Source organism: Elaeis guineensis, chromosome 14, assembly GCF_000442705.2.
Source record: "Elaeis guineensis isolate ETL-2024a chromosome 14, EG11, whole genome shotgun sequence".
NCBI lineage: Eukaryota > Viridiplantae > Streptophyta > Magnoliopsida > Arecales > Arecaceae > Elaeis > Elaeis guineensis.
Window position 1 is genome coordinate 68,030,071 of NC_026006.2, and position 143,197 is coordinate 68,173,267.

Genomic DNA, 143,197 nt, shown 5'->3' on the forward strand with positions numbered 1-143,197 from the left:
CCTTCTGACTCTCAACTGAAAATATCACATAGTTTGAACATACTGGGTTAGCTGATAATTGTGCCAGTAGAAGTAAGACCAATCCCACTACAAACCACCATGCACACAAATGCAATATCCGTTAATTGAAAGAATAGCAATCAACCATTGCAGAGACAGGACAGAGTAGCAACCCTTCTAAAATTAGCATCTCTATCACCATTTTGTCCTGTATACAAGTGTACAAAAGAACAAACTTTCAATGTTTTGTGCAGATAATCCTGTCCTCCGTATGAAAAAAAATTCCTTATCGTTTTAAAAATATGTCGACTCAGTTGATTGGAAGAATGCCAACGGCACAATTAAAAGCAAGAAGAAGAAGAAGAAAACCAAAGAAACTACATATAACATTTCTTTCGTGAGTAAAAGTTAGAGATTTTCCATCAAAGTTCCGATCTTCTACTTGGAATCTTTCCAAGAAAGACAACAGGTTATTTCTTTTAGTACCATCCATAATCTATTCCATACTCAGCAATAACTGAAACGGGAAATCATGACGACTTGATGAAGAAAAGAAGATATCAAAGCAGATATGATCAAGAAAGGCAGAGTCAGCCGTCAACTACAAATCAAGTTGTTCAGTGATAAAATTCAGAGCAAGTGCGCACAAAAAGGGAAGCGCGAAGGACCTTTCTTCAGGCAATCATAGGTCTCCTCCGCTGCAACCTTGGAAGCACCAACCTATGAAGAAGAAAAAGACAATATTTTGATGTCTATAATAATCTGAAATCCGATAAAGGGTATGGAATTGGAAGGAATAGAAAAAAGTTTACAGCTCCGATCTTTAGGAATCCGTCGACGGTGCGGTTGAGGAAGGCGTTCCCCATGTCGATGACAACGTCGCTCTTGGGATGGGAGAGGGACCCGGAGAACACGCTCCTCGGCACCGCGCCCTCTCGTCTTTAGATGAGAGACCCCTAAACACAAGACCAAACCCTAATCCGCCATAGCCCAGCGTTCGCCTTCTTCGTTCCAGCTACTGGGGTAGGGTAGAGAGAAAAGGAGTGTGACGGAAAACATTTGGGAAACAATCCCTCGCATTGCCGCCCGTAAACTGGCATGAGAGGAGGGGCGGGCGACCGACCGACCATCAGCGTCTGCAACATCAGATTTCCCATTTTGACCCTGTGATGGGCCGGGTTTAGATTTTACATTCGGTTTTTTACTTCCTGGGGACGTCGTTGGGGCCCCAAATACATAGAGTCTACAGCGCGCGATTAAATAAAACGTGCGCTGTTCGCGTGTCGAGTCGGTGTGTCGAAATCGGGGTACTGGTCAGGAAACCATGGCATGTGGCCGACTCAAGTTTTAACGGAAGCTAAAGTCGCCATCTCACATCAATACCAGTCATTCTGTTTCAACCACGGAAAAATCACAGTATCCGTTAATCGTTTTTAACTATTTTACTGGTATGTTATCATAATCTCTTTATTTGTTGTTTCAGAATAATATATGCAAAATCACGAGCTTATTAGTTTGGGCAGGGAAATGGGCAGAGTAATTGGGCTGGGATTATTTAAAATATTATAATATATACCCATATGTTTTGTTGTCGGGGAAGGTCGGGTGGGGACAAAAAAAATCTTGTAGATGCTTTGCAAGACAGCTCTTTGGGATCCCTGTGGTATATTATTCATCTACTAGAATAATGTTCTAATGAATCTAGCATCTTTGTCATTAGTAAAGCGTTCCTGACATTTGTATCCCCCAATACCATCACTTTTATATTTAGAAATCCTTATCGAATGGGCTACGAGAGGTCTTTTCCCATCCTCCTGTCTTCCCTAGAAAATTTATACTTTCGATTCTTTTGAACGCATTGAGTTGATTTTGATTCCGTAGAACAATCGCGACCAAGAATGGTCGACTTTTGATGATCTCAATGTGCATATTGTCTCACTGCACTTACCAATTCTTTTTACCTTTCTTTGATACCATTATTGTTTTTTTTTCTGCTTCTGAAGATTTGGAGGAGAGTATGTTGATTGTTTATTTTTCTGCTTCTGATTGTGGCTGGTTAGATATGGTCAAATCGAAGACCCATTTCAGTCTATAGTTGATTGCGCTCTCTTTTTACCAGATATATCTTTTTTTTTTGGGAAGGAAAAAGAAGGAGCTGCCGTCTGAAGGTTGGCACAAAAGATGAGAGTGCTGGAACCCTGAACAAATGCGCATAATCTCATTTGCTGTTCTTTATTATTAACCAGAAAATTCACATTTTGTGATCATTCAATTACAACCAATCCACCTGTATAGGCTACAATAAATTTGTGTTGTTCGCATTCAACAATTTCATGATCCAAGTAAAATGCGAATCTTTACCCAAAAAAATGCTTGATTGCTTTGCAAAGTCCCCTGGGTATATTGCTATATGACCATAACATCTCTTTCAAAGTACTGAAACAGATTTGCTGATACCACATGAAAGTTGGATTTGAGTACTGCTCTCCTGTCCGCATTTTAATCACCTAAACGAAGAGAGAAATTTGACAGTAAATAGACCGGACATATACAATCAGCTTTCTTTTTCACAAAGCTCTGTGCTTGAAACACTTGCAGCCTTACATCTGGTAACAGGAGTCGAAATACATTGGGACAGTTAAAGGAACACCACATATCATTTCAGTACCACAACTTGCCCATGTTCTAACACATGATGAAAAATTTTTGCACAATAACAACTACATCAACACTAAAAACAAGGAATGACTGCAAAGATCTTAGAAGACAGATAAGACAAATCCTTGTTAATAAAGACAGAGGATTTAATAAGGTGATTGGAAGTCAGCCAGCAATGCAATTGACCAATGCTTTCATAAAGAATAATAAGGTATTGCAAAATGTCTCGAACTTGAGTAGCAGTCATCAAGGTTTACATTGGGACTTAGTATGATGTTACATGAACATACTGCCGCTTCAATCTGATACCCTCAACTAATTGACAAAATATAACTGACAGATTCTGGAAGTCAGGTAGAACCTTGCAAATATTCCTGCATGACCAGCTAACCCAACTGGACTTAAAAGTCAAAGCAACACGTTCTGGACATAAACACAAACTAGCAAGAAAGATTCCACATACAGAAAAGACAATACTGGTCCCTCTTTGAGTACGAAGACTAGATTCATAATAATATTAAAGACTTTCACTATCCTAAAAGTCAGAAGAAAAGAAACTAAGGTTTCCTTCCCAACCTACTCATGCACATGCAAAATCAACTACTCATTTGGCCATAAGAATGATTAACAAAGACTGATCATTTAAGATATGAAGATTAGAACTTCAAAATCCATTCAATTAGTTAAGATCTTGAAGACAAATGGGGAAAAAAAAGAAAAATTGACTGGAAAAATCAGATGAGCTGATGGCATTCTTTAATCTGGCTCGTATTTCTTAATAGTATCTAGGTGTTTCAGGCCTTCAATTGCATGGGTATGAGAAGCATCTTTGAATCTAAACCACAAGGTAATCCTTGGTCATGATTACATATTCATCATGAATATATAGTCCATTTAATTTGTCATGATCAATACACCACCAGAGTCACCACAGAATGATCATAAGCAAAGAGTCAGTTGTGACACGTACAGGATCCTAAGTATTTAATGGAGCCAATCAATATATTTTACCCAAAAAAAATTGTAGCAAATCAATATTTAAAGGAACTAAAGAACCAGCGAACCATTATCAAAGAACAACTAATATTTTGTCAGGAAAGGTTATACAGATATGATTCCACCTGGGGTGAGACTTTAGTTGGGACATCTGAAGACACCAGCACAACAATCATCCTAAGAGAGGAGGCTACCTCCAATAAGGGCCAAGAGAACCATGGGAAATCAACCAGCAGTTGTAACGTTGGTAACTTTAGAACAGCAATTCCCAGATAAGATGCAAAGATGGTTTGCTTCCTGTCAATATCATCACCACAACATGGCTTGCTGCATGCTTTATTGGACCCAAATAAAAGGGAAACTAAAGATGATTCACAGCTAAGGCTGGCCAATCACCAATATTCAATCAAATTATAGAAACTAGATAAGTTTCAAAAAAAAAAAGAACATAAAATCTCTTGATGAATTTATCTCTCGGTCTTTCAAATATGGCTGACAGGATGACGACCCTGAGAACCTAGAACACACTTTCTGACACCACCACAATTGCCCATCATGGTGGCATTGAGACAAAAAAATAATATTCCTATCCATCAGATACAAGGCTTCAAAATAGCAGCATACATGTACCAGGACAGGCATCAACACTTTGTTGTCCGCAATTTGACTAAATCATCACTAAGATGGCTGGCTTATCATTTGACAAGGGCCTTGAGTAACAAAGAACAAAATCATGGCGGCAGTACCTCGCCAACAGAATCTATAAGTATACCACATCCACAGTCAGAATTGGCGAAGTGAGCTAGTCAAGTTGAAGTTGCCAAGCTGAAACCTGTACATCACATCAAGGGTTCGCAATCCCCAGCTTCATTAGTTCAAACTTTAAGTGGTTGCAAGATATGCACACGACCACTAGAGATAAGATGTAAAGCAATGGTACCTGTTATCTCTTAACCCATTGGAAGCTCTTTCTTGCTTTCGCCTTTCCAGGCTTTTTCCTTTCAACAACACGCGGGTCCCTCGTCAAGTACCCAGCTGGATTGATGCACACATGCCATGTCAACAATTAACAGAAAAATAGAAGTCCAGGAGCAGAATTGCATCACATTTTTAAATTATAATTCTAAGGTGATCAATATCGAAACAACCATAATAGGCTATCTACAATACCTATCAAAGTCATGATAAGGAAAAAAAACAACATCAGCAACCTTAAAATTTGAAAGAATCAAAACGGATAAGCTTGGTTATCTAAATAGTAGGTACAAGATATTGTACATGAATGCTGCTTTTTCAAATTTTTTACCTGCTTTGAGGTATGGCCGAAGCCCTGGTTCCCAGTTTTGCAAGGCCCTGCTAATTCCCAAGCGGATAGCTCCCACCTGACCTGCAATGTCAAGATAATTCAGTTACATACTCATGCAAGAGAGGATAGGAATTTCTTCTCCAGATAAATTACAAGAGCACTGTGTTTTACATGATCTTGTTACTCCGTGCAAAGAGTTGCCTTATCATGAATCAATGAATCTAATCATGCTGAAATGGTATCCTTACAGAATCAGCAATTGGAAGCAAAAGAATGATATATAACACAAACAGTCCATCAAGTCTCATTAAGTTTAACAGAAGGTTCGTGTCAGCAAGCTGGCATAGGGATGATTGCTAATAAAATAATAAAGGCATGTGGCAATACTAAAAAATGAAGACACAATCCATACCTGAGACACCACCACCTTTCACAGTGCAATTTACATCCCAAAGACCCAAAGTTTTTGTCACAGTAAATGGACGAAGAAGCTCAGCTCGATGGTCAAGAATAGGAAAGTATGCATCAAATTGCTTGTCATTGACAATGAACTTCCCATCACCAGGTTGAATCCATACACGAGCTACACTGCATTTCCTTCTTCCGGTTCCATAAGCCCTTCCTTTTTCATCAACTTGCCTAACCCGTGCTTTTGCAATTTCCTCTTGTTTCTTCCTCTCAATTTCAGCTCTTGTAGATGTCGCATTCATTCTCGCTATGGCCTTGTCTTCTATTTCGTGTAGAGGAGGCAATCCTTTGATACCTCTGACATCCTTGAGAAGAATCAAACTATCAATCATATCCTCTGTAATTCCAGATGCCGCAATCAGATCCCCAAATGCCCTATTTGGACCTGCAATTATAAAAATGGAATCCCAAGAAAGCATTAGATTGGCTTTGTGCAAGCAACTCAGCAAGTAAATTATGCAGCATATTTTGAATCAAGATCTCTTCAAAAACAGTAAAAAGATATTTCTGATCCCATGTCTATGCTCTAAAAGTTTTTCAAGTCTACACCTCATTTCTGACTCTCAACAAAGGTCGCCGTACTAGTTGGTACCGTACCATACAGACATACCATATTGTGTCAGTACCAGTACTGAACTGGTATGTAGTCTCGTATTGTACCATCTACCAATACTATAATAGAATGGTACCTAGTACAGGGCTCACTACCGAGACAGCAAGCCTTGCTCTCAACAAAATTCAAATGTTTCACTACAAAAAGTTGAAGAGACAGCAAGCAGAATTGAAACTAGAATTGCACCACTGAAATTATAGATTGGACCATCTACAAGTGGAGAATGGGAGGCAGAATGAGGATCAAATTAACCATTTGACAAAACTGGCACACGCAGTTCAGGAATGAATCATTTCAGCAACATGTTTTAACACAGCCTACCAAAGCATAACTTCTCAAGAGAAATGTTAGAGATAAAGGAAGTTTCCAGAGTGATGGTCAAAGAGCGAGTAAGAATTAAAACTTCCAACGGTTGGAAGTAAAATGTAATAAGGGAGTTAAATTCCTTCTTCGATGACAAATGGAATGATTTAGTTACAAAAGAATGATGCAGGGAAAAAGAAAGAAAGAAAGAAAAGAAAAGAAAACATGTATGGTCATTTAATTACCAAATGATAAGCAAGTCGGAATACATCTCCAAGTGTGATGGCCTCTCAGATAAAATGCTTATTTCTCCCTAGTATTACCCAAAAACAAATAAGTGGCTAAGCCACATAATGGAACCCATCAGTTAAGCTGCAGAACTTCTAAGTGAAGCCTACCCTGGCTTCCTTTCTCAAGCCTCTTGTATCCTCCTATAGAGGATAAGGGAAGCTTCGAGTTCTAGAATCAACCTGCCAATCTGAGCTCCTAACTTTCCCGATACCTTAGGTTACTCTGATGATGATCACAAATGCATATTGTCCCATCCACCTCATATTCTTAAGTGATGGGATTTCCACTCAAAAAAAAAATGTCTAGGCAATTTGTGATTGAAATTCTCCTGGAGGACAGTAACATGGTACCTGTAATTCCATTATTCGGTCTTCTCGCCCCTACCAGGCTACAGGACCTTCCTGTAACTAACGAACCCAAGCATTCTCATGAAGTCTAGAAGTAAAAGCCTCTCCAGAATTCTCCATTTGTCTAACTGGTATGAGGAGCAAAGCTACACCTAGATAGCTATACCCAATTACCTGCTCCTCTTCCACAAGTCATGAAACAAACTACATATGGTGGTTGTGAGTTGGAATAATACACTCATCTATTCCAAGCCCCGGAAATTCTTGATTTCATGAAAATTTAGTATCAAGTCATGTACTACCACACTTCAAGATTAAGATAAGGGCTCTAGAGGGGAAGGCAACAAGTAAGCAGGAAGAATGATGATGGAACAGAAGATGATGATGACAATGGAGGACAACTATGATCTCTACAAGTTGTCACATAACATTTTACAACTCCAACTCCTATCAACCCCCTAATGGAAAGGCTCCATGCAACAGAAACAGTAACAGGCATATCTTTTCATCAAGATTGTACTATATCAAAGTAGAGCAGATTGGAAGGCCATTGACACAAGCTGAGACAGTATAAACCTCATACACTAATTGTTGCTTACCCATTCCAAAACCAACACTTAAGGTTGCTGATCACATATAAGGTTGTAGTTATTCACTATAACTCAATTCCAAGAGCACCAGGCAACATGTTTTCCCTTTATTTCCGGTCTTTAGGGACCAATCATAACGCAATGTTTGTCACGCGACTTCACCATAAAACAGTCACCAATGAATTCCAAAAGAATTTCTTTTATAATATAAAACTTCGAAGCACGCACAAACAAGGAAGATGATGAACCATAGTAGCCATCCGATTTCAACATAGCACAGAAGGGAAAAAGGTGTAGATTTTCCAAATTAATTCAAAAGTGGGAAAAAACAAATATGTCTTTTTAACCTTTCAGTGTAGCTAAGAGTTCTTGCTCTTTCTTCTCCAGCTGCTTCTGCTCCTCAATGCGCTCCTTCTCCAAATCCTCAATCCTACCATCCCCAATCCCTTCGATTCCCAACTCCCCTTCGCCTCCAGCGTCAAACAAACCCTCCTTCTCTTCCTCTTCACCCAAAGTCCACGGCTTATACCCCTCAGCCGTCTCCCACTCATCCTCTCCGCCCCCTCCTACCTCCTCCTTCGACGCAAATTCCCGATCGATCTCCCCAAATATATCCCCTTTCTTCTCCAAAGTAGAATCCTGGGACCACGGATCACCGCCCTTCAAGCCGGCTCCAGCGGTCGCCTCCGATCCAAAGACATCCTCCCCGCCCTCCGCGATCCCGGCGAGGCTACCTTCTTCCTCGCCGAATACAGAATCCACCTCGTCGTTCTCAGGCGAGAACTTCCAGGTGCCATCTCCATTGCCGCGGCCCTCGTCCCCGCGATTGGTCGAGAAGGTTCTCAGGGACTGCGGATAGAAACTGGGGTTGGGGTCGCGAAGAGGGAAAAGAGGAGGAGGCGGAGGGCGAACAGGAGGAGAAGAGGAGGAAGAAAAGAGATGGTGGGGGGAGGAAACTAGGGTTAGAGTTAGAAGGCGGAGGGGGAGGCGGAGGTGGAGGGGTCGGGAAATGAGGCCGGAGAGCATCTTGGGAGGGAGACGGTCATGGAGGCCCCTGCGCGAGGGCTTCAGGGGTCTTACGTTTTCCCCGTTTGCTTGGCTAAATTGAGGACGACCCAACGAACTCAAACTTATAGCTTCTTTGTTTAATTTGGGCCTTTCGCGAACCAGTAACAACTCGATCCAACAACGTCCTACATCTAGCCCGACCCAGAGGGCCAGATTGTAAGTTAGCAGCAAGTAGCCAAGTTGATCGGCACTTACTCCACCAAGACGATGTCTTATACTCAAATGAAAAAAAATAATTACGGTGCAATGATAGGAATATCGCCCCATGTTGATTCATTTTTCACTACATACATGCAACATAATGATATATCATTTTTCTGGTTATAGCTGTTAGGACAGCAAGATCTTATTGCTTCTTGGATAAATATTTATTAAAAAATTTAAAGAGAAGATTTATACTTTTAATATATCAATTATTAAACTCTATTGATATATGTAATATCTTTCAATATAAAAAAAAAAAAATGGATCTTCTATGATTTTTTTAATAAATATTTTTAAAATATGTACAGCATCATGTGGTATTTTTTTAGTATCACAAAAAATTTTGTTTTAAAATAAAAAATCTTTATTTTTGTATGATGAGTAATATACGATGCATTGTCATGGTGTCCAAAAATAATTATCACTCTAACCTTTTCTATGCCCGGAACTTTCTGCCATATCCTAAGATATGTTATGGTGAGTTTATTATCGTAGAAAAAATTGTTAGTCGGATCCGAATCTGATCCAACTAATAGTTTTTCGTTAATCGTCTTCGCTTGGACGGCTAGACGGCACACTGCTTCCTCACTTCAAGAACACGTTACTTGTGCAAAAGCTAAATGACACAAAAAGCAGCCATTTGCACCAACGGACCTCAGCCCTTTTTTTTTTTTTTTTTTCCAGCACGACGTATGCAAAAATTATAGAATAAATTATGTCTAAAGTTCTTAAATATATTAATTTTTTTAAATAAATTTTTAATTATAAAAATTTAATTTTAAATTTTTAAATTTTTTAAATATTTTAATATTATCTTCATCTATTTTCGATATTTTTTTATATCAAAAATCTTACGTGACAGTCATCGATACTTATGTGACAGTCACCGATACTGATATAAATAAAAATAATATTTTATTATTATTTTAATTTTTATAAATTTGATATATAAAAATAATATTTTATTATTTTTTTATTTTTTTCTTCTCTATCCTCCTGACTGACCACTCCAACGCACCCCCACCTGCCGTAGCGCCCACCGCGTCGCACCCCCTCCAACTGCATCCCCCCTCCGACCACATCCCCTTCGATCGCACCCCGCCTACTTGGCCCCTCTCTCCAATGTTGAGGGCGAACGATCAGTCATCGCCACTAAGAATCCCACTGCAAACGGTCTCTGATGATGATGAGGATGGAAAAAGGGCGGAGGAGGCAAGTAGTGGCAACAGCGCGAGGTAAAGAAGGAGATTGGAGGGGAGAAAGACGTGGGGGCAACCACGAAGACCCATCGTAGAAGAAAGAAAAAAAAAACCAAATCCCCTTCTCCCTCCTTTGTTCGGTGAAAATAGAAAATCCTTCTTCCCTTTTTCCGACACCCTCTCTCCTCCCTCTCTGAATCTCTCACACGTGCTCACTTTCTCCCTCCCCTATTTTGATGGGAACCAAAACAAGGTGTGCGACGGGCGGACGCAGTGGTGGGGGGTGATGTGCATTGGGGCAGTGGGGGTGCGGCCAAAGAGGGTGCGGGGGGCAAGCGCTAGGATGGGCAGGGGGAGGGGGTGTGTCGGGACAAATGGAGGTGCAGCGGTGTGCAGGCAGATAGGTCGGTCGGAAGGAAAGAGAAGATCAATCTTTTTCATTCATCTTTTTTTTTTTTAATGCTTACAATTCGTGCGGGATGTCTGGTTGTCCATGTAAGTATCGGTTCGAACGAAAGAAGTAAACCGATGAAAAAAGTTATCGAAAATTATCGAAAGAATAATATTAAAATGATTCACAAAATGAAGAATTAAAATTTAAATTTTTTATAGTTTAAAGATTATTTAAAAAAAAATTGATATAGTTTAAAAACTACAGACATAATTATCCAAAATTATATACAGCATCGTGGAAGAAAATATAGTGTGAATTTTTAATTTTATTAATTTTTTTAATATTTATTTTAAAATTTAAAATTTAAAATTTTTTCAACTACTAAAGCTTTTGATTTCATAATTTTATGAAAAATATGTGATATTTTTTTCTTATTTTTAAAATATATTTTTTTATCGATACAGAACAAATAATATAGAATAAATAAATAAATTATTAAATAAATTAATATATAATTTTAGATAAATTGATAGACAGGATATAAAATTTATTAATATATAATACACAATCAAATAAATATATTTAATAAATTAATTATCTAATAATTTAATATATATATTTGAATAAATTAATATATTATTTTAAAAATCATACTCATCGATATACGTTGTATTATCAAATAATTGTAAGATTTTTTTAATATATTTAATAATTATTTAATATATATATATCTAAATAAAAAAATATGTTATAAAAAATATATATTAATTTATTTAGATATATATTGATTTATTAAATAATTAATTTATTCGATGGATAGACATAGTTACGTGGTATATGTGTCAGTAAAAAATATAATTTAAAAATAAAAAATAAAAAAAATTAATTTTTATATTTTTATTTGTCTGATAAAAATATTAAAAATATATGAAATGATTTGTCGACCTCAGATAATTAGTTGCCGCATTTGTTTGAGACGTGGTAATCAGCATACCCACATAAATGACATGATTTTTTAGTTGAGACAAGTCAAAGAAGCTTTGATTCGTAATTAAATATTTTACCGTCCGACGGACAGGAAGATGCATCGTGTGTCAGAGCAATCAAGGCGCTCCTGTCCACATGCACCCCCCGTATTCCTTCCGGGTACGAATGCGTCATCACCTCCAAAATAAAGTGTAAACTAAAGTAGCGGACTCAGAATAATTTAATGCCTTTCCTCCTCTCCTCCCTCCTGTTTCCGGTCCCTTCCCACGCAAAACCTTGGAAATAATTCAAACCCACTCTTCTTTCTTTCCAATCTCCTCCCCCCAAATGATGGCGAAACCCGCCCTCCTCCTACTCCCCCTCGTTCTTCGCCTCCTCTCCTCCGCCCTCTCCATTTCCATCGGCGTCAACTACGGCACTCTCGCCGACAACCTCCCCCCGCCGTCCCAGGTGGCCGCCTTCCTCAAGGCCAACACTTTCATCGACCGCGTCAAGCTCTTCGACTCCAACCCGGACCTCATCCGCGCCTTCGCCGGCACCGGCATCTCCCTCATGATTACCGTCCCCAACGGCGATGTCCCCTCCCTCGCCAAGCTTCCCGCGGCCCGCACCTGGGTCGCCAACAACGTCGCCCCCTTCCACCCGGCCACCAACATCTCCCTCCTCGCCGTCGGCAACGAGGTCATGGCCACCGCCGACCGCAACCTCATCGCCCACCTCGTCCCCGCCATGCGCTCCCTCTCCGCCGCCCTGGCCGAGGCTGGTTTCCCCGAGATCCGCGTCTCCACCCCCCACTCTCTCGGCATCCTCTCCGCCTCCGAGCCCCCGTCCTCGGGCCGCTTCCGCCGGGGCTACGACCGCGCCATCTTCGCCCCCATGCTCGATTTCCACCGCGGGGCCAAGACCCCCTTCGTCGTGAACCCCTACCCCTACTTCGGGTTCACGGAGAAAACCCTCAACTACGCGCTGTTCAAGCCCAACGCGGGGGTATTCGACCCGGTCACGGGCGTGAACTACACCGACATGTTCGACGCCCAGCTGGACGCGGTGCACTCGGCGATGAAGCGGCTGGGGTACGGGGACGTGGAGATGCGGTGGGGGAGACGGGCTGGCCGTCGGTGGGGGACCCGGACCAGCCGGCGGTTAGCTTGGAGAACGCCGTCTCGTACAACGGGAACTTGATCCGGAATGTAAACTCCGGGAAGGGGACGCCGTTGATGCCGAATCGGACGTTCGAGACGTACATATTCGCGCTGTTCAACGAGGACCTAAGCCCGGGCCCACCGCGGAGCGCAATTTTGGGTTGTTCAAACCGGACCTCGCCCAGGTCTACGACGTCGGGCTCATGCGAGGAGGCCAGGTTAGCCCCATTGTTTTCCTCCTTCCTTCGGACGCATTTTTGTTTTAATTGATTGATCAGGGGTTCTTAGAGGGAAATATACGGCCCAAACGAGCCTGGTTCGTCGCCAGAGCCTCCTCGGAAGAGTGGGTGATGCCATCATGTCTTGGGTCCCGGGATGGTATCCTCTTCCAGGAGAGGGAAGAGAGAGAGAGAGAAATTTCTTTTCTTCTTAAATAGTGTTTAGATACCCAAATTTTATTTTTGAAATAAAAATATGAATTTTTGAAGAATAATTATTCGTCTTTATTATTTCAGATTTATGTTTGGTTGAAAATCTGATATTATATTTTTATCTCAGTGATATCTGGTATTGCATGTTCCATATGATTTAGATGGTGTTCAATATGATCTGAAATTATCAATTTGATAGTCCATCATGGAATTGATATTCTAGAATTAAGGGGTGGCCATCATCATTTTTTTCATCTTTTTGGGGCCTTATTCTACTCACAATTATCCAACCAAGCACTACCTTAGGGAATTATTCGGCCTGGTGCGGATAAATTTCAAAGTAAACCGCCTAAAGTGCCCGATGGCCGATAACCACCTTTACATTCTGCAGACCAGCGGTAGCAGCGGCATAGGTTAAAAAAAATGAAAGCTTTGGGAGGCGCCGAACCTGCGAGGTCAGGTTCACGGATGGGTTGGACCGGTGGTCACTTGATAGGGATATTAAGATCACTGGGCTCGATCCGGTTGGAAAGCTGATTTATAAATTATATTCATAGTTGAGTCGGAGGGTTCGAGTCGGCGTCGCACGTCCTTGCGACAGACAAGCTTTTACTGCTGTACACTTGTCCCACGTACACTAGTTCTTGGATTTTCGTAGGGCACATTGCGTGCCGTGTTGGCCGTTTCTCTCTTTTGTTGGAGTTAGCTATCAGACACGCTTGGACCCACATGTCCGGCGTCACATGCCATCTATATTCTTTCTCTTCCATCGTCCCGTGCGTATGGGAGAGAGCGTCGCGAGGTCGTGGCTTTGAGTGAGGATTTGAAACAAGCGACGTGTGTGTCTTTCGCCTGAAACAAGAAAGAACTACTAAAACAAAGAAAAAAATATTGTTGATCCCCGTCGCTTTCTCTATTTTTGTTATATATTTATTTATTGTGGAGTGGCGATGAAGCAGTTCGCGGGTGGTGGTCCGGCGGCGGCACCGTCGTCATCGGGTCCACCCGAGAAGTGGTGTGTGGCGAAGGCAGACGCGAGCGCGGAGGTGCTGCAGGCGAACATCGACTACTCGTGCGGGAGCGGCTTGGTGGACTGCGGTCCCATCCAGGCGGGAGGGGCCTGCTACCTCCCGGACACGCTGGTGGCCCACGCCTCCTTCGCCATGAACGCCTACTACCAGGCCGCCGGCCGCCACGACTTCAACTGCGACTTCGCTCACACCGGCGTCCTCACCACCGATAACCCAAGTATGTTGTCATCCCGTCTACCCAACATCCATTCACGGTACCTCTCTCTGTTTTTTATTCATCTTTTTGACCGTCTGTTATGTTTAAATATCTTGGCAGGTTACCAGAATTGCAAATATAGCTCATAGGACTCCTGGGCGAGCGTCTGGAGATTATCGTCAATCATCCAAGCGTGTTTATTTATTAATGTCTTATGGAGAAACGATTACGCGCTAGTCTCTCTTTCTATTTCTAAAACGACTCTTTATTCTGTTCATTTGGCCTGGCATCTTTCCAAAGACTACGTATAAGCGTGCAGTGAAACTTGGGCGAGTTGCCATGTGTTCCAAAGAGTTCGCCGGCTTTGATCGGTTACGAGTGATACTCTCGAATTGGAGTGGTTTTGCTTTAAATCACGGGCTTGGTCGTTCGGTTAAAGCCTACAGTACATGCAGGTCTGAGCTCCCTCGACAGCGGTAAAGAGTAACATGCAGCATAGCCCCTGCTTTGGATGTGTATGCTTTGTTGTATGGCAAATCAAAGGGAAAGCGTGTTTGATAAAATATAGGTAATCAACAACCACAACAGACTTTTAAAGTACAAAATCACATTGAATTTGCCCATTAAGATTGATGACCTCCAACACGATGACCCGGATCAAGTTAACCAATCTTTTAATTTTCATTAGATGGAATACCGGGTATCGGTTACCGAATAGAAGTTCATGAAGATAACACTTGGGAATTTAAAATCTCCCGTAATTTTAATTAAAGAGCTAGACAGATGCTACAAACTTTGGCGGCTTAAATTTTTGACGGCACTGCTTACGTGAGTTCATCCACGACTGTACATGCTGAGATTCATATGCTTGATTCACAATTACCAACTTACCAATGAACATGAGCATGTCCATGATTTAATGCACATCAATCTCAGCTTTTTCACTATACATTTGAGAACCACAAGTGCTTTAAACGCCCCATGAGCCATCACCACCCCAGAAACCGCTTGTACAGCTTGCATCACCGACCAGAAAACCTGCACAGCTGCAGGAGTGCTTAGGTGTGCGAGAGAACAAATTAGATTAGAGGGGGCTCTCTCTCTCTCTCTCTTGGGGATTGTAGACGTGCATGAACTGAGAATGTTGGCAAATTATCGTGATCATAGAATCGTGCATAAAGCCTTTCAGTGCTCCACTCTCTTCCCCTGCGGACGGTTCAACTCTCCAAAGGTAACTCTTGGCGTCCGGATGAAGTCGAACCTGTTTTGTGCATTTCAGTTTTCCACTCAATCCCAATAAAACGAAACCATCTTGTCATTTTTCCTTTTTTATTGAGAAAAAAAAAAAATACTCATCAACAAGCGAGAAAACACTGCCTGGCCAGACTAACATTTAAGTCAAAGATCAAGTTCAAAAGATGAGGCAAGACCAAATTTTAGTTCTGACCTTTGAAAAGAGTTTCTTCAAAAGTTCTAATCAGCGCCAAAAAAACTAATGGTTGTTTGGCGAAGTACTTCAGAAGTCCGATCAAGACCATGAGACGCCACCTATATCATGTGGGAGTTGAATCAGACGCACAGTAAGAATTATACAGCAGATGATAGAAAAAACAATAATTTAAGAGAAATCGATCCACAACAAGATACAGAGAATCAATTATCTTTAATTAAAAGCATCATAAAAACAATCAACAAATCTAGTTCAGGGCTTGCCACCTTAAAGTTTGCTCACCATTTAAGACAATCATTGTCCCAATACACATCACAAGAAAACATGAAAGTAAAATTTGCTCACCAAATATGCAAGAGCTGCGTAGCGCGCCTCACTCAAATATAAAGGCTTTCCTCGACACACATCATGATCCTGCACCGAAGGAGGGAGTACGATGCACAAAGAAATCAGTAAACAGAGAAAAGGGACTATCAAGTGGTGAGCTTATTCATGAGTCTGAGAGGACACTAAAGATGTATCTGCAATATTGGATCATGCAGTATACTTGAACATGATGTATAGGAAGCCATCAGATCTTCAAACTAAAATTAATTATTCTCATTGCTTGGCAGCATCACTTCAGTGATCGTTTTCTTGATTACACCAACAATAAGAACTAAAGTAATCCAACTTCCTTTGGTGTTCATGCTTCTTTCATTTCCAAACATTAGCTTTGACTGTTAACGGGACAAGTCAAGCTGTTAATTTGAAATGCAGATCAATGCCTTTTAAGGGGTTGAATATTTGCTTCAGATTTAAATTCCAAATGCTCATGCATGGAGGAAAAAGAGTGGCAGGTAAAGCGGGGGCGGGAGGTTCATACACTACAAACTTCAGATTGATTTTTGACTTTGGCAGCATGCTAGTCAAATACACAACAATAACACATTGCATATTTAAGGCGGATTTGTTTACCATAGTTCTGGATCTGTAAAATAATCTAATTACCTCCTCACCAAAGGCATCCAAGTAGAGAGATGGCCAAAAGGCTTGCCTTGCTGATCTCTGCAGCAAGATTATGGTTTTCTGTAACCAAAACAATCATCATCAGTTATAGAGCTAAGCAAATGAAGTCACCTCACAGCTGGAGCACTGACTATATGGACATACCCTCACCAACAGAAATACACCTATACCAGCACCACAAACCGCTGCATGATTTAGGCATTTACTTGTCCTGAAGGAGAGCATCAACAATTCAGGTAGTGTGATGGTACGGAGATATAAGAGCACATATAAGAGCAAACCATGGACAAAGACTTTATCAGCATAGAATTAAAGAGTATTATACGAACCCGCAGCATGGCTTCCAGTTTGAAGAGCATAATTTACCACAAAGCAAGCACAATGCAGGTTCTTCCGGGATAGCCTTGCAAATGAAGCATTGTAGCTTTACATACCTGTTTGATGACCATCAATCATGTTGAGTTGAATAATTAAAAGCATTTGTTACCACATCTGCTTTAAAATATTTTGATCCAAACCTTTGCAAAAGATCCTGGTAAAGCCGAGGTAATTGCATCAACTTAAAGGGAACCGCTGGAGTGGAAAATAAGACACCTCTATGTTTACGAATTCTGAACACCTCGCAGAAATGCTTGGACCATTTTAAGGATAAAGCATGCACAACCTCATCTTTCAGAACTAATTCCAATGAGGGAATCTGAAGCATATCCTCCAATTCCTTTATTCCATTAAGCTCTATAGTGAGGTGGTTAGTAGCATCTAATGCATCATTGTTTGTACGAAGATTCGACCATTCCCAAGTATTGGAACTATCATAGAGTGGGGCCAATGTTGAGGATTTTAGCAATTCCCAGAGTAATGCACATCTTCTTAGATAAGGAAATGTTAATCTGCGGATCATATCCTTTGGAAGACAAGACGTATCAACATAATTTGAGACAAAATACTGTCGAACAAGTACAGATTCTGCCATACTCTTGCAAATATTATTAAGAAGGCCATCACCAAAGCTCGATATGTCAAAACCATGTTTGCTATAGCATGCAATCAAAGCCTGCAAAGTAATATGTCCCCAAATTGAGGTATACAAATAATGAGTATGTGCTCAAAACTTAAATATGCAACCACAAGTTTTTTAGAATGATACTCTTGTTTATATACCTGAACAACACAAACTGCATAGAAGAGATGCACAAGAGGGATGAAGCATTCACTGGACGACATAAATGGAAGTGGAAGGCAAAAAAGGACCGACATTAACGAAGAAAATGAATCCTGTGCAAGAATAGGATCAGCAGCTTGTTTCCAAAACTGAGCGTCGGGAAATGTTGCACCCTTGTCAGAGCATTCCAGCATGGAAGAGAATGTACCTGCCAAAGGTAAAATGAATGGGGGGCTGTAAATCAGTGCATTTGACGATGTCATTACACTAGTAAATTTAACTTCCCCTTTTCTTTTTATTAAAGTCATGCACTTATTCTGAAGCCGCCAAAACTGTTTATTAAAACCTATTAGAACACATATTTGAAAGAAATTAGTTCAATACATGTTTATATATTTTTTCTTGTACTTTAGCTTTAGGCTGAAGCCAAAGTGTTTTGGCCAAACTAAATTAGTTTTATCAAAAATCAGTCAAAAATCTGTTGACTCAAGATTTCAATGCTCACTATTTTGCTTACTACATCATTCAGTCATTTCTTCTTTCTTTAAGAAGAGGGAAACTTGTTTATCAGTGGTACAGGTCTTTAAGTAGCATGGTCACAAACTTGAATTCGCTTTTGCAAGTATTCAGAAGATATAAAGATGTCTTAAGTGTTGATTTCCAAGAATTTAAAAGGAAGGTGATTTTCAATCATTTCTCTGTATGACCAGTTTAACATGCAAAATACGTAGACATCTCTTATGTTCAATCAAATACAAAATCTATGGCACTCTTTGTAAGCATCATAAAATATAATTGTTATTTTCTACCTTTCCCCGGTGTCTATAAGACCTTGTTACACTAAATGAAACCCCATCCCCCACCCCACACACCATGAGCAAAAACAACAGGAGGGAAAAAAAAAAAGAGAAACCAAGAATTAAAATAAATATAAGTTTAACTTTATTTAGTTATTCCATACCAAACAATTCAAAAACCAGAAACTTTTAAATTTTAACTGGAATGCAAACATTAGGCACATAAACAACATGATATACCAATTATGAAGTAATTTTCTTGATGAATTTCTTTTATTTTAATTTTTCTTCACAATGTTTTAAATGGAAAAAGGATGTGCATGCATTAGAAGCAAAATACTAGTGCACCATCATACAGTCACATCCAAATTCCTTTTCTTCCACAGTTCCAAAAACCACCAAGAAGATCCACCAGAGACATTGGGAACACCATTGAAACATGGAAACAAAAGAAATATCTTCACTCCAAATGAAAGCAGCATTGATGGTGATGGCAGGATATCTTCGATCTTACTGTGCAAGTATCACAAATCATTGTTTTAAAAACCGCACTGGACCGGTCAGACAGGACAAGTTGTTCAGGTTTGTTAATAAGACATGACCTGCAACTAAACCAGTAGAAACAGGGTTGAGCCAGCCCATTTTTTGGGAAAAAAGAATGGTGGCCTGGGTCATCCAAAACCAGGTTAAATGGGTTTAAAAATTTGTATCCAAACTGTCTCACTGAAGATTCAAACATCTGATCATTTACACGCTCAGGAGACATTTAATCACTGAGAAAAGGTTTATTATGATACTTAAAATAATATGCAATTTATTTCAAGCACATTATTATATTTCAGCAATAAGTTTTTTCCTTTAAAAAAAAAAAATCTTTTGCTCTTTGATACAAAACCAAAAAAATAAATACACCTCACTAGATTGTTTTGGATATTTTTATTTTTTTATTTAAAATAATTAAAAATATAAATAAGTTCTACGATTCTTTACATAACAAATTTAATTCTCTTTCATACAAAATCAAAAAAAAAACTTCATTTTATTCTTTTGGATATCTTCAGAACTTTATTATTTAAAATAATTAAACTATCAATAAGTTCTACATTATTTGCTATATTATATATTTTTATATTTTTAAAATAGATAAAATCATGATTAGTTTCTAATTGTACTACAATTAAAGAGTAATGTAAAATATAGACCCATATCGTTTTAAGGTTGTATTTGAAATAGATAATTTATCACTAATTATGCATTTTTTCTAATATTATTTCTAATTAAATAACTTGAGAGTTTTTTAAATATTTCTAATTATAAACTGGTCTACTTGGTTGACCTGGCAGTCAGACCACTAACCCAATGACCCAAACCCTTGGTCAAGTTGATCCGCAGGACATTTTTAATAACCATGTCACAAACCTCCAATTTTCTTCCATGCACTGTGAAGAATCCAAAATCAAAACAAAAGACAACAAGAAGGAGATACAATCTTGCAAAAACATTTATGGTCTCCATCACAACTACTGAAGATCAAAGTGTAGCTCCCATCTGTGAGGTACGTAGAGGTTTCACTTTCAACAAGAGGTCCCACTAAGCTTCTTATTTCTAAAATCTAGAGGTTTTGCACAGAAGACTAAGGTAGCACTTCAAAAATGACAACCAAACTTCATAAACCTCATCCGCAAGGACCGCTCCATTTCCCTCTTAAACAATCCTTGATAAGGACCTCTACCTTTATAACAACCAAAACCATTTTGAGTTATGCAAGGGCATCCCACGAGTCTCCTCACTGTCTTAGGGTGCTTCCTTACCTCCTAATTTGAGCTCAATCCCAAGATCAAAAATGACCAGCCATCAGAAGACCCCTATCCACATTTAAGACCCTATATTTGAAAAATAAACCCAAATGCCCATGATGCAATAACTGATTCTGGCATGGCTACTCCACAAAACTCTCTCTTCATCCCCTTATAGTCTAACCTCAGGATGCATTTACCTTAGTAGTGAAATTTATATTCCATTTTGTGCTAGGACCAAACAACCTGCTCTTTTTTCCCCCTCATACATGATAAACCGTTTCCTAAATGGATCCCTGATTTCACCAGCACTTATCTTTAAACCAAGTATCTTTTAACCCTTCTTAACTTGACAGCCACCTTGTCATAATCCAAACTTCGGAGTACAGAAAAGTAATTAATGGCCATGTAAAATGCATCATGCTATTAAATGCTTATTTTGGTTCATTTTCTAAATTATAATTAAATGGATATCAATTTTTACTCTAAATTCCAAGAAGAGCATCTCCCCCTTGCCGATGCTGACCACATAAAACTTGTTCATAATGTTTTGTCCATCAGTTATATCTTTCTTCATGCATCTAATCCAAACAAGCTTCATCAGAAATCAACCATTAAACATGAACCCTCCCCCCTGGATCTTCAAACCAAAAAAAAAAGGAGGACAAATACACCCTAATTTCAAAAAGATAGAGATTCTCGTTATTTTTTTAAATCAACACTCGAAGAAACAGCCCGTCAAGTAAACATCAAACAATACTCCCATATCAAAACAGAAATTGAGATCTATTATACAATTTAATGATATAAGAAAAATGAGCTTGAAAACGATACCATTTAAAAGCCAAAAAGTGAATAGAGTTATTTGTTAATTGAAAAAAAAAAAAAATGATTCTGCTCACAATCAGGTGCTGCTGCCCAGTCTCACAAAAATCTTCCATCTTCACAATACCATCCATCATAACTAATATACCCATCCTATCTGCTAGAACAGAACTTCCTTCAACAAGTGCATAAGCACAGTAGATCATGATGGCAATTTCTTACATTTCCTAGTTGCAATATGAGGACATCAAGTAGACCACAATCATAAGCAAGCTAATGAGCAGCAAACTTCAGATAGAAGATGCAAACAAAGCATCACATGAGCCACAAGGCAGTTGGATTTTTTTTAAATGAGATTGCTACCCTTCACCATTATGATAACCCAAATAACCACATACACACACACACACACCCCCCCCACCCCAAAAGGAAAAAAAAAAAAAGCAATAGGAACCCGAGTTCATTGCCTGCTAATAAATAAACATCAACAGCCAGAATACATACAATGTTTACCTTTTCCAACTTGTTTTAATAAAATAGAAATTTTCAACAGCTTTGAATGGTAATGTCATTCACATGCAACATATAGCATGGCTGATATTCACAAGACACCATTAAAGGTCCGAAAGAAAACATTTGAAGCCTTACCTCTTGGCTCATCAGCATTTGACAAATTACTATCCCCTGACACAGCAGAACAAATTGACCCCGCTAGAAGTTGAATGCCTCTGAACCTCAGAAGCACTTCTAGACAATTTGAACTGCGAGCAGATTGAGCAACATGAAGTAGGAATGACAATATGGATCCACTAGAAGAACGGAGTTCACCATATAAAGATTCAAGGCAAGAGTTTGAACCAGCGGAATACATGTTTGGCCTCCCACGAGCAGCAATTTCTGTAGACATAATAGAGTACTTGAGTGTGTCCCAGAGAATCAGAGAATGACTGAGCCAGCCAGATGCTGACAAGCTACTATAACTGTGAGGATAATACAGCATAAACAATTTTCGCAGTGCAGGCTCCAAAGCTGGTTCTATGGTTTCCCTCGGCTTTCCAGAGTAGGCTTTTAGGAATCTGTTTTGTCCAACCATTTTTGCTGTGCTTTGAAGAATGGATAATGCAAGGGGAAGGCGTAAAATGCCACCAACCAGATCTGATGAGATTGACAATAAATTAGTCTGTGTTGCACTATTGACTGATGATGCTGTCTTCCTCCAAGCTTTATTAGAAGTATAAGGGAACGCAGGGAGGATAGAGTTTGCAAATCTGCGACATACTGGACAAAGTAACTCTCCCTGGAAAAAGCAAAATATTAAGGAAAAGGTAAGAAAATGAGTCATGGAAAATTGAGTGCAACAAAATATCATCATGGAAATAAATCTTACCAGATCTGGGTCGACAATGTGGACTCCCTCAAAACCAAGCCTCCGTCTGAAACATAGCAGGAAAACAAATGGTATCAAGGATTTTTTTTCAAAGAAAAAGCAATAGTCAACTATCAATAACAAAATTTCACTAATCCAATCAAATGTGAATGAAATATAATTAATTATATCGGTGTGATGAGACCAATCGTCATTAAGTACTATTTTGCCCAACAAGAGAGAAAACGTGAGCACATCTTGTCAGTTTTAATCCATGCAGGCTAATATTACATAGGATTTGGATCCTTGTTTCCATACCAGAATATTTTGTCAGTATAATTTGGTTAAAACTTTCATCAGCTAATAACTGAAATCACCCTACTGGTAGCTCTAAAACCTGGACTTCTTCATGGCAATACAAATGTTTTAATCAAGATGACTGCTCCTGTTTTAATACTGGTATCTGATCTCATCACACATTGCTTTTGGCTTCTCTCGCATATATGCTGTTTTTCTTCTCCAAAAACTTCTTCTTGAAGTAATTTTCCATTTGTTATTAGTTCAACAAAAGATACTACACAATATGCAGTTTCCATGCGCTAGTGCAGGTAAGTGTCCGTTCAATCTGCATGTCCACAAGATATCCTGCATGATTATATCTAATATTTGGATACAATTATACGGTAGTATGCAGATATAGATCAGAAGTCAGAACACCTATGGCGCAACATATATACTGGAGCAGACACAGATTACAACTGCTGTAAGATTCTGTCAGTACAGCTTCAGGGAACAACTTATCAAACAGCCAAGTGACTCAAGCAACCTTGCATTTATTTATTGAGAAATAAAGGATTGAGGATGATGAGGTACAAGAACTGCAAAAGAGCTTAGCATTTGCACCAATAGAAAGTAACAAGACAGAGATTGGGATGGTACAGGCACATAAATTGAAAACAACATTTGCTTGGTTAAGAGGAGCATCCGAGAACAGGGACTTTACTTTCATTTAAGAGAGGAATGAAAATGGTGATCGAAGAATAAAAGAAGTCTGACAAGAACGCTTTGATGGAAACAGCCTCTCCTCATACGGGGGTAAGGCCGCGTGCATTTGACCCTCCCCAAATCCCCCGCAATAGCAAGAGCCTTGTGCACTGGGCCAACCCTCTAGAGAAGAACACTATGAATGAGTATATGGCTCAAAATAGGTAGAAATTGAGCATGATTTGCACAGCAAACTTTAATTGGTGGAATACAGATTGTTTTATTGCAACATTCATGATGTTATCTTAGTAATCAGTAACTCAGCAAATTACGTGCACTTTTTTATCTGACACAATAACCCTTTAAATTATTCTTGTACAGCCGAATTATGCAAAACTTCAGTGATGCAAATTTCAAGAATTACTCTGAATTACCCTTTTCCTCCTGTGATCACTTAGGTATCCACTAAAATATTGATACATCAACTGTTTTAGACCTATTTTCCTATTTTTAAATGTTATAATTTTGAAGAGGCATATGGTAAACAGGCAGCAAGGCTACCCCAGTGCTGAGGTGGACACCGAGCCAGAATAAATTTAAAATATCTACTATCATAAATTGTCTACATATACAATATATTTTGTCCCCGAACTCAATTTTGTTCTAAAGACCCTGAGTTTGAATCTTTTCCAACAACAAAGAGCGGATTCCAGCTTTAGTTTCAAATTTTTGTCAAAACTTTGAAATTTCACTTTCCATGCCCTCCCACCCCATTCCCATTAAAAAAAAAGGGGCGGAAAAGAAAAAGTAATGACACCATTTTAAGCAAAAAATACCTTGCTAAATGCAGGAATATGTTACTTACAAATACTATTTGTCTAGAGAAACTTTAGAAGTTTGGTCTCGCTAATGCATGAGATAAATACACAAAAGAAGTCACATCTCCACACCCATCAGCTAGTCTTTACCTTTCATAACAAGACCCAGGCTCGCTCAAACTTGTCTTAACTAGGAATTCACCACCATTCCATCAACAGAAAAGAAAAGGGAGAGCTGTAGTCCACCTAGGATTATTGGTATTCCAGGTTGAAAAATGACCATAGGACATTCAAATTTTGGTAGATCACCAAAATCCGCAAAGCCACCCTTAGATATAGATGTTAATTGCCAAATGTCGCACTTGACCATATTGCAAAAAAAAAAAACAAGGATCTTTTTAAGTTCTTAATTCCTATGCAACCAGGCAAGTTAAGTTTCTCATAAGATATGGTTGTAGCGAACATCCATATTCAAAATCTATAGGAAAAAAATATGTTATTGTGACTTCCTTGGTCAGCACATCAAGGAAATTTTAACAAAGCACATTTTCACATACTACTAACAGGTGATAAAATCATAAGCATTGGAACTGATGTGGTAAAGAAAGTGAAGAGGCAAGCAGGCAACATTAATATTCTTTTGGATGAAGGAGTGTAGCTTAGAACCACGTAGAGCGGTTGTAATATCCTATAGCAGATTTGTCTTGAATCATATCTGGAAAAAAAAATACTTGATGCCCAAAATCACAATTGTTCAAGAAATTCATGGTATTATGAGAAAAACTTCAGTTGTCTTCTCAAAGAGTGCAACATTCCCATGACACATTAGGGCACATCTATCTCACAGTCATTCTTCATTTCCTTCTAAGAAAAGGATATCAAACATCAATTAAAAGGAACTCTATAAACAAATTCTAATTATTCAAACAAGCTCAGCAGTTAAATGTATCATTAAAAAAACATGAAACTTCTGTAAACAAATGTATATATTCCAAGTCCCATTTGCACAGCATACCGTTGTTTCAAGGATGACAGATATCGATCATGACACTCCTGATGCACAGCATGCCCACAGGAAGAAAGATGAATCCCATCACAATTGCTTGGACCAAATCTATTGAATTTGGCAGTTGAAGAAGTAGGCATTGACGATAAATTTTCAAGATGTTGCAAATTATGAATGGAAGAGTGACGTCTTGAAGTTTCTCTTGACAAAAATGCAATGCACTCTCCAAGCACAGAAGACCTTATGTTTCTGTTTTTCTTTGAAACTACTGGAACATGAAAAGTAGAACATGTCTGTTCACCATCCAGTGCCTCTGAATGGAATTCAATATTACGTATATCCCCTATAATAGACTGATAGATTTCATCCTCCATCATCTCAATCGACAATGTGTCTGTGCCAGTATCACATGATACAGCAGGTAGTTGATTTCTAATATCGGGAAACCGTTCTTTAAAAAAGTATAGAAATGCATCACCTTCTGCAGGTTCTATATCAATGGAAAAATCAAGGCCCGCTGCCTGAACTAATTGCGCTGGACTGCTTGAGTCACCACTAGATGCATTAACAAGCCCTTCTTTTCCAACTGGTTTTATCTCCTTATCCAACTGGCCTCCATCTTCCCATGATGGTGGACCTCTCTCGACAAAACTTGTAAGCCGAGATTTCTAATTTCAATAAAGTGAAAACAAGAAAGTATAATCAATAGTCGGAAATAAAAATGAAAACCAGTAATTTCTTGATGTCATACAATTTCTGCTGACAGTTAAAAAGTGAAAATCATGAGAAGACTCAATGATCAGTATGCATCTGCAAGCACTCTAGCAAGCAATTCTTTTTGACAATTTACTGAATATGAGATATAAAAGTATTTCACTATGATATTATCTAAAGAATGCCCAACATTCTGAAGTAAATTATCAGAAACATATACTTACCTGGAGAAGAATCAGGAAGCATAAAGGACTCTGGGAATCTGGATCATGACAAAGGGCGCAAAGTGGTGATGATTCCTCAGGGACATGATCAACTTCTGGATTTGACACTTCCTGCTTGGATATCGGAACATCTGGTTCATCATTTGTCATGGACTTAAGGCTGGCGATAAATCTTGATTGTTCCGCTCTCATTTTTGCCTGCATGTACCCAAAAAGCAAGGAAGACAAGTAACACAAAAATAAACAAAGTTTTCTTGAAATAGGATGAATTTCCTCAAAACAAAATGAAGCTGCTTCTAAACATGCCCACAGCCCATTAATATAACATGCAATATTTACCGCATGCCTATCTGGCATATATGGATCAAGCAAACATCAACCCTGATTTTTCATACATTTGAAATTCATGAATAGCCCCATGACCAATCAAATGAAATGCGAAATAAATCCATAGAGAAATTGGTCTATTAAATATTATAATGGTCTCTTATATAGATTATTTAGTAATATCATCAAACATCACATGAAAGGTCATAACATATTGTAATCATGCATAAACAGTCAACACTTGTTTCTCTATAACAACATAGAGAATTGTTCCAAGAATAATTCAATGACCAAGAGAGTCCAGTACTAATTGTGCCAACGAAGTTTGAAAAAGTGTAGTCCGATGCTGGGGCAACTTGAAAATCAAAAGATGAAGTCTATACGCTTCCTCTTGATTGATCACCTGAGAAAGATTTATCTATTTTTTCCTGGTTTAAAGATTTGAGAACAGTAGGCTATAACATGAATTTTGACAATTTACAAATTCAAGTAAAGGTGGATATGTATCATCCCATGAAGAGCTTCTCAGAGGGAATATATATTATATATAGCTAACAGAAACTAGATGTGCTGGCCAACAACTCTACATGCATATATTTTATTTCTTTGAAAGTGTGAATAAACACAAAATCAATTTTCCTCAATCACCTAAATCATTTTTCTCATGTCTTTCATCTTCAGGACTTCACCTTCAAATGCCCCAAGGAAACAATCTTGCAAATGACAAGCACAAGAAACCACATGCTGTTAGGGAGCACACAGTCAAATATATCAAGCTGATAAGTTATCGCACATGTCCATGTAATTTCCCACAGCTGTAGCACAGAATTTTTTTTTTAATAATAAAGGAAGGATTAATCAAGCTTGAAGGTTCAAGACGAATACATAGGTTAAACTTTAAAATAGTTAGTCAAAAAAATAATCTATACTTGATCACACGAACAAAGATAAGCTACAGCATCTTACCATTATGGCAGCCTGATGCTCTCGTGCTTTTGCCCTACGCTCCTCAGCATCAGAAGATGATGCGGAATTCTGAATGGTGGGATCGGGGAACTGCTGAAGCATTTGATGGACCATATCTGGCGCCAGTTGCTTCAGAACATCCATGCAATCAGTACTCAGCTGAGCAAACCTCTTCAATAAATTCTCAATCAGAGAAGAAATGTTACACTGCCTTGTCTCAGAAAAACTGTTATCCCTTTCTTCCTTATGCATCCTCATTAATGAAACTAGCAGTGACAACAAGCTTTGATTCTTCCAGAAAATAGACTCATTAGTGGCACCTATACCAAACTCTTCACTAGCATAAGTCAATATAGGAAAACAACCTTCTGAAAAGCTTATGCAAGACCGATTATCATGAGTCTGTGAATCGCAAATATCTAATGCTAAAGAAAGTAAGTGCAATGCTGTTATGAGAACACTGTCAGGAGTACGAGACACTGTCGAAACAGCATAAAATAGAACCGCACGGACAATTTCAAGAACTACTTTTGATGTAGCAATTCTAGAAATTGTGGTCAAGGGTTCAAAGACAGCAGTCCATCGAGGAAGCTGAACATTAAGTGCAGAAATTTTGCAGAACTGGAAATATCTCTCCTCTGCGACTTGCAAATCCCTATAATTCCAGCGGGGATGATACAGATCCAATTCTTTCCAGTAAGCCTTACGAAGAGAATATTTACCCTGAAATGCAGGAAGATATCAGTTCATCTCAACAGATCACAGACCAAAATTTTCGAAACGAGGAACATATATTACAACATGGACCAGAACCTGCTTCATGCCAGATGGATTTGAATACACTGCAAGCATATCAACAACATTTTGAAGCTGGTTACTCTTTGAAAGATCACGAGGAAGAGCTTTTACGAGCTGGCTATGAGTAGCATCTCCAGTAGCTAGCTTATAGACCAACTCTCTCTTCAAATTTTCAACGAGGGAAAGTCCAGAAAAACGTCGTTCTTTGACTATTTGAATGATCAAAGTGAGCATTTCCTGCACCAGAACTGGCTCATACCTGAAAATAATTTTTCCTTGAGGCATTTGACTGAAAGATCTGTTTAATAAGTAATTAAACAAAATGCAGATATGAAGGTTCTGTACTATAGATCGAAGTTTTTAGTAAGTAATTACAACTGTCCTAGGAAGTGCAATCTTCACACAAGTTCTGCTGTTCTGTCCAAATGCCAAGAGCAGCACTTCTACTACTAAATGAGAATATGCATAAATCTAGGACAGAAATAGATGATAATCTGCTTCTCCAATAAATGCAGCAAAAATTATTCTACCATGATAGGGGATAAATATGTGAAAGAAAACATAGTTTCTAAAACTATTCCCAATGATATGCAACTCTTACATACTAAAAGCTTTCGATATAAAAGTTTGGGCACTCAATGGTCAATTATAATATAGTTTGAATCTACGAGGAACTTCTGCAAAACAAAAAAATAACAGGTAAAAATCATGGACAAATTTCTGAAAAGTAGAATTTAAGTTCAAGCTATTGACATACAGGGAAAAACGATAATTAACAAAAAATGAACTGAATTCACATAATGGAGTTGTTAAAGCACTTGTTATGAACTAATGAAAATTTTACCACAGCCATGCGAAGATTGCATAATTCATGCCGTCAAAGATTCAAGAAGCCAGTTAAACATATTTCCACTAAATTTTTCATCTAAAGAAGAAACTTTCAAATCAAACTAGACTAGAAAAATACTGTGCTTTTCAAGTAAGGTTGGAAGAAAGCTACATTGCAAAAAGTTTTACTATAAAGGGGAAAAGGCTTCATCAATTTATAGCTGCAGGAAAAAAAATGATCCATTGCCTTGGGTCACATGTCCAGCGTTGGACTCAATTTTGCAATACACCATGGTGAAACTATAGTAATTGACATTATTCTTTACATGCATTATTGACCCACACCATCTTCCAGTAAATTCAGTTTTCTTATCCAGTCCGTTCCCAAATCATGATCACAAGCATGGACCTAATTAAATGAAAGAAGCTAGAATAAATAATAATGTTCTGCAGAAAATAAGTAGCAATGAGGTCTCCAACATCTCTCAAGGACGGTAGTTAACAAGATTGCATTCTAGGTGTTCTTTATCCCTTAGTGAACTATTGGTAGCATGCCAATTTATAACTACATAATGTTCAAATAAAGTCATGATGAACAACATAAACCATATAGGAGATTCTCAGTTCAAAAAGAAAAAGAGAACGTTGGGTTTTGTGTGTGTTGGGTTGGGGGGCACAACTCTCTTCAACCATAGTGATGCCCCCTCCAAATCCCGCCCTAGCAGGTGGTCTGTACCAGGATTTTCTTATCGCATCAAAAAGTGGAAAATATATCAGTAAAAAACACCCTGGAACTTCAGTCAACATAAGTTACAAAGTTGCAAGCTTAATGTCATCAGCCAGAAAAAGGAGAATAGAAGAGATGTTAGAAGTTACTTCTAGCTCAATCCAAGGAAGCTGGATTTTCCTAACCATAAACCGCCCTTCCTCACTCCTGTATACACCAGTAATTACATATTGCAGACTCATACTAATAATTACAAATAGTAGGGGAAAGAAAGGGACAGCATAAGGAGATATGCCAACCTATACCTCTGTCACCCCCAGATCCATTCTCAAACACCATTGCATATCGCAGAACCACTACCATTAATAATTACAAAGAATTGAGGAAATAGAAGGGCAATAATTTGATCGGGCTGAACCCATACCAACACCCCCCCCCCCAAAAAAAAAAAAAAAAAGATATTTCATATTGCATTTCTACTACTAACAATAATTAACAAGGTTTTGAAGGTAAAAAACAGATGTTGCCAGAATCTTTAATACTGCTTTTATCAACAGACCATAAGGCTATCCCAGACCCTCCAACTCCCGCCCTAGCAGGTGGTCTGTACTAGGATTTTCTTATCGCATCAAAAAGTGGAAAATATATCAGTAAAAAACACCCTTGAACTTCAGTCAACGTAAGTTACAAGGTTGCAAGCTTAATGTCATCAGCAAGAAAGAGGATAATAGAAAAGATGTTAGAAGTTACTTCTAGCTCAATCCTAGGAAGCTGGATTTTCCTAACCCAATAAACCTCCCTTCCTCACTTCTGTATACACCAGTAATTATATATTGCAGACTCATACTAATAATTAAAATAGTAGGGGAAAAAAAGGGACAGCATAAGTAGAATATGCCAACCTATACCTCTGTCACCCCCAGACCCATTCTCAAACACCATTGCATATTGCAGAACCACTACCATTAATAATGACAAAGAATTGAGGAAATAGAAGGGCAATAATTTGATCAGGCTGAACCCATACCAAAACCCCCCTCCCCACACCCCCCTCCCCCCGGGAAAAAAAAAAAAAAAAGATATTCCATCTTACATTTCTACTACTAACAATAATTGCAAGGTTTTGAAGGTAAAAAATAGATCTTGCCAGAATCTTTAATACTGCTTTTATCATCAGACCATAAGGCTATCCTAAAGCTTTCGCACCCCTTGCTGATGTTCTTCAAAAAACCCCATGACTGCCCAACAAAATGATTCCATTCGAACTTCATCTTCCTTTGTGCTGAAAAATCCAATGCCAAGCGGTAATGGCGAGAAAATAAGTCTAGCTTGTATTAACCATGGCCAGCACAATTTCAACACATCAATCAACAGCTGGTCATATAAAATACTTCAACTCTCTCAAGCCATGGCCATGCATCGCTCGGTAGACACAACATAGCTTTACCTACCTTGGCTAGTGTGGCACATGATAGCAAATTTAATTATTTTGGATTCTCTTTTTTTTTTTTTCTGAATTGATTAGTTCCGCCTGTTATTAATTATTTTACCTTTTGTAATTTGACCCATATGTTCAAATCAAATGTACTATAGCATCCATCATTGAGATGTCATATTATTTACCGACCACACTCACTGTGGTGCTTGATACTAGTATTTTACCTCTTGCTGTGCACTGACTTCTAATCAGTTCCCCCATGCCGACTTATTCACTCTTTTATCTCCGTACCTATTCACTACCCGGGCTGTAATCATATGAGGTTCCCTCAACTGGAAACCTTTACCACAACTGTGCAAACTTCACCTATATTAACTATGTGAGTCCTTTTGCCCATATCCTGCAATTTATCTGCAATAAGTTCTTTACTAGCTCAGATTCTTAATATAGGTATATAGTGTGAGGCTGTAATCAAAGTTTAGATGACATGGATACAAATATGGTAAATTTTTCTTCAATGACAGAATCATATTAGTGTGCTCTTACTACTACAATCAATTATGAAACTGTTAAGAAGCTAGTTCCCAGTTCCCACATGTTAGAATTTCCTCAAACTGCAAATGAAGGTCGAGATAAATTGAAAGGAGGGGGTAGAAGTCAATATTGTAAACCATGAGTCAGCATCTATATCATTGTTATCTTCATCCCAGGGAACCACTGCCAAGGTATTTTTATGGATCCATAAATGCGCACACATGTAATCCCTCCATCTCCACACCACACCCCCCCCCCCCCCGCCCCCCGCAACGGAAAAAAATAAAAAGGAAGAAAAAGAAAAGAGAAAAGATGCAACATAAAGCTTAAAGCAGTCAAATCCAACACCTTGTGAAAACAAAAATGCCTACTCAATTAGTAATCAAATTCAGGGCTATGTTCTACTATCTGTAAACTCACAGCTGAGTTGCTGTGATACAGGAAAAAAATCAAGACCACGCCCAATCTGCTCTACTTTGAGGGAGTTAAATGTTTTTGACTTCATTCTGAACTCAATCACTAACACATAATAGCTGAAAATGCAGTGAAACCTTAAGATACAGAAGAGAGACCCTAATTCAAACAAGGACAAACTAAACAGAAAAATAGCTGCATTTTTTTCCTCGATTATTGTTGAATAAGCCAAAAACCAGTTTGATACATGAATCTTCTCTTCAATTTTCATTACTTGATGATCAATCCACAACAACCAAACTCATTATCCATGTTTTATTTTTAACCTGGAAAAGTATACCCCATTGTACTGCCCGAGGTAAAAAATGATGTAAACAACAAGCATTATTTCACTGACAAGAATGGCTATACAATTTCTACCCCACCAGTTCTGGTCGAAAGTCGAGAAAGTGGTCTCAAATGTATGCATCATTTTCAATTAAGCGATGCACAGAATTTTGTAAAGGATGCACACTCCGCATATGCTAAATCATTTTCAATTAAGTGACACACAGAATTTTGTAAAGGATGCACATTTAGAATATGTGGCTCTTGACAGAGCGGATTAGCACAGAGGGATTCATGCAGCCAACCCCAACCAGTTCGGGATTAAGGTTTAGTTGAGTTGAGTTGACACTCTTCACATATTTCACTTTTAACAAACTGATTAAACCAACCAAAATCAGCAATAATGACCAAGCCAAGTTTTGAGATTTTGCAATGCTATCTGTTACTAAACCTTTTCTAACAGCTTTACAAGGGAAGAGAAAAGGATCCAAATTTGACTGGTTGTAAGAACAACAGAAAACATACAATGACTAATTCTAATCCAGCATTATTTTCTTAAGCATCGCATAGGAACCATATTTGAAAATTTGAATACCAGATCTTCACGAACATCAAAATATAAAAACAAAAGGCATGGTGTCCAGTGGCATAGTTCACAAGAATAAAAATTTAAAGAAATACTTTTCTCTACTAACTCAAGTATGTCACTGTCTTATGGGAAGTTTAAACAGCTATATGACATCTGCAAGCAAAACTTCATATGAAAATTGAGCAAGATACTACACCAGAATATAAGAACACCATAATTCTACAAACTTGTGGCAACATGAAAGTGGCAGCAGATGCTTCATTGTTTGCTTACCTTTTCTCTTCCACTGACAAAGAATATGCTACAAGGCATTATCATAATTTTTGCAATGCATGCATGAAGTAAACATGAATAAACTTTATCTCAAAAAGAAGGTGAGTGAATGCACATTTGGCATACCAACATGCCTACATGGAGAGATTAGATGCTCACTCATTATGCTCTGCAAGATTCAGAGATGTGAAATTTGATAAACCAAATCTTTCTTGAATTCTCCTGACAAACAACTCTGGAGGAGCTAATGCAGCACAGCATTGCAACAAAAAAAGATCAGATTCTTGCCCTTGCTCAAACCTAGAGAGGAAAGGAAAAGCAAAAAACTCAGGTTAACTTACTAAGGATCTTATTCTAATTGTAAATTCAAAAATTTGCATTATAGACTCACCACTGGACAGAACGATACCACTCAGCACTTAATATGGCAGCATCACCATTTTTACGCCACATGCCTGCACGCACTTGAGCACAAAATACCCTCAACCTTAGTGGATGCTCCATCACAAAAGCAGAAAATCCACAGGGCTGTAAACTACCCAAAACCTGCCCAAAAAATTCATGGTGATGTGCTGATGAAGGTAGCGAAGAAATCACAATTGCCTTCTCCAGCTTTTCAGTTTCACCATAACAAGTTTTCATTGCTTCTCGCAATAGCAATGAAAGCAAACGATGTAAAGGAATGTGAAACGATATTTCCTGTGAACTGACATCATAAACTATATCAGGCCAATCAGCCATATTCAACAAACCCAATGCTTCCAATTCTGTTCCAAGGTCCACCTCCAGAAGACTATCATCTGACAATCCACTTGTAGAAGCATGTTCAGTATACATGTCTGCAGTGCCATCAACATCCATTGAATTACCATCAGTCACACCATGAATAAGGGGATGACCATGTCTCTCATGAAGCTTGCTAGGTGTAGGCACTTGATCTCCATCAATACGCTCCCTAGACACAGATGTCCTGTAAACCTTGTTACTATTTGTGCTCTTCTTTCTCCTAAACAATTTCCTTCTCAAAGTCGAGAGATTATAACCACCGCTATTAAGAGCATCAGAAGAAAAGGAATTATTCCTTGGAGCAGTTTCTGGTTCCAAACATCCCTCAAGAGCCTTTAGGCATTCAAAAATCAACCATATGGCAGAAGATGGAATAGACAGGTGATTCCGTATATCAATATTTACATCATGATATTGCAATCCAAACTCCAATCCGCTGTTTCTGCTGCTTAAACTGCTTGTAGAGCATTCTTGAGAAATCCTTCCCACTTTTATATTGCGCAGACTATCACTGTCATTCAAACCTTGTATTCCAATAACATCCTTTATTTCTTTAGACTCAACAACAGATAATGCTCCTGGCACCAAAAGAGTATTGACATGGCCGAGAAAGTGCCCCAAACCAAATGGTGCAGGCAGATGTTCATTTTCTTCTTCAGTGTGAAGACGTGTCGCTCTCTTTAGAGCATCCATGCCTTGTACAAGACTTAAAAGTTTGATCCAAGTTCTTGAAATATCAGGCCTCTCATGAGCAATGTATTTGGGAACCTCCTCATGGCTCAAAACATACCGTGTATCTTCGACAAGACGAATTGTCGTTTCATGCAGATTCGTCCATTTATTTACCTGCAAAAAATGGTTTCTTATCAAATTCACCATGATATTACATATCCAACAAACAATGTGATTCAAGATTGACAGGAATATCCCCAAGAATCAATAAATCCATAAGACCAAGTTGTTCTGATAATGGGTCAGACTGCTGCATCCTTAATTAATCTCATAAGCAAGGTAAGTAAATGTTGAAAGTAGCAGGCAAAATTTTTATAGTGAGGCTATTCAAATGACAAATACAGAATAAATTTGGGGCTGATGCTATGACATTGGGGAAAAAAACACAAAAATGTGTTACCTGTATGCGATTATCTTCTCCAACACAAAACAGAAAAATATCTCTCAAGCATCCCAGAAGTACACCCAACAGATTCACTTCACGTACAAGTCGTGGTGTCAGAGTAGGCACTGTGAATATTTGCACAGAGAAAGTTGATAGCAGTGGATACTTTGCAAGCATCGAATCACTACGCTCTTTGATGATTTCACTAACAGTCACTGGATAGTATCTCGTGAAAGCTTTGGCAAACTCATACTTGAAAAGAGGTTCCCCAAGCAATTTTAAGAGCAACTCATGAAGCTTTTTCACAACATCGTCATCCAAAAACCTCTCTGCCCTCACAAGAACATCTAATAAACCAATACACTGAAACATTCTTCTTGAGATGAAACTGAGAAGGCTTTCACTACATTTGCAGAAGTCAAGCAACATATCAACAATCACATAACTTAACTTATTTGCAACCTTGCAACACACATCACTGTGATCACCTTCTCTGAGGCACTTCTGATGCTCTGCTAATGAAACCTTGTCCTTCCAACATGCTAGAAGAGCATCCAGAACAGGTCCCACAGAATTTGCTAAATTCTCGGGGAGAGGTAGGATCTGTTCCGTGCCTTTATGCTTTGAACAAAATCCTTCACGTTTCCAGGCGGTAATATCTCCACAATCACAGCATCCACCACCAGTGTACATGATGGAGTAGTCATGATCCTTGTGATTTCCATTCTGGAAACATGGAACGCATATTGCACAGGTTGGGTCATGCTCACATGTTCGGCAGCGGTAGGCCAGATCATTTTGTCCCCAAACAGCCCCACACACAGCACGTTTGCCAGCAGCTTTTTGAGCCAAATCCTGCAAAGATGCCTGCGGTTCACCCTCAAACATGAGCCATTGTAACCACAACATGCTCTCACCAAATTCTTTAACATTGATGACACTGGAGCTTCCTCCAGTCCTTGATTTAAATGATCTTCCAGGCTCAGATACATCTACATCAGTTGGTAAGATGGCAGACACGATCTCTGGAAGAAAGGATCTGTTCTCCTTCACAAAAGTTACAAGTCCCCATTGAGACTGTTCCACACACTCCAGGGGAACCCCTTGCTGAACAAGTCTCTGAAAATTTCAAAGACAATATTACGATCACATTAAGCAGGAAATGTGGATGCATTTCAGCTAACGTGAAATGACAAACAAGCCATCAGAAATTCAAGAAATTTTTGAAGAAGAGGGGGAAAAAAAAAAGAAAAAAGAAAATATGGCCGTGTAATGCATTGCTGGAATCAGCTATAATTAATGAACTAGAAGATATTCATCGTTATTAGAGAAGAAACATTGTCCTCCGACAGAGCTTCATTTCCTTTTAGGCTACAATAAGTTGACTGATGTCCTAGTGATCAAATTATACTTTTTCTCTAAGTGCAGACGGATAGGACATTTTCAGTAAAACCCATCAACATTTTCTAGCGAACTCGCTTCCAAGTGTCATGCCCTGCCATTAATTCTGTAGCAAATTTCCACTTAATACAGTAATTTTAGTGAATTCTCACAGGAGTCTGGAGCAAGCTACTAACATTTTTTTCGACTTTCTTCTCCAAAAAGACAAAGGAATTGAAAAGGATCGGTAAAATTCGTGCACGAATCATAAGAGAAAAATAGTAAAAGATTCTTCCTTTTCTGCAAGAAGATTTGATGATAACACTAACAGCTTTTCTTGCAAATGAACACCTCTCGAATCCTTTCAAGATTATAAACCCAATTCCGAAGCAACCCTTTCTAATTAAAAGGAAAACAGGACTCTCTACCAAAAAAAGGAAAACTGGATTAAAACCAAAAAATTGAAATCTGAAGTCGAAAAGGAAAGAAAGGATCTTGACGGCTATAACAAATATCCCAAACCCCCGCACCCCCTCGCACGAAGAAAATCAAACACACACATGCACAAAGAGAGATAACGAGGGATTATGCAGTCGTGCCTGGACGATGCGATGTCGGGGCTCCCGCGGAGAATTCCGCTCCGGCGGTGAATCGACCTCCATTCCGGCCATAACCCGAAACCAATCCACGCAACTGCAGCAGTTCGATCTCGAGGTTCGTCGCCCCAGGTTTGCGGGCCGGAAGATAGAGAAAAAAAGGAGATGGAAAGAAAGGGTTGGTGGGCTTCTTTCTATCTAACAAACCGTAACTTTCCTTCCAGTCTTTTAGGGTTTTCGGAATCTATCGTTTCCTCCCCTTTTTTACCTTGGCGGTGGTCGGCCGGGAAAAGGCGGTATCCCGTGGCGTTTTCTTGGCGCACCGCCACCTGCACTTCCCTGTATTCGTTCGCCTCAGACCAAACTGCGACCACCGTTCGTTTTAATGTCCCTAACCCTCCTGAAAAAGGAGCTATTGGTTGGACCAGGTCCACCAGCTCAACGGAGGATCAGATCGACCCGCGAAGCGATGCAGGGACGCGTACATCCAGGGACGAAAAAAAAAAAAAATTCTCCAGGGGAGGATGCAATACAGACGTAGCGCTTCGTGGTTGGATTGATCCACCGCTGAGCTGGTGGGTCTGATCCAACCAATTATTGGACCTTCTAGAGGAGTTTGCGTCCTGGCATGATAAATAAGCTCGCCCACTATCTTTTTTTACGGTAGAAGATTGGTGCCCGCTTCTGATTTTTTTTTTTTTTTTGAAGAAAAATAAGACGATGGAGAGATTGACGCAAGAGGCATCTTCTCTCAGCGCAAACAGAGAGAAAAAAAAAAGCACTAGAGTTGAAAATGGAAGCGTATTTATTTTTTTTTTGGTAGAAATATAAGCGTATCTTTAAAGAAATCGATTGTAACCAAAGAGGCACGTATGGTTTTTTATATGCCATCAATGTCAAATAACATATGATTAATATTGTTATCTACTAAAATAAGAATTTTTATTTTAAAATATTGAGATTTTTTTCTTCAATACTAAAATAAATAATTATACTTCAAAATAATAATTAACAAGCTCAATGGCAGAACATCAAAAAATGAACATTATTATTTATTTTGTATACATATCTAGCATATGTATATTAAAATAGAGTTTTTGCCGGTGCTGAGCTCTTTATTCATCATATAGATGCCGATTTCAATAATATTATTAATAATTTTTTTATTTGAGATAATAAATAAGATTCTTATTTCATACAGATTTTATCAAATATAACAACATAATATAATTACTAAAAAGTTTATTGATTTATTAAATTATATTAAATAAAGAACTTTTTATTATTATTACTAAATTATACAAAAATTAGTGAAATTATTAGTAACAATATTTGCTTGATCTAACTTATATCGATGAAAATATTATTTATGAATATTATGCCCCATCTATATCCCACATAGATCATTAGATTATATAAATATTTTATTCATTTTCATCATATTTTTATGATCATAATCTTATTTAAAAATGAAAGAACATTCAGCAATGACTTCATTATATGGTATTTAAATATTTTTTGGATATAATATTTTTTTTATTTTTTTAAAATAATATAATATTTTACTATCCGAAAAATATAGACTTATTTTATCGAAAAGGTATTTGTAAGGCCTAGCACTATTTAATATTTGTGAGGTTTATCCCACTTCCAAGGTTTGACCATAAATTATTGTGTTGATGATGTTTAGGTCATTACCGCTTTACAAGCAATTCATTTCAGATGCAACAGCATCAGGCCAATTGCATCTTCTTCTTTTTTTTGGTAACTTAAATGTCTTCTCTTAAACATTTTTGTATGTGTCTTGAGCATTGGCCATTTTGCTTGTTTTTTTTTTTTTTTGCATTGATATGAGATAGAAACTACCTAGCTTTCATTGGAAAGCCTTGTAGAAGGAACAAAATTTGGAAAAGCATTTTCCACTATCATATTCCAAATGTATAGTTGACAAATGTGATAGCATGAGATTCTTGGGCAATTAAAACTTGAGTACCACTTAACCAAACGTCAAAGGAAAATATGCCTACCATGACTGAGAGGAGTGGAGGTAGCAGGAATTAGCCAAGACTAAATGGCTCCACGAGAAAGCTTTCGTGCGACACCCCGCACAAGTTTCAAAATAGAGGTGCTGGAGAGAGCCCAAAGAAGCATCCAGAAGGGAGACTAGGGATTAAAAAAACAAACATAGTAGCCTCCTAGTTAACATATGCATCCCATTGAACCGGACGGTGCTCACCAAAATAAAAATTTTCAATTAATTAGTCATTGAGAGAATATAATTCTTTGAGTTCAAAAAAATTAAATAGAACAAAAATGATATTTTTTATTTAACTTTATTTATTTTAACTTTTCGAAGGATTGATTGTGGCCATTGGTTAAAGGAAGACATTAGAGGATCTAAGTTGTCCATAAATGAGACAAACTGTCATCCATTTATTGATTAATTTTATTAATCTTTTAAATTGAGTGATAATTACAATCTTAATATATTTTTTATTAAAATTTTGAACTAAAAAGTGGAGGCATGAATAATTGAAATAATTTATCATTATAGCATAAAAAAATCAAAATCATATTCTTTTTATTTGATATAAAAATATCAGTTGAGTTTGCCACAAGTTAGATCTTAAAGTTATTTCATCTATTTATATAAGGCTTTCTATCCACTAAAGAAACCAATCCATCAAAAATTCTTATAGAAAATTTTGAGGGCGATTAACAACTGATTGCTTATTTATTTATTTTGAATGAAAAGTGCACAAAGATCTTTTTCTCTCTAATTTTTATTAATCTCTATCCCTTTCTTATTGGTCTGAACTTTACAAATACCACATCATCTTATCCATCACCCATTAGGATCCAATTGCTTCTTCTTTATATACATCCCTTATTGTGAGTGTCTTCAGTGCAGTAGTATTGAATATGTTCTCCCTCATCATATTTAACTACTTATTACTAAATCCATAGCTCGACTTCCCACAACTAATTCCATCCAGTCACCTATATTTTTTGAAATATTTGAACTTGTCAAGTGACATATAACAAGTGTACCGAAGATGTTCTTCTCTCCTACCTACAACCCCATAGGTAGCATTTCTCTAGATTAAAATCTAGAGCAGATCAATGTGATCTTAGCATACAAAGATAATCCATCGTCCATGAGGATCCGATTGTTTCTCCTTTATTCATATCCCTTGTTGTTAATATTTCCAGATTACTAGCATTGGATATATTCTTCCTCATCATATTTAATCAATCAAAACTAATTCCGAAGCTCAACTTCTCAAAACTAATTCCAGCCGGCCACCTATATTTTTTGAAATATTTTAACTTGTCAAGTGATATATAACAAGTTTATAAGACAAGTATGTCTCTCCTACCTACGAGTGCATTAGAATAAGGAATTTTTTTACAAAAAGAAAAACTATCTGGTTATTATGACCATGAAGAGTAGCAAGAAAAGAAAAAAAATTAGAATCGTTAAGAGTTCTAAAGGAAAAAAAAATGCACTCATAGAAATCTAGCTTAAATAAGTTCTGTATATACATAACACATGTTAAATAATAGATAATAAAATGCTGAGAAGCTTGCATCATACTCTAGAAAACCTCGGGCAATATTCATTCAGCCATATATAGCTGCAATTTAGCTTAAAGAAGGAGTGCGACAACACAACAACCAAGACAACGTACTAAGAAAGGGAATACCAAAGCGTCGAGAGAAAGGGCAATTAAGGAGAGAGAGCTCATCATTTAACCATCTGGTACTACGTGCCTTTCTTTGGGTAGGTGGGAAATGGAAGCATCATCAAGCCTCCCAACTACTGCTTTGAGTAAGGTCCGAAAAGAAACGCAGTTAAATTGGAAAAAGAAGAAGAAGAGGAAAAAAAAAAAATCAACGCACTGTTTTTAGGCCCGGCTCCCGCTATTGGATGGAAGACAGAGAATGGATATGATTTATTTAGAAAGCATCTAGATACATGTAACAGTGTCTTTTCTCTTTCAAATATTTTCTCCAATTGCAACAACAACAACGAAGATATCAAGGCTAGAATAGCCAACCAATTGCAGACTAAGAATATAAAATCCCTTTCATTCAGACACACGGAAACGTCAAGAAAGTTGCACTTCTGGATAGACATTGTATAGAATCCCCAGCTGCTTAATTAAAAGATTAAATGGAACAAGTTGCAGAGCTTGCACTGATCCACCAACAAAATAAAACCCCATGTATAACGACAAAATGCAAAACATCATCTTTTTACCTGCTATGATATTGTGACCTTTGAATCATCCAAATTGACAGATATCCCAAGCAAAAATTTAGAGAATATGAAATGCTCGCAAAGACTTAGTTTAGGAGACAGGTAATTCCAGCAGGAAGCCGGTGCCATCCAGAGATGACATGAAACCTAAAACCGTATATCACATCACTAGATTTTGTCCGACCGCTTTAACAACTTCTTTTGTGATTCCCTTTTACTTTTTTTATTTTTCAAACGAGATATAAAAGTTGATTTTTTTTTTTTGATAATTCACTAAATCTCCAAGAACTTGCAGTCATCATGATAAAGCTCTGAAAAGAAGTTAAAAGAAATCGATTAATTCTACTAATCATTCTTTTAGATGACAAAAGGTGGCTTTTCTTAAAAAGAGGGAAATGTGCTCGTACTATAAAATTAACCAGGCCCACATGCTTGATGATGCACAACTAAGACTGGACAGTATGGTGTATCTTTAAGCCCAAGAATCAATTATAACGTTACATGGGACAAGCAATAGATAGCTATCCAGAAACACCAAAGAAGGTACATCCAGGACTAGCTCCATCTAACTAGTGTTGGGGCACATGACAAACAATGTAAAGCCGTGATCCCTTGAATGGATGAATATTTTCCCTTCCACTCCCATGTAACTTGATAGCACTCCCACTTCCACCTAATGCAGCTCTCTGATTCTTCTCTCATGGAGAGATCAACAACCAAATCAATATGGATACATGAATTTAAAATGAGAGCAGCTGTAAATACTTGAAGTGTGCTGAGGCAGAAAGTTGCCTAGGTAACCTGAGAGAGAATTCCAAGATAACATATGAACCAAGCACACTCAATAAAATCTTATGTATTTAATTCAACATCTTATTCATTTGCGTCCGTCCAGTAACAATATCATATCAATATGGTTAAAAGCATTACTAACAACATATTGTGAAGAATGGCACAGGGCACAGAAAATTTATCTGTATGACTAAAAGAAGGGAAGGGAAGAAATGTAAAGCAATACTAAGGCCACTCGGCCAGTTCACGACAAGCATGCTGTAACTTGGACGGCTTCCTGCTGACTGAGACGAAAGATGGACCGCAAAAAAATGGGACTCCAACAGGTGTGCCTCCAAAAACATGGGACTCTTACCGTTACCCAGCTGTGAAAACCCCATCAACTTGGAGGTTATGCCTTATCAGTAGCCAGAAGTAAACCGCTTCATTTAATATTTGCATATGACAAACTCCTTTTTTTATATCCAAAAACGTGAATTAACTTCTCCTCCAATTACCTGTACATCTTATTAGCTACTAAGCACAGAGGGTCTCCGCCTCTCAAATTTCACCCTCCGTTTCTTCTCTTTAATAATTGGTTTAAACAATCGTTCTGTCTCAATTTCTGCCTGGAGGGAGGCTTTCAGCCTCTTCAAATGTCCAATACACTGCCTGTGACCATAACTGCTACCAAGGTGGTTCTGTTCATAAAAATTATGTTCCCTCTCATATTTAGAGTCCCACTTTGCTTGCAGGTACGACAATGATCTCCATGGAGGCAGCGGCATGGAATTCTGCTTAAGAGAACATTTGGCAGCATCCACCATAACCTGCAAAAACTGCTTCAGTCTGGGCAGTGAGCCAACATAGACTACTGGAAGAGAAGTCAAGATTGCATCGTAAGATTCAACAGCTCGGGCTATTTCAAAGTGGCTCCGAAAGTCAATGTCAATGATCAATCGCTCAGAACCTCCAGCATAGCCATTGATAACCACATCAATATATTCATGATCACCTGATGAAAAAGAAACACGAATCAGAAAAAAATGAAAACTATACTCCATGTAATGACATGAAGGTCCACCAAGATTATATATATATATATATATATATATTTATATATAGTCTGTACAAGGGCATACCTCCAGGGACCTTGTCAAAACCCTGCCACTTGGATGAACACACCGCCGCATCATAACCAGAAAGTTTGAGGAGCTTTACGAGTGACCCACGAATACAGCTGCCATTGCATTGCCCTTCCCTGACAGTATGAAGGTCTGTCTCGTTGATAGAAAGAAGATAGGACTGGACAACTGATAAAAGATCATTCTCATATTGATCTGTGGCGTGCTTGTAGAACTGCAGAATGAAAGAACAAAAGACTATAGGTAAATTCTTTTCTAAGAGCATTAAAGTAGTCAGAAATTAACAAGTTTGATATGCTACAGAACATAATTTTCTTTGCTGCTCAGAAAAATAAAGGCTGGTACAGCCTATGCCAAACGCCATCATATAAACCTACTCCAAATGTCATAACCATATAATGGTTTCTTTAATAGCTACAAATAACTCAAACTAGCTAGCAGGCGTGCAAGTATGCAAATCCATAACCATCGAAATCAACCATTGCACAAACCTCAAATATGATTATTACTTCTGCAAACACACTGCCAAAACAAATCTACAGGACCAAGGCAAAAGAATATATCTCCCTGACTACGAAAACTTAAGAATCACATCAGACTTTTCGTCTGCTTCAGTCTCTTGCCAAGATTGATATGATATTCCTGGAAGGCTACAAATATCCTTCTTGTGTGAAATGACGGATAAAATTTACAGATATGGATTTCTAATGTAAATAATGAACTGCTTCATGAACTAATTATGGTCTTCTTGTCAACCATCAAGTTAGGGGGTGGTTTGCAAGATGTTGGACCAAATGCAAAATTTACATAGCTCTGAAAAGGCAGATGCATAGTTTTCCAATCATCACTTTACTTTGAGAAGGTTTTATATGATCTTCTTCTTGTAAAGATGCCCCAACATACATATAGATGTAGTAAGAGTCATCATAAAATCATCTATTCATTTCTTTCCCTCTCCAACCCTTGCAAAAACGTAAATAATTATCAGGGAACTGTTGAATCAAATCAACTCCTAACTTTTCCTCTTGGAACATGGATTAGTCAACAAAGTCTAAAAAATTTCCTTTTCATATCTACTAATTATTCCTCTAACAATTTTTTGGAAATCAGTCAGTCAACATTATTTAATATCAACTACAGCTTCCTATTATAAATTTCATACCTCTCATCCTACCTTATGCAATAGCGTACGTTCACTTCATGCAACTAATAACTCATTGGAACAAGATACAAGAGAGGGGCAGTAAAGATTTCCAAATATTCAAACCTAATGAGAATAAAAGATGTTCCGGATTCAATTATTCAAATAATCCGACCCATTAAAATTTACATTTTTAAATTGTAACGACAAAATACTTTCTTCCAGCATCCAGATTCTATAACGATCAAAGTTCAATTGCATTAACGATGTATTACCACACCTGTTCAAAGAACTATGTAGGGGGGAAGCGTGCACTTCTAAGCTCGAAGATTATTGACATAATTTATATCACAAGTTTAGAACTTTATCTAGATTCAGCTCAGAAATCCTGCAATTAGTTTTCTTTCTCAAAGAATAACAAGGAAACAACATTCAGAAAAAATATATATACAATTAAGAAAAAGACAAGCACATGAAATACGAAGAAATTGAAAATATAACCGACGAAAAAAAAGAAACAAAGAAAGAAAAAGGGCAGCAGGAAACGAGAGCTAACCAAGACTTTCTCCGCGAGATGATTAAGATCGGGGAACCCGGAATCGCTGTCGCTGCTGTACCGTGACTCCGCCCCACTGCTCCCGTTCTCCAAGAAGTCGCTGACCATCACCGCCAGGTCATGCTCGCTCTCATGGCTGAACCCCCCAATTGGGCCCACGAACTCCCTCCCCTCACCACCATTCAGCCTCACCCAGAGGTCCCCAGCGGCCGCGCAGATACGGCAGTCGCCCTCGCCGCCGCAGTTCCGGCCGTCAGGGAGCCTCCGGCCGTCCGCGGATCCAATCCCCACGAGCCCAGCTTTATGGGACGGCGCCGCGAGGCGGCCGGCGGTGACAGCGCTTCCCCTACCCGCACTCCGGATTCCCGAGTCAACAGCATGAGAACCAACTCCCCAGCCCTCCAGAAAACCCTAAATCCTCAAACCGAATCCCAAGTGCTGCACCAAGAAACCCTAATTTCCCATCACAAACACCGAAATAGGGGCGGGTTCATCGTCCGGAGCAGATAAATTTCTCGAGCCGAAGATTCAATCGACAAGATGTCAGAAACCCTAATTCTTTTGAAAATGGGGTTCCTTTGTTATTTTTATTTTAGTCAAAAAAATCCCTCGCAGGATCCGGATGGGTGGAAGAAGGAAGAGAGCCCGCTGCAACCCAGAAGGATGAGGAGCCAACGTCACGGGAAGGCGGAATCTATATAGTCTCCATCAGCGAATCCAAATTGACGATAATACCCCCAACGTTTTCCGTTTTGGCCGTCGAGAGCGAAAGCAACGGGGCGGGCCTTTTCTTTCGGCGGGAAACGGATGGAGTTTCCCTGAATCCGCTTCTCGATGGACGGAGCCGGTAGAATGGGATCGCCACACGGATTGCTCTTTGTGGAGACGAAATCGCAGCCATTGAGTTGGTATCAGAACGATGCGAGTGAGGGCAGAGGAGCGAGGGATGGGGCTTCGGGTTCCCATCACGCGGTTACGCGTTGCTATCACTGGGTCTACCGGGTTGATGTAGCGATAACATTGGCGGGGACCAACGAGAGTTGGTAGCTGAGGGATTCGTGAGAGCCGTCTGTTCTGGTTTGGACGGCTATTAGAGCTGGAATTTCGATGGTCCGGTTTGAAATGCAGATAGTTCTTTCCTTCATTTTTTACGTGGGTCGTTTAAAAATTCCTAAATTGAGCTACGGAATAAAAGTAATGTAGCCATTTGTTACAACAGCTCCGTGTTAATGTGTGGTAAATAAGGCGTGAACCCAAGCGGAAGACTAACGTGAGAAACTGGTAGCTAAAACAGACTATGGCTATAATCTTCACGGGACGGCTGTTAAATAGTTCAAGAATCAGGGCACAAGCAAAACTTGGAGAGAGTTTAGCCTAACATTTAGGATGAGGTCAATAAAATTGGTAGTCAAGTTAAATTGTTTCATAAGTCACTATGGTTCTACCGTTCAAATGCAAGTAAAAAGACATAAATAGTTGCGAGTAGTCTTGTAAATTGTTGGCATCAGCAAATTAGTTTTTACTCGTGCTTAAGTGGTACAGTCTGCTCGAATAAATTTACACTATTCAACTAAAACACTTCTATCGCTCGGGCCGTCAAGTTATGTGTAAGATATGATTTGAATTTCATCGTCTGTATTCAAACTTAGTGACTTGTAAGGTCTTTCATGCCTTTAATTTTTAATTATCACTAAAAATGTATGGTAGGTGCGATGCGGAGCATTATATGACAGGGAAAGCTCCTTCAATTTTACAAGATTATAAATATGAAAGTTTCAAGAGACAATTTCATGTTTGCAACCGCTTAGTTTAGATCGCATTGTGTATTAAAACCAGGCCCAATCTTGTTGAGCTCCAAAGAATGACACGATGATTGATGACCTAAAATTGGCAAATCCGCTTGGGATGAAACCGCATCTCGTGTTTGGGCTAAGAGGACAAAAAGAAAGAGGCCAGCGTCACGTGAATCGGCTAGGGAGGGCATTCCGTAAATGGGCTGTGGGATGGAATAGGAATGCCTTGGCGACCAAGTTTCTGGTCCCAAACCGGCGAACAAAAGATAACGGTCGTCGGTCCCAATGGGATCCGCAACGCCGTGGCCCACACGGCATCTGGGCCCGTACGCCTGACACGTATCCGCCTTGCATTGACGGGTTCCTCCACTGCCGCTCCTTCGCCGCGGTGCTGGGCCCACCATGCGAAAGTTTCACGAGCCGCGCGGGGGTGCTGCGATTAATCGCGTTCAATGGGCGGTCGGCCAGATCCCTCATCGCCAATTGCTCGGCGAGCTCGGATGCCAGCTCTCTCCTTCCTCTTCCCCATTTCTTGTCCTTCCAATCCTTTCTATCCTAATAAAACCCAAACTCATAAACTGAAGGCATTTGTGCCATAGAAAGCCTTACACTATACCCAACAGATAGTGGAAGCCAACTCCGGATAAGTTTGTTTACACGGCAAGGATCATATTCTGAGGGGACGTCAATGGTTTGACCGAAACCCACTTGCAGGCAAGAGGCAAAGTTGGAACATTATTTTACCATGACCATTGAGGTCAAGACGCTCCAATGGATAATAGATATCCAGTGTATGATGTGTGGACCAATCAAACCAAGTCATGTGAAATGTGCTGGACCTAGTAGCCTTTTGAGATATCCTTTAGGAATTATCAGAATATCCTATGCCATGATGCTACCAGACTACTCATGCCTTTCACAAAAAGAGTTAACTAGTTTGTTATTTACAATTATAATGCCAGAACACTTGGATTAATGAATCTTAAAAATTCAGACTAATTAGCTCATGTTGTATAATCATCATATGGCTTGCAAAGCAATAGGACATGATATTGTAAAAATAGTGCTGAAAATATATAAGATACTAACGTATTTTTATCCATATTTACTTTATCTAACGAATATAAATACAAATACAAATATCAATGAGATGCAAAAATTCATATCTATATCTATTTTAAATAGATATAAATACAAATCACATATCAAAATTATATATAAAAATAAATATACATCAAATAATTAAATTTATGACCACGAAATCAAAGATATTATTAAGTAAATGATAAATCAAATAAATAGCATATTAATATGATTATTTTTTTAAATATTTATAAGTACTATATAAAATTAAATAAAATTATAAATAAAATTAGATACTCCAATACGTATTAGATAGTTATCTATCCATATTAATTTTTCTTTTATAGATATAGATACGGATATTAATTAAATACTTAAATTTATATCCATATTTAAATAAATTTGAATATAAAAATAAATTTAAATAATATTATCAATCCATTCTCATCCCTTTGTAAAGATATACCATTACAATCATGTTACATGCATTCAACAACCTCCTGTTGGGAGGAGCTTTGAGCTCCCATAGAAACTGTCACTTTGGAGATGATTACGAAGAAAGTAGTGATTGTGTTTGGAGTTTATAAACACTTGTATATCAAAACGCTGGCTTTCATGGTTATCTATTGCTTGTTCATTTAACTGAAGTACATAGGTGGTACTTAAACCATGAACTTCTGATCTGTCTCATGCAAAGACAATGGTAATTCCTGGAGAATTTTCTTTATCTTTTTTCAATGATCCCTCACATTGTCCATTGAACTTCTAAAAGATTAATAATAAACCACAGACACAAGGGCCCTAAGGTTCACTAGCAGGAGAAAGTGATGCACATTCCGATACAAGCCACAAGAATATTTCTGGAATGAAGAGAAAAGAACTCGCTGGACTGCACTCACCTTTTCTCAAGTGCATTCCACATGCAAAGCAGGCTAGAATAGCTTTTTTTAGGGGGGGGTGGGGGTAGGTAAACAGAATAGCACTGTTTACTATAATAAAGAGGATGCACTAGTTACTATAAATAGGATCCACTTGTTTATAACTATCACGTCACTCTAATCATGAGAGGCTTCGTTCTGAAAAAGTAAGGTTACTATAAAGGAGCATGCACTGGTTACTATAAATAGGATGCACTCCCTCCGTGGAAGGTTGCATAGAGGGACACCATGTGGCGTCTCCTAGTTTGCCCCTTCGTCGCCTCTGGCAACTCGGCAGTATGTCTGCCTTTTGGAGGATGTTAAAACCACCAACGGGAAGAAACTTGTTACCCCCAAAAAAAAAGGGAAGAAACTAACAGACATGTAACATAATTTAAGTGGGGCAAAAGTAAGGTTTTATGCATGGAGGGGCCTACAAATTATTTTGTTAGACACAATTGCAGCTGTTCCAAAGTAATAAATTCCCATGGCCTCGATTGTACAGTGGAGATGGTGTGAAAACGTGTGCAGGAACGAAGCAAGCGACGAATAAAAATTTCTGCTAATCTTTGTGCTATTAATTATTACAACAGCCACAGCAAGCTGTTAAAAAGATGGAGAAAAAATACACAGCTAGTTGTTGATCTTAAACCTTTAGATGAGGAAGCTGTTAACAAATATTAGTTTATGGACAATAAACTATCTTCACTAAACATTAATATTGCTATGCTGTAATTTTTAATAAGTTAAATTTATCCCAAAACTGCTTACTAAATACAGTCTATATCCAAAAAAACCTGTTGTATAACTGTAAATTATGATAACAATGATGAGATCACGACCATTGCATTAATCATCATAACAACAGAGAGCCATAATCACATTGGGATTTAGTGGCTACATCATCCATAAGTGTAAATATGTGAGGACCACTGCACCCGCGGAGCATTAATTGCTCTTTTAGACCGCGTTGGCGCAGTAGGATAACATTGTTGCCATTGATGTCAAGGACCTGCCAGATTACTTATAAAATGATCGGGCATAATCGACTCACACTGCAATGCCCCATACTTTTCTTGTTTGATTAGATCTCTTACACATCATGGCATGTTTATCATGCTAGAACTCCACTAAGTATGTAGAAACGTGGAACGACAACGTCCAAGATAACAAGTGGAGGTTTCAGTCTCTTTCAACCCACTCAATTTTATTCTTATCGCATTACCTCCATGATTGATCACCCTCTATTTCAAACCACTCTCCCTCAATCATCTACACATGTAATTAGTAATACGCCTTAAAATATTCATTATAGCAACAGCGATGGCTTGTCTTACGCCGTGGTCTTTGAATGGTGAACTAAAAGCAGCCATCCATATCTCTGATGAGGTCTAGTTTTATGACTACGTTGATATTGGACATGCACGATCTAATCTCCCAACCACCGGGAATAGGACCACTAACATGTGGGTCGCTACAAACCGATGCAACGTTGAGAATTTTGTCAGCATATTACTTGCAGTTTCCTGATAATTTGTTAATAGGAAAAACGTTTGGAGTTACATAAAGCAGCAGGTTCCAAATTGATTGAACTAAACAAGTGACCCAAACCTAAAATATTCCAGTGGAAAACAAGTAGCTCAGAGCCAAAAGAATCTAAATTCATTTTGGCAGTAGAGACCTGGACAATTTTACACCGTTTAACCAAGAGAATTGGATTGGACCAAACCTTAGCTCAGTGGATTCCCACAAGATTAAGATCGAGCCATCTAAAGCTTGCCCAAGTGACCCAGTGATATGTACTCCACACGTTCCAAAGAGCACAAACCGCAAAAAGTAGAAACACCATCGCTCTAAAAGTTTCTGATTAATTGGTACAAAACAACCCGAAAATCAATGAACAATATAGTGTCTATCAGCTTCTCCCTGGTTGTTGCTCTAATCACGGAATTGCAGATAATTGCATAAAATTCCAGGAACAGGACAATTTGAAGGACAATTCTAAGTTAGCAACACATGAATCCTTTCACGATGCTCAATTTGCGACTTCATCTCTGAGCATAATGACTAAAGAGAGGGATGCTGACTCTTCGGACTCTCTTATTCTAGCCTTGGAGTCATTTGTAAAGATCGAGGTATATGACAACCTTTCTCCCATGTGCTAATCGTTGACAGCTAAGGAACTAAATAATTCAGAAGATCTCCCTGCAAAATCTTCTTGGAGTCAACTGAACCTCTAATTTATAATTCAGATCTGCAATGAACTCACCCACCTACAAAACTGCAGCAATTTCATGCACATAATATAGTTCTAGGAACCTAGAGTCCCATCAACCACCAGGTACCTACTCTGTGTCTGTGTGATCTCTTGAACCGATCTATTCACAGGCAATTGCCATTAAAATTATTCAGTGTGCATAAAACAATACATGCACTGCATTTGTGGCTATCACAGGCTCATCCATGGAATTTGTACAGAATACATGGTTTTTGTTCTCATAAATATCCTTTGCATAAGAGTATAAGTTCCCATTTCACATGCTACAATAAATAAAGTCAAGTAGCAGTGCCTTTTTAATGCCTTGTTGAAAACCAAAGATAAAGAAAAATGTAGTCCCATTATAAAATGCCACGTCCAGTGTAGACTAGACACAGGAAGCCAGAAAGAGTCCAAAGAGAAAAAAAATAGAGAAAACAAACAACCACAGGCATCAGTATCTTATGATTTAATCTATTCAAGGAGCACAATCAATCTGGGAATCCAAGGCCATTTAAAAACATTTGACAGGTAGAGATGAAACATCAGGCATGTTACATGGCAACGTGTTCCTCATGTGAACTGGAAAAATCAGTAATGATACTGAGGGCACTCTACTCCCATGACCCTTTTGATTTAGACACGAGTGAGGACAGATTACTGTTTCAAAGTTGTGATTACAATTGGCAAGTCTAGTATAGAAATGGACAAACAGCTTTAATGAATGAAAAATGGAAACACATGCAAAAGTCATGAACTCTTTCAACAAAGCGAATCATCCTTTTGGAGTTAGATCTCAGGTGATGGAATTATCTTCTTTATCCCTGTTGAGCAAGCAGACTAAGGCAAATTCTGCTTGCTTATGATAAACTTGATCTGTCAAACATGAAACAAGTAGAAGTTGAGCTTCTAGGCGGCCACAAATGATCCATATATATATATATATATATATATATATATATATGTTCAAATTATATTCAGTGACATGAAATTTCCGTTCTTAATTTAAGAATCTTCACTGTCATACTACTAAGGGCCTGTTTGGATGCCTAGGATTTATAACATTAGGATAAAAGTCATGATGGGATGTGGGGGTTTTTCTACATCCAAAAAAAAAAAAAAAGATATGGGTTTTAATCCTATAGGATTATACATGAGATCTTATATGGGAGAAAAATCCCATCCTATCCTATGGATAACAAATTAGAATTTCCTCCCCCTCCTTCCTCTTCCCCCTCCTCTCTCTACCCCTTATTTTACCCTTCTCAACATTTCCAATAAATAGGTAGATGACTCGATTTGACATGGTTTTAAGGAGAAAAATTATGGCATGACTTATATGGGAGAAAGATATGAGTTGGAACTTAAATTTAATTTGCTTATTATTGGAAAGTCCTTACAATTAGTTGACTTAATCAGAAAAGGTCTTTGAATTTTAAAATATTCTTTTATGGTCTTTCGAGTTCTATTCTTAAAGTACCCTCCACTAAGCTAAGAAATTGTCATTTCATTTTTTTAACCTCATGATAATAAGTCGAAAAAGGAAGGAAGCTCGTTCTCATGTCACCATCAAGTTGACCGGAGCCACATTACCCGTTAGAGTAAAATATTATGCCAATATAGGAGTTCAACCATAGGCATGAAGTACATGTGCAACCAATTCAATAGTATAGAATCAGATTGTCTCTCTAGCTAGCATGTCGCAAGCATTCCAGCAACTATAGACTCCAAACATCGCTCAAACCACAAGAAAGTTGTATATAGAGTAAACACCAAGAGAGATAAAGATCCTAGTAATGCTTTTATATTGTATCAGGAACTCCATGACACTGTCTCGTTGGGGCATTCTATCAAAAAAACACCAACACCACTATCTAGGCTCCCATACTTTGCATACATAGAAATCAATGAATTAGAAACCAAAACATCCGATTCAAACCCACTCTCCACTGCCAATTTGTGCACCTCCTTACCTTGGTAAAGGTCCGGCAAAGAAGCACATGCCTTCAAAGCGCATGAGAAAGTATAGGAATCAGGTTCGATCCCTTCTCTCCTCTTTCAGAGGAACAATTCTATGGCTTCCTGGTTCAACCCATTGGATGAATAGCCTTTGATCATCGCATGGAGAAGGTACAACTCAGAAAGCCACCGAAGATTGCCAAGTATGTAGGAGAAGATTCACCTAGATGGAGGTGGCAAGGGGAGTTAGGAGATGGCGGAAGGTAGGCATGCCTTTGTTGCTAATGAACATCCTACAGGATCTTGAAGATCTATTGCAAACCAGAAGGAGGCATGGAGGGAGAGCCTGATGATCACAGGGAAAAAAATTGACCTTCCAAAGAGTTCTTTTTCCTTACAAGGTCCACCACTTCCCACTGTTCTATTATCATGCGGTCTAGCTGGCCAGAGGAAAGGAATGGTCATATTTTTTTTACCCCTAGGATCCAGATACCCTACAGAATTCGGGCCATTCCCATTGTTTCCAAACAGGCCCTAAGGGCTTACTTGGGAATTCCAGCAGGATTGGGCTGGATTTCCCATTGGATTCATGGGATGGGCAGCCTATTTGCATAGGCCCATATTAATCCAATACCTTCCCAGCTCAAATCCCACGGGAGGAAAAAAACCCATGAAGATCTTTTCTTTCTTCCTGCAGGTCAGCATACCCGCATATAGGATTTAGGCTAAGATTAGAATGGACAAGCCAACAGACCCGATTCCTATAGGAAATCCAGCCAGATCCTACTAGATATCCCAAACAGGCCCTAAAAATTAAAATAAAACAGAAAGCAAGAAAAAAATTCACATAATTACGAAGTGGCCCATGCCAATATCATTGCTGCCTGCTTCCAAACATCTATAGGATTCCATATGGCGGATACACTATAGAGTTTAAATATCGGCAATTACCGGATAGTTATATATAAAAATATATAGTGCTGCTGCTGGGCCAGAACAACAAAAAAGCTAGCTGTACTTGTACGGTTCTGTAGTCTACATTGTTTTAGAAATCTCCAAATAGAACACACAGCTCTGCTGAACATTGTTCAATGCTTTAGGCCTGAGAGTGAAGCCTCATTAAGCTTATTATCTGAGACAATCCAATTACAATACCGGCCTCATGGTCTACATATGGAGTTCAATTGGCCGTTGATGATAATCTTTTAACAAGGGAAATTTCTGTTCCAGTTTGCAACTAATAAGATAAAAAATGACCAGAATTTGATTTTGGTTAGTATTAACATGAATCTAAAAAAAAAAATAGATGATCAGTACAGCCTATAAAGATCTCGGCATGAAGAAGATTATACTTGAACATCAAATTTACAAATCACATTCCATCTATGAAATGATACTGATGCACACCCCAAAAAAAGAACAAGAAAGGTTGACAAAGTGCAACAAAATATCAAGTATAATTTCAAAAGTGCAAGACAAAAACTGTTTGCATTTTAAAGTTCAATAAGGCCAACACAGTGAATAAGTTCTTGATAGCTTTGATAAGTCCAAGGGAAATAAACTGCAAGGTAGTAGAAAAGATTGCTAAGCCAAAATCAAAGCACTACAATAGCTACAGCAACAAGATTAAGTTGATTACATAGGTAGCTTTCCGCAGTATGCTGGTCTTAAACATTTAAGCTCTAATGAATAACTTTATTAATGAATTCCTGAAAGACTAATATACTGAAAGCCCCTCTAATATAAACAAATTATAAAGAAGAAATTATTGTATCAAATAAACAGACGGTTAACTGAAACTGATACCTGAGAATTCTTCATCCGAGAAAGATTTATGACAAAAATCATTTATATTACAATACATGTGGATAAAATACACATATTTTCATGAGAAGCAGAGTGAATAACAATTACCTTCTCCAATTGATGTATGTGCATTCTATTTTCTTGATAAAGATGCTCAGCTGCATGGAAGCCTATCACTGGTCATAGGAAAACTTGCAAAGCTTGCAAATCTACCTAGGTCGAAGATCTCGCTGAAAAGCAGAAAAAATATGTTAAGAAAAAAAATCGATGATCTCCACCCCATACTAGTGATTGCCAATTATTTTGGTGGGTGAGCATGACCCTTTCCACATGCTTCCAGTATACAATTTCACAACGAAAGAAAATGGTAAGCACTAGTAGTATAGCAAGTTCACAAAGTTGAACAGAATATATGCAATGTAAAAGTAAGATATTACAAGCCTGCCAGTTATACAAAGGAGATATCCAATCACCCCATAAAAAATATTGCAAAATAGCAGCTTGAGGGACCCTTCAGCAGTGATCTCATGCTTCAGCTTTTCAATGCGTTTCAACGTATAAATATCCATCAATCAAAGGGGATGGAACAGCAAGATTCAAATGCATCGGAATTACTGTCCCTTACAACTAGCTTAAGTGTATCAAAACAGGACCAATGGAACCATCCTAAACTGGTCACTTCGGAGAATTACCAAACCGGAAGACGACCCCACCCCCCCCCCGCGGGCCCCAGGTGTCTCTCCTCCTCTCCCCTCTCTCTCGATGCTCTATGATGATACCAATAACTCTGCAACGACGATGTCATCGAGTAATAGGGATCCACAGCAATGATAACTCTGCAGCTAGGGTTAGGGTTCTGCCAAAAACCTTTCTTTCTAATTCATAACTAGTTTATTGAAATGGAGTTCGGGTCAAAACTTCTATAAGGGCACATAAAATGATCACAACCCTTAATGTCAAAAATCACTTAAAAGGCACCATAATGTGAGCAGAAATCTGACAAGGGGAGAAAAGAAATCATCAGGTGAAGGTAACTTGGTGGATTCATGGAAAAACCAATGTTACTAAATTAAATTTTAGAATACAGAGAGTTCAAAATAGAATCCTGGTATCAGCAGAGTAACTTTACAACATAATAGAGAGCAAGGTAAGGTCACTGATCAGAAACTTGGGGCAGTTTTCCACATGCAGCTACAGCGATGCTGTTCCTGAAATTTAATACTAACAGCCACAGAGTGATACCACTGTTTCTAGATAGCCAAATCTATTGTCCATATAAAAGTTGCAGTGTATCCTTCTCCAACCTCAGCTACATATTATACAATAGAGTGATACCACTTTGCCCTTATCATGCTGGACTAATAAGCAAGCGCAAGGCATGCAACAGTGCAGTTGATGATAGGTTGGGTCAGGTTGCAACTAAATGACTGTGTTAGGTCAAGTTGAAGCTTTGCTGTTGCAAAGTTATTATTGAAAAACCCAACTCAGCAAACAGGTTGGACCAATCATGTTTAGGTTCAGCCATTATAATGGTTGCTGAGGGGGTCCTAGTTATATATGTTAATAATAAGTAAACTAAGTAATAGTTTACTTTTCATTGATTGTTATTTCATTGTATGGGGCAAAAACGAGAACAATAGTTATTATCTAGCATCCATTAACTCTATAAGATAATAATTTTTAACTTCAACATTTTGTTTCAACTAGAAAAATAAATTTTATTTAGTAACATTTAAAAATATTTTTTTGTTTAAGCCTACAATGATCTAAGCAAATTATGGTATCCTTCTCCTGTTATTTGACCATTATTGTTTTGTTACAGGAGCAAATAACATTCATTGTAATCATCACTATTTTACTCTTGTATAATCACAGTCTAGACAGTTTGATGGAAATACCTGTTGTTATACCCATCATAAATTAAGGTCGATAACAATTTTGATGGGGATCTGATAACAATGAGAAAATTGCACCCTTGAAACATTGATCTAAGATTTTTATGGTAAATTTGATAGATGCCATTATCTATTAGTCCAATACTCCCAAATGGATGGCTAAATCCTTTTTCTTATTACATAATGAGGTACAATGATTGAAAAGAAATAAATAGAAAAGGTCAAGGCTAGATCTGCAGCTTCATGTTTTATGTAATAATACAATTTTAATTGCATGATGAAGTTGAAGAGTACAATCATCAACAAGTTGCAAAACCTGAAGGAGGAGATCGCACATCTCTTGCTCATTAAATTGTGAAGATACGTGCTTTATGAAAGGATGTTAGAAGGAATTTTAAGCAGCCTTCTTACAATAGAGTGGCCACAAGTGTTAGCATACATCATACAGTTAGACTGGTATATTGCCATGATTATTCATCAAGCAAAAACAATCCATTAATCCTATATGATGAATATGGCTGTAAAAATATTCTTATAATTGATATCAATATTAGGCAAAGGTTCAGCTCACTCAGGTGCAGGCAATGCAATTAAATCATATCTGACATATATACTTATGACCTCCCACACATCACAGGGGTCTTTTGCTCATGAATAACTAACTACTTCAGAGGAGGCGAGCCAACTTACTCGTGGGCCACGATCTACCGCCTGTGGTCGACTGCCCCCCATTGTCCGTGGTTGCTGAATCATTTGTGGGCTATCATGCCTATAAAAAGCTTGCAAGGCTCTAACCATGAATGGACGCACTATATTCACTTCCATGGCAGAAAGATTTTTGAGCTGCAATAACCAAATAATTCTCATTGTGTGACAAGCAACTTCACACGAGCAACAATTACTTTTATCAGCCTTTATCAAAAGTATGAACAATATTTTAAACTGGGAAGTTCAATGTTCATGATAGGCTTGCAGTTTCTTCATGATCATTGCAAACTTAAGAAAGGTTCTAAATAAGAACTTGACTTAAGAAACTAAACTTACAAATAATTATTAACGTGAAGAAACTCGGCACAACAATTTACACTTTCCAATGGGGTTTTATGAGGCAAAGCGAAAAGAAAAGATCTATTAGCTTGACACATGGTATATGATAAAAGTTAAGTCGCATAAATATACCTTCACTGCATGTGTGCGACCAGATATTGTCTCTAGACCAGTCTCGACCTTGTGAAACCTCACATCTCTTATATCCTCAATCAAAGATCTTACCTGTTACATTATAACTCTGTCGATTAAAGAAATGGTAATAAATTTTTTTTTAAAAAAATGTAGATGACATGCCTGAGCATGTTTCAAAACTCACCATATATAAATCCGGGATGTCATCATGAGCACTGGAAATGATGTCTTGTAAGTTCAGCATCCCTTAAATGGTAGATAAAACAAAAAGACTACGGAAGAAAACAAAGTCTGAACTACATACTGGTCAAATAGAAGTCTCGAGATTTCTACATAATGGAATGGCAGTGGCTGAAATTCCCTAGAGGACTCTCGTTCGGCCTCCAGCACCTGTGTCAACCTCTCTGGCAGAAGAAGCAGCGATCAATTAACTACCTCCAATAATCTAAATGGTATTTTACCCTTCATCATCAGCAGTAAAACACATTAAACGAGGACACGGTTAAGAAAAGAAAAGAGACCGAACGTAGAAATGAGCACATTTCAGGAAACCTAGCTGGACATGAGGATTTGAGCGAGGAAAAGACATTAAGATCTCACCAACTGACATCCATTCCGGTGTGCGAATGGTGCACTTGCCACGTTTCTTCAGAGCAACGGCAAGCCATAGTGGCACTTTGCTAGCAATTTGTGGGAAAAATGGGCCGAAATCACCCTGATGGCACATTAACCCGCTAGTATCAGATCAGGTACCTCATAGATCCAGATCAATCTCTAATCAAATGCTGGATGTCTTAAACAAGGTTCTGACATCGAAAATCTTGACCCTTCTATATTTTTTTTTCGACAGGTTATCAAAACTCATCGGGGAAAAAAATTATATGTTTATATGAGCATAAAGGACGAGATGGAATTACACAGATCATGTTCAGAGCTTCCATTCTGATGTTAGGGACGATCTCCACCATCTCATCTTCTGCGAGAAACTCCACCTGCAAAGGGGGAATAGGAGGAATTACTTTTTTTGATGAAGAGAATTATTGATCTTGGGAACTATATATGATACAGATGGAACACGATGCTAAAAATTAGGAACTAGTGATGAGATTGAAATCTATGGAAGAGATTGCGTGCCTCCGGAGCCGAGAAGACGGAGAGATCTGGGTTGGATTGCCCTGCCATTGGCTTGGGTGTGGAGAGAAGGAGGGTTTCTTGCTAAATCCCGGCGAATCAAGTGGGGGGAGAGAGGGGGGGGGGGGCAGGAGATGTGGAGGCAAAGAAACCCTAATAGTGGGTTTGGGCGGCCATTAGCAATTGCCCGGGAAAGAATTTTTCGTTTCAGAACGCGGGAACCGTCAACTTTGCTTCCGGAGTAGCCTCTCGCCTCTCCGCCGGCTTCAGAGAGCACGCTCTGCAACCGCGGCTGGGTTCAGAGGATTCGGCCCGGTTCTCCTTGGTTCAGAGGATTCGGCCTGGTTGCCCCTTTTTTTTTTCTTTTTTTTTTTTTTTGATATAAGCGGATGCACACGAAATCAAAATATAAAAAATCCCATAAAATCGACATACATGACTGAACCTATCTCCAAACCGCAGGCTCGGTTCTCCCTTCGGGGACGGGGCCTAATTCAACTTAGCTTATTTATTTTATCATATCATAACCAAAAAGGTGCATCGATTTTTATTTATTTATGTCTAACTTAACGACTACCTACTCGTAGAGACTAGATTTCACCTATTTATAAAATAAAAAATATATATGAAGTTCCGTAAAAAAAATACGGGATGATCTTTTTATTTTATCATTTTTTTTTTTTGATGCCCATGATAAAATCAAAGTTAGAAGGGTAAAAATTTTTCTGCTGATATAATCATCGGTTCTATGGTCAAAAAAAAGAAAATCGAATATGATATATTTTTATTTTTAAAATATTTTTTATCGATATATATTATATTATGAGATAATATATATTATTAAAATGATTATAAGTAATTTCTCGACCCCACCTGTAACTTGAGGAGACACCTCAGTAACTCACTAACGACTCTCATTTTGAGAGAGACTTGATCCTGCTAGACACCATGCAATTTAGATTGTTCCCCTGCTTAAGCGCATGTGGGCCAATAATTCCACCCCACATGCGAACGGCCACCCATAATGATTGTGCATGATATGAGCGCACATAATATCGGCCCTGTTACTAAACGCCATGGGTAAATCCTGAAAACTCATCGACGATCTCTTTATATATATAAAAAAAAAAAAAAAAAAAAAAAACGTCCTTCAAATAAATTTTAATTAATAGTAAATTCTTCGTCTTTTTGATTGTTTCTAAAGTCCTAACTAACTTAAACATCAAAAAATTCTCCACCCCACAAATTTCAGAAAATAGAATTTTGGTTGCACGTAACAGAGTGTCATTCCCTTTGATTTGGCTTGGCCAGCTTCTGACCTTGTTTTAAAGCTTTGGGACAACCCATCCCAAACAACTTAATCATGCAGCAAGCCAATATATATATTCAAATAAATTAATATATAATTTATAAAATATATTATTTATCGATCAATATATAGTATATATCTAAATAATAATAATTAATAAATTAGATGTCTAACGATACAATACATATTTTCAAATAAATTGATTGATAATTTTTAAAATATAATATTTATTAATATATATTATATAACAAAGTGATGCACATCCGTTGACTTTTTAAAAATATATCATTTGCTTCTTTGACATATATTTAATGGTAATCCAATATATATCTCAAAGTATATTTATATATAGTTTTCAAAATATATTTTTTATCTGATTATATATATTGAATTATTACTGGATGTATATCAAATAAATTTGTGATATATATCAAAAAATTGATAAGTGTGTATCATTCGATAGATACGATGTTTCATAAACTATATCGTTTTGTTTGAAAATATGTATTAGATTGCTCGATGATTAATTTGCTAACCGTATATCATCCAATCTAATATTGTATATCAATAAATATTATATTTTAAAAACTATATATAGATTTATTTAGATATATATTGTTATAGCCCAAACCAAGCCCACTAAAGCCCATTAAACAAAAAAAAAAAAAAAAAGAAAACAGAGCAGGAAGACTCCCGATCGGAGTCTTCCTCTTCTCCGATCAAGAATCGGAGTCCTAGGGCCATTGAAAGACCCTAGGACGAGCTCTATAAGAACCCTTCCCCTCTCCTCTATGGGTAGACCCTTCCGTCGCCGTCGATTGCCGGAGATTTTTCTCCGATTTTCCCGTTTGAAGCCGTGACTCCTCGACCCGTGTTCGCCGCGATTTCTCGCCGGTGGGGGTCACCGGAGGTTGTGGTAAGGTCTCCCTCCTCTCCCTCTCTTCTCTCCCTTCTTTCCCGTGCCTGTGTGCACGATGGCCGGCGACGGGTGTCGCCGGATTTAGTTGGAGAAAGAAACCCCCTGTTCGCCGCCTCTTTCCTCTAATTTTCCGGCGCCGACGGTCACGCCGACCGCCGGCCCTGGTCTCTCCGAACCCGGGAGAGTCGGCCGTTGCCGCCGGCCACCTCCGGCCATGAGATGGACGTGATCGGCCGATCAAGGCACGGGGACCTCTAGGTCCCCTGTTTCGGCCCAATGAAAGCCCGGGAAGAAAAGAAGAAGAAGAAGAAGGAAAAGAAAAGAAAAAGAAAAGAAAAAGAAGAAAAAGAAAAGAAAAAGGAAAAAGAAAAGAAAAAAAAAAAAGAAAGAAAAAAAAATAAAATAATAATAATATAATAATAATAAATAGGATTTTCTCTTCTCTCTCTTCCATGAAGAAAAAGAAAAAAAAAAAAAAAAGAGAAGAGAGAAAGAAAGAAAAGAAGAAAGAGAAAAATAAAATTAATTAATAAATAATGAGATAAATAATAAAATATGAGAAAGAGAGTTTCTCTCTCTTCCCTCTCTCTCTTCAGCTTGAATTAGTATTTTTCTCTCTCTAAAATTGGATTTTCTCTCTCTACTTTCTCTCTCTAGAATTCTCTCTCTAGATTATCTCTCCTAAGATTTCTAGAATTTTGAGAAGAATGATGATGAATTTAAATGATCCTCGTGATGGATTTTTGATCCGTGATCGTCGGACGGTACACCGACATCCACTTTGATCAGATCAAGTATTTTTAGATTTTATTTCTCATGATCTTATTTAATTATCCACATGATAATTTTAACATGATTTGATATGATCAATCAGAATTTGTTGAATCATATTGTCTGAAGAATTCAAGATGGATTTTCTCTCTCTAGAATTTTCTCTCTCTAGAATTTTCTCTCTCTAAAATATTCTCTCTCTTGATTGATTCTCTCTCTAAAAAAAGGTTAGTGAATGAAGAAATTTCTTTTAATAAGTCTGATCTGATTCTAATGAAGAACCTTGATCCATGATTGTCAGACAACGTACTGGCACCCACTCTAATCAGATCATAAATCTTTAGATTTGATCATTCCATGATTTGCGATCTAGCCATGACTTGATTTGATCACATTGATTTCACCAATCGAGATATTGGACCCATCGTAATATTGGATTGTGTCACCTGATCAATTCGAATTGTACCTCATGAATTCTCTCTCCTCTGATTTTCTCTCTCCACTTGATTTTATGAAATCGATGAAGAAACCTTGGTCCTATCACTTCGAATCCGATTTGATCTGATAGTCAAACTTTGGATCGTTTAGGTCCTAATTAGATTTTGATTAGATGAAATTAGATGATCGGACCCAATCTAAACCGTTGAAATATAGAATTCGTATTCTTTCTAATTATTCAAATTGATTCTGTATAGGATTGTGGATGTTTGATCATGGGATATCGCGATATGATCTACGAACAGAATTTTTGGAAGAAAATTTATAGAATTTTATGGATTTATTGGAAATGCGTTCGAGGTAAGTAATGTTTCACCTTTTCTAGATTCATCGGCAAATTATAGTGTATTCTTCTGACATGATTTGTGAAACGATGCATGAATTGGATGAATGGTATTTTTGTTATGAAAATATCTTATTTGAAATGTTATGATGAAGCATGATTGAATATATTGATTTCATGATGCATTATATTGATTGATTTCGATACTACATGATTATATGTTTTATTATCGAAATTAGAATATGAAACATGATTTATGAAGAATTATGATATAAGAAACAATAAGAATTGACAACCTGACTGTGTTGAGGACCCCGCCAACGGGGGCATATACGTTGGCAATTGACTGTCCTGAGGATTTGTGTCGCCAGTAAGACCAGCGACATGTCGCCAGATAGACCAGCGACAAAACCGCCAGTTAGACCAGCGGTTCCAAAGGACTTGGCTGCCAGATGATTCGCAGCCCACCGCAAGCAGATACGCGGTATTATGACCCTGCCACAGGGATAATGTGGTCATAGCTCATGGTTGACGAAAAGAAATTGAAGAACAAAAGAAATTGAAATCCCGAAAGAAACTTGAAATTTCGAAAAAGAAATGAATTTGACATGAATTATATTGCATAATTGAAATTGATTTCGAATTGATGAACTCTATATGCTTATTTTCTATAAATGATTATTTACTTATATGCCTGATGAAATCTGTTGAGAAGTGATCGTTGCTTACTGGGCTGTCTAGCTCATTACCTCTTATTTTACTGTTTTTACAGATATTGAGGAATTAAGATGATACAAGATATGAATGGAAGAGTGATCAGAAGCAGAATCATTATACTTTTATTTAGGTTGAAAGTCTTATTGAATTTGGTGTAAGACCTATGAATCATTGTTGAATTTATTAAGATATTAAAGAAAAAATTTAGATCGTTATATTTTGGATTTAAATTATTGACTAATTATTCCGCTGTTGTTTTAGGATAGTATGATAAGATGCCTTGCATGCTTATGGGAAGAGTTTTCTATGAGTATGCGGCGGTTGCCATGACCCTCGATTCAAAATCTCGGGTCGGGGGCGTGACAATTAATATGGTATCAGAGCATAAGTGGATGAATTATGAAACATAGAATCAGATATAGAATGGGTGTAAGTGGATAGACACCAGGGACATTATAGTGTAGATCTTTGATGATTGTAGTTGGAGAAATATTTATAAATTTTGATTAAATATTGAGATTTTGTTTGAAAGGATCACAATAGATTATAACATATAGAATTTGAAATATGATGGATGATCTATTGATCATGATATGATTAGTTAGATCTTGATCGAAAGTAATCACAAAAGGATTGATATAAAATTGTATTGTGCATTATGGTTATTAAATTGATCATTGATTATTCAAGTGAATCGTAAGTTCAAATTCGATGTGAGAATAATACTATGATATTACTTCTAGTTGAGAAGTTGACTATTATTAGCAAGATAAAGACTTGACGATAAAATGTTATTCCAGAATGGGCTAAGAAAGTTTTTTTTTTATGATGCTTGATTGGAATATTTATCGAAATTGAATTTGATACGTGGATTATATATAAAGTGGCATATTGGGATGAATGTATATTTGAGGATATTGCAAAGAAACCTATTTCTTATTGATGAAATCGATTATGAGGTTGTAGAATATTTATCATACTGGAAGCTTTAATCATCATCCTTAGATCTAAATAATGGATTTTATTATGTCTATTGGAGACTACATGATGTGTATGAAATTTTAATTTAAAGACTTCGTATCTAAGTTGATCAAGAGATTTTCTGATATTATTGTTGAGGTTGTTAATGAAAAATTGATATCTTCAGATTAAGATAAAAGATCTGATTTATATTTATCTCAGATTAAGAGATCCATGTGAATTTACAATTTAGAAAATTGGGATTTAGGAATTGATATGGAGTTCCTTTGCTTTTGTTAACGAGGTCCCTAATTGAATCTATTATTAAATAGAGATTTGATTTTTGAAGCTTGTATGATTATTATGAAAGGATATTTGATAGATATTGAAGATCCTGATGATAAAAATTTTAGAAAAGAAAATATTAATAATTTGAAATTCATATATATTCAGATTATGTCCAAATTTGATGGAGCATCGAAGAATTTTCTCGTTGATTTGACTTATAAAGATTTTTTGGTTTGAAAATTATCGAATTGAATTGATATGAGAATTGAGATTTGATTCATATTGATTATAGTAAATCTATATGATGGTTTAAATATGATATTGGACTAAGGGTTAATCAAGATTATTGTACATCAGTAAAGATATGAATGAGAATCGAAAGTTAATCTTTGATTTCAATTAAAATTTGAAATTTTAGGATAAAGAAATAATTTGATCCAATTTTTTTTGGTGAACCTAAGAAATTTTGATTGTTAGATCAGAGTGCGCAGCGGAAGCATGGTAATCTGAACTACTTTGAGTAAGTCAGGAATGTTGATTCTCTGAGTCAAAGAATTATAATAAATGATATAGTTTGATATAAAAAAAAAAAATTTAGATATCCTAATGTGACTTTTAAAAGTAGTGCTTCCACCTACTATGCTACAAAAATAATTAGCATCCTAATTCTAGGATGAGTGGACCTTTGATTTTTGATTTTAGATTTAGAATATTTAGAGATAAATTTTCTCTATTCTAGAAATAAATTTTATAATTCTTTATTTATTAAGAAGAATTTGAGATTGTTTATCGAATGATGATTTTGATCTTAGATTAGTATACTCAAATAATTATCTCCAGGGTATAATGAAATTTGAAGTTAGAACTCTTTTGATTATTATTATTTCTCAGACTGAATGAAAAAGATTGAGGTTATCTGTTGATATTGACGATTGTTCTACAAAAGATAGAATGGAGTTATTCATAATTTGATAATGAATCGATTAATTAAGAGTTGTTAATGTTTAGATAAAGAAAATTGATATACTTACTTAGAATAGAGACATTGATTTTGATTATAAGAAAAATATAGTTTTGATTTAGATCAATTTTTGAGTTATTGATTTTTATTATGGAATGACTTAATGATAAAATTTGCTTCAAGAATTAGAATATTTAAGAGTTTGAGGGTTTGAGTAAGAGAACTTCAATGACTAGAAAATAGTGATATTGATTTCAATCAACAATGGTGATATTGATCTTTATGAAATGACTTAATGATGAATGAAGTTCTTATGCAAGAATAGAGACATTGATCATTTTCTATTCACAAGAGATAGATTTGATTTTAATTTGAGTCATGAGATATTGAATATTAATTTTTACAGGAAATGAGATCATAATTTTGAAATCTTGAAATATTGAAAATCTTTGAGATGTTGATCTTGATGAATAAGAAAATGAATAGTTCCGTATCAGATTGATATTAATGTATTGACTTTTTCCTTATGAAATGATTTAAGAATGAATTTGTATTAAGAATTAGAATTTTGAAATATTTGAGGATGAGATTCAAGTAAGAAACTATGAAGACTCAAGCAAAAATATCCCCAGCTCTTCGAGACTACAGGTATGAAAATTTCGAGGACGAAATTTCTTTTTAGGGGTGAAGAATGTTATAGCCCAAACCAAGCCCACTAAAGCCCATTAAACAAAAAAAAAAAAAAAAGAAAACAGAGCAGGAAGACTCCCGATCGGAGTCTTCCTCTTCTCCGATCAAGAATCGGAGTCCTAGGGCCATTGAAAGACCCTAGGACGAGCTCTATAAGAACCCTTCCCCTCTCCTCTATGGGTAGACCCTTCCGTCGCCGTCGATTGCCGGAGATTTTTCTCCGATTTTCCCGTTTGAAGCCGTGACTCCTCGACCCGTGTTCGCCGCGATTTCTCGCCGGTGGGGGTCACCGGAGGTTGTGGTAAGGTCTCCCTCCTCTCCCTCTCTTCTCTCCCTTCTTTCCCGTGCCTGTGTGCACGATGGCCGGCGACGGGTGTCGCCGGATTTAGTTGGAGAAAGAAACCCCCTGTTCGCCGCCTCTTTCCTCTAATTTTCCGGCGCCGACGGTCACGCCGACCGCCGGCCCTGGTCTCTCCGAACCCGGGAGAGTCGGCCGTTGCCGCCGGCCACCTCCGGCCATGAGATGGACGTGATCGGCCGATCAAGGCACGGGGACCTCTAGGTCCCCTGTTTCGGCCCAATGAAAGCCCGGGAAGAAAAGAAGAAGAAGAAGAAGGAAAAGAAAAGAAAAAGAAAAGAAAAAGAAGAAAAAGAAAAGAAAAAGGAAAAAGAAAAAGAAAAAAAAAAAGAAAGAAAAAAAAATAAAATAATAATAATATAATAATAATAAATAGGATTTTCTCTTCTCTCTCTTCCATGAAGAAAAAGAAAAAAAAAAAAAAAAGAGAAGAGAGAAAGAAAGAAAAGAAGAAAGAGAAAAATAAAATTAATTAATAAATAATGAGATAAATAATAAAATATGAGAAAGAGAGTTTCTCTCTCTTCCCTCTCTCTCTTCAGCTTGAATTAGTATTTTTCTCTCTCTAAAATTGGATTTTCTCTCTCTACTTTCTCTCTCTAGAATTCTCTCTCTAGATTATCTCTCCTAAGATTTCTAGAATTTTGAGAAGAATGATGATGAATTTAAATGATCCTCGTGATGGATTTTTGATCCGTGATCGTCGGACGGTACACCGACATCCACTTTGATCAGATCAAGTATTTTTAGATTTTATTTCTCATGATCTTATTTAATTATCCACATGATAATTTTAACATGATTTGATATGATCAATCAGAATTTGTTGAATCATATTGTCTGAAGAATTCAAGATGGATTTTCTCTCTCTAGAATTTTCTCTCTCTAGAATTTTCTCTCTCTAAAATATTCTCTCTCTTGATTGATTCTCTCTCTAAAAAAAGATTAGTGAATGAAGAAATTTCTTTTAATAAGTCTGATCTGATTCTAATGAAGAACCTTGATCCATGATTGTCAGACAACGTACTGGCACCCACTCTAATCAGACCATAAATCTTTAGATTTGATCATTCCATGATTTGCGATCTAGCCATGACTTGATTTGATCACATTGATTTCACCAATCGAGATATTGGACCCATCGTAATATTGGATTGTGTCACCTGATCAATTCGAATTGTACCTCATGAATTCTCTCTCCTCTGATTTTCTCTCTCCACTTGATTTTATGAAATCGATGAAGAAACCTTGGTCCTATCACTTCGAATCCGATTTGATCTGATAGTCAAACTTTGGATCGTTTAGGTCCTAATTAGATTTTGATTAGATGAAATTAGATGATCGGACCCAATCTAAACCGTTGAAATATAGAATTCGTATTCTTTCTAATTATTCAAATTGATTCTGTATAGGATTGTGGATGTTTGATCATGGGATATCGCGATATGATCTACGAACAGAATTTTTGGAAGAAAATTTATAGAATTTTATGGATTTATTGGAAATGCGTTCGAGGTAAGTAATGTTTCACTTTTTCTAGATTCATCGGCAAATTATAGTGTATTCTTCTGACATGATTTGTGAAACGATGCATGAATTGGATGAATGGTATTTTTGTTATGAAAATATCTTATTTGAAATGTTATGATGAAGCATGATTGAATATATTGATTTCATGATGCATTATATTGATTGATTTCGATACTACATGATTATATGTTTTATTATCGAAATTAGAATATGAAACATGATTTATGAAGAATTATGATATAAGAAACAATAAGAATTGACAACCTGACTGTGTTGAGGACCCCGCCAACGGGGGCATATACGTTGGCAATTGACTGTCCTGAGGATTTGTGTCGCCAGTAAGACCAGCGACATGTCGCCAGATAGACCAGCGACAAAACCGCCAGTTAGACCAGCGGTTCCAAAGGACTTGGCTGCCAGATGATTCGCAGCCCACCGCAAGCAGATACGCGGTATTATGACCCTGCCACAGGGATAATGTGGTCATAGCTCATGGTTGACGAAAAGAAATTGAAGAACAAAAGAAATTGAAATCCCGAAAGAAACTTGAAATTTCGAAAAAGAAATGAATTTGACATGAATTATATTGCATAATTGAAATTGATTTCGAATTGATGAACTCTATATGCTTATTTTCTATAAATGATTATTTACTTATATGCCTGATGAAATCTGTTGAGAAGTGATCGTTGCTTACTGGGCTGTCTAGCTCATTACCTCTTATTTTACTATTTTTACAGATATTGAGGAATTAAGATGATACAAGATATGAATGGAAGAGTGATCAGAAGCAGAATCATTATACTTTTATTTAGGTTGAAAGTCTTATTGAATTTGGTGTAAGACCTATGAATCATTGTTGAATTTATTAAGATATTAAAGAAAAAATTTAGATCGTTATATTTTGGATTTAAATTATTGACTAATTATTCCGCTGTTGTTTTAGGATAGTATGATAAGATGCCTTGCATGCTTATGGGAAGAGTTTTCTATGAGTATGCGGCGGTTGCCATGACCCTCGATTCAAAATCTCGGGTCGGGGGCGTGACATATATATATATTAATTTACTTAATAATTAATTCGTTTGGTATGTATCATCTGTATAACAACGAATCCAATCATTTTGATCAAGCCTTCGAACAAAATATTTTAAGTTGCATTTGGTGCATCGCCAAGCAATCTTGAAGGTAACATTGATTGTCTTCAGGATAGATTGCCATCATTAAATTGTCAGTAACGTTACTTACTGTATTTGATACACACAGGTAATGTTGCAGTAAAATTGCTAAAAGTCTTAATTAACATGTTTGGTATGACAATTAGATTATCGGTAATGTAAAATTAAATTTTCAAAATATCTCCAATAATTTTATTTTAGTGCTCTTATTTCTTCCTGATGAGAAGCAATGGAAGTGATGTGAGTGTGATGATGGTATGGAGAAGTGGTGGGTCTAAGAATATGGAGAACCGCAGGCACAAAGGGGATGGGGAGGAGGCAGGCACATATGGAGCCGTAGAGGTGGTGGGGACAGATGTGAAAAAACCGGACGGTGAAGGAGTTGTGGGCAAACAAAAGGAGATAGAGAAGCCGTCGGATGGGGGTGCATGCGGAGGGTGAAGAAGAGGGGGAAGGTTAGACATTAGATTTTGTATTATTTTTTTAAAATAATTTTATCTAAAATTTTTATTATAATATTATTAAAGAAGTGGTAATCTAGATAGCCATCATTTTTTAAGATAATTCAGATTATTTTTCATGAGATAATCTAAATTATCAAAATAATTTAAAATATTATTTAAAAAATATATTAAATATAATAATTTAAATTATTATATTAAATTACGAGCCATTTAGATAGGTTGCCCGTCATCAAATGCAATCTTGCTTCTCGGGACTAGACTACTCCCCTTTTGCTTCTATCATCCAAATCACGGGAATCATTTTCATCCCGACGGCCTGTTTGATAAAATTGTATTTCTCAGCCAAATCAATCATCCCCTATTGTATTTTTAACCACCGATCATTTTTATCCGGATGGCCGATGATTGTTCGATAAAATTTCATTTCTCAGCCAACTTGATCATCCCCCGTCCAATCATGACACACCACAAGGTCGACGCGCTCAGGGGCATATTTGTAATTCGATGCACTGCGCCTGCGTGTGGCGATCTTTCGCACGCCGCCTCGCTTCCAGTGTAAAAGCCCTTAATCTCATCTCCTTGCTCACCAAGCCAACAAAATCTTGGGTTGAACCTCGTCTTCCATCGCTCGCATAGATGGGTCGAAAGTTCTTTGTCGGAGGAAACTGGAAATGCGTAATCTTCTCAGTCTTTTTTTCTCTCTTGTTTTCGATTAAAATCTATTCTGTATCGCTTCGTTTGTAGATCACAATCGATTAGCACTGGATTCTTATTTTCTGGTTTGATGCACTCGATTCCTTTCTAGTCTCCGCTGAAGATAATTTCGATTGTGATTTTTCCAAATACTATGGTGGTGCTTTTATATTTTTAAGTTTTAATCGATAGCATCATCAGATCATCACTGGAGTTTAAGTTTCGAAACGAGGATTTCAGGTTAACATCAGGAAAACTTCTGAGTATCGGGAACCTGGCAAAATCTTTATCAGAATTGCTGTTTTTATATGCATGTAATTTTTAAACGCTTCTAACTGCTATCACCCAAGTATTTCCCTATTGGATTAGCACGTAGAAGTTGTTGTTTAACTGCGATACTGATTGGACCTTTGTGCAGAATGGGACAAGCGAGGAAGTTAAGAAGATCGTCAGCACCTTGAACGATGGTGAAGTGCCGTCATCAGATGTCGTCGGTAGGGACACATGGTTTATGATCTCGATCCGTTGCTTGTTATTTTGTTTTAGCTCATTCCAGCATCCTTATTGAGATCTACTATGTCAGGACATATCATTTTGGATACTGATATTGTACTTGCGCCCTGTTGTGGGGTTTTTAGGTCATCTTAAATGCTCATAGTGAATCAGGGCCTGTTCTTTTGTAGATAAAAATATTTACCTAGGAATTTATATGTTTTTTTAAGGAAATATTTTTCAAACAACATTTAGATAGGAAAATAATTTACCCATATTCTTTTATATACAGAAAAGTGGCTTTGAAATCTATTATCTACGTTCTTTTGCATTACCACTTTTCCGGATAAATTGCTAAAATTTATCCATATTTTTCATAATACCCTTTATGCTTTTCAGATTTAGAGAAGGTAGATGATTGAGTTATTGGGCATTGAATGATGGAGGCATTGAAAATAAGGATGGAACATTTTAGGAATAATATTAAATGCCTACTTTACTGGCTGATGAGAAAATGATTTAGCCACCCTCTAGGTGGATAAGATTTTTTTTTCATTTCATGGATAAATATTATCCATAAAAAGTAACTAATCCATCTTGAGAAGTGTGAGAACATGGATCAGTTTGTCAATGAAAAAGTTGATCAATTGTACCATGATATTTATCCACAAATTAACGAGCCCTAATGATATGCCTTTAATGTGTCGTCAAATTTATCCATGGAATCCTTCATTCACGAGTTTCAACTATCGCTGCTTCATGGGATTAACTGTGCTCACTGTTGGGCAGTGCAGACAATTGGTTGTGATGACTCAAGATATAGAAAATCTTTCTAGGGAAACTAATAGATTACCACAGGGAAGTTGATCCCTAATTCATTAAGCAATTAGTCCCCTTTCAAAACATAGTTATGAGACATTTTGGCAGATTTTTTTTGGAGATTTTATTCTTATTGAGACCAAACTCTTGAAGCAAATTATGATCTTTATGATTGGTATGCAATTGCTAATTGTATCAAATGCAGGTCTTCATATTTTTACACTGACTTTTTAAACAGATAGACGTATAGAAACATGTTATCTGGGAACTATCATCACCACGTCTGCATTTCCTAGGCCTTCTGACTCTGTTTGTGTCTTTGTTGTTTAATTTCTAACTGCATTACATTGCCTTCTGATAGCCATTGACCCATTATGCTTATTTAATCTCTTGTCATGTCCTTCCTTTTTCCTCATGTGCAGATGATGATAATATTACTGATACAGTCGAATTGGGTTTTGCAGTTTCATCTATGAACATTTTTCTTAGGAAGATTAATGTGTACTATATTCTCATATTTGACCATAATATAGTTATTGAATGTAGAATTAGTTTATCACTGCTCAGATGTTGAAAATGGTTCCACTTGTAGAGGTTGTGATAAGCCCACCATATGTGTTTCTTCCTCTGGTTAAAAGTTTGCTGCGTCCTGATTTTCATGTTGCCGCACAGAATTGTTGGGTAAAGAAAGGAGGTGCATTCACTGGTGAGATTAGGTAAGTTTTGAGTTCCCTAAATTGTCCATTTGCTTGTTGTCTATTTTTAATCTTGATTTCATAACAATGATGAATGCTGCTGCATGTCATGTTGTGTTTTATACTAGAAAACTGTGACATGTGGGTGCTGCTTATGACCATTGTTCTGGTACAATTGTGATTATTGGAGTCCTTTTGGCATGGAAAGTTGTTTTTTCCTATTGATGCTTGTGTGTTTGCTTATGATCAGCTGAGAAAGACTGACAAAGCATTCGAAGAGGTGATGTATTTATTGTCATAATATATTTAAGAGAGGGGACTATTGTGATCATCTGAAAGAATGATGCAATGTCTGAAGAGAACAAATGTCATATGACTTGCAACATTATATGTTAGCCAGTCACTGATGAATGGGAATCCTGGATGTTGCAACCATATAAGGGAGAGTTTTGTGTGCCATCAAGAGCAGCTTAGGTGTCTCAGAATTGTAGAAGACAGCTGATAGTGGATGTTATCTTGTGTAACAGAATGGTTTATTTGAGGGTTTAAGATAAACAGGTGATTAAAAAAACAATTACAGCCTGAGGGTAATACCTGTTTATAGAGCAAAAAAAAATTGGAACCGAACGGTATGTTAAAAAGGATCAGCATGTCAGCATATATTGATATGGAAGATTTAAAATGGAGTCATGAAGTGTAAACCCTTCATCTTTAGCAGATTCTTGATATTCTAAGGCTTAGTTTTGAATGCAGTTTGCTGATTCAACTAATACAAAAAATGTTTACGCGAACGTGTTTGTGAATTTTTGCCATCAGTGATCCATTGCAAGCTGAATATGATACTATGACCATAACCATCAAGCATATTCCACCTGAGAAAAAGGTGTCTAGTTCTTGATTTTATTGGTTCAGCCAATGATAAGACAAGGAAAACCACCTCCACTCTTTTTATTGAAGCCCTAGGCCTGCTATTAATCTTATGTTTTTGGTAGAATTTTATTTGGTCAAAATAATACCCATGCCAATTTAAACATTCAAGTTCTTTCTATAACAGAGAGTTTACCTATGAGTAAAATATTTATATATTTGATTAAAATTTTGTTTTTGCAGTGCGGATATGCTTAAAAATCTTGACATTCATTGGGTCATTCTTGGACACTCAGAACGAAGACTCTTATTGGGTGAATCAAATGAAGTAAGCTCCCCAAGATGCATACTTTGGAGAAATTACGTAGATCATGTATATGGTACATGCGTGTGGATTAGTTAGTACTGCATATGATTCCATGCCAATTTATCTTTAGTAACCATGGTGACTAGGGAATGTTTTATTGAATGTATGCTATCTTTGTCCTTGAGCTGAAAGTGTAATCTGTTTCAAGCTCATAATAATGTTATGTTATCTTCAAATAACTAACGGATGTTGTGTTTCATTCTTAAATAAAAGAAACAGGTATTGTATTTTAGGTGAAATAAAAAAAAAAAACCGTATGGTTAAGCAAGGGAATTAAGTGGCAAAAAGGAAATTAAGTAGCAGAATCTAATTTTAATTTTCAATATCAATGAGACAAAGTAAAGCTGGTAAGTAATTGCACAATATTGTGGTACATTTATGAGTCAATTTTTTTTGATAGCTTGCAAATTTAGTAGTTGCTTAGGTTCCACTAACGAAAATATCTGATACATCAGGAATAATATTTATTTGCATTTTATAGTAATCAAAAACACAATGGGACTATATAATTTCTCTATCCTAAAGCGATACAGGATTTAATGCATTTTGAATTATTGTTTCGCCATTTTAAATATAAAATACCGAAGTACTAATAGAATTAATTTTCATCAAATTTTTAGATATTAAAAAAATTTCTTGTTTAACATGTGCTTTACGTCTTTCTGATGGCAGTTTGTTGGAGATAAAGTCGCATACGCACTCTCTCAAGGTCTAAAGGTGATTGCTTGTGTTGGTGAGACCCTTGAACAGCGGGAATCAGGAGCCACCATGGAGGTGGTTGCTGCACAAACGAAAGCAATTGCAGGTACAAGGCATGTCCTTGCAAAAAATTTACCCTCCCTTGTTTCTCGATGTGGTTTCAAAATGTAGTCATATGCCCATCTGTTGGCATGATTGCATCAGAAACTGGCATGTGCAGAGATCAAAATCTTGCAAAATTATGTTCAAAGGCAACTGGATATTCATGGATTGTATTAAGATAAATGGGTTTTTTTTGAAGTGAATTGTATCCTTGTTCTAATAATTATAGCTCCTCCCATATTATGGCATCCAGTTTTATGGCGTGTAGTGGTCGTGACACTGTTTCTCTACATTTGATGTAAGATTGTTTTCTTTTGTAGATCGTATATCAGATTGGACCAATGTAGTTGTGGCTTATGAGCCAGTTTGGGCTATTGGAACTGGCAAGGTTGCAACCCCAGCTCAGGCTCAGGAAGTAAGTGGGGTGGATATTACTGTTTTGTTAGTTCCATCATCCTCTTAGTAGGTTACTTCAATAAAAATGATTCTCCTAGCTTGCAAGATATTGGTTCTTTATCCTAAGAACTCACAGCCTCACACATCTGCAAGCCATCCCCCATGCTTGTGCAATATTTTGGCTTGAAGACCTGCCTAATGTTGTCAAATCTGGGATAGGCATTGAACTTGATTGGTTTATGTCCAGTCCAAAATGTTTTAATTGTCTGCCCCATTTGAGTTGAACTAAACAATGCTGCTAATGTTTTTGTCAGCTGATGGTGCTTTAGTATCAAGTTTTTATTGCATGCAAATGCCCTAGTGGTTGCAATTAGATTTATTGTTTGGTGATTGAGTAATTCTATGCCAAATTAATGTCAGTCCCTTGAACCTTGGCTGATGCTTTCAGCCCAATCTTTTAATAAATCAACCACGCCACCAACCTCCAATATGCAGCCTGACTTGTCTGCTTGAAACTTGCTGGTTCGACCGCTTCATATGGATTCCTTGAAGAACCAACCTTGCCTAACAATGTCCAGGAAACTGCTGAGTGAAATGCTGGAGGCCTGGTGGTTCCAGTCGGACCTGATTTAACCAGCTGGTCTGCAGGCTCCCAAACTATTGATGCTCAGAGAATGTCATTGCACATTCAGTGAGTAGACGGACACAATTTATGTTTTGTCAGTGGTTCCATGTTTAAATGATAATTTTACAAGGTTTGCTGCTAATGCTGTGCCAAACTTTTGATTGCTTATTACCACCAATGAGATATACTAAGAATTCTACACTTCTGAACTTTGGTGTGGAACGATCATTCTCACAGGCTGCATTTTACATTCTCATAGCTCCAACGGCGGGTATTTCTCTATGTGTTCACCATTTTCATTTAGTAAAATGATTTCCTACTCGAGAAAGCAGCACAACTACAAGAATAGAATATCAAAAAATATCATGGTCATGGACTACTTTTTTTTATTGAAGGGAATCTTTTGCTTTAACTTTTTCCACTTTGTGATGAAGGGCATATTTTAAGATAAAATCTCTGGTTTACCTGGCACTGAGGAAAAAAAGTGGCACCTTCAAAGTAATTTTCCTTCATTTTGAAGGATAAGTCACCATCTTTGAGACTTCCATTTTATTGAATTTATTTACAGTCTGGGACTTCTATTTACGATTCTGGTTCCTAGCAAATGCTGGAATCAGAATTCTACTATTTACTTGATTGATTTTTTCTACTTTAAGGACATACTTGATGCTATTCCAAAACCAATAACTTAAAATGGAGGTCCCCCTTGGTCATGCACCCAGTGAACATATATTTCATCATGATGATGATTAATTCCAACTACTACCGAAGTGCGTAGCATATATGTCTGGTCACCTTCTATATGATGATTTCCTGCAACAAAAGTTTTATGTTTAGATGCAATTAGCAGTTATGGAGCATTTTTCCAACTTCTAACTTACATCGAGAGTGTCCGTGGAGACTTATTGTTATTTGTACATGCTTTCACTACATAACAAGGCACTGCTGAAGATCAGCTTTTAAGTGTTCAATTTCTACTCATATCAACTTTTGGAGTGTTCGTGTTAGGTTCACTCTGCTTTGAGGATGTGGCTTCAAACTAATGTGAGTGCGCAAGTTGCTGAATCTACTAGGATCATATATGGAGGTAAGTGTTCCAACTAAGTTGATTCTTTTTTCATTCTCAAATATGCTGGTGTATACAGTTCTATTCCTCATTTTATTTGGTGCGATGAGTCAGAAATAACTAATGACTTTTTTCATCATCGAATTTGTGAATTCTGTGTCTGCATGGAATGCTACAAACTTGCCTGCATTATCATCTATATGGAATATTGGATCACCAATGGCCGATAATTACTGCAGGTTCTGTAAATGGAGCGAACTGTAAAGAGCTGGCTGGACAGCCTGATGTCGATGGTTTTCTGGTTGGCGGGGCTTCTTTGAAGGTTTTTGTCCTTTATTTCTTAGTTTTTAGACACATACTGAGGTTTGCTTATAAAATCATTAAAGCACCAACATTTAGCGAAGGGTAGGCCACTCCTGATGGTTGCTCAATGTATACCACGATATACCTGCTGCCTGTTATCTCGGTGTTTAATGCTTACAGGGGCTTGCCCCTGCCACTGCTTATTTCTAGTGCTGTTCACGGAGGCAGCTATCAATCCACTTGATAGAGACCTATGATAAAACAAAAAAGACAAATGTCTACTTGGATTTTATGTGCTGGCTAAGTGGATCGACCACTGTAATTACACTGAACAACATTCCTGAAATTTTGGACATGATAACCGAAAATTCCACCTTATTAGCTGAAGAGGAGGTAGTGTGTTCTTTCTGGTGGTAAATCAATTTCATTTTCCCTCTCCCCTAGGGTGGCAGATGGCACATTTTTCGCACTGACAAGTGAAAAATTGATTATTTTATTAATTTATCCTATCTTTTAAGCGGGTATGACCTTTTGACATGTCCGGTTGTTCTTGGGTTCTCATTTTTATCTGCTTCCCTTTCCTCTTTCAGGCTGAATTTTTGGAGATCATCAAGTCTGCCACCGTGAAGTCGTCTGCCTAAGGAGTTCACTTGTTCCAGTGAAATCTGTTTGAAAGATGTAAGAACAGTGTTGTGTGTTGAACTCCCCGAATCTTGTGTTAGACACAGCTTTTTGTAGTATTTGCCTGAGAGTTAGAAGTGGGCTTTGAATGTTAATAATCCGAAATTGTTTTTCCTGAACCTTGGAAGCATCGGCTGATCAGTTATTTCAACTATCAAATGGACGCTACCATGTTAAGCTTGCTTGGTTGCGTCTTTGTGCTTTAGAATTGACATTCAGGTTGCTCATATTCACGAATGGCAGCATGCTGTAGGTTAGCCTTTGTGCGTGGTGCATGAATTAAAATGATAGTATTTTTCATTTCAAGGTCAAAAGAATGAGCAAATTGAGACATTAATTGGTTAAATGAAACTGCACAATTTGTCAAGAGCTGTAAGGTGTTGATTGCGTAATTTTTTCCTTTTTTATCATTCCTTTGAAATCGTAGAACGGTGCTATAAATTCTGGTCACGAGGACAGTGCTATAATTTCTTTCGGGGCAGTGGCGGCTGCAAATTGAACAGTTGGGCATACAAATTAATAGTCGAAGTATTGGTGACAACGTGCACCGTCCAGAGAATATCAAGGTTCTAATTGCCCCACAAATTGGTAATCTAAACATTTAAGAAATAAGAGTGAATTGCCCTTTTTAGTGGTTAACGATGCCTGGTTTTTTTATAGAATAATGCTAGAGAGCAAGTCTTTTAAGTTGTTGGCGTTGGTTTTAATAACCAAATTGTGATGCATGCTTTCCAATTAGCCGACAACCACATTTGAAACTTTCACGGGTCTGCTTCCAGTGTTTGGCATCATTTTAGAACTTGTATTTAAATATCATTGTACCTTCCCTTTTTTTATAACTATTTTTATGCTATTTATCATAGTAACAAGACGGGCTTAACTAAGATTCCAAATCAATTGTGTTTTTGTGGTACAAAGTATGTAGAATGGGTTATTAGCGTGTCTACCTCCCTCTAACCTTCATCTTGGAATCAAATCCCTGCATTGTAGCCGAGAGGATTAAACTGCTAGTAATGTGTGATTCATCAAGTATGTGGTGGGCGTGGAATGTTTCGCTTCAGACGCAAAGAACATTGGGTTACTGTGATCAAGGCATAACTTATAATACACCACGTACTTTGTAGACAAGGCATTTATGAGCTCCGGAGCATGATAAAGGAATGAGTTGCATGATACCATCGAAAGGAACATCTTGGTTGAGGTGGCTGTTAGAGCATGCCTAGGCACTTAGTTAACATCTCTATCTTTTGCTATGATGATTGTTGCATCAAACGCCGGCAACCTTTCTTAGCGGAATTTATTGGCTATGTTTTCTTTTCTTTAAAGTGGTGTTTTTCTGATCCATGAAATTCTCCAGGCACTTTATTTAATTACCTCTGAACCTTCTTCTATAATTACCACCGGTTTCATGGTTCTGATGTCGAATGATGATCTTTTTCTTGAGCTGTGGATTGCAATGAGGAACTTCTTGCTTGGGTCGTGATTACATCATGCTGACTCGAATGGTGAACAAGCGGCTATTTTCTTGTTCTTTGTTTTATCATCTCCATCAATTTTTCGTATTTTTCTTAGATTCTTTTTTTTAATAGATGGAACAAAAGTCATGATGATAAATTTTTATAATGTTATTTAGCCCATGCAGGAACCTATAATGCATGCACGTGGCGGACCAATATACTAGAGTGCAATTCTGCATGGGTCCATGGCAGTTTGACATGCCTTGCTCCAATATGCATCACCACTTGATATTGCAACCAGTGGATAGCCATTTTATTTTCATTAGAAAGACCTTGTCCAATAGAATAAAAACCATCGATGACCCAAGCCCATCTAGATACCCCCTCTATTTTCCAATCTAACCTTCCCAACAAAGGAATCCAATTTAAAGAAATAAGGAGGGAGGGGGGGAGGGAGAGAGAGGGAGGAGGAGGAGAGCAGAGTCAAAGTGGGGCTGCCTGCTTCTGCCTAACGAAAAATTATTAGAAGATGGAGGAAAAGCTGGAATGGTCTCGCATGGACAAAAAGCCAAAGCCAATTACGAAGTCCAACCTCATCATTAAGCGGCACGCCGATACCATCCTGTTATCATACTACCTGGGCCCCTTCGCCCACCCAATATTCAGACAGAGGAATAAATAAATAAAGAGACGAAATTTAAAAAAAAAAAAAAGAAAAAACAGGGAACAACAGAAAGTCAGCACTCACGAGGGTGTGGATGAGGACCGCTGGTGTTCAGACGGCATTAGCGTTCACCAAGCACGCCGCTGATCCCACAGTTTGAAGGAAATCTTCAGGTAGAGATCTTTCGGTGGGCCCCAACTAAATCTAGGATCTATTGAAAGTTAAGCCTTTTTTTTTCTTTCTTTCTTTTTTTTTTTTGGGCATAAGTTGGAAGTTTGTTTTCATGCTAACCAACAAGATGTTCTCAGTCGACTTGCAGAGTTATAGTGTGAATCAGGACACATGCTTCCAGTTTTATAAGGGATGTTGTTTTTTTTTCTAAAAAAAAAAAAAAAAAAAGGAGAAAATGTCTCTCATGCATATTGGTAGAAGATAACAATTAGGAAATGATCATCCATAAAAAGGTATTTGTGTGCCTGCTAAAAAAAAAGTAAACCAACATGTGCTTTATTGTAATTATAAATAATTTATTCTCTTGACTAATTGGTACAATCAACCAAAATTCTAACTTGTTCTTTTATATATCGAGGCCATATATGTATTAAAAAAAGGTGAAGTCTTTTGTCCAATATTGCCAAATCAGTCTCTTTGCCCAAATTGTTACTTTCTATCATCACAATAATAACTTTGCCAGCTATTAACCATCATCTAAGAAAAAAAAAATAATGCAAAACTACGAGAAGCTTATTATTGTCCGAAACTAATAAAAGTTGGTGCTCATGGCTCATGATCACGCATGCATCACATGGCTGTAGGTAGTGTTGTGCCAAGCATATCACGCATTTCAACTGATGGAGTACAATTGAGGCAGAAGCATTTACATAGCTGTTTTGTTTTTGCAGCTTGGATTATGTTGGGTTTTCTTGACAGTTTTTTTTTTGCCAAAATTGGATTTAGTAATTTTCTACTTGGTGAAAACGTCACTCCCGGATCAGGCATTTCCCGTGAGTGAGCCTCCACTGGCATGCACCTCAACCATTAATCCCACCAAACGTTGGGCCACACACCAAATCCCGTGCTTCCCCTCCAAGTAGTAGCTCTCTTTTTGACCATTGCTCATGGTTACGTGAACAAAAATCCAAAGCATTTTTTTTCTTCTTTCCCCTCTCCCACTTGGCCTCTTTTCTCCTCCTGTTTCCTGATCCATGTGCCAAGCTTTCACCAACTCCCGCCGCACGGGACTCCCTCTTTCTCACCGGAAGCTGGAGATAGACGTATCGCGTGACCATTGCACGAATATTAACTCACGTCCCCGAGTACGGTTGCTGACGTCCACGTGGACGGTGCGGCGTGGGATATTATCTGGAGTCCGATTAAGGCGGAAGGCGGCACGGAACCGGGTTTAGCGGAGACCACGGTTCGGGTCAGTGGGCCTTCCATTACGCCGCCCGCCACGGATCCCCCTCCATCCGATGCACATCCGACGGCCAGGGCTTCACCGACCTGCTTCCCGGAAATCCAGTTACGGAGAGGCAGCGCCCCGATGCACACGCCACCAATAATCAAAAGAGGAAAGCCGACAAAAAAAAGGAAATCCCAAGAAACAGTGCGACACTATTTGCCTCCATAACATGCTCCGCAAGTTGCATCGCCAGCGGACCAAAACCGGTCTAAAAGCCTAAAATACGGTGGTTCGAGGTTTTCAACTTTCGGGGATGAGTTTTGGGGAGTGTTTTGAAGTATTATAAAGAAGGATTTAGGCCTAGTTCCGAGCTGGGGACCATCGCCCGCCATTAATGCTCCCCACCCTCCAACCTCTCTCTCGCTCTTTCTCTCTCTAATCTCTCTGCTTTCTCTTTTTAGTTGCGGACAGAGACGCAGCGAGAGAGAGAGAGAGAGAGGTGAGCCAGGTCAACCTTTGGGAGGGTCTCGAAGGGGAGCTCCAAGTGGAAAAAAAGGGAACCACCTTTAGGCTTGGCCCTCCCCTCTTCTCATCTCCTCCCTTCTCCTTCTCTTTCTCTTCGTGATTGCGATCATTTATTTGGTCGCCCAAATCTTTTTCTCGTCGAATCCGAGCCTGCCTCTCGAATTCGGCAGCTGGAGCCCTGACCAGGGAGGTGGGTTTCGCGTGGTGCTCTTGCTTTCTTGCACGATCGGGGGGTTGCTTTCGTTCGTTAAAAGGAACGTCTTTTGTCACGATTCGCTGGTTTCTCTCACGGATCCGGCCGAGGCTTTTGCTGGTCCTCTTGGTGTTACTGGAGCTTATTAGGGTCAGAGGAGGAGGGAGCTGGTCTCGAGAGTCGTTCTTGATGGGGAATTGCTGGGGCGCGCAGGTCAAGGCGGAGAGCTCCTCCCACAGTGTCTTTGCCTCAGGTACTGCTAAAGTTGATTGCTTTACCGGTTTGATGTTTTCTTAGAGCTCAGAGGTCAACTGCATATTTTTTTTTTTGCTGGAATGGAGTGGTTTCTGGTGATGCCGAGTTTTAGGTGGTCTAGATTGAAATTTGAAATCATGGTTTCACGGTCACTCCAGAATCATCCATCTACTACTAAAAAAGATTTCTTTTTTCGAGGCTTTTAAAAGGATCATATTGTTGTTTCTTTCCCGAGTTGTGGATTGCATTGAGGACCCTCTAGCTTGGGTTGTGATTACATCTCTCTGTTAGTAGTTTTAGGAGCTGCCAGCGCTTAGGTCTGGCTTCTATTTCTAGCAGTATTTGGAAGTTCTGTGGGTGGATATTTCTGGTGTTGCCGATAGGTTGCGAGTGATTTAATGGCATCTTTACTTTTATCTTAGCATTCCTAACAGTATTGTCGACATATTTCTGAAATTTAATTGCTATTATTGCGATTTGCTTTAGAATATGTTGAAATTATTATTAGGAAAGTGGACCCTCTTACCTTATTTTAAAGATCATGGATTTGATTCACTGAAAGTTTGTCGTGATCTAATCTGTGTCAGTCTAAATACGTTGGGAAAGATGGATTTGAGTTGCTGAAAGTTTGTTGTGATAGGAGTTTTGTCCGTCTAAATACATATGGAAAGATGGTTTTGATTTACTCAAAGTTTGTCGTGGTCGGAGTGTGTCAGTCTAAATTCATTTGGAAAGATGGATTTGATTTACTAAAAGTTTGTCATGGTTCGAATCTCATCATTCTAAATACTTTTGAAAAGATGGAATCGTTTTAACTGAAGCTTTGCTGCAATCGATCTCAACTTGAATTTGTCTTTCCAGCTAGTAATATTCTGAGATTTTAATGCAGTCATTTGAGATTTCATTTGGAGTAGGGGACTTTGTTTTCTTGAGTCAGTTTGCTGCAATTATATTATTCTAAAATAGACTTTTCACTTGAATTTGAATTCGTAGTTCATATCATCTTTGGATGCATAGGCGCGAACTCTAGATACAGTAAGAGAGATGGAAAGCTTAGTGGTTCTAGCAGCCGGGTTTCCGCCGCATCTGTGCCTCCAACCCCTCGGAGTGAGGGTGAGATTTTGCAGGCATCCAATGTGAAGAGCTTTACATTCAACGAACTGAAAAATGCCACCAGGAATTTCCGACCAGACAGTGTGTTAGGAGAGGGAGGATTTGGTTCAGTCTTTAAGGGATGGATTGATGAGCACTCACTTGCAGCAACCAAGCCTGGGACTGGAATTGTTATTGCCGTGAAGAAGCTCAACCAGGAAGGCTTTCAGGGTCACAGAGAATGGTTGGTGAGTATTCTGTTCTTGATAATTTAATCTTTTCAAAATTATTTTCTAAAAGAAGTTTGCATAACCCTGTAGAAGTGGTCTGTTTATTTTCATGCATGTCTACTGAGACGTGGTATATTTGCTCTTATCTGTTGGCAATCGTATAGGTGTTCTGTAGTAAATCAGGTTTTTTTTTCCCGGTTCCTGTTAACTCTGACAAACAAGTCCTTCTGGAATATTGCAGACAGAAGTTAACTACCTGGGCCAATTGTCTCATCCTAATCTTGTAAAGCTTATTGGGTACTGCTTAGAGGATGAACAGCGACTTCTTGTCTATGAGTTTATGCCGCGGGGGAGCTTGGAAAATCATCTTTTCAGGAGTAAGTTCTTTCTGGACTGCATGCTTGCCTTTATTGATATGCACTCATAGTGGTTGTATGAAGCTCAATGATTTGCTGGATGCTACATCATTCTCCTTGAGGAATTGTATGGTTTGCCAATATTCTTTCATATGTTTTATGAATGCTAATTATTGTACTTGCTGTGGATGTAGGGGGTTCATACTTTCAACCCCTTTCTTGGAACCTCCGGATGAAGGTTGCACTAGGAGCTGCAAAAGGGCTTGCTTTTCTGCACAGTGACAAGGCAAAAGTCATTTATCGCGATTTTAAAACATCTAATGTCCTTCTTGATTCAGTACGTAATGCTCTGGACTTTTCTATTCTTTCTAATTCAACATTAATATTCACCCTAAAAATTAATCTTTTTGGGTATGTACAGAACTACAATGCAAAGCTTTCTGATTTTGGGTTGGCAAAAGATGGTCCAACTGGTGATAAAAGCCATGTCTCCACCAGGGTCATGGGAACGTTTGGATATGCTGCTCCTGAATATCTTGCAACAGGTATATTTCTTGTATGTGGTGATTTAAGTGTCCTTAAGCTGTTTCTATCCGATGCTCTGGGGAACCTGTTCTTGTCATTTGGCTTGTATGCATATGTGCATTCTTGTGATGCTTTTATCAAATTCTCAGTTCTCCAAATTAATGAAAATCAATTAATTATTCACCAACGTTTCATTGAAGAAATAACTCAGGACATCACACTCAAACAAGTGAATTATATAGACCATGGACTTCATAAATTTTTGGCAGCTAACTCACAAAATAGTCAAATTGTCAAGGACTTGATGTGTTGCTGTTGCTGTTTCTTGTGTCAGTTCCCCCTCTTTTTTCTTCATGCATGCACTTGTATGTGGATTTCTTCTTCATACATGAACTTGAATATTTCCCCTTGCAGAATTATTCCTGATAGCCAGTCCTAGGACTTTGTACTTGTATAGATGCAGACATTTGGGGCCCTTAATTTGCTTTGTGGTTGTTAGGTTATAATTACATAAGTGGCTAGTTATACTAGATAAGTGTGAAAGCATTCTTCATGACATTGAAGCATGTGGATATTTATGACTGTTTTTAACACTTGCATTTTGAAAGGTCATTTGACTGCCAAGAGCGATGTGTATAGCTTCGGGGTTGTTCTTCTAGAAATGTTATCCGGACGGCGAGCTGTGGACAAGAACCGCCCAGCCGGGGAACACAATTTGGTGGAGTGGGCAAGGCCTTATCTCTCAAACAAGAAAAAGATCTTCCGCATCTTGGATACACGGCTGGGAGGGCAGTACTCACTGGGAGGAGCCCAGAAGGCTGCTGCCCTTGCTCTTCAGTGCTTATCCATAGATTCTAAATACAGGCTAAACATGGATGAAGTGGTATCAGCATTAGAACAGCTGCAGGATGCCAAAGACACTGGGAGAAACCCTCACACCGAACGGAAAGGGAGCAGCCAGAATGTTGGCAGCAATCTGCATCGGTATCGCCGGAGAAGCTTAGAAGAAGCTGGAAGTAGAAAGGGTGCTCATGCTAGGTCCTCAGCTTCCCCTCTTTATGCTTAGTAGCCCAAGCTGAGGGAGACTGTGATTTGATTTCCAGAGAAGGGTTTGGGGGGGGGAGAGAGAGTATAGAAGGGACTGATCTTGTATCTAACATGCTATGTGTATCACCTTGTGTTGCTGTACAGCTTTTCTTGTTCTTTCAAGGACGGTGTTTGAATTTTGGCCTTTCTTGAAGTCATGGATGAGCGCTTTTTATTCCGAATCTGGATACGTGGGTGTTTTTTTGTAGTTTCTCATTTGCTGGAATTTGGCAGAGGCAATGTCGAGAGTCAATTTTTAGTCTAAAGCTTGGGTTCGTTTTTTTGCTCAGTTCCACGGGTTATGGACCTGTATTCCTTTTAATGGCTTGTGGGGATGTGTCAGTTCTCAGTGGCTTTCTTTTTCGGTATCGTTTGCGCAAAGCAGAACAACAAAGGTGCATTAACGTTATGTGTCAAATCACAAGCTTTTTCCTTTCTTTTTTTTTTTGGGTAAAACTGGGGAGCCAGTGGCTGTGTATTAAAGAAAATTGAGAAGAGTGCAAACTGAGTATGGCTGATTACACGATATGAGTATCAATAGAAACCAAAATCTCCTGCACAATTAAAAGACAAGCAGGAGCAAGGTCATGTAGAAGTAACAGAGGAAAAGAAACAAGCTCTATGAACAAAAAGAACATCAGTATAATGACGTAAGTACAATAGTCATTTAGCACCAAAGTGATAGTTGATGATGCAATAGCTTGTATTTGTTGATTAGTCCAAAATAAATTCTATAGTCCTCCAAGGTGAATACAGATATGAAGTAATAGCAGAATCTTGGCGTAGCACAAGTGATAAATTGTTGAGACTGCAACATTTGTGACTTGGTATATGGAACATGTATGAGGACCATCGCACATCAAATATCATATAGTTTGAACTCTGTTGATATACAGCGGGCAGTATGGTTAATCCGATTGAAAGACCGTCAGAATCATGAAAGACCATCCAATGAAACCATAAGCTAATCAGACATATCCTGGAAGAATAAGGATGTAACAGAGCATCTGTAACCCCATGTAGCTGAGAATATGGAAACCAGCATCCATATTGTATAAATAGTGAAATATGAAAGCACTGATATAACGAGCATCCTGTATGGAATACCGGTTGTTGAAGATGTCCATGAAGAAAGAAAATATCATATTGCGCAACCTTCCATGACCCAAGTTGTAGCAGTAGTAGTAGAAAAAGATATGTCAAATTACAAGCTTTTAAGAAGCGTCTCTCAGATTGCTCAGACCGCTGGCTCGGTTACCCATCACAAGATGGCGCATCTGGCCCGTCGAAAGGAAAGGATTGGCATATTCTTGCATTGCGTGGTGCGATGTCTTTTGATTACCCTTCATACAGGATAACATTGTCTTGCTGTCAGTGTGCTTTTAGGAGAAAAGGTTGCAATAATCATACGATCAATTGGCTTACCATTCTTTGGGTGTTTATTTTTGAATAATAGCAAAGTAATACATCTTAGATTTGCCATCCCTAAAATCTCATTTGATAGCTCAGCCGATGAATTAGATGATGGCACGTATCTCTCAAAATCAACAGCTAATCAAATTTTCAGACAATCAACATAATGGGTTATAATCTGGCATGATCTCACCGTTCATGGAAGGAAATACCGTAACCGATCAAATTGACGTGCAAGGAAAGTGCCCAACCTTGGTGCGCAATATCCTAATTATCCGATCAACAGATAAAGAACTCATCCATGATTTGTGTGATCCTAATCGTGCATGTTAGCACCCTCTCCTCTATAAATATCAGGCATAGGGATCTCTCACTTATGATAAGAAAATTTGGATGTCGCACTCTCATTCTTCAATCTCTTTCATTTTTCTTTTTTTTTCTTAAAATTTTATCTAATTTAAGCATCGGAAAGTCTTCAATCGAAAATATTACAGCAACCTCTTAATCATTCTCTCTATCGCTATTTTCTTTTTATCCATGATGGTAAGTGAATGCTGATCCCATGAACAGAATTAAAGTGCAATTCAATATTACAAATCATACAGGAAAACTTTGCTCGTGCACCAATTATGCACCTCAGGTAGCGAGGCAAGTGTGATGGCGAAAAAGCCGTGGTTCTTATTTGGGGCTCCCCCTGATGGGTCTTTGGATATGCTCTCGCAAGGCCCGGCCCATTGGAAGCTCTCGATTTTGTGGGACTTATCCTTGACTCAGCGGAGCTCCGCCCATAAGAGAGCGTGGCTGGGCGGCATTGCGGAAAGGCGGAGAAACAAATCCACTCTCGTTATACCCCTCGTCGCCGCCGCCTCGCTCCTCGCCCGAGCAGGTCTTCTCAAGAAGCCGCAGGGGTCTCCAATGGCGACGTTGCAGCACGTTTGCTCCGCCCCACTCGCACGTGCCCTACGCTCCCGCGCTGCCTCCCTCGCCCCCTCGACCTCCCGGGCTCGCTTGCCCCAAACCGACTCCTCTTGCGTGCTCCTCGGCTTGTCCGAGCCGGAGCTCCGACAGCTCGCCCTCGACTTCGGACAGGTATCTAATCGCGGGGAAGTCCTACCCAAGTGTTCCTAAAAAGATTTCCTTTTTCTTTTGCCGGTAATCGGTTCACAGCGACGTAATTTTCTTGTTTTTGTTCATGGGTCAGCAAAGCTATAGAGGGAAACAGCTTCACGGTCTTCTATACAAGACCAAGGGAAAAGAAATCCAAGATTTCAGCCACTGTGAGTTCAATAAATTTTCATTTCGAAACTCGATGCTTATTATTATTATTATTTTTCCCCTGTGTGGCGGTGGATTTTTCCCCCTACGACCATCTCTTTTAAATCGTTAATAAAGATAGTGTTTTAAAGGAAAAACGGATCGAATTCTGAAATAACTACTTTGTTTTTTCGATTTTTTTCAAAAGAAATTTGTCTATCTATCTCTCAATTTCTTTTCCTTCCCCCTTCCCCTCTTTTGATGGATATGATTATTGGTTGGGCTTGTATGTGTCGTGTGCTACATGGTCTCTTTTGGTAATCGTTAGGGCAGTGCCTCAGGCGTTCCGGAATGATCTTTGCGAAGCTGGTTGGAGAGTGGGAAGATCTCCTGTTCATCGTGCTGTCTCTGCTGCAGACGGCACTGTAAAGGTAAATGACCATTACATGTTCACCACAGACACTGTTTCTCGATAGAAATTGGTCATATAATTAGTTTACTAAAACCCGGGAATCATATAACTAAGCTACAGGAGGAGGTGATAAAATAAAGATGGAAGCAGCTAGCGAGGATTTTGAAAACAAATATGGCTTTATAACAAGAAGGCCACTTGTTAAGGAATTGATGAAAGACTGTAAAATGAAAAAGAAAAGATTATCCATTACTTTTACTGATCCCAAACAATGAAAACAACAAGAAAGGGATACAACTAGTTGGTTGTGTGAAATCAAGATGTATTGCCTACCTTTGAATAAGGTCATGAGTGGCACTGATCAATTACTGAAGGAAAGCTTTTTGACATAGATGTGTAATGTAGACTACAGATGCACTCAGGGGGTTCCTCAGATGTATATTGGAGGGCCAAGAAAGGGGAGGCCTTCACTTTGGAAGAAACCATTTTGAGGGTGCCTATGGCATCTGAGGTTTTGATTCTGAAAACAAACTGATGGTGAAGGAAGATCTGTAAAGCTGACTGCAAAATGACAGGATGAGCTTGTATGTTGCTAAAGGCAAACTTCCTTGCATTTGCCATTAGTTATAAGTGTGTTGTGATTCTGGATAATCAGTTGTATAAGGTTTGAGCGTGGAGCATGTATGTGGGATCCTTTTTTCTTTCATATTTATGTAGGAAATAAATATTGATACCACTTGACAATGCACTCCTGTTTGTGATTTCTCATGTCTGATGTAGCGCTGTAAGTTTAATCACATTAATGTAATATAGGATTTTACTATTTATCGCATGCGGTAGTATGTATTTTGGACAATGGCCTCATTGAGTCCAATCTTGCAGATACTTATCAAGTTGGAGGATAACAGATTAATTGAAACTGTAGGAATACCTGTTGAGGATGATAAAGGTTCATTTCGCCTCACTGCATGCATATCATCACAGGTATAAACGTATAATCTTAATACTTGGATCCCTATTATTGACATGAGTTTCTTTGTTGTTGTCGTCATCGTTGTTGTTATTGTTGTTTTCTTTGGAACATACTGCTTTTGCTTGCATATGTATCATGTGCATTCTTCATTTGAAAATTGACCCTCCTAAAAAAACTTATTTGACTCTCTAATCTTTGGTAAGATATGCAGGTAGGGTGTCCCTTGCGATGCTCCTTTTGTGCTACTGGAAAGGGTGGTTACTCCAGGAACCTCAAACGACATGAGATTGTTGAGCAGGTTTTTCTGTGGAACATTTAGAATTTTACTTCTAATGATTTGTAAATTATAAATTATGATATGAAGATGTCTCTTAAAGGGTTTTTATAATATTTAGTTGTTTGTAACTGTGCTTTGCAAATGTAGGTATTGGCTATAGAGGAACTCTTCAGACATAGGGTGACAAATGTTGTGTTCATGGGCATGGGTGAACCAATGTTGAACCTGAAGTCAGTTTTGGAAGCACATAGGTGCTTGAATAAGGTTCTACATTATTCTCCTTTAAATATGTCTCTGGTGAAAATACGATGTAATTAGAACCTGTATCATGAATTAAAAGTATGATTTAGATTCTTTATCCATTTGACATTACTACAAAAATTAACCTGATATGTGTAATTATTGCTTGGTTGTACAAACAGTATCCCAGTTGCCAATGACAGAGGGATGCTAATAATTTTTATTTTTATTTTATTTATTTATTTTTTTGTGATAACCTTGCTAGAGAGAATAATGACCTATAATGTTGCATTTGCATGTATATTATTCTTAGGATTTTTATATTTTCTATATTTTTGTATAGCATATACACTGTAATGCATCCCTTGACATCCTTTTTAAACGACTAAACAAATACTTGGTGCATAAAGTGTTCACAGTAGCTCAAGATCCTCTTGGATTTGGGTTTTGGAGTTTGTAATATTTGGTGTTTATTATCATCATTATAATCAGTAAGTGCATTACCCATTTTTCTTTACATATTTTGTTTTTAGGATGTGCAAATTGGGCAAAGGATGATGACGATATCCACAGTGGGTGTGCCCAACACAATCAAGTTGCTGGCATCATACAAGCTTCAATCAACATTGGCTGTCAGGTATCTAGCCTTTACTAGAGGTCCTAAAGATACATCATATATCATTTTTCTGGTTCCAGAAAGTACCACTGGTTTCTGGGATTATTGTACTAGATTTAGAACACCAATTATACTATACGGGAAAGATGCTGCTTCTTGGTATTTGCATATGCTTTCTTGATCTTCTAATAACTGAAATTATTGATGGAACAAATATCAAACATTTGCTTGCACATGCTAACACATTTGTGTATGTGGCCATCCACAGCTGCCCCATACATAAGCATAGATGTATACTTTACTACCATAGTTTCTTGCTTGCTTTTATTAACAGTTGACAACATTCCAGTCTGATTTGCTAAAACCCAAATGACACGTGCATGCTGCAAATGTGACCATGCACCGTCAGGCACACTTCAATGTGCAGTAACAGTTAGTAACATTAAACTTCCTTTGCTTTGTGAGGAATGCTAGATCAGAAAGGCTCTGTGGATGATAACCATCTGCATGTGTTGTGCGAACAACTCTTAGCTATCATGTGAGGCCATTGTCAAGTGCCATTAGGTAACTCTGTCGGGCAGGACCTGCACCAATCTAAGTGACCTCAGTCTAGCATTCTGTTGCACAGGGACTTAAGCTCTATCTTTGCGAATTTAAATTTTTGTGTTCCTGTTGCTGATACTGTAGTTTTTTTGCTTTTATGGGGCTCAAGCTTACATGCTCCAAACCAGGAACTTCGAGAAATGATTGTTCCCAGTGCAAAGTCTTACCCCTTAGATGCATTAATGGATGATTGCAAGGCCTACTTCATCCAAACGAGACGCAGAGTAACCTTTGAGTATACACTTTTAGGTAGCTGACCAGAATTAAACTTGTACCTTATTTGATATTTTGTTAAGTAGTATGAATTTTGATGTGCTAACCATTTGGTATGGGCAGCTGGTGTCAATGATAGAATAGAGCATGCAGTAGAACTTGCAGAACTGCTTCATTCGTGTGGCCGTGGTTATCATGTGAACCTGATACCTTTCAATCCAATAGAAGGTTCTGAATACCGAAGGCCATACAAGAAAGCGGTATCAACTTGATGGATTACACATTAAATTATGTTTTTTTTTCTCATAATTGATTTTTTTTTAATTAGTATCAATGGCCATTTTGCTGGTAAATTGAGTTGGCAGCTGCCATATTCTGTACCAAGTAGCAAGATTTCTATGCAATCCACCTTTAACCTTGTTCAGTTTGCTTTGCAAAATTGGCAGGTTTTAGCTTTTGCAGCAGCCTTGGAATCTAAAAAGATAACCGTCAGTGTCAGACAGACACGCGGGCTTGATGCTAGTGCGGCCTGTGGGCAGCTCAGGAACAACTTCCAAAAAAGTCCGTTGCTCGAGTCAGCGGCAGCTGAACCTCAACCCTTGCCCATCTAATCACGATGGTCCCTGTGATTGGAACCTGTTGGAATCTTGAGGATTTAAACGGGAAATAGTCATCCGCAACACCAGAAGAGATAGAAGATTGCTATGCAATTCTGGTTACTTGCAACAAATAGCATGAAGCCAAACTAATGGGAGGCACTGTTGAATTCTGCCAATGAATGAACATTGGCTTGTCTGAAAACTTGGTGGAAATGATGAAGCAAAGATTGGCCCAAGCAAAAGCTGCTAAGGAATGTGTAGGGCACATTGGTTTGTAATCGAAGTTTTGCACTAGCACATCACTATTTCTATAAGGTTCTTGTGTGACTTGAACATTATATATCCAATAGAACCCAAATTTTCAGAATTGTAGTCTTAACTCTTAACTTTTTAGTTTCTCAAAAGCAATCATCTTAGTTTCATCAGATCATAAGCTTTTGCTAAATTTATTCAACTTTGTTGTTGCAAAGTTTTATATGGAAAACTAGACGATGGATCTTGAACTAGATTACACTATTTTATAACTTCATATGAATTTTAATTTATTGCTGTTAATGCTCGAGTCCCTTGAGCTTGTAGTGCTGATCTTTATAGCAACCCTTATCTCATTTGAACAAATGATATTCAAACATATGTAAGTTCAGCACAATTGCCATGTCACTATAGCAGTCATAGTTTTGCTCTGGTGCTGTCACTTCTCTTGCGCCAGAAAATAATAATCTCAAACGGGCCGTCATATGGGGACATTGGCAATGCAGAAAAACCTTGGTGGCATGTAAGGGCAGTCGCTGGAACGGTGTTCTCCAATTATATGTTGTTAGATCTGCACGACTTATTGTCATGATTTTACTTTCTATGCACATTTAAATGGATCATATTATCCTTAAATAATACCAGTTTACTCAAGTGGAACCATGCGATATGGTTCATGGCTATGCATTTTTGACATGAACCGATCTAGCGTTGATGGTATCATACTGAATGCTCTAGCTATTGAACATCTCGTTCTCAAGCACCCTTCAGACACTGAAAGTGTAAATGAACCATGTAGAGGCCGATGTGTGATTTTGTGATACTTATCAGGTAAATTGACAAACATGTGGGGGTCAGACAACAAAGTAGCACTTCTGCAACATGCTTACAGCCACTGTAGTAAGTAAATCTCTCGTCTACCATTTATATCTGTCTTACAAATTGTTGTCAACATAATTACTAAATTGGCTTTTACTAAACTGCCAGCACATATGACACCTTTACATGAACTATTGGAAATCAAAATATTTTTCCTGACATTCAGAATTTTAAAATACAGCAGCTCAGGTTTATTTTTGAGAGGTAAGGTGTAGTTTGGTAATTGGGTTAGGTCATGCAGCTCCTTTTGGATGGTCTTTTAATTTTTTTTTTTTTTTTGGCACAGACGGACGGTCACACCAATCTAGTACGAGAATAGCCCAAAAATTCAAGATACATAAAACCCTGCAGAGCCAGCAGGCAATCGTTACCCTGTCTCTAAATCCAGTCATCAGTATGATTTACAACAAAGGCCACCACCCAATCTGCCGCAATGTTCGCCTCCCGATAAACATGCCGAACACTGACCGTATCAGCTTGGTGGATCCAGACATCTCGAATAAGTGGATGAATTTTGAGCTGCCTTCCACCTCTCTGGATCCAAGCAATAACCGTAGCAGAATATCCTCAAAGCAGATCCTCTCCGTATGAAGCTGTTGGCTGGCAAAGGTGACACTGATCCAAACGGTATGAAGCTCCGCACTTAGGACAAAAGGCTCAACTAGGTGGTAGCCACCAGCCACTAAAAACCTAGCATCATGACCACGGATGACGAACTCTACATTGCTTCTTCCATCCCTGATACTACCATCAAAATTCACCTTGATAAACCCCGAGGGAGGGGGCTCCCAAGAGATAGAGAAAACCCTGCAGGTCGCTGTCGGGGTAGCCAGGGAGCTCCAGGGACCAGAGTTGTCAAGGGACGGAGTGGCCAAATCAAACCAGCAAAATTCCTAAGCAAGATAGATAGCTCTCTCCAACACCTGCCGAGCAGGGATCACCTCATTATCAAAAACACGGTTGTTCCTGGACAGTCAAATGTGATAAGTGATATAAGTCATTCGACCATCTACAGCAATCAGCCCATCAATCACGCTGTGATGGATCAAGTCAAGGAAAGACACCAGCCATGAATCAGTGCTCGTCTCCCATGGATAGGCATCCGCCCGTCTTCAGATAGCCTTCGTTGTAGGACAGTGCAGAATAGTATGCTCCACAAACTCTTCCTCCACCCCACACACTGGACACAGGGTGGGAATCTCCATACCCCTATCCTTAAGGAGAGCCCAAGTGGAAAGCCGGTTCCAGATAAGCTTCCAGAGAAAAGTCCACACCCTAGGATGAGCGGTCACTCTCCAAATCTAAACAACCTTAATCTTCCTGATCGGCATCGAACCATATAACTGGGAAAGATTCCTTAAGAAAATCTTCAAGTAGTAGGAATGACCCCAGACCCTCACATCCAAACTGGGGTGCACCGAAATTGGAATAGTAAGGATATGCTCAGTAAAAAGGCCCTCAAAAAGATGGGCGATCTTTTGAGCTCTCCAGTTCACTCCATCATCAGTAATGAGATCAGACACCCTCATGTGGTCCTTCATCTCATAGTTGAAAAAGGTCGGCCAGTGAGAAAGAGGAATGCTGAAAATTTAGGCATCCTAGGTCACCTCCAACAAGCGTCCATCCCCGATGAGACATTTGATCTGGTGCATAACTTCAGGCCCCTAAACACAAATCTTCTTTTAGATAAAAGAGCAACCTCGGGCCACCTGGATAGGGGTCCCATAGCTCCACTCACCGTATCGGACTCTCATCTCCCTACACAAACAATCAGGCTAGATCAGAAATCTAGCTGCATGCCTGACAATCAAAGTCTCCCTCCTCGTCAGCAAGAAATGAATTCCCAAGCCACCATCCCACACAGGCTGGCACACCATCTCCTAGAAAAGCAGATGGACTTGATGACGATCACTCCCGGAGCCCCACAAGAAGTTGCGAAGCTGTTGTTCCATCCCTCTGATGCAAGCAATCAGCACGATCATGTTGGTTAGAAGGTATACCAGAACAGAGCACAGCACCGACCTTACCAGAGTCGTCCTGCCCATGAAAGACAAGGTGTTGGCTTGCCAGTCCTGGATTTGCTCCTGGATCCTCTGCTCCAGAGGTCTAAACTCAGCCCACCGCAAGCGGCGTCCAGTGATCGAAATACCGAAGTAGGTCAGTATCCCAATCTGCTCCTGAATCTCCAGGCTCTCTCTGATTGCCAACCTCACCTAAGGCTTAATCCTCAAGCTGAAGAAGACAGTAAATTTTTGAATGTTGACCCACTGATCAGACAACCGACAGTAGGCTCGTACAATGATGGTAAAGCACTCCGCATTTCTCACCCGTATAATGACAGCAAAGCACTCCGCATTTCAAGTCGAGACACGTCCGATGAGAAGGCAGTCATCTGTAAAAAGGAGGTGCGAGAAAGGCTGCGCACTAGGGACAATCAGTATGGCTCCAAGGTTTGTCTCTGAACCGTAGTCCTCAATACTCTGGATAAGACATCAGTGTATAAAATGAATAAACAAGAGAATAGAGAATAATCTTGGCGAAGACCAACGGACAAGTAAAAGGCCAACGGACGGGTGGTCTTTTATTGTTTGACATTTCTGATTGTTTGTACGGCAAAATGCTCTCTCCGAAGGTTTGGTTACGTTTAATATACATAAGAAATCACTTCCAACTCAAAACGACTCAAATCACTTCCTTAAGGCAGGTGGGGTTATAAATTTTCCTCGTTCTATAGGTGCCGGACAATCCTGAATTGCTTTCCAATCACATGGGTATGCTTACAGTTGAGGGTCTACACTGCAGAGAATGTGGTGAATGAACTGGAAAGAACAAGAGTAGCGTACCTGGAAGAACAAGTGAGAATTGCTAGCAAGAAAATCATCTTGCCCAGACCTCTGTATTGGCACATGCCAGATTTTGCTGATGATTTCGAATCAGTCCTATAGTGGATCTACAGCCAACTGCCAAGGTCTAGATCGCTAAAGAGAATGATCAAGGAATGGTTGAGTGGAGGTACCAGGATCCACTTGATTGACAATGGTGGAAATTGAGCCTTATGAAGCGTTACTTCCTTTGTTACATTTTTACGAATTTTTTTGTCATTATTTGACGTCATTGTTTTCAAAGCTAGAATGTAAAACACAAATTTTGATGTTCAACATGATTCACAATCCAGATCCCAAATAAAAAACTATTGTACAAGAAGCCGTTACTCAAAAAGCAAGCAGATGCTGTACCGAGGGATGACAGCAGACAAAAATGCCCATAATCATCTGAGGAATGATATCTTTTATCATTTTTTCTGGAGAAATACATGATTTTTAAATTACAAGTCATACTATTAATGTTTAGAAAATTGACCGCATAGAGGGTGCATGATTGCATGAATATCAGAAAACTAGCTTGACAAAATCTGGTTGTTGTACTGCAAGAATTTTATCCGAGTAAAACATTATCCTACAGGTAATAAGTAGTCGAATTATGCAAACTAACTGAATTGCAGCACAAATTAAGGTTCCAACTATAAACTTGAACAAAATATTCCCAAAATGAAAAGGTAATTCTTTAAGACGAACCAAATGATCAATAATCTCTTTAAACATTTACAAGCCAAAGCAGATATTCCTTTCATACATTATAATATTGTCATGAAGAGTAACTAAATACAGCACCCTACACCTTTTAACACAGAACTAGTTGGATCCTTGAATCGGAAAGGCAAAAAAATACAGAAAAATTCAAAGTAGAAATGTCACTGCTCTGTTTAACAAGTTAAGACCAAATATCGTATCTTCACAATTGACTTTCACAGTGACATTTAATGATTCTGAAAGTTTACCTTCAGCAGTTAAAGAAATCAGGCATGGTTTTGAGCTGTTCAATATTTCACCAGTGAATCGCAAGCACAAACCTGATGCATCATCTGCATTAAGAGAAACTGGAATATCCACCGATACAAGGTGAACATTAGCATTACTGAGCACTTTTGATGCTAGACTCCGAGAGACTAAAAGAATATCATCCGTGTGTAATGATCTTTGGTCCTTCTCGTGGTCAATCTCTTCGACATGGTCCTTAAAGATGCATCTGTTGCAAATGATTTCAGTGTTCGGTTACATGTAAGTTTGTATCTATATCTTCATTCATCAGAAATAATTTCAGCAATAGTTAGTAATGCAAATAAATACTCGTTTATACTCCTGAATATTCATTCATCACTTATTGGCAAATACACTTCACAAAACAATTACCATTTTTTAATACAAATGGAGTTTAATCAGCCAACACTATCATGTTCAAGAAATAACAAGATGCTAAGCCACTGCTAAGCTAGGATCAGGGGTTGAACAGGGCCATAAATTTGTCTAGAGTCTGAACAATTGATAAGCTATGATCATGATAAAGGGTTAATAGGGGTTAAACATGGGTTAAACAATCAAAACGGATTAGGACCAATTCAGGATTAAGTGTTAGGAACTAGTGATACCTGCATAAGGCAGATTTAAGAAATTTTGCTGTCCCCACCTTGACACGACATGCATGTCTCACATATCCTTCCTGCCAGACATCTTGTGGCTCCTATATGTGACACACAGACCCGGAGTTTGGTCCAGTCTCATCCTCTCTTTCTATTTCCTCGCTCTCTCTTTCTTACTTTCAAATTAAGGAACAATGCCTGCAGGAGCTGGAGCAACAACCTCTCCCTCTTGGAATATCAGCCTTGATGGTCTTTTAGGGTGAGATTCGAAGAGAGAGAGGAGGCAGGGGAGGGGGGTTTGCCAGATGGGCAAGGTGTGTGGGTTTGGTGGCTTGGAATCCAAAGGCCAAAACTTTTGTGTTTGTTTGTAAGGGGGCCTGCCACCAAAAGATGTCGCCTATCACATATTAAAGAGCCACAAGGTCCACCAAAAGAAACAGCCACATATCTCCCATTTTCAATATTATTGTTCTACTTTCATCACAGCTTCACATTTTAAAGATCCTTCAAAATATATAGGTACAAATACAGAACATAAATCTTATATGCATAAGACTAGTTATACATATAAATAAAGTATTATAATATGTAGCCACGTCTGCATTATCCAAGTTTTGTAAGACTGTCATGTTAAATACTTCAGGACACATGGACACTTGACACCCATGTCCGATGCCCTGGCAGCATAGTTACAACCTCCAAGACAGGTTTTATTAAATGATCATTGTAGGGGATGAGATTTATCTTCATGGTTTAACATAGAGATGATGCAGACGTGATTGTTAGAGCTTATTTTGTCATGATCCAAGTAGTGTTTTTATTATGACATACCACCAATATCATTTAAAGAGCCACATTCCATGTGATCTTGCCTTCTAACTTTGAGAACATAATACATAATCTGCTTTAGCACATAGTTCATGCCATTGAAAGGCATTTGGTTCAAAGATTCAAGTCCCAATAGGACACCCGTGGGACATCAGGACAGGGCGCCATCCCACTGAGGCACCGACGCGCTAGCATCCCATTTGGCATGTCCTAAGATATCCTCTACCAAAGTGTCGATGGCAGTGCATCTTTTATATGAAAATCAAGACAGCCCCATCCCACCGGATTTGAATCATTGATTTGGTTCAAGGTATAATTTTTCAAGATGAGGTGTTAATGGTCAATTTTCATTTATTATATACCACATAAATCAAACTTATTGACTATAATTACAAAACAAAAATTCTCGATATGAACTCCAAATTAAAGATTTTGGAGTTCCTGCTAATCTAAAGCTCAGGCTAATTTTTGTTTTAGCTGGCAAATAGTTCATTTCATACTAGTTTTTGAAGGTTGACGAAGTGAGGTAACACTTAGGACACTTAATCGGGATGGAAAACAGTGACTGTATAATTTCAAAAGAAGGAAAATTTGGATTGATAAAAGCATGATTTCTTCACCATGCCCTATCAAAGAGGAAGCACATATCCATACTTCCACTGTACAATTTAAAAAATATAAGATATTCCAGCTTTTTATTGTGCTTGATGCACATTGTACAGTATGTTTTTTTACATAAATATATTCAATGACCAAATTCTTTTATCACAAATGAACACATATGCAACAAAGTCATTAATTTACTAACCTCTTAGAATACTCGAACATCCCTGGTAACTCGCGTTCCTTGACACTAAAGACCTTCATATCCATGGGCAATGGTCTCATGAAATATCCAATATCAGGCCACAATTTTGTCATTTTCTTTTTCCCATTGCAGAACACAGCCAACTTGAGAGGTAACAGGTGATGACGAAAACGGACTTGGAGAACTTTCTTCACTGTCTGACCAGGATCTAGAGAAGCAAGCTCTTCCATAGGAAGTATAGTTGGCCCATCATTAGCAGAAAGCAGGCTACACAAGCAACAAAAAAAAAAGTGAATATAAGAAGAGATGCAGCACGGAACTAACAACCTAAACATACTGGAACCTCCGTTGAATTACAAGATTAGAACAGCATAAACTTTTTTGAGTTTTTCACATTTGTCGACAAACAAGGAACATGAAAGCACCTTTCAGGTTCTTCAAACACTTGGTCTGCGGATTCCAGACTTCCACTAGACTCTCCATCTTTCACAGTTATATTCGTTAATGGTTCGGTAGAGAGGTTCTTAAAAATCATGTCAACACATACCAGCAATGGGGATATAGTTGAAACCTCAGATGAAAAGGAATATTCCACCCTCAAGCCATTTGCATTTGCAGGATCTAGAAGTGTGTGAAGTTTAGGCTTAACAGTAAAATTAAGATCTTTGATAGAAATTTTGGCACTGGATGGTGGTTCAGATTTTTGTAAAGATGGCAAATTAGGTTGCTCGTCCAACCATGACTCCAATGCTGACTTAGACAACACCTCTGCCAAATCTTTAGAGATAAACGTAGATATATTTTCCTTGGCACTTTGACTTGTTTGACCATAATCAACACTAACATCAGAAAGATGAACTAGAGGGATTTCTTTTCCATCTCCAGCACCATGGCTAACCACTAAAGTATGGCCATTGTCATTTGAATCACTTGCAAATCCAGTCCCATCACTGTCAGCTGAATTAATGCTAGAATGCTGAGAATCATAAGCAGAGCCACTTTCCTCCATAGAAGATCCAGAAGATATGTCAGGATCATTCATTTCAAATGAATTACCCCTGCCGATTATTTCAGCTGGCCCTTGTGGCTCATGAACCACCTCAAAGCGCAGATTGAAGTCACCATCAATTAGACTGCAAGGCTTAGGAAGAGGTCTGTAACCAGGAGCTGCATGAAGAACTATCTGTGAGAGAGATCCAGGAAGATAAATTCGGAAGTTCTCAGCCATATAGGCTTTTGATGGTGTCTTTCCACAAAATATGCTTTCCACAAATTCACGATATATGCCTCCATTCTGCATTGGGCAGGAAGTGATCTCCTCCACAACACGAGAACGATCACGGACATCATAATTCATGTCACATCTTGCCAATTCAATAATATAGCTCAGGATCTTTCTGAATGTGTATAACTCTTCTCCTTGGGCGCGTAATGCAACCTGGAAGAGAAATTTCAACGAGAGTAGCATGCAAGTAGCTTTTCAAATAATGGCTGAAGATGGCAACATGCAACATTAAATAATTTTGGAACATAGGCAACCAATCTTATTGTATCCAACTCACCAGAAAGATCATGATTTGCATATTTTTCAGCATCTTTGCTCTAGTAAGTGTTAGTAAGCTGACTGTAATTAGCATCTATATAAAGAATGAGTTCAGTGTTGCTATAAAACAACTAATACAGCTGTGACTGAAAGTTGTGTTTTAGTTTCACTAATGCAGTCCATGAGACATATATTTGCAGCTATGTTACATGAGACATATCACAAGAGAAATGAATGATTCTAGAGTACAAAACTGCTGATAGTAACTATTCTAATATCAAGATATTTAATTGTTTGCTTACCTAAAAAGAGCTGAAGGAAAAAAAGTAGAATGGTATGGTAATGTTATAACATAGCCATACTGCACAAACTTTGCTAATCATAGCAGATATTTTTACTTGTTTCTGGCTTAAGAAGATTCACAATACATGGGACATGAAAGAGCATCACAAAGAAAGGAAAAAGAAATGTCAAATTCTCCAATACTCTGTTGTAATGAAGACATTTACTTGTAGATTAGGTCAAGGATTCAACTCCCAGTGAGACGTCCCCCGAGACACCGGGACGGAATACCATCCGATGGAAAACAGAGATAGCCCCATCCTATGAGATTTATAATCTCAGATTAGATGCAGCAGAAATTTAATGTAACGACTTGGATGGCTCATAAGGAGCACACTTCATTAAGTTTTAGGACTGCAACAGTAGAAAATAAAGATTTGAGTACACAGCTACAACATGAAGCCATGCCCAATATGAATCACTGAATCTACCTTCATATTTATTGCACATATTTCCTGCTTTCACTTGCTGCACTATTTACCTTCTGTTTCCAAACATAGGGTGCATGTTTGTGTATAATGCACCTAAAATATTGGATGATATATTTGTGTTCTCTCTTACTCTCAAAATGAAATATATTTTCTTTCCAATCAACTCAACAACCTACAAATTCAGGGTCATGATATCATTCTTGACAACAAACAAAATTAATTACTGGCGAATATCAACCTTCAAAACCTTGGTTTGGTTTCAATTTGGCCCCAGGCCAAAACAAAACGTTGCAATGGTTTTTGTACTTTTTCATTTCCCTTTCAGGTGGTTTTTCCCTGAAACAGTTAACAATATTTTACAACCTGAAAAATAAGAAAAATTGAAATTAGAAAGGAAATGTTCAGGAGACATATAAGACAACATTTGAAGTATTGATATTCTTGGGCTCATAGTTTTAGTGGCTTCACTTGATAACTGTTCAAATCTTTAACTCAGAAAACAAGATAAAAAATATAGAACAAATCTTTGATAGACTTTTCTACTCCATAAATCATTCTTTTTAGTTTTCTAAGCAAGAAAACAGGAAGTTAAATTAATTCTCAGAGCTCCATCTCCTTTAAATAACTCCATTTATAGTGTGATTCATAAGAATAATTATGCAAAAGCTGGTATGTTCTCTGATGTAAAACAAAAAAGGTTTGGTTCATCGATTTTCTTAAGAAAGTTAGTGATGACACCTTTTTTTATTACCGCTCTTATATATAATGTTGTAATCTTCTGTCATGGTTAATCCACCGCCACCCTAAATCTTGCACACCATGCCAAGCCTGGAGAAGAAAAAAATCGACAGGCATCCAGCAAGGCAATCTGGATAAAACCTCACAAACATACTAAACTAAGGAACATCAATGCAGCAATTAAATTACACTTATATGCCTATTAAAAACAGTGATTAAAAAGCCAAGTCATCTGTGGCAAAAGACCAAGAGCTGTATGCCAGATCTCAAAGCTCGTAGTGGATGTTTGACCCCCGAAAGCAAGGGTTCACATGTTGATTACCAACATGTGGATAAGGTTTCTTATAAGTGTTTACAATACTTGCCTTATGATTAACATATTAACAAGATAGAGATGATTTCGCATGCATCCTTGTCTTAATGCTGATTATCAAGAATATCAGATATAACATCAGAAAGCATGATATAACATACAGCAGTCATAATAAAGCTATGGCTACTGTATCTTGTACAGAAAAAGACTGTGATGTGTATTTCAGTCAGATAAAACATTGATCAAACTCTGGACCAGACGGTAAATATACCAGATGCATACTATCAGCATGAGACTATTCATGCTATGTTAGGATTTGAGGGATGCTCTAATGTTTAATGGAAGCTTGTCTTATTCAAAAGACAATTCTTATTACTATGCCAGCTCTAAGAAAATGATGTCCTCACTGAGACGCTGATATGGTTCAACATGGTGAAAAATTTTGAGAACTCAACTTCAAATTCCCGAGCCAAGAAGCACACAATAGTTCGACATTCAATTCTCCATTGGAATATATCAATTTTATTGAGCCCAAGAGCAGCAAATGCATATGATTTTCATAAGAAAGGTAATGCAACAAAGTAAAAGCTAAATCACTTAGGAAGAAAACAACCCTTCCGATGATAAAAATACCTTCCAGGTAGAATTTAATATCTGAAGTTTTGTCTCAAGCTCTTCTGAAGTAAAGGACCATGCAAGATACTTCAAAACGGTTGGTACTATTTTAGGAATAAGCTGTCCAACAGAGCTATATTCTCCAATGATCCAAATAATCAATGCACGTGCCGCAGGCTCCTTAACTATATCCAAATTGCGAACCAAATGGACAATAACCTTTAGAAAATAGACATTAAGAGTAAGAAATCGCACAATGCCTGACATTAGAAAGAATGTATTTCCCTCAAAAAAGAGACATTAAAAAGAATGTAAAAAATATATACAATAAATCTCTAGCACTCAAGGTTGAAAAGATTAAAAATATCCAGAAAGAGGGAAGAAGAAACTCAGTCATCTACTAAAAACTGATGAATAGAAATATACATACAGAAAGATTTGATTAATACATTTTGACACCATGATCATTATCTAATCAGCAAAAACAATTCTGAAACAATACATGCTTATTTTAAAGGTAAGAACCAGGAAATATACAGAACAAACAAAGAAGACATTTGATTATTTAGTATTTGATAAAGAATACAAGGAACAGTTACCCAAAGCTTTTAATAACTTATATCCAAATAACATGCATACATCTAACTGGCACCACAAAAATTGAAGTAATTGGGAGACCAAGTCAAGGATGCTTGCTCTAATGGAGTTCAATAGAATCATCTTTCAACAAAACAAGCTGACTATGACTGAGAAAACCTCTTGATTATAGCACTAGTTTTCATAAAAAAATTTTTAGAAAGCCATATAGAATAGATCACAAAATGCTGTAAAAGCCTGGATTTGAAGCCAGTCTTGTGCAGTTTGAGCCCAATGTTGCCACTACTAACCTGACCAATGATCCAATTTCAGGCATATCCTGTCACTCTACAGCTTTCCAACAACATAGGACTGAGTATATAATGCAGGCCTGCCAAGGCAAGCAGAACAACTGCTTATATGCAAGTTTCCTTATGATTTACACAACTGCATTATACATATTATATGTATGTATGTGTGTGTGTGTGTGTGTGTGTGTGTGTGTGTGTATACATATACATACACATGTGTGTGTGTGTGTGTGTGTGTGTGTGTAGATATAGATATAGATGTAGATATAGATAGATAGAAGGCCCATTAAGCCGCTATTATGTAATGTGTAATCATGTTGTTCATCTGTATGAAGCCCCTCGGCCTACCACAGAGAAATTAACAGGTATGGTCATACATAAAATATTCTAATGTGTAATATGTTTGACCAACTTCATCTACCACTTTGATTTAATACTGTTTGAAAGAAAAATCTTCATGGTGGTATCCTTTGTCTTTCCTTTAAAAATAAAAAAAGAAAAGAAGTGCAGCTCCTGCCTATTTCCTTGGAAAAAGAGTTAAAAAAGTTAGTGGCATTTTAGCTTTTGGAAGCCAAAGCACCCTGTTTTCCAATAAGAATACTGTTAAAAAAACTTAGTGAGACAATCTCCCCCAATTGTTATGGAAAACTTCAACATCAATGTTTTAAAGAGAAAAAAAATCTAAACCATGTTATTTTCGCGGTACATTTTGCTGGCATTGGACCTTCCAGCTTTAAAGGACTCATTAAATAAATCTTCTATAATCATTGAAGAGTTCAGAAAGCATGAGGAATAGAGACATTCATGCACATGAAAATAATCCATCTGCATAACCTTCAGGAGGATGATACTGTAGATGAAAAGGAGCTAAAGTCAACAATTGGACCATTGGCAGCATGCACAAAATTAAGTCAATTTTCATCACCAATGTTTATGAACACTTGAGCTGAACTTTTCTATAATCATTGAAGAATTCAGCAAATATTAGGAACAGACACTCTAATGTAGATATGAAAGTTGTAATCTGCATAACTTCCAAGAGGATGATACTGCATGCAAGATGTAGCCTAAGTCACAACAATCTATCTGTAAAATTGGCAAAACACAAAATCAAGTCAATATTCATGACCAAATTATGAAGACCAATACACAGTGAATCATGACAGTTCTGGATCTGCAACTCATTATCAGTCATTCAGAAGAAAAATCACCCAATCAGCAAAGTTTCCCGGTATCGAAGGCTTCCCAGCCGCTATAAAAATGCATTTTGCAGGACGTAAGAGTATATTGTTCCATACCAAGTACATTCAGATTAAAACCCTCAGAGCATGTACATTTTATGTGTCTATTCGGTTAATTAAAATGTATAAAAATGTTCACCATCTTGGTACCGGGCCCCATAACAGTACTATCCTGGTATACTGTCCACATGCTGGGTACTGGAGTCAGTTTGGTGCTCCAAGACTCAGTACGGTATGCCCAATGCGGGGTGGTACGTATTGGTATGGCAAACCTATTGTGTTAGATAATTGTGAAAAACACTAGGCACTCATAATATCTAATGCTTTTGACAATTTCTACACAATACTCAGCATGCATTCCCCCATTCCCACACGAAAAAAAAGAAATAAATGAAGTAAAAAAGGAACTAGTATGGTGAACTTAGAAGTGAAAACATACAGTGGAAAAGAAAATAAAGAAAGTGTTAAAGGATAAAATGGGATTTTAGAGTTTTTTAGTGAGAAATAAAGACAAGAAATAGTGAAAATAGCATGGGGAAAAATAGAAGGTCCATTGCATGGTTCATGATGCAGAAATCAATATTACATCTGTATTTAATGGGTCTCAAAATTACACCTAATCTTCTAACCAGGGCAGCATGATGAAACAATCAGAAACAACAACAACAGCATGCACAGAAGGAGAATATGATAGATAAAAAAGTGTATCATCAGGGCAGCCCCATATTTGTGTCCTTCTTTTTCTTTTTCTTCCCTTTCTTTTTCTTTTTTGTCTCGTAGGGGGTGGAATGATGGTGCTCCTATTCACTTGTCCCTACATGGGCTGCCATACTTTCCCTATCGTTGGGAAACTAATCCACCTCCAGGCCTGTATCTGTTCCCCACTGCCCTCCACTACGCCTGCCCTGTGCACCCCCCCCCCCATCCACACCAATAAAAGGGGAAAAGAAAAGAAAAACAAAACCCCCAAATCACTGTGAAGCTCATCCAATTTCAGATCCAGCACATCCTACTTCCACTTTCCACAATAACAAGCAAAAGGCATGTGCAATGCACATGAGGCAAAAGAAGGAAAAAGCTAAAAAAGAAAAGAAAACATATGGGGGAAAGGGGGGGTGTCCGGCAGTTATTGAGAGTGGATTAAGACTTTTGAACATGGGATACGTGATGGAGGGAAGGCCTCCATACTTTCAGAATCCCTGAAGCCTAAATTTTAGAATTTTTAAATTTTTTTTAAATTTTTCTCTCTTCTCTTGCATCAATAGTATAATTAGCTCCTCTGAAACCCCACTATCCAGAAAAATCTTATGCAATCTAGAACAATTTATAACTCAACCCCTACTTAGGAAGGAGTTCTTGTGCCCATGGTCCCAGCAGGCCTGTTCCTCTACTTGCAAACATGTCAACAGACTTGAAGCCTCAGGATTCTCCACTCCCAAAGTCTTAAAGAAGCTTTAAAATTCCTAAAATCTCAAAACTCAACCTCACTTAGCCAACAAAGATAGAAAAGCTCCAACCCACTTCCCTCTCTTTAGTTCAGTTCTGGAACGAGATGGCTTGCAAGGTGAATGTATCAAGGGTGCACTGCTGTCTAGAGGCTATCCATCCCCATTCTTTGGTTTGTGCATGAATGTTGATGCTCCAAGCAATCGGAACATATATCTGCATGCACACATATGGAAGACAGTTGGTAGAGAGTAGAACCTAAATGCACAGGGCACACACTGTTAAGAGGTTTTGACTGAATAGTCACATGAGATGAGTAGTACCACCATAACATAAAGAAACAGACACAATTAAGCCACATAGAAAACCAATGTAGTAACCAATTGAAGCCATAGATAATGTAATAAACTGATGATAACACCACTCACATTCTTTCAAATATGAGACCATCAGCTTACAGGAGAGAAGAAATATGCACCATGCAGCCATTATAACACAACAAGAAAAGGATCAATGCACCAAGAAGACTTATCTGCCCATATCATCTTTCTAATGGTGACTGGTAATTAGGTTTCCAGTAACATATCTGGAAAAATTTACATAAACCTATAATATTGTATGTCAAAGTCAGTGCATATGACTGCACAAGCATGCGCAATTATTTGTGTGTGAATCATGCCTAAAGACTTAGGATCAAGGTTTAAAAAGAAAAGGTACAATTAAGCACAGAACAGTTTAACCCAAATTGATTTGAAACATTCATAAAGATAAGCAATTCTTCATTTTGCAATTTAAAACACAAAACCAAGAAATAAACCTTTTTTTTTAATTTGACCTTTTGTTTCTTAGCTATTCTCCCGAGTCTCTCAGCAAATGACGTTATTATATTGCAAATTTTAGAAGTCCAATTCATAAAGCAATAATCAGAAAAAGCAGAATCATGTGAAGCAATGGATTATGGTTATGGGTCCATACATGTGCTAAAAAAGAGATACCTTCTCATGATTAGTTGGGTTTTCCTTTATTATTGCTTTAATCGACATAATTGCTTGAACTAAAACATTTGCTTCGCCATCAATGTTGCCTGATATGTTAATAGACGATTCTGCAATATAATATTCGTTACAATAAACAAAATGCATAACAAATTAAAAGAAAGGTGCCACATATATGAACTGGTAATTTACCATGTCTTACAAGTGCCAAAAGCCCTTCTAGGCAAGTGGCGGCCACAGCAGGCAGTCTTTGAGCACATAACCCAATTGCAGCAACTGTATCAGCAACAAATCTCCTATCTGGATCTTTAATGTAATCCTAGCAGCACAGCTAGAAAGATAAGCATCAGCCAATTGTTCATCATAACAAATTTAGTAAATCACGACAGCATTGTCCCTATTCTGATTGTCAACACACATAAACATATCCACTCACATGTCCATTTCAGGAACTGAAACTAGTCGTGCAACATAGAGGGGTATTTCTGCCACAAGACTAGCACGAAAATAAGATGCCATAATGCTTGGAGGGAAAGACAATGTTTGGAAATAGAAGGGGCACGAAACACTGGTTGAAGTCTATGCCTATGGTATGACAAGTAAAGCTCCTTCAAACTGCTTTGTTATTAAGAAAATTCTCCTCAAAAAAATATATGACAATATTTATTTTAAATTAATCATGATCATTCAAATATTTCTTGGCTAGAATTCCTAACATAGGCAAGTCTGAAATTTCTAAGTGTAGTTGATTACCCAAAGGCAACCGGAAAAGTAAGAAGCTCATGACCTTCAAATATTTTCAAGCAAACCTCACATACCAGATTTTCACATTGCATTGAAAAGAATTTAAAAAAAAAAAATCAAACTATTGATTAAAAAGCATAGTCTCACCCATAAAGCCATTCAAAGAGGTGGTTTTGCTTCAACGGTAAGCAAATTATTTAATTCAAATAAAAGCAATATATCCAGTCCATAAAAAGCCAACTCAGTTTGAAAATCAGCAATATGAAAAAACAACAAACTAACAGTCGGGAAATAGGGAACATCTCAATGACCAATATATTTCTCTTGTCACTAAGTCGATTTCAGCTTCACCTTCTATTGATTATTTGTTTCAACTGAGTACATATAGATAATAAATTAAATATACCACAAGTATAGCCCATTTCTGTTGGTTGTGGTCTATTGACACAACCAACAGAAATGGGCTATATTGTTTCTATTGACAAAGAACATCTGACCGTTGCAATTCGGTAAATACCTGGAACTCCTCAAAAATTATTGGGACAGATGACTCCGTGGCAATGGTGGATAAAATTTCCAGCTTCAGAGCTCTGATATGGTATGGATCTGAGCTACATACAAAAAAATCTTCAAAGTAGGGTGCAAAAAGTGAAGGAACTGTTTTAGCAAACACCAGTATGTTGCAGAGCATCTGAAAAACATACAAACATGTCAGCTGTAGTCAAATTTTCCAGCATGACTCACTAAAACATTAGGCTGAGAAATATATTTAAAAAAGGAAACAAGAGATGGGAGGAATGCTAATCAATAAAAGAGCAATGGCCCTTGAATGCAGCTGAAATGCATGAATATTTGTTCACATACGTGTAATTATCTAACATAATTGTAAATCCCAATGAATGAAAAGGGGTAAAAGATGTTCAACAATGTCTTCTGCTTTTGGTACTCAAGCAGCTTTAACAAAATTTGTCAAGTAAGCAAAACAGCTGTCCGATGTTTGGTTACAATTCAATACAACAAGATTTATTCGTCTTCAATCACAATCAGCAACATTATAGCCTAGCTTGAGGTCAGGCCTGCCCTTTGGTCCAGATCTCTAACCTATAAATGGTCAGATTTTATATGCACAGATTTGTGGCATGCCACTGCCAAGCCAAATGTACCAGCAAGCAATACACCCCTTTGCCAAACCTTGTCATTTAACCTGCTTAAAAGTTGCTGGATTGCAGCACCTATAAACTGAAACAATGATTCACGAGGTGATGACCGATGTCAACTTTCATTCAACTTAGAAATCATCAGAGAACAAAGAAGTATGTGAGGGATTTGCAGACATAGGAGTTTGATTTGATAAGAATGGGTAGGTTTTCCTTCATGCTCTCACCATTTGAAGTTCATTTACTGGATTCTCTACTGCAGCTAAAAGAATGAATCACTATTTTCTTATATACTTATTATTTAGATACAAGTGACCTATAAACTAGGCCTAAGTGTTACTAAAACTGGAACCTGTACAGCTCTTGCCCAGCCAAAATGATGCAAGAACCAATCTGTCACCACATTTCTAACAACTTGTTATTTCTGCATCATGATTTCTGATCTCAAAAAAAAAAAAAAAAGTTTTTCTCATATAATCTTTCATTAATATGTTTCTATTAGTTGCATTCTCCCTCTTGAAAACCTATCCTGGCCTCTTTTGTTCAGTAACATTCCAGTGTAATCTCAGCTATCGGGCTACTGATCCCCCAAGGTGGGCTCTCTTCGTCACTAATCAGCTTTGCAAGGATTTATGGATAAACTATTAATCAAACATTCTTTGGTAAAAAATGAGTGTGCAAAGTTCATAGCACATAATTGGCTTCTACTAAAAGCTGCACTCTATGTTCAGTGGCTTAAAGCATATAATATTCATTAGCAGTAAACTGAAGCTAGATCACAAATAGGATGAACACAAGAAGACCTTGCTACAAATCAAAGCACACAACTGTGAGAGAAGACAGTCTATATGTAAACACAACCCTAAAAAATGCAAAAAGGTGAAAAACCCTTAATGATAATGGAACATTTTGGAAAACATACAATCTTTCCAACTTACCACATATTTGGAGGCATGAGACGATCTTAGAATAAAGAGAACTGGCTTAACGATCCTCTCAACTTGCGCCCTTGGGGCCATAATCCAGTACACTCCAGCAGCTGCGAGTACAACAGCACTATTTTGACTCCATAATAGAGGTGATGTACACTGCAACAAAATCTTCACATCATCATTTTGGCTGGAGGTCAGGACCAAGCAGCCAAGATTATTGTCATCTTCGTTCGTAGGTCCAGACTGAGCTAAACACTCCTTTGTTTCTTCTATGTAGTATCTACACATTAACAAGTTCAATTTAAAGTCATATGCCTCACCACCCACAGAACCACAATGACCATCAGACATATTGCCAACGGCAGCAGAATCCTTGTCAGATTGGGAACTTGTAGTGGAATTTAGTAACATAATGGACTCTTTTACAAGACCATGCCTAGCCACAACATATCGTAAGAGAATCTCAATCAAAAGAATTTGACCCCACTCTTCAACATCAGGAAGCATCTCACATAGCCTTCTAAAGTGTTTGGCAATCAAGGGAAGATTATTCGGGCAAACAGCATTAAAGGCTGCTGCAGCAGCTCCAATTACTCCAGGGGAATGGTCACTTAACAAGATATCTACAAGCTGCAGAATATAATTCATTTCAGCTAGAGAAAAAAAATGCAGTCACATATAAAGAAAGCCTCTTGAGGGAAAAGACAATGGGGAAAAAATATAACAACCTCTTCGAGGGCAGAAGTATTTTCATCCTGGTGCAAGTCATATATCTTTGGAAGTGCATGGGCAGCACATTTTCTTACATATGCAGATGGATCTCTAGCGCATTTACTAACAGCAGCTAACACAAGAGGGGCTACTACATGTAACCGGATTCCTGCCATAGCACGTAGAGCCCATGCTCGCACTAAAGGATTTGTATCCGATAAGTCCTTCTGGAAACAGTTAATAGACAGGAGAGCTTCATTTGGACGCCTAGGTTAGCAAGGACAAAATGTTAAGACTTGTCAAAAGAATGTTCCATCAGCTTCATGTGCAATCCTTTCAATTTTAAAGTTAAAGGAAAAGCAGATGCCAGGCAACTAGGAAAGGAAAAGCACTTTCAACAAGCTGCCATCCAATTCAGGTATATACGCTAAAAGTATCTGTCCAAGTAAATAGCATTCAAAAGAGTAAAAAACACTTCCAACAAGCTACCATCTGATTTACATATATATGTTGGAAGTAATTTGTCCAAGTAAATGGCATTTATGCAATAATTACTAGGGCTGAGCACGGGTCGGGTTCGGTCAAGTTGAGAGAAAAATTTCATCCAACTGAATCCAATCGGGTTGAAGAAAATTCAATTTGCTGCCGACCGTTTATCATGTATAAACCATTTGAAACCGAAGTGAATGGTTTGCAATGGGTTCGGGTGGATTGTGTCTGTTTGGACTTCAATGTTGACCTAATGTTGATTTCAAGTCCAATATTGGCCCATTTAAGCTTATTTTCTTTTTTTTTGTCAATTTAATGCAAAAAAAACCTAAACCTTTAGAATGAAGTCTAAACGAAGTATTGAAGTCTAAACGATGCCGTCCAAAATGAAAGTGAGTTTGTGAAATACTACATCGGTTGGATTAGATTTCATACGGATTAAAAGTATAGGAACTGAATCCGATCGTAAATAACCGATTTATTACAAATCCCAATCCGATTCCACCCGATTTATGTCTTTCAACCGATCGAAACTGATGTTTATTGGGTTGGATTGTGTGGGTTTCTTCAGATTTCAATTATTTGCTCAGCCCTAATAATTACGAAGCGCATGAGATGATATTTCTTCTGCTCCAGCAATATTTACAAAATCTGCAGTAATAGTTAACAAAAAATTCACTAAGGCAAGCCCGTTAATCCTACAAAACCCTTGACAAGGATTTTAGACATTTTTCTTGTAACGTAATTCTTTTGGACGATAGAAATATTCAAGTTAAGATATAAGAAGGCCAAAATCATGTTAAAGAATAACAATCATAAAAAACAAGATATATCAGAATTCTAATGATAAATCTATAATCTAACATGGAATGAGTAGTCATCCCTTCATTGAAGTTGCTTCAAAAGAAAACAGGATAGCAGATATCCAATTTCTTTCTGAAAGTACATCTATACAAATTTTCATGGTATGAATTTTTTTCCCCCTCTAAACATAAGGAGTCTATGATAGTTTCCCAGTCACCATCAAGATTAAATACTTTTGCAAGTCCAAACAAATTTAAGCAGCTAGTTCCCAAGTAAGATGAACTTAAAGTGCAACCAATATGGTCGGTTTCCCTAACCATAAGCTGATCTCCTAACTTTCATGCAAAGCCTTCCTCTTGCCTGATATCAACTCCACCAGCGACCCAGAAACAAGCATCAAGTGGCTATTGACCTGTTGGAAGAATCTGATCAATCCTTTCATGGAGACTTTACTCCAATTGGGGAGAAAGAAAATAATCCTTCAACTTGTTGAACATGAATCTCTCAAATAAAATAACAAGCAATAAGAATTTTAAAAAGCAGGCAATGAACAGCTTTACTTTCCACAAATTGCGATACATAACATGGGTAAAAAGTAGAGTCAATACTCTTTCCTCTCACTCCCATTCTCAACTTCCCTCTCCCCAAAATCATGGCATTTGTCCTATGTCTACACTAATAAGGTCCTCCATATTTGAGTAGGATTATTTTAGCTAAAAGAGGAGAAGTTACAAGCTCTACTACTAGAGAGGTCTGCTCTGCTTATTTGAGTCAGATTCTTCTCATAATTAGAAGATGAATACTTTCTTTCAGCCAACTCAAATCTCCTAATAAAAGAGGATATAAATTATAAAAATAAAAAATATTTTAAAAATTTTCAGATTTGGATAGGAAACTAGATTTTGACTTCTATATCAACTTCATTTTTAGCCACATCACTGAATTCTTCTCAGATTAGAATTTATAGCTTCCTAAAGTTTCGTTATTGAGTCTCAAATGTGGTGGATTTTGCTCCTAAAACTTTTTCATACATACTCGATCAGCCATATTGGTCTATGACGGGTCAAATAATCCTCCTGAATCACCCTTGCCTATTTTGTTTCCCTAGTCAATTTCCTTGGAGGTAAAAAGCTTAAACAGTCATGATGTATTATAAAGCCTAAATATGAGGAAATCTTAGCATGATATTGTATAACCATCTAGACAGGTATGTCCTTGACCACATTTTGAGGTGAGAAAATCATCAATGTATGGTAACCAAAGAGTCAAAATAATAATGGACGAAGAGAGTTATTATTGATTTCATAGTTAAAGAGATTACATGCTACGGATCATTATTCATTTAACAAAATAGGATTTGTATCCAATTTGACACTTTTGGACTATAGTTTGTTTTTCACGTATATTTTTCTTTATCATACATTGTTGTCTGCTGTCTTCTTCAAGACTCCATTGAATTCTATTACTCATGCAGGAGCTTGCAATGTTACTTTCTAACCGTGTGAGATCAATCGAGTAAAAAATTAAGTATAATTCCCACCTAGTACATCCCTAACTGCTCTGTTGATTTCATGGCAAAACCCTCCATTCCCAATGTTGCCTTGCCTGGGACTTTGGTACCATATTAGAAGTTCACCATCGGGTTAAGAGTTGGATGTACAATGTTTTTGGATCATATATCAATTCAAAAGTCTGGTTGCATATAGATTAAGGTGAAAATTCAAAGACAATAGGAGCAATATCCTCCATTTGTGTCTTCACATCATTCCCTTATAAATGGAAAACTAATCCAGATTTAACTTCTCCACTGACAAATTAACATGAGCCTCTTAAGTTCTTTGAGAGCAAATTCTCTTTCCAACTTTGACCACCTTTGTGCCGCAAAGCTCATTGAGTACAATTATCTGGTCCATTCACCTCCTTCCCTCCTTAGAGGAAGTCTTTCCTTCACTGGGTTTCTTTTTGTCAAAATACTATAACTCAATTAGCCTATCAAACACCTTAGCAATATTTATTTAAAAAATGAACATATAGATAGAGCCAATTCACCTAAAAAATGTGGCCCTCTAAAACCTGCTTCAAAAAAAAAAATTCCTTAAAATTCACCATAGGTTCCATCTTTCAAAATTATCTCCCAGCCCTATAAATAGAAAAACAAGCATGCGCATGTGCACATGCACACATTCACACACATGGATGTGACAATATGATAGAATAAGTTTTTGTTCGCCAGACCACTAAGACTAAGTTTTTGTATACCGAGACCAGTCCTTCATTTGCCTTGCAGAATGAGGCCAAAAATATCACTGAAATATCAAGATTCTCTGTGATAGCTGAGGAGAAATATCCACCACCTACTTTGTCCAGCATCTAAAATATCATGATAGGCCATCCAGTAAAAGTTTTCATCTCCCAACATCCAAGTATTGTAATTATTAAGTCAAATGAAACTTGTTCTCTATAACTAGTATATCATCTACCTTATTTTTTGACTCTCCAATCTCGTTTTTGTGGTTTCTTTTCCTGTCCTGCCACCAATCTAACTGGGGTAAATTCCAAGGAAGAAACACACGGCGAATTGCAAGGAAAAATATTAAGAAATGCTTTTACGGTTCTAATCATCAAGAACCCCTGGAAATAAACAACGGTACGCTGGAAGTCTTTTACCTCTGATCTAATAAACCAGTTCGGTACATAATTCCTGTCCATGCTTCCTTAGAAAGCAAATTAAAAATTATTCATAAATCATAACACAATAAACCAAGTATAGCCATAGGTAAAAATCAGCTATAACAGGTAAGGACTGAATTCGTATCATGTCTCCCAAAGCTTATAAGATAATAATCTTGAAGCAAAATATAGAGATCACGGTGAATCAGGTAGAGGGTTATAAAAATCATACTTTTCGGCATAATGAAGCAGGTAGAGATATACTAGTTTCTTGACTTCCAGCGACTGTGACGCCACATTTTTCACAACCTGAAGGGCCCCAAGAAAAGAAAGAAAGAAACGAGATCAATTGACCGTTGGCATGCGAATCCATCAAAAAGGAAAAGAGATCCAAGGTCACTCCCAGAAAACCTCAAATAGGGGAATTAGAGGGGAGACCTGGGGGAAGAAGTGGGAGACGTCGTCGCCCTGGGCGATGAGGGCGAGGAGGCGCTTGAGGGCCTCCGACTTCTCTGAGTCAAACCGGCTATCGAGGAGAGGGGCGATGTTAACGTCGTCGGGATCGTCGTAGAGGTGGGCGTCGGTGCCGATCCGAAGCACCAGTGAGGACGCCTTACTCAGGCTCTCCGCGGTTGCCCCGAATTGGGGGAACATCGCCGCCGCCTTAGGATTAGGGTTTCACCGCCTCCAAGCGGCCTCTTGGTCTCCGGCGGGGTGGAGGAACACAGAGATCGCGCTCTTGGAGATCGCCCGTGTCACTCTATTTACAAGGAAGCCAGCCAGCTCCGCTCCAAGCGTTCTAGGGACCAAGCAATGCTACAAGCGAGTCGCCGGGTCGATGCGTGGCATGCGGTAGGATCACTCACCACTGTAGTTTACACAACCGGTTGTGTGATTGTGTCTGGTTTGCAACCCACGAGTTGAACGGACCAACACGTTGAGGACTCGTTTGACTCTCGGAAAGTAGGGAGAGGAAGAGATAAATTTTGAAAAATGAAGACGTCCTTTTATCTGATTAAAATTTAAAAAAAAAAATTATAAAATTATTTTTTATATTTTATAAAAAATAAAAATTTATAAAGAAGATAAATTTTGAAATTTTTTATGAGATAAAAATTGATGGTACTTTTTTCTTTTCCAAAATATCCTTTTAAGATCATAGCTAAAATTTTATAAAATATCAAAGAATATTTAGAATAAAATATTAAATAATGATAATATAATATTATATTAATATTATCTTAATATATATATGAATATAATATAATTATTATAGTAATATTAATATTACAATATTTATTAAATTTTAATATTTATATTAATAAAATATTTTTATTAATATTAACATAGTATTCATATTAATATAATATAATATAATATATATTAATATTATATTAAAATATTATGATCTAATGCTATATTATAATATATTAATATTATATTTATATTAATATATATATAATATTATTATTTATATAAAATTTATGAATAAAAATGTATGATCTTATATTTATTAAGAATATAATAGATATTTTATATAATTTTTTTAAAAAAAATATGTGCCCAGCCAAACATAAGTCAATTTTTCATAATCAACTAAATATGTTAAAATTATATTTTAAAAAAATAACTTTTTATAAATTAATTTTCGAGAAAGTTATTTTTTGAAAAGAAAATTCTTTCCATAAATGAAATGAGTCCTAAAAAATATCAACCCGCATAATGTGATGGTTTCACAAGCCAATCAAGTGGCCAAGGATCTGATTGGATCTTGGCTAAAATCCACAGGATTCATAAGTTGGATCAACATAATCAATTAAATTATGCTAAACTAAATCTATTTTTATAAATATCCAAAGAATTATTAGAATTGATCAGTCCAAAATCAATAAAGAGAAAAAAAAATACTAAAATCTTTTTTTTTCTTATAGGATTCGGACTAATCCACTCTATAATAACTTTTTGAGTTATTATAAATATGAACCTAATCCAATCTAATTTAATTAGCTGTCTTGGTCTAACCCACAAATGTAATGAGATCTTGGACTCAAATATCCAAACAAGCCCTTAGCAGTGGTCATGATATGCTAGCCTTGAAATTTTCATTATCCGTATTGCTATTGATTTCGAATAATTGAATTTTCTTAAATTTTTTTTATATTTTCATGTATTCATAAAACATTGTGACCTAGCTTGATTCATCAAGGACATTGCTAATCTATGATGATGTGACTTCTTCTTAATCATTGTTGTTGCATGTTATGCTTGATCAGAGGTTATTACTCAACATGACATTGAACTTATGAAATATATAATCTTTTCTAACTATTTAATGAAATTTTTATATGCTTTTTAATCATGGATGCATATCTTTGGTCAAATCGCTTCTACAGGCCAAATTTATAGTTCTCCGCAATTTCTTGATAAAGATATGCATATGTGCATCATCATCAATTTAAATGCTAGTGTGCAGCTGTCCACTTCATTATATTCTCATATGTCCAATATACTCTCTTTTGGTGTTATATACTGTAGAATTGGTGATGCACCAACATAAATCATGTAGATGTAGATTACGAAGGAATTTTCATGAATATGCTTATATCATGGAATTCTGCATGGATTTTATTCAATGTCAGCACATGATTCACAATAAATACCATGGTGGCAGAATGGGCCAAAAAAATGAATTCAATCAAACTGCTTTGCCATATCATATGAAAGGGATAAAATAAAAGATATTAGCAATCTACCATACTCCAAGCAACAAGGTTTCCTAGTATATTTTAAGTATAAAAAAATAAAGTTGGTTTTTTTTTCTCTTTTTTTTCCAATTTAGGGATGAACTATGTTGTGGACACGTGCTTCAAGACGAACACAAGCATTTGATGACTATTGAGTTACCCCCACTTACAGGCCAGCTTCCATATATAACATTATATTTAAAAATAAGTTTTTTTTTTTTTTCCTTGGCATAACTACATGTGCAAACGAATATTTGAGTGGCCTAAAGAGGGTGATATAAGTAGGATATTAGTTTTCCCCATGAGGAAGAGATGTATTATCAAAAACAAAATCTCCTCTATTAATCAAATACATCAAATAAGCTACTAAGAAAGATAAACTTAATGAGGCAAGGGGTGGAAGAAATCATTGCTGTATATATAACCAAGGTTTTAAATCTTATGAGATGGGGGTGTTCTAATTTTTTTATGAAACATGACACTCCACTATCCTATCTTGTCCCAACAATAATGTTGATCAAGAGTCCTATAATAACCCTCCATCTCTCTCTCCTTCTTTTTTTCTTTCTTTATCTATTTTTTCTTTTTTTTTTTCTTCCATCTTTCCATTATTTCTTTTTTTTGTCTTACTTTTATCTTATCCCTTCCTTTTTATTCTTCTTCATTTCCTTATTTACTATTATTTCTTTTTCTTTCTTCTTTGTTTCCTTTCTTTCATTTTTGTCTTCTCCCGTATAATTCTTTCTTTTATTCTTTCGGTTATAGGGTTATACTAGCTCAGTCTTTGTCCTCAAAATCCTCATCGAATGTTCTCACCGGCCACCAGTCAATGAGTAGAAGTAAACATCGGTAGCAAATATCATCTGAATGTTCGGCTCATTCCACATTGATATGGACCTCAGTTGTACCATCATTTGGATGTCCTGATCCTTCTATGAGAGAGCCTTCGATCTAAAATCTCTGAAGTCGGGAGAAAACAGACGATTCCATCGGACTCAATCCTCAAATAAGATCGTCGGCCAGCTACTGATGACTACATTGTACTACCCCCAACCACCTACTCGAACTTAGGTCAAAGACTTCAGAAATCCTTTGGACATTGAGCCATTACAAGAAAAACGTGGGCCAACTCCACATTCCTTAAATGTCAGATGATTTTGATAAAGCTCCCAACGGTTACAACAAAATGTGGCACACTACTTAATACCATTAATCGCCCATTACTCATGATTCATTGTAGGCCATGATTCTTCACGGTGGTTATTGATAATCAAGATAGCATATATTTCCTCCCTTCCATAAAAAGGAAATAAAGGATCTTTTGGTAAGCTTTTTTGGGCTTAAAAACACTACTTCCTTGCTAGATTCTTCCTTACTATTTTCAAAATTCTGGCTAACTAAAGTATCGAAGGGTCCTCCACCAAAAAGTCTATAATGATCGGACTTTTCTTACAGGTCTCAAGAGCGATAAATTATCCTCAAATCACTATTAACCATCAAGTCTCCTCCTCAAATCTTCGCTGACCAAGCTACTTTACCTTCGCTCAAAGAGTTGCGGCAACACTTCCCCATATGGATGGGTTTTGGTGTCTCAATCTAATTTTGATCACATTTTCTCATTCAAATGGGACGATACGGTAGAGGCATCTTCTATCCTATCAAAACTTAAAATCTTGTATAGGATAATAACTAAGGCCCAAAGAAGTTAGCCACAACCACAGTTTGCACAATTTTAAAACTCATATTAACGAACTATTCTAGAGAGCCACCAAAAAGATGAATGCGTAGCCAATCAATGCAATAAAAATGATAGCAAAACATCTAATTCCAACTATTTCATCATTAGATTACAACATCCAAACAAAAACATTTGTCTCTTAACTGATTAATTTATAAAATTTTATCAATTAATGAAGAAATAGCTGTCAGCAGAGTTCAAACCCTTTTTTTTTTTTTTGCTCCTTGGTGTTCCGATGCTAACCGGAGAAACATAAAGGCAACAATTTAGTGGATGCTATTAAATGTGCCAGGAAGATTGCTGATAGTTGCATTAACATTATATATCATACCATCTCTCTTCGATTTCTGATACTATGACAGCCAGAACCAATAATAAAAGAGTCCCTATTTCTACCAAAAAATAAAATAAAAGAGTCCCTATGAATGTCATGATCATTGTCAGTCTTAATAGCCATCATTTGATCTCATTGTCAACTGTATAATTATTATAACAGGAAAGATTTGTCAGATCCTCCTCGTTTGTCTTGGATAAAGGACCGCCTTGTATGTTAACAAGACCATACCTAAGTATAGAAAAATAATCGCATTGGATCAAGTAACGGTTCCTTTTACTATTTTTTTCCTGTTGACTGAGGATAGCTATTACATGTTAATACATAGCAAAAGTATATTTTAAAATTAAAAAATTTATCTTTTGTAACGAGAGATCAAAAACCTGCGGTATGCATCTTTCATCGTTATCGCTGATGATTTTAAAAAATTATCATAAAATTTTACATGCGAACAGTGAAAAATTATATCTTATACTATATGCATCATATAATCGTGTACTATTTTGATTATATCATAAATTTTTTTGACCATACATTTATAGTTTATAAGAAAAAAAATTGATTGATATAGTGCACAACCATATTAACATATATGATGTAAAATATAATTTATAAATTAATAATTTTTAAAAATATGATATGAGATGTCTTCTCTTCTCAAGATGATAAATTTTTGGGAGGATGCTCCTCCCTGCTCTGAATGGACAATGAATGATGAAGCATCTGACCATCCTTTGAAACAAGAGAAGGCTGCCATCTGCTTTTAACTATTGGTGCATGTATTCTAACAACCATTGGCTCCTATGATGGTGCATTGAGATATGTGTTTGATGAATGAAACCCTTGAGAACCCCGATTGTGTCCACGGCCACGTGGTGCACGCAATAATTTCTCCCTACCCTCCAGACTTGGTTAATAAATCGGGAAATGCTCCCAGAACGGCCGTCCCCAGATATTTTTCCAAAAAGCACTGCTGTTGAAACAGGAGCCGACATGGTTTCAAACCCAATACCATGTCACGGGCATGGCATTTCATTTTAAGTTAGACGTTTTGTAAAATATCGGGAAATAACCTTATAGCTTCTCATTTGTATGGAAGATAAAATGCTCCAAGCAACTATGAAAGAAGTGAGTATATTATCAGGCATATGACACTCAATGGATACCCATATTTTGGCCAATTTTGTGTAAACAGTCACCCAAATCTTTTGTGCAGTGCTTTGATTGAAAGCACCATCAGTTAATAAAGTAATTGGTATTTGACAATTGGTGTCTTTTTGTTCGCATACAGATCAAGTGGTATCTAGTTGCTGCAAGAAGTCTCTTGATTTTTGGTTTCCCATGAAGATTCTTGTAGACAGACATCTTGTAAATTCCAGAATTTTAGATAAGATTAAGTGGTGTCAGGCCAAGAGTATTACAAATTCAAACTTTTTTTTTATTGTTATAATTGAGAATTTGTTTAAGTTGGTGGTGAATAACTCATGCTTGAAAGTACAAATTATTGAACTTTTAATAAGATTGAAATATTATCTAACATTCTAGCATCCAACTCAAGATCGCACAGAGTCTTAACTGGCAATATATTTCATGTTCTAGCGCATGCAAATGAAAATCTTGTTCATTACAAACAAATTTTTATCTCCAGTGGAGCACATATAATGACTACTTTACATTAAATTTCTCATGCTTATCTCTTTGGGCTTTGTTTTTTCTTTTCTTTTACATGAATATCTCGTATTTAATGTTTTTTTTTTTTTCTTTCTTTGATCATAGCAAATTAGGCAAAAATAAAAAAGTGCCGTTATCTGCAATCAAAACAAGAAAGTACCGTTATCAAGTAGAAATCATTGTTTTTCCGGGACCGCATTATCGATAGGCGATGAAGGCTGATACGATATCCACATCAATCGGTGTCATTGGCGGTCCATCCCCAAATCGTCGCCTTTTCCAATTTTCAACCATTCTATGATCTTTCGTATCTGGATAATGTCAGCTCGTTTTATTCTAATCATTAAAACTCAGACTATTAGCTACAAGATATCATTATCGGCCCAAGGGTTTGCACCTCATCCAAAAAAAAAAAAAAAAACCACAGAACTATTCCCCTCTCACCGGTGATTGCCGTTGGATGAATACTTTCAAGAAGAGCGTGTAAGTGGGCCCCGGCGTGGACCCACCAAAAAGGCGCCAGCCCAGCCACTCTACCTGGGGTTTCAGACGAACGCTTATAAAACGGGGGCAGAGGAGACGCTTGCTTTCCCGTTTCCGGTTTTCGGCAATGCTGTCTGTGCCTGCTTTCGAGCTCTCACCGTCGTCTGCTGCTCCACACACAGTAGGTAAAATAAAAAAAACCTTCCAAAGTTTTCTCCTTAAAAATCTCTTCGTCGAAGAAAATACGAGTCCAAAATCTTGGAAGTTTTTAGTGAATCTCTCGCGTTTCTGTTTGATCGATAGTTGTTCTGTCTTGCTGATTCTTCCGTTGTGATCCGTTACATTGGTGATTGTGCTTTCCGGATTAGGGTTTTAGTGGTAACTCGATCTTTTATTTGCTTTCGTTTTCTGACCAACTGTTCGGATTTTTACATGTTTATTGAATGTTAAGCTTATATTTAGCGAAATATCTCACTTGGAGGCAATTTAGTGGTGTTTTTGGTCTTGCATTTTAGATCTAGTCACAGATGAGATGTTATATACAGTGCTTGCCTGGGAGAAGCAAGTGAACTTTTAATGTCTCGATAAAATTTAGCTAAAATTAAAAAAAAGAAAGTACAAGGAAATTCACAAAGGAGGGAAAAGGAAAAAGCCTAAGGTGCTCTTTTTTTTTTTTAAATTATCAAGCCTAAGATTTGTTGTTGAAAATAAAGTACAAAGAATTTGAGGGCATGTTTGGTCGGGGGAGTTGGATTCTGGAATAGAAACGAAATGAGTGACTCCCATTCCAACCATTTGGTTGGAGGGAGTCCCATTCCCAATTTGATTCCAAGGAGGAATTGGATACCCTAATCCTCCAAAATCCAATCCCTACTCTCCCATACTATTCAAATTCCATTCCGATTCCAATTCTGGTCATAAACCAAACACGTCAAGGGATATGGTCATTCCAATTCCCATTCTAATCCATTCGGATTTCGATTCTGATTCCAATTTTAGTTGCAAACCGAATGCGCCCCAAGTTTAATGGAACTATAGTAATAGAATAAGCTCCCGCCAAGTAGATATTTAATAGGCGGCGAAGTGATTATTTTGCAAGAGGAATGCTGTATGTACATGCTGCATGAACAGCAGCACAGCCCTAATCACTGTGTGGACCCTGCATCAATTGCTAATGGGACTTAAACAATGAGAGAGGCAATATGGTTCATGACTCCACTAGTGTGAGGCTATTGATTTTCACATGCATCAATTGCTAGTACCACTCCTCTTTCTGCCATGTTTTGTTCTGAGATGCTAGTTATTGCAAATGGATGGGGAAATTTCTATATTCTTAAAACATTGAAGATGAATAATGATGTGAGAGGGTTTTTTGATGATTAAAATATTGAAATGAGTAGAGAAAAAGTTTAATGATGTTACATATGTTTTATGGATTGGAACACGAGGCAATTTACGATGTTTACTTATGACATCTCTAAGAGTTTAAGCTTGGGTCTTGTAAATCAATAAGAAAAATGATTGAAAGGTTTTAAAAGAGCAGCTTTTGTGTGGACATCCATCTCATATTTCTTTCAAAGGAGCAGTACTGACTTTGGCAGTAATATTTATGCTGTAACTAAACTGGATCTGTGATGGCTGTACCTTGTGTAGCATGCAATGTGCTCTGGAAAGGAATTGCATGTCGTGAAAACCTCAAGTAAGTTTTTTCAGAATATTCTTAGTTTCATGGGAACCCCATCGGCTGACAACTATGGTTTCAACCACTCTTTATCACCCACAGACTATGATATAGTCATTTAAGTTTCTCCTTTTTTTCTTATTAGTGAGGACCTAGTCGTGAAAAGTCATGGTTAACTGTTCACGTAGCAGCCAGATGGTTCCCAGGCTTGCAGTCTGTAATACATCAAAATCTAATTCTTATCAACATGATAAGATTAACTTATTTTGCATCCTTAGATGTATTAGTATTAGGTGTTTTTTTTTTTTTATAACTTTAAAACCATAAATCATGTTTGAGCATGAACTGTTGTTTGATAACATGATATAAGTGTGCTAAGAGTGAGTTTGTTGTTTTTGCTTCTTCACTAGCCCATCATCATAGTGTTATTTTAGCAGCTTATCAACTGCAAATTTAACATGTTCTAATACTACCACCTTGCAAGTCCGCAAGTCCAAATATTATTCTCTGGGTTAATTATTGGGGAAAAGAATTCTTCAGCATCTTTACTTGATTAGATGACTATTACCAAGATTTTTTCTTTTTTGGTTTCAGTTATGAATCACCAATAGTCAGCAACATTCAAGACCAAATGAATCATCCTGACTGTGTTGCTTTATCTTGCACTCATCAAAGTGATGAATTTGAAATTTGATTGCTGATTTCATTTCTACAGCTGATGACTTCTGCCTTAGGATATGGCATGTCAAATGCAAACTAATCTTCATAGTTTCTTATCGTTGTCGGTTTTGTATTCTAATTAGCAGCAACTGAAATTTTTGGCATCTTAATAAATTATTTTGTTTGTTTCTTTTTTCAGCCTCAGGTTGCATGCATTTCAATGGATTACAGCTCTGAAGAGGCTCCAGAGATAAGCTATTCCAATATAGATGACTATGAGACCAAATTATACCAACTTTTAAAGTCAGGAAAGTTTAAAGTAAAAAATGAAGACAACACTTTCAGATGTCCTTTCTGTGTGGGAAGAAAGAAACAAGACTACCGTCACAATGAACTGCTTCAACATGCGACAGGAGTGGGTGCATCTAATCGAGAAGCAAAAGTGAAGGCAAATCATCGAGCATTAGCAAAACTCTTGAAAGATGACCTTGCTGATGCAGCAGGCCCACTGAAGCAACTAATTTCAATAGAGCAGGACTCTACTTCAAAGCCCAAGCAAGATCAGTTTGTTTGGCCCTGGATGGGTATCCTTGTCAATGTTCCAACTGAATGGAAAAATGGCAAACAAGTTGGTGAGAGTGGAAACAGGTTAAAAGAGCAGTTATCTAGATTTAATCCATTAAAAGTCATTCCTTTATGGAATTACAGAGGTCATACAGGAAATGCAATAGTGGATTTCAGCAAGGACTGGGGTGGGTTGAAGGATGCTATGTCATTTGAAAATTACTTTGATGCTAACCATTTTGGTAAAAAGGATTGGTGTGAAACGAAAGATCCTGGATCTGATATTTATGGATGGGTTGCACGGGCTGATGATTATAATTCGAAGGGTCCAGTTGGAGAGCATTTGCGCAAAAATGGAGATCTAAAAACTGTAACTGATCTTTCAAAGGAGGAGTCACGTAAAACAGATAAACTTGTGGCAAATCTGGCGAACCAGATTGAGGTCAAGAACAAACATTTACAAGAACTGGAGTGCAAGTACAATGAGAGTAATATGTCCCTTGATAAGATGATGGAAGAGAGAGATCAATTACTTCAATTTTATAATGAAGGTACATGTGAAGATTGAGTTTTCAATCATTTCCTTCAATTCCCTTCCCGATAATAAAATCTAGTTTGTGAAATTATTGCATTTATTAAGCTGTCTAAATCATATTAGCTAAGGAAGTCAAGTTTCATCCTTTCAGACAGGGTCTTGTATACGCTTGTTCCCTAATATCATCTTGGTATAAGCATGGACCTTCTGCACTCTAGCGTTGGTTCTTTTAGTGGGATATCTTGTTATTAAAAGATTTAGATATGCTTCTACAAGAAAAGGAAAAAAAAAGGCTTAACCATGCTATTTTCCAATTGATGGAAAAGTTAAATGTGGTTTTAGAACTTTACTTTGGAATGCAGCTAGGCCCAATTGGTTCTGACGTTGCCTAAACTTGTTTTCTTGCTTTTTATGTCAGACATTGGCTCAGCATGGTTGTGAAATGTATTAGATTCATCTGAATTTTAAGCCTGAAACAGGTTTTATGGACATCTTTTGTTTTTCACATTTTTATGTTTTTGTTTGAAACCGTACTTTTAAAACCATAATGCTTTTGATCTTGATGAAACTTTCATACAGTATTATCCTTTTATTATTTCTTACCATATATAATCAGGAACTCTGCATATTTTGTATTTTTTTTGTCCTTTCTTCAGAAATACGAAAGATGCAGTGTCTTGCTCGGGAACATTCACGCAGGATTTTCGAGGAGAATGCAACACTGAAGGCACAATTGGATGCTAAACAAAGAGAGCTTGATTTGAGATCTGATCAATTAGATAAACTGGTTGCACAAAATGACATTGAGAGGATGAAACTGAATGATGAGAAACAAAAGGTAGAGATACTCTTGATCTTGTTTGCCAGACAAACCATTAAATGGAATATCATGGGTGTAAACTAGAAGGCTGCTAAAAAATAAAATTTCTTTGATAGATTTCTACTTTCATGTTATTGGCTTTATACATGATAATTTTGGGCAAAATAGTGTGAACTGTAATTTATAGTATGCTTTTTGTAGCAAACAGCACCCAACCGTTAAATCTTGATAAAACCAAATTATGATTCAACGAAATCCAATCAGTAGGTTTCCTCTTGCTGTTCTGTGGTTATCACTTAAAGATAAGTAGACTTATTTGGACCTCTGCCTGATTGTTCTTCTGTACTCAGAAGAAAATTGAAGGATTTTACTGGATATTGATATTCACTGATTTTGTGGCTGATTTCTCTTTAAGAGTTGCCAGTGTTACTGATCAATGGTTTGACTCTACTGCCCAGTTGTGATGAAGAGCAAGTTTACAAGGTTTCACCTTGGGTAATATATTCATATCATGGGTTTCTCTCATCAGATTGGTACCTCACTTCAATGGTCATGAGTTCAACCCAGACCTTTTTTTTAAAAAAAAAAAAATATTCATACCATCACATAAAAGCACATTGATCATATTAACTCATGCATGTGTTCAGATATTATATATTTCACTGTCATATATCCATGTAAAAGCACATGCACCAAAGAATATCTCTTTTTTCAAAATTGCACAATTACATTGAAGATTAATTTGACACAATTATCTCTATATGGCAGAAATAGTGATTGGCATGTTCAACTTGAACGGTTTGTAGCATCAAAACTATACTGGTGAAATGATTTTATAGTTTCTTGTTATATCCGCTGTATATCTAGGGGCTTTTGTTCAGTAATCTGTCAAAACATGGTAAGGATGGATTCACAGCCATATAGGCTGCTGTTGCTTAGAATTAATCTTATAAAGTAATAGGATGTCTAATGAAGGCCAGGGAAAATAAAAATTTACCCATGTACTATTGACTTCCTGGTCCCTTTGCTGTTTGCTTAGCCACCTAAATATATATCGCTATCAAGGCTCCCAGCAAGTGCTCCACACTAGCTTGTGAAGACATCTAATGTGAATTTTCTTGGCTTTTCTGCAGAATGCAATAAAGAACAGCTCGCTTCAAATGGCATCCATGGAGCAGAAAAAGGCTGATGAAAATGTCCTAAGGCTTATTGAAGAACAGAAGGTTTCTTGCTCTCAACCTGATTCTCTCTGTATAACGTATCATTTACCAAGCGAATGTCTGGTGAAATATATTAACTGACTATGAAACAACTGGACAGAGAGAAAAAGAGGCTGCTCTCAAGAAAATTATTCAATTAGAAAAGCAGCTGGATGCGAAACAAAAACTGGAATTGGAAATACAACAGTTGACAGGTAAATTACAGGTGATGAGGCATATGGGGGGTGAAGATGACTCAGCAGTCAAGCAAAAGATGGAAGAAATGAGTGAAGAGTTGAAAGAGAAAATCGAAGAAATGGAAAGTCTGGAAGCTCTTAATCAAGCTCTTGTGGTCAAAGAACGTATGAGCAATGATGAACTGCAGGAAGCTCGGACTGAATTGATTAGAGTAGGGGATTTTTCCCTTTCTTGGCATGGATAGAACTTTGTTTTAGAAACTGTAGCCATTCAGTGAAATTCTTAAATGTTGCCAGCTATTTATGAGCCATAAACTGTCTTAATGTACTGAATCATTTGCATGATACAGGGCTTAAAGGAAATCTTGGGGAAGAAATCTGATATTGGAATCAAGAGAATGGGTGAACTTGATGATAAGGCATTTCAAAGTGCATGCAAGCGAAAATTTGCAGAAGATGATGCTGATATCAAAGCTGCAGTGTTTTGCTCTGAGTGGCAAGAATACTTGAAGGACCCAAATTGGCATCCTTATAAAATTGTTACCATTGATGGAAAGACTCAGGTATGATTATATCTCCGACCAAGACTCCAAGAACTGCATATGCTAACTTTATGCAACCATCACATGACAATTGTCACTGATGATTTTGTTAGATGGAACCTAACTTTTCCAGCAGTTTGACATCTTTAGTTTACTATTTTTTTTATATTGTTTGAGTGAAAAAGGAGGAAGTAAGACACTTCCCCCAACTGTATCAATCAGAGTTAGTGAAATTATGTACAAATAGAGGAAAGGAATACCAAAAAGGGGAAGGAGGAACAGGGAGGAGTACAATTCAGATTAATGAGGGCGTGAGCATCAGCGGGGAGATGATGGAGAGAAGCTTTCTATGCCTTTCCAATGATTTGTCAGTGCATAGGTTTTCCCAAAGCTTGTAGGTATGGAGGATTTTGCATACTACTGCATGCACGGAGGAGTTTCTTTTGAGGATACAGCAATTTCTTTCATGCCAAATCTGCTAGCAAAGTGCAATCACCAATTGATTGCAAGCTTTTCTGATGGATAGATGGATTTTCTTTTTCCTCCAAGATGTCCATAGCTTCTGCAGGTTCAAAAGCCACCCTTTTAAACTGAGATATATCTTAAAAGCACACAAGATACTTTTTGTGAAAGGGCATTTATTGAATAGATGAGTGAAGGTTTTGGTACTAGCACTGCAGTGGGGACATCCTGCATGAACTGCCCAACCCTTTTTTGTTAGTATTTCTGCTGCATGTAGTTTGTTTTTCAGGACCAACCAGATGAAATTTTTTGCCTTCTCCAGTACTGCTGCTTTCCAGATAGCACTGTAGAAAGGACATAGTGTTCCATCATTTTTTCTTTAGTTTATAAGTTATTGTTGCTTTCCGAAGTCATGCTGGAGTCGTTAGCTAATGTAGTTGTCAAATACCAGATGCAATCTCATTTTTAGTATGCAATGCCAAGATGTCACAGTGGCAGTTTTACTTCTGTGATTGGTAACATGCAAGCATATAAAGCTTAGGGCATAACGTTTTTCCTGAAGCATGGGGACATGGAAGATCTACGGATGCAAAAAGAGAATGCTATAGATTTTTAGAGTTCTCGAAGATTTCAGATTGTTTCAAAGTATTCTAGGAAGCTTTATGACTTGTAAAATCTTACAGCTTATATATACTAGTATAGGCTGTCTAGTTTATTCTTGGTCATTAGTTTTTGCTGCTTTCCTTGTTAGGCATTTCCTGTGGGGTGGCTCTATATACCCAAGCTTCTTTGATGCAAGTGAAACTTTTCAAAAGAATTTAACTTTTTCAAAAGAAACGCTCATTCTCAGTTGTCACCTGGAGACTTTCTTGTAACCACAAGAGCTACAGTAACATGGGGTAACCGTTGTTTTATGACTTGGAAAATCCTACAGCTTATATAAACTAGTATTGGCTTTCTACTTTATTCTTTGCCATTAGTTTTGCTGCCTGATTTCTTGTTAGGCACCTAGTGCGGTGTAGCTTTATATAACCAAGCTTGTTTGATGTAAATTAAGGGAACTTTCTAAAAGAAATTATCATTCTCATTTGTCACTTATAGACTTGCATGTAACTGTGGGTGCTAGAGTCCTCAAAATAGACTACTCAAGAAGATCAGCATCATTTAGCACCACCAATTTCAGAGTTAATTGTTGAAAAACCTCTTTCATAAGGAGCTGAACAAGCTCCAAAGCCTCAATCTTGCTTCTGCACCTTCTTTCCTAATTCTTCCTGTGCATTCCATTGTTAAACTGTTTGTATTGTTGACGTATTTGATCGTGACCAACCTTTGTTCAGACTTCAGATGATGTTTTTGGACAGAAATCTATTCAGATGGTGTTATTGCATATTCAATAATTTATCAGTTGTTTGGGAAACAAAATAATAGTAACAATAACAACAGCAGAATTGGTTTATAGAAAAGAAAACATCCATATTTCATTTTGATGTCCTTATTGTGTATTTCTTTGTATTTTTAAAGCCTACTAGGTGCTCATGTTCCATTGCTTTTGCAAGAATGTCTTCCTTTCTTTCGCACCTGCTCCTCAATTCAGCTATTAGCTTGTGGACAAGGGAGTGTCACATGAGCCACATGAGCTCAAATCTAAGAACATGCTCGACATTCAGCAGGAAGCTCTATAATTTCCGGTTTTGTTGTTACATACTGACATATATGCTTTTAAACTTTCCTTGGCAATTGAGGAAAAAAAAGCTACTGTTCATCTGTGGTATTATACTATATCAGATGTGATTTGTAAATTGATGTTTGTCGTATAGGAAGTGATAAATGAGGATGACGAGAAACTGCTAGCCTTGATGGAGCTGCTGGATGAAGAAGCCTATGAGGCTGTTACAACTGCCTTGTTGGAAATAAATGAGTACAATCCTAGTGGCAGATATGTCATTCCAGAGCTCTGGAACTATAAGGAGGGACGAAAAGCAACATTGAAAGAGGTTGTACAATTTGTATTGAATAAATGGAAGACTCACAAGCGCAAGCGGTGAAAGCCCAAGGGAAAGGAATTATGGAAGGTAACCTATTCACCTTTTAACATTCTCCATGTGATAAGCTTGTATGTATTTTTGCATCTTTAGTTGCCAACTGATTTGTTTGCATAATTATTCCACAAATGCCAGTACTTTTTTTTATACCATATATGATGCCAGTTCTTGCAAAAACCATCTGCAACATGTTCCTTAAACTCTCGTTGTTAATGCAAGAAAGAAGAGACAACATAAGTTTGAAACAAATGCCTTAAAACCTCTTAAGTGATAATGCTTGGAGAACTACTTCCACATTTTATCATGGTGCCTTTACCTATTATATAGAAATTCATGACCAACCAGCCATATCCAATTGAGCTGGGATGTCCTTAAGGATTGTTTTTCGTCATCCATTTACATAAAGAGCTACAAGCCAAAACATTACTACTTTCTCTTTGTTTTACCATTTCACGAGTCTGCTGAATATCTCAGTAAGCATACCTTCGTTGATCTGGTGAGAGATTACAAATTTTCCTGCTTCAAGGAACAGATGATATGCCTGTCTGCGTATAGATTAGAAGATGAAAGGTCAACTATCTAAAAGATCTAGATGACCGGTCTGCAAAATCACGTTGACAATCTTAAATACAAAGATAATATTCCATTATCTTTTGCATCATCAATTCATTAAAACAAAAATTGTAGAATAACTGCTAAAATTGCAGTGACAATAGCTTGATTTTATTATAGTCATATTGTATTGAGTAAATATTAAAATTATTTGTTAATACTTCTCAAGTTGTAATCGTTTCTAGTAAAATCTCAGATGGTATAACATTTTTTCAAAAAAAAGATACTCAAGATAATGTTTCTCCATATGGCACAACGCATATGATTTTTTTTTTTTTTTTTAAATTTACATGGTAGAATGGTTTCATATGGGTTTTAATTGCTTAATGTGACCAGGAGAAACAGATAATAGAACGAAAAACTTGCATGAATAACAAAATGCTTATGGTTGGGTCTCAAATTCTTGAATTGGCGAATTTGTACCTAGTTCCAGTATAGTGGAGCCATCTTCCTGTATAATGTTTGTATTGGTGTACAGAATGGACATTTTATTAAAGTCAATTACTTGTGTAGGTTTGTGCTGCGTTGAGGATGGAGAGCTTCTACGATTTCCCATGATGCAGGCAAGTGACCTTGCTGCTTTTGTTCCCAGATCGATGATTTATGGTATCTTGCATAAAGGTAACAATGTGGATAACCATATAGTCATCACTAGTACTGGCACCCCGTTTCGGGCCTTTCGGCTCTGGAAACTCTTTTTTTCTCTCATTCTCTTTCTCTGGTCATGCTTAATAAACTCTCCTTTTCACCAGAAGCACACATTGCTGATGGCATAAAAATTGCAGGAGATAATTTGTGAAAACAATTTTAGATCTGGTAATCTTTTCACATTATTATTTTCATTTGATTTTCGTCCTTTTCTGGGAACTATCCACGTCACTCGTCTACAGCAGACCTCTCTATTTTTCCCCCTTTAGCTATGATGCAATGCATGCTGCTATTTGTTCCTTGAACGTCATAAAAGTATTTAAGGCAGGACAAGGGTGTTTTAGTCATTTCGTGAAGCCATGAGGTCTGCATAAGATGAGAATTGGGGCTGCGGTTTCGGGAGCGACGGGGAGGCGGCGGCTGGGAAATAGAACAAGCAAAACCTAGGTTATGTGTTCTTCGAAATAGTGTGTTTTTTCCATTCTTTTATGTTTGCAACGGGGCTGTGATTAGAAAGAGAGAGGGCTTGAGTGGGATTCTGGAAACCCTATGGCTTTCATCTGTTGTGGTATGGTACGGGAGGGAGGAAGGGACGAAAGGTGCCGCTCTTTTGGCTGGGCATCTTCTCTCTCTTCATGAAATTTCTTCTCTGTGTCTCCGCAATAGATGGATTGGGTTTCTGCCACGATGACGGGTTTCTCCATTAGATACACTTGATATGAGCCCCTTTCATTTCCTGTTTCCTTTACTATTTTCATTCTCTTCTAGGAATCTATCCATCATGATTCCGCCCTTCTCTGGATTTCCTTCCTTCTTTCTCTCTCTCTCTTTGGAATTTGTTATTTGCATCCCTTGTCATAGTTTTTTTTTTTTTTTGGAAAGGAAATATAAATAGTGGACAAGAGGATTCTGTCTCCCTTGATCTCTCCTGTTTTATTTTGATCCATGGAAAAAGAATGTATAGAAAGTTGGAGGATGCCAAGATGTAGAGGTCGGGAGGGGCTATCTCCAGATCCCATCCCCCTTCTCATCTGTAGCTTTTCCATTTGTAAGTTCAATCTTTTTGTCCTTTGCCAGTCCACCGATTCCCAACCCGCTTCCCCTTTACCAGTCCACCGATTCCCAACCCGGCCTTGTCGTCTGATCGGATGTATTCTGGACGATGGGGCCTCTCGTTAGTCTGCTGATTTGTTTATAGATTACTTTCTAAGTTGATAAAATTTTGAATACTGTCCCAAATTTTTTACATTATCTCTCCATCATTGGGAAATTGATGCAGAAGAATAGAGCATCAGACCCACTTGATTTCAGTTCAGTCTTCAGACGTCTTGATCTGTTCCAATTGAACTCTTACGATTCTTTTCTGCAGAAAATTATCAAATCTTTTTATTAGTAGCTTTTTGATTGTCCATCTAATCCTAGCTAAAGACCACATTTCTAAGTTCTTCATGAGTGGCGCTGCTGAAAAGGGGGTCGGCTGGGTGGATGGCAGGTGGTGTCAGGAGGTGGTGCAGGCAGGCCTGCATAGTTTGGCGATGCCTGCGGTAATGCTGACGACTGAGTAGGTGGCCAGAGATGGTGGTGGATGGATGAGACGGCAGCCGCAGGTGTTGGGAGGAGAAGCATGGTCTTGACGAAGTGGCAGGCTGGAGTTGTCACTGGCGGTTGGCTAGGTTGCTGCAGATGGCATTGGCCGGGGGTGACAGTGGCCGGGTGTTGGGAGGAGAAGAGGTATAGAGGATGATGGCATCTTGGAGGGATGGCGCACGGGATCTTCCAACCAATAATTGCAGGACTCCATTGACACTGGAAGGAGGCAAAGGGATGGCAATGGATTGGTTATAGATCAAATCAATTGATACCTGTATCTGTTTCAACAGAAAATATATATATATATATATATATATATATATATATATATATATTATATATATATATTATATATATATATATATATCTATATTTATTCCGTATCCATCTTAAGATCAGATTGCATTAGGACCACCGCTCATCCTTCTCCATTCTTCGTTCTACCGCCGCCCCACTACCATCTGTTGCCTTATTCCTAAATTTTGCAAAATGTCATGTTTCCATCGAGATTAAGCTTTCAAAACCTCAAGGGACCAACTCACACCACTGCAACTTGCACAAAATCTCGTATGCTCAAGAAAAAACCTCAATTGGAATCTTAAAACTTCTCCGATCTCTCTTAGGTGCTCTCCTTCTCCAATTGGGATCAATTAACACCACCACAACTTGCACAAAATCCCATATGTTCAAGAAAAAATCCCAACCAAAACCTAAAGAATCTCTCTGATTTTTGTTAGATGCTATCGTTCCCCATAGTTCTCAGAAAAAGAACTGAAAAGGTTAAAAAATGATCAATCTATGTAGGAAAAGATTTTGCTTATTAATTTTTTCCATCTTTTCTTTATTTTTCATCGATTCTTCTTCTATTTTTTCATATTTTTTTCTAGATTTTTTTTGTCCTCAGGAGTCTCGATCGGATGGAAGGCTTGGAGCAGCCGAATTGGGATGCTTAGATGATGGTAGGGTTCTAACACTAGAACTGCCACCATTAGGGGTGGGAGAGGGGGGGATGGGGACCCGCTGATTCGCCGCTAGGGGGAGTCTGCCGAAGAGAGAGGGCAGGAGGTTGGGGGTGCGGTAGGGGGACGGGGCGTAGGTTTGATGTAAATGTGAGAGAGAGAGAGAGAGAGGGTTGTTTTAAATTTAAATAAAAGATATATCGGGAGGGGTTCAGAATAGGGTATATCATTATTCATATCTGAACTTTGGATATTTTTTTTAAAACCCATATTTGCCCTATCTCTTAATTGGATTGGGTAAAATCTGTCCTATTCAGATTAGGTTGGGTTGGGTGCGGTTGGGCACCCATCGAATTGAAAAAAATTGCCATCTCTAAATATGCGTACATAGTTGAATTTCGAACATCTGCTATATTTTTATTGGAGAACCAAAGCTCGTCTTGTTTATCAAGATTTGGGCCAGGCCAAACTTGAGTGGAGAAAGAGATGATCTATGGGCCAAGCACATATCTGGCGGGCAATTTTCATTGCTGTTAGGTCCTGTCAACACTTGGGTTCGGCTTTAGTTCCATTAGCCTCCTACGGTCCCCCAGCGTAAATATCTTGTTGGCTAATCAATAAGATCAACTAGTTTAATATTTTTCATATCCTACTTTTCCCTCTCTCGCAGCATTAGCGCGGTAAACACTCACCCACCATCTTTTCTCAAAGGAAGAAAACTTGTAAAAAAAGGGAATAGGTACCAGCTCTAGCTTCAAGGACATTAAATTTATTGATGTGTATTGAAAATTTTTAAGTGCACCTCGAAACGGTCCTGCTACCATGTGCTGTGGATCTTTTGGTGGCTGTTCTGATTAATTTGGAGGCGGCGTTGCTGCTTTAGTGCTCCACTGGACTGGTTGTGTTGATTTTAAATATAGCAAATAATGGGGTAAGTGAGAACGGAGATGACCAGTATGTGCACCGTCTGTCCATCTCTCCCCCTCGGGTTATCCTTTTTTTGAAAAAAAAGGAAGAAGCGCAAGTGGCCGCTGGAAGAGGAGACTACTGCTGGATGGTAAATGGTGCGATTGGCAGTGGATGCAAACGGGAATGTGCGGGGTACAAGTGGGAGCATCGTGCCAGGGCAAGTGGAAAATCATTTGGGGGAACATCAAAACTTGGAACGAATTGGAGGACAAGGTGTGTAGGTCATTTGCTTAAGGCTTCCAGCAGTATGTACCACTAGATCTCATCCCATGTGTTTGTGCCTCCTCTCTTTTATGTACTGGTTCCACATGGATGGGCCCTTGTGCATCACAGTTGCCTGACTTCCACAAATGTCGATGGGACACTGAAGGGACCTCAAAGGTAATCCTCTCAGCGGAGCAACTCCAAGATTCCTCAGTTGAAGGGACAATTTATATCGATAAAAACGAGCTAGGTCCCCATGGATCACTGGCTCACTGGCGTTGCTAAATGCTAATTACCTGCTGAGAGAAGAGGACACTCAATTGAATTACTTGTTCACGAACTGAACAATTGTATGCAACACAAGACTGGGCCCCAAAGGCCTCCTATCCTAGGTGGTCCTATGAATTCGAACATCTACGACGCTAGCTACAAGCCTACATCTGTTTGATTGAACTCAGCAACGGTTGGTTGAAGCACACAGAGAAGGCTTTTCAATGAGCTGTTAACATGAAAATTGGAGTAGGAGATTGTTTTGCTAAAAGTTCTTTTTCTTTTTCTCCTATTCTCAGAGAGCTCTCTGATCCCTCGGATAGGACAAAGCTCTTGGGCCCAATGGATTTCTCTCTTTTTTTTTTTTTCTTCAGGTAGTACTGGTCGACCATGAGTGGTGAGGTGGTTGAGGCTGTGCAATTAGTGGTTGAGTCCAGAGGCATCCTAGGAGACTGAAAGAAGATGTTGATTTTTCTCATTTCGAAGAGATTGAATGTATCTACTCTGGATCATTTTAGACTGATCAGTCTTTGCACCACGTTCTACAAAGTGTGTGCAAGGGTTTGGATCAGACGCTTACAGTTGGTGATTCCTCGTTTGATTAGTCCAAAATGGGGAGCGTTTGTTGAAAGTCGATGCATCACCAATAATATCTTGCTCGTCTAGAAGTTCATGCATGATCTTCAGTGTGCACCCATTCATCGGAGCTTGATGGTGATTAAGCTAGATATGGAGTGTGTTTATGATCGGATGAGCTGGGGGTTCCTGCATAGGACGCTCCTCGACTTCGGCTTCTGCATTAGATGGGTGGACTGGGTTATAGGCTGTGTGGAGAATCCAAATTTTGCCATCCTGATCAACAGTGCCCTTACGGACTTCTTCTATTCAACTGGCGGCCTTCGCCAAGGGTGCCTTCTCTCCTCCTATTTGTTTACTCTGTGTGCTGATGTCTTTTCCCGCATGCTCCATGGGGTGGTCCAGAGGACGGAGCTAGAGCCCTACTGGCTAACCTCAGGAAGCTTACTTTTATCGCATTTTTTTTTTACAAATGATTGCCTGCTTATTGGTCGGACTTTACTCCATAACGTGAGGTGCTTTGCAACCATCATGGAGACCTATTGTCGGACTTCAGGCCAGCTGGTAAACTTGCAAAAGTCATCTATCATGTTCAGTCCCAAGACTCAAGTTCGAGTGAAGCAGGTGATTTGGGATAGACTGGGAATCCCAGAGCAGGCGAGGCCCCTCACCTACCTGGGGGTCCTTATCACAGGGCGGAGACCGCAAAGGGCAGAGTGCAGATATTTGGAGCGGAGGATCCGTGAGCGCCTCGATGGCCGGCAGGCCAACATTCTTTCTATGATGGATAGGACCACCTTACTGAGATCAGTGTTGAGCTCCATCTCGGTTTATCTCTTGGCGAACATCATGGTGCTTTGCTCTACTCTTAGGAGTCTTGAGCAGCAGTTTTAGATTTTTCTGTGGGGTACTCGTCATAGGGGACATGGAATTCACCTGCTTTCCTGGGATGCAGTGTGCCAGCCGACTTGTTATGGTGGTCTTGGGATCCAATCCTCTCTAATCAGGAGAGAGGCCATGATTGCTAGACATGTAGCCAGATTTCTCGCTCAACCTGATTGCTTATAGAGCCGAGTGATGCGAGCCCGTTACGGCCACTGGAGTCTGGGTCTCAGATCCAGAGTGAGCGTGGATGCTCCTTCTTATGGAGAGAGACATGTACCCATGGTCTGGGCATTGAGGCTCAGGTCAGGTGGCTGATCGAAGATGGTGCCTCGATTGATATGAGTCAAGATTTTTAGATATCTAGCTTACCTCTCTCACATTGGCTGATTTATGTCAGCACTAAGGTGGACGATCATATACGGATTTGCGAGTTGATCACTGTTGATGGGACAGACTGGAGGACTGAGGTTCTCATCAATCTCTTTGGTGGGCAGTTTACTGACATGATTCTCACCATTCTGATTCCTATTTATCGAAGTTGGGATTGGAGGATATGGGGTCAGTCTTGTTGCCCCAGGGTGCCGACCAGAGATATTGTCGACATGAGCAGACTGATGTCAGCTAGGAGGATCGAGACGGTATGGATTTGGAGGATGGAAGCTTACCCTAGGGTCGGATTTTTTCTCTGAAAGGTTGTTTGGAATAGGCTCCCGATGCATACTCTTCTCAAAGGGAGAGGTATGGAGGTTTCGATCATCTGCCTGATCTATGGCTTGGAGGAATCCACGAAGCATGCACTCCTACGTTGCCCCAGAGCGGAGTTGATTTGGAGGATGGCGGGCATTCGGTCATGAAGAGAGGGCAGTGGCCCTTGGATTTCTGCCTTTTTAGATACTGTCCGTCAGAGTGTTGGTGATGGTTGGTCCGGAGCCTGTCATCTGGTCTACATTATCTATCAGATTTGGCTGTTTAGGAACAACCTTTATTTTGACAAGGAGGTGATGCCTACCAGGTGTGTGCTACAGAGAGCCTACCGTTTGGCCATGGAGTATCGCCGCTTCAACTCCACCAAGTTGCCCTTCGAGTTCTTGGGACTCCCTAGTTGCGTCTGGAGCGTCTCGGAGAATTCTTTTCATTTCTTGGGAGCCTCCACACTCTGGGTTCATCAAGATCAATTTCAATGGTAGTGTCAGAGGGACAGAGGTGGCTCGAGATACGTCATATGGGATCAGGACCGTGGATGCTTGCCGCGGGGGGCTTACCATTATTTGAGCTGTCTGTCCTTGGTGTCGAGCTTCATGCTGCATGGACTGATGTATTGTGTGCAACCTGAGAGCTGAAGGTTGATAGGATCATCATTGAGGGAGACTCAATAACGATCATCGACTGGATCAGGGGGGAAGCTAAGTACCATGAGGCTCACCCGCTCCTCGGAGATATCTAGAGGGCACTTGGTCAGTGCACTATGGCGTCCATTCAGCATGTGTTCTAGAAAGCCAATAGTGCAATGGATTGGATGGCTTTCTTCGTTGCTGACCATTCTGATGATTGGAGCTGGTGCCTTGATGTTGTTTGCCTCTGAGGCTTGAGGAATGCCTTCTTTTCTAACTTCTTGGACTGTACTCGTATCAGAGCTATGTGATCGTCCACATGTATCAAAAAAAAAAAAAAAAACTTTATGGTACCTCACATGTGATAATGAACATTTGGAGGGTCATCACATGCAGGAATTCAGGGTTGGTACAACAAAAAATATAACTCGAGTAGTCCTATTAGGCCTTGGTCTGACATTTGAGAGGTCACTTGCGTGGTTATGCAACACGAGGAGTCTGCCTTGGCGGAGGGCTGCAATCTCCTCTGATGCAAATTAAACCCAGTCCGCGCCCACCGAGCATTAACATTCTGATTGCTGTACCTTATCGGTTTGTGACCCAAAAAAAGCCTTCGAATCGCATTCCAACAAAAACCGAAAGCAGGAAAGTAAGCAAATCCAGCATTTGCACTCTGAGATTACTTAGCCCATTACGTATCAACCTACGTGCCAATCAACATAATATATATTACCATCATATTATCATTAGATATTTCATACATGCAGCTGCGGGCTACCGACACTCTCTTTTCGGTCTGCAGCCACTTCAGCCGCTACCACGCGATACACTCGTACTAATCCAACTACCTCCGATAACATTACAATCTAACGGTCAACCAAAATATTAAACTCCCACCCACATTTTTTCCCTCCACTTTCGCTTTCACGACTACCGACCAAATCCTTGCCTCGATCCCCCACTACCCGGACAGCACTACCAGCAAACCGCCTGAAAATTGGCAACTACAACAAAATTAAAGAAGAAGGGAAAGACACACCACAATGGCGGAAAATTTGAAATCCCACCACCATGCCTGCATCACCCATAAATCCGTCGTAGGTAGATTAGACCCGGAAATTTTTGCCGGCGAAGGTCTGGCCGAACTGCCAGTTGGCAGGGACGATGTTCCAGGAGGTGGACCTGCGGTGGTCGCTGGCGGTGACGCGGAAGGAAAGGGACTGGCCCACCAGCACGGCGTTGGACTGCCAGTTCTGGCCCCAGTTCCGGGACATGGGCATCCACCCGGTGTGGGACCCTTTCACGCTCACACGGACGATGTCGCCGGCGCCGGCCACGTTCGTGATCAGCACCAGGTTGAAGTACTTGAACCCGTTGATGGTGAACCGGATCCCTCCGGACTTCCGGCACGGCACCCTGTCACGGATAATAAATAATATACCGGATCAGACAAATATCGGTGTACCAGCGGGAGCAGTATAATTAATTAATTAATTATTATGAAATTAAATTACGTCTTATGGTAGTAGAAGGCAATGGATTCAAAGCCGGGCAGGCGCGTGGGGGCATGTGCCCGGTCGTCCGGCTCGGTCTCCCAGGATTCACGCGGTTTGGAGCAGAGTGACCGTCATGCCCTTGTTGATGGGGAAAGTAACAGACTGGGCCGAGGGTGGTTTGGTCATTTAGGCGAAAAAGGACAAGCCAGAAACGCGGAGAGAGAGTGGAGGGAATGGGGCTCTACTGGCTATGTCTGCAGGCTCCTACTTTGATGAGATAATTGAATGCCGTTTGATATCACAGGTCAAACGGTCAACGAAACGGCCATCGACGATCCTTCTTTCCCTATACTAATTTAGTACTTTAATTTCTTTTTTTCGGAGCGTTACGAGTACTTTATTTCATAATTAATGCAAGATGCAAATTCGGAATATTCGCTTCCTCCCCCTTGAAATAAATATGCGTAGATAAATAAATAAATAAATAAATGTCGAGGGAGCACTGAAACGAAACGGATGGAGTGGTGTCAAAACGGTGGCAGCTGAAGAGTGAAGACCTCGATTACTTTTACCCGAAAAAAAAAAAGACCTCGATTACTTGGACCTTAGTACGGACAGTGACCGACCGCGGCCGAATAGCGAGCTTAAGGGGTAAAAATAAGGGGAAGACGGTACGGTGACCTCGGCAAAAGAGATACGTGGCAGTGGGAGTTCAGCAGCGGCTCCATCACAGCCGGCAGATCCGGTCAGCTCTTGACGGAGGGGGCGAAGATTATACATAAAGATTGAGAGTTCCAGGTGCACGGTTGATGTGGTTAGATCCGTGGCGGAGAAGAAGAAAACAAAAGGCGTTGCAGATGAGATGTGGGAAAGAAAACAAGAGGTGGTGGCGCGGGCGGTACGTACCTGCGGTAAGAGACGGGGACGATGCCGGCGCGGTACTGGGCGATCTTGAGGAACATGGGCATGGCGAGGTCGAAGTGGGGCCGGGGAGGGTTGCACCAGCCGCCATTGTCGGAGGGGAGAGCGTAGTTGGGCGGGCAGAAGTTGGTGGCGGTGATGAAGATGGAGGGGCCGCCGTGGTGGCACCACTGGGGGTCGTCGGCGCACTTGATCTCGAAGCAGGCCCCGCAGCTCAGCCCGTCGTTGAAGAGCGCCGTGCTCAGCGCCGCCGTCTCCACGCCGTACCCCTGGCTGTATAGATTCCCATACCCACACGCTCCTCCTGTGTATTTAGACCCAAAAAATCAAATCGAACGGCGTTTAATGCCTTAATCTTAGGCGAAACAACATGTACGGAGGTAATGAAACTGTAAAAGGGAAATGTAGGTGGTACCCATGGTGCCGGAGGCGTCGCTGCCGCCGTAGAAAGTGGCGTGGGCCTTCTGCCAGGATTCTCCGGTGTAGACGCCGGGGATCCGGGCGTCGCCGAGCGTCGCGAATGCGAGCAGAGTCATGACGAGGGTTGCGGCATTGTGGAAAAAGGCCATTTGGAGAGTGAGGAGAGAGAGTAGCGTGAGTGGGCGTGGAGAGAGAGGAGAGGTTGGGGATTGAAGGCAGGAGGAAGGTGGGCTACTTATTGAGCGACCGAGGGAAACCAATAATGGCAGTCCCAGAAGTCAATGCTTTCTTTTTTTTTTTCGCCTTTGTAAATAGAGTGGATGGGGTAAAACGCAAAAAGTGTCAATATTTTTTTTTTTTTGTAAAAAAAAAAGGCAGAAGATGCAACGTCCGTTCACTTCTACGGTTGAATTCTTTTTGGTTACGGTACAGGATTCTAATGAACTAAAAGTTACCGCATAAAATAAATCCACGTGTCCATAAACCCAAGACTAAAACTAAGACATTCTCAAATATCCGACACCATGAGGAGTTGATCATTCAATTCAATAGGAACAAGCCGATTAGAGTGAATAATAAAGTCACCATCAAAAGCTTTCTCAGCAAACCAACCAACAAGTGAATAACCTTCTCGTCGTTTATGTGAAATGGACATTACTGGTTGCTGTCATCCATCCAGCAATGTCCCTTGTCAAAATGGATCTTATGCTAGCCTGCAATCAGATGGATGAGAAAGACAAATGATGGTATTGCACTGGAATCTCTTTCAAGCCACAGTCTCTCAAAATGGAATACTTGTATAGCATTGTACAAACCCATCCATGCCCCCATAAGTTCAGCAAAGATAACGGA

General features: G+C 38.2%; 12 protein-coding genes across 30 annotated transcripts in view; 5 read left to right on the top strand and 7 right to left on the bottom strand.

Moving 5' to 3' along the window:
* LOC105056941 (outer envelope pore protein 16, chloroplastic) overlaps nt 1–1,119 on the bottom strand; it is a 5,389-nt gene extending 4,270 nt beyond the window's left edge. For 3 of the 12 annotated variants that reach the window (XR_012136680.1, XR_012136679.1, XM_073248343.1), the window contains exons 1-2: nt 813–1,111; nt 648–720 (exon numbers count right to left, since the gene is read on the bottom strand). Coding sequence is in view for 9 of the 12 variants with exons in the window: in XM_073248343.1 (XP_073104444.1) it covers nt 648–720; nt 813–866 (127 nt within the window). In the remaining 3 variants the exon portion in view is untranslated. Of the gene's footprint in view, nt 1–647; nt 721–812 lie in introns of all 12 variants that reach the window. The other 9 variants (XR_012136678.1, XM_073248342.1, XM_073248346.1 and 6 more) reach the window with 8 other exon arrangements.
* Nucleotides 1,120–4,006: 2,887 nt separating this feature from the next.
* LOC105056939 (small ribosomal subunit protein uS9m) lies at nt 4,007–8,682 on the bottom strand. The gene is made up of 5 exons (XM_010939325.4): nt 7,920–8,682; nt 5,373–5,813; nt 4,961–5,041; nt 4,595–4,689; nt 4,007–4,486 (listed from the first exon to the last, which is right to left on the bottom strand). The coding sequence occupies exons 1-4, from the start codon at nt 8,596–8,598 to the stop codon at nt 4,598–4,600; spliced, it is 1,293 nt and encodes a 430-aa protein (XP_010937627.1). The 5' UTR covers nt 8,599–8,682; the 3' UTR covers nt 4,007–4,486; nt 4,595–4,597.
* Nucleotides 8,683–11,640: 2,958 nt separating this feature from the next.
* On the top strand, nt 11,641–14,501 carry LOC105056938 (glucan endo-1,3-beta-glucosidase). The gene is given in 5 exon segments (XM_010939324.4): nt 11,641–12,514; nt 12,517–12,690; nt 12,693–12,784; nt 13,957–14,245; nt 14,345–14,501. Coding segments are annotated over 5 exon segments (1,347 nt in total). The 5' UTR covers nt 11,641–11,751; the 3' UTR covers nt 14,374–14,501.
* A 467-nt stretch (nt 14,502–14,968) lies between these two features.
* LOC105056937 (E3 ubiquitin-protein ligase PRT6) lies at nt 14,969–37,819 on the bottom strand. Of its 2 annotated transcripts, none has more exons than XM_010939319.3 (18): nt 37,478–37,819; nt 35,514–36,617; nt 33,987–35,227; nt 33,755–33,895; nt 28,481–28,724; nt 27,668–28,390; nt 26,375–26,572; nt 25,446–26,104; nt 22,650–22,695; nt 21,911–22,559; nt 17,844–18,052; nt 17,201–17,736; nt 17,012–17,116; nt 16,827–16,893; nt 16,665–16,742; nt 16,020–16,088; nt 15,672–15,772; nt 14,969–15,548 (listed from the first exon to the last, which is right to left on the bottom strand). In XM_010939319.3, the coding sequence occupies exons 1-17, from the start codon at nt 37,547–37,549 to the stop codon at nt 15,698–15,700; spliced, it is 6,216 nt and encodes a 2,071-aa protein (XP_010937621.2). In that variant the 5' UTR covers nt 37,550–37,819; the 3' UTR covers nt 14,969–15,548; nt 15,672–15,697. The 2 variants fall into 2 exon arrangements, with proteins under 2 accessions (XP_010937621.2, XP_010937623.2); XM_010939321.3 differs by having other exon boundaries at nt 15,339–15,485.
* Nucleotides 37,820–42,628: 4,809 nt separating this feature from the next.
* On the bottom strand, nt 42,629–45,994 carry LOC105056936 (uncharacterized). Its single transcript, XM_010939318.4, is given in 4 exon segments — nt 42,629–43,524; nt 43,652–43,868; nt 45,352–45,611; nt 45,614–45,994. Coding segments are annotated over 4 exon segments (1,080 nt in total). The 5' UTR covers nt 45,732–45,994; the 3' UTR covers nt 42,629–43,039.
* Nucleotides 45,995–51,898: 5,904 nt separating this feature from the next.
* LOC105056935 (DNA replication complex GINS protein PSF2) lies at nt 51,899–59,719 on the bottom strand. Of its 4 annotated transcripts, none has more exons than XR_002166020.3 (9): nt 59,378–59,719; nt 59,161–59,235; nt 58,844–58,958; nt 58,548–58,647; nt 58,428–58,458; nt 58,241–58,333; nt 57,752–57,904; nt 55,275–55,396; nt 51,899–52,277 (listed from the first exon to the last, which is right to left on the bottom strand). XR_002166020.3 is itself a non-coding variant. In XM_010939317.4 (8 exons), the coding sequence occupies exons 1-8, from the start codon at nt 59,423–59,425 to the stop codon at nt 55,376–55,378; spliced, it is 636 nt and encodes a 211-aa protein (XP_010937619.1). In that variant the 5' UTR covers nt 59,426–59,719; the 3' UTR covers nt 55,086–55,375. The 4 variants fall into 4 exon arrangements, 1 of the variants encoding a protein (XP_010937619.1); XR_012136935.1 differs by lacking the exon at nt 51,899–52,277 and adding an exon at nt 52,658–54,597; XR_012136934.1 differs by lacking the exon at nt 51,899–52,277 and adding an exon at nt 54,672–54,921.
* An 11,048-nt stretch (nt 59,720–70,767) lies between these two features.
* Nucleotides 70,768–78,224, top strand: LOC105056934 (triosephosphate isomerase, cytosolic). Of its 2 annotated transcripts, none has more exons than XM_010939316.4 (9): nt 70,768–70,975; nt 71,412–71,487; nt 72,897–73,020; nt 74,110–74,194; nt 74,906–75,038; nt 75,355–75,449; nt 77,064–77,142; nt 77,361–77,443; nt 78,015–78,224. In XM_010939316.4, exons 1-9 carry the CDS (start codon nt 70,937–70,939, stop codon nt 78,063–78,065), a joined length of 765 nt encoding a protein of 254 aa, XP_010937618.1. In that variant the 5' UTR covers nt 70,768–70,936; the 3' UTR covers nt 78,066–78,224. The 2 variants fall into 2 exon arrangements, with proteins under 2 accessions (XP_010937618.1, XP_073104358.1); XM_073248257.1 differs by lacking the exon at nt 70,768–70,975 and adding an exon at nt 71,287–71,307.
* Nucleotides 78,225–82,005: 3,781 nt separating this feature from the next.
* On the top strand, nt 82,006–86,068 carry LOC105056933 (receptor-like cytoplasmic kinase 176). 2 transcript variants are annotated; one of them, XM_010939314.4, is made up of 6 exons: nt 82,006–82,599; nt 83,595–83,941; nt 84,165–84,300; nt 84,474–84,616; nt 84,701–84,824; nt 85,413–86,068. In XM_010939314.4, exons 1-6 carry the CDS (start codon nt 82,536–82,538, stop codon nt 85,868–85,870), a joined length of 1,272 nt encoding a protein of 423 aa, XP_010937616.1. In that variant the 5' UTR covers nt 82,006–82,535; the 3' UTR covers nt 85,871–86,068. The 2 variants fall into 2 exon arrangements, with proteins under 2 accessions (XP_010937616.1, XP_010937617.1); XM_010939315.4 differs by having other exon boundaries at nt 82,007–82,599; nt 83,619–83,941.
* Nucleotides 86,069–88,093: 2,025 nt separating this feature from the next.
* On the top strand, nt 88,094–92,857 carry LOC105056932 (uncharacterized). Of its 2 annotated transcripts, none has more exons than XM_010939310.4 (10): nt 88,094–88,392; nt 88,505–88,580; nt 88,891–88,988; nt 89,852–89,953; nt 90,154–90,240; nt 90,367–90,483; nt 90,993–91,096; nt 91,788–91,927; nt 92,015–92,151; nt 92,338–92,857. In XM_010939310.4, the coding sequence occupies exons 1-10, from the start codon at nt 88,219–88,221 to the stop codon at nt 92,500–92,502; spliced, it is 1,200 nt and encodes a 399-aa protein (XP_010937612.1). In that variant the 5' UTR covers nt 88,094–88,218; the 3' UTR covers nt 92,503–92,857. The 2 variants fall into 2 exon arrangements, with proteins under 2 accessions (XP_010937612.1, XP_010937613.1); XM_010939311.4 differs by having other exon boundaries at nt 88,095–88,392; nt 88,899–88,988.
* A 4,343-nt stretch (nt 92,858–97,200) lies between these two features.
* On the bottom strand, nt 97,201–116,599 carry LOC105056931 (AP3-complex subunit beta-A). The gene is made up of 11 exons (XM_010939309.4): nt 116,231–116,599; nt 116,025–116,101; nt 111,847–112,096; nt 111,125–111,748; nt 109,547–109,720; nt 108,478–108,604; nt 108,286–108,395; nt 103,735–103,935; nt 100,160–101,172; nt 99,735–100,001; nt 97,201–97,707 (listed from the first exon to the last, which is right to left on the bottom strand). The coding sequence occupies exons 1-11, from the start codon at nt 116,444–116,446 to the stop codon at nt 97,359–97,361; spliced, it is 3,408 nt and encodes a 1,135-aa protein (XP_010937611.1). The 5' UTR covers nt 116,447–116,599; the 3' UTR covers nt 97,201–97,358.
* Nucleotides 116,600–122,743: 6,144 nt separating this feature from the next.
* LOC105056930 (factor of DNA methylation 1) lies at nt 122,744–133,434 on the top strand. The gene is made up of 8 exons (XM_073248705.1): nt 122,744–122,947; nt 125,303–126,218; nt 126,859–127,040; nt 128,156–128,245; nt 128,343–128,630; nt 128,769–128,981; nt 131,240–131,494; nt 132,590–133,434. Exons 2-7 carry the CDS (start codon nt 125,324–125,326, stop codon nt 131,465–131,467), a joined length of 1,896 nt encoding a protein of 631 aa, XP_073104806.1. The 5' UTR covers nt 122,744–122,947; nt 125,303–125,323; the 3' UTR covers nt 131,468–131,494; nt 132,590–133,434.
* A 6,927-nt stretch (nt 133,435–140,361) lies between these two features.
* LOC105056928 (expansin-A4) lies at nt 140,362–142,571 on the bottom strand. Its single transcript, XM_010939307.4, has 3 exons — nt 142,341–142,571; nt 141,911–142,229; nt 140,362–140,924 (listed from the first exon to the last, which is right to left on the bottom strand). Exons 1-3 carry the CDS (start codon nt 142,492–142,494, stop codon nt 140,615–140,617), a joined length of 783 nt encoding a protein of 260 aa, XP_010937609.1. The 5' UTR covers nt 142,495–142,571; the 3' UTR covers nt 140,362–140,614.
* Between the last annotated feature and the right edge of the window lie 626 nt (nt 142,572–143,197).

Bases quoted from the DNA above. Each gene is read 5' to 3' on its own strand.
- LOC105056939 (XM_010939325.4), bottom strand. From the start codon at position 8,598: ATGCTCTCCGGCCTCATTTCCCGACCCCTCCACCTCCGCCTCCCCCTC. The intron at 5,814-7,919 runs GTTAAAAAGACA...TTATAATTGCAG, and splicing joins ACTCTTAGCTACACTGAAAG to GTCCAAATAGGGCATTTGGG. The intron at 4,690-4,960 runs GTAAAAAATTTG...GCATCAATCCAG, and splicing joins TCGGCCATACCTCAAAGCAG to CTGGGTACTTGACGAGGGAC.
- LOC105056937 (XM_010939319.3), bottom strand. From the start codon at position 37,549: ATGGCCGGAATGGAGGTCGATTCACCGCCGGAGCGGAATTCTCCGCGG. The intron at 33,896-33,986 runs GTGAGTCTATAA...TTTCCTCTCTAG, and splicing joins TGGTATCGTTCTGTCCAGTG to GTTTGAGCAAGGGCAAGAAT. The intron at 18,053-21,910 runs GTAAGGCTTCAA...TACCTTTGGCAG, and splicing joins AAATGCTGATGAGCCAAGAG to GTACATTCTCTTCCATGCTG.
- LOC105056935 (XM_010939317.4), bottom strand. From the start codon at position 59,425: ATGGCAGGGCAATCCAACCCAGATCTCTCCGTCTTCTCGGCTCCGGAG. The intron at 58,959-59,160 runs GTAATTCCATCT...ATGTGCCATCAG, and splicing joins AAGCTCTGAACATGATCTGT to GGTGATTTCGGCCCATTTTT. The intron at 58,648-58,843 runs GTGAGATCTTAA...TTCTTCTGCCAG, and splicing joins ACCGGAATGGATGTCAGTTG to AGAGGTTGACACAGGTGCTG.
- LOC105056934 (XM_010939316.4), top strand. From the start codon at position 70,937: ATGGGTCGAAAGTTCTTTGTCGGAGGAAACTGGAAATGC. The intron at 71,488-72,896 runs GTAGGGACACAT...TTCCACTTGTAG, and splicing joins GCCGTCATCAGATGTCGTCG to AGGTTGTGATAAGCCCACCA. The intron at 73,021-74,109 runs GTAAGTTTTGAG...TTGTTTTTGCAG, and splicing joins GCATTCACTGGTGAGATTAG to TGCGGATATGCTTAAAAATC.
- LOC105056933 (XM_010939314.4), top strand. From the start codon at position 82,536: ATGGGGAATTGCTGGGGCGCGCAGGTCAAGGCGGAGAGCTCCTCCCAC. The intron at 83,942-84,164 runs GTGAGTATTCTG...GGAATATTGCAG, and splicing joins AGGGTCACAGAGAATGGTTG to ACAGAAGTTAACTACCTGGG. The intron at 84,825-85,412 runs GTATATTTCTTG...GCATTTTGAAAG, and splicing joins TCCTGAATATCTTGCAACAG to GTCATTTGACTGCCAAGAGC.
- LOC105056932 (XM_010939310.4), top strand. From the start codon at position 88,219: ATGGCGACGTTGCAGCACGTTTGCTCCGCCCCACTCGCACGTGCCCTA. The intron at 88,393-88,504 runs GTATCTAATCGC...TTCATGGGTCAG, and splicing joins TCGCCCTCGACTTCGGACAG to CAAAGCTATAGAGGGAAACA. The intron at 91,928-92,014 runs GTAGCTGACCAG...TGGTATGGGCAG, and splicing joins CTTTGAGTATACACTTTTAG to CTGGTGTCAATGATAGAATA.
- LOC105056931 (XM_010939309.4), bottom strand. From the start codon at position 116,446: ATGTTCCCCCAATTCGGGGCAACCGCGGAGAGCCTGAGTAAGGCGTCC. The intron at 112,097-116,024 runs GTATGATTTTTA...TTGCTAACCTAG, and splicing joins CTGCTTCATTATGCCGAAAA to GCGTCCAAATGAAGCTCTCC. The intron at 108,605-109,546 runs GTATTTACCGAA...CTGTGCTGCTAG, and splicing joins TAATTTTTGAGGAGTTCCAG to GATTACATTAAAGATCCAGA.
- LOC105056930 (XM_073248705.1), top strand. From the start codon at position 125,324: ATGGATTACAGCTCTGAAGAGGCTCCAGAGATAAGCTATTCCAATATA. The intron at 128,246-128,342 runs GTTTCTTGCTCT...ACAACTGGACAG, and splicing joins GGCTTATTGAAGAACAGAAG to AGAGAAAAAGAGGCTGCTCT. The intron at 128,631-128,768 runs GTAGGGGATTTT...TGCATGATACAG, and splicing joins CTCGGACTGAATTGATTAGA to GGCTTAAAGGAAATCTTGGG.
- LOC105056928 (XM_010939307.4), bottom strand. From the start codon at position 142,494: ATGGCCTTTTTCCACAATGCCGCAACCCTCGTCATGACTCTGCTCGCA. The intron at 142,230-142,340 runs GTACCACCTACA...CTAAATACACAG, and splicing joins CGACGCCTCCGGCACCATGG to GAGGAGCGTGTGGGTATGGG. The intron at 140,925-141,910 runs GTACGTACCGCC...TATCCGTGACAG, and splicing joins GTCCCCGTCTCTTACCGCAG to GGTGCCGTGCCGGAAGTCCG.